Source organism: Alexandromys fortis, unplaced genomic scaffold (assembly GCF_014885135.2).
Source record: "Alexandromys fortis isolate MF-2015 unplaced genomic scaffold, M_Fortis_MF-2015_v1.1 scaffold_1, whole genome shotgun sequence".
NCBI classification, from domain to species: Eukaryota; Metazoa; Chordata; class Mammalia; order Rodentia; family Cricetidae; genus Alexandromys; species Alexandromys fortis.
Window position 1 is genome coordinate 35,968,250 of NW_026067927.1, and position 142,086 is coordinate 36,110,335.

At 47.7% G+C, this 142,086-nt stretch overlaps 3 protein-coding genes and 1 long non-coding RNA gene across 9 annotated transcripts; 3 read left to right on the top strand and 1 right to left on the bottom strand.

Annotated features, from left to right (window-relative positions):
- Positions 1–11,181: 11,181 nt before the first annotated feature.
- Positions 11,182–25,102, top strand: LOC126502822 (F-box/LRR-repeat protein 21). 6 transcript variants are annotated; one of them, XM_050144132.1, is made up of 9 exons: positions 11,182–11,321; positions 11,585–11,831; positions 11,937–12,021; positions 12,179–12,278; positions 13,179–13,310; positions 14,443–14,809; positions 15,226–15,347; positions 19,698–19,879; positions 23,810–25,102. In XM_050144132.1, the coding sequence occupies exons 6-9, from the start codon at positions 14,444–14,446 to the stop codon at positions 24,451–24,453; spliced, it is 1,314 nt and encodes a 437-aa protein (XP_050000089.1). In that variant the 5' UTR covers positions 11,182–11,321; positions 11,585–11,831; positions 11,937–12,021; positions 12,179–12,278; positions 13,179–13,310; position 14,443; the 3' UTR covers positions 24,454–25,102. The 6 variants fall into 6 exon arrangements, with proteins under 6 accessions (XP_050000089.1, XP_050000088.1, XP_050000087.1 ...); XM_050144131.1 differs by having other exon boundaries at positions 11,585–12,021; XM_050144130.1 differs by lacking the exon at positions 11,937–12,021 and having other exon boundaries at positions 11,585–11,756.
- Positions 25,103–29,455: 4,353 nt separating this feature from the next.
- Positions 29,456–35,088, bottom strand: Lect2 (leukocyte cell derived chemotaxin 2). Its single transcript, XM_050144136.1, has 4 exons — positions 34,839–35,088; positions 33,074–33,170; positions 31,522–31,667; positions 29,456–29,834 (listed from the first exon to the last, which is right to left on the bottom strand). The coding sequence occupies exons 1-4, from the start codon at positions 34,882–34,884 to the stop codon at positions 29,668–29,670; spliced, it is 456 nt and encodes a 151-aa protein (XP_050000093.1). The 5' UTR covers positions 34,885–35,088; the 3' UTR covers positions 29,456–29,667.
- Positions 35,089–61,110: 26,022 nt separating this feature from the next.
- On the top strand, positions 61,111–73,842 carry LOC126502453 (uncharacterized). The gene is made up of 3 exons (XR_007591949.1): positions 61,111–61,454; positions 68,694–68,872; positions 73,705–73,842. It is a non-coding gene; the product is annotated as an uncharacterized lncRNA (long non-coding RNA).
- Positions 73,843–84,830: 10,988 nt separating this feature from the next.
- Positions 84,831–111,841, top strand: Tgfbi (transforming growth factor beta induced). The gene is made up of 17 exons (XM_050144279.1): positions 84,831–85,050; positions 89,583–89,681; positions 95,120–95,184; positions 96,666–96,826; positions 97,091–97,255; positions 97,490–97,636; positions 99,352–99,493; positions 102,142–102,354; positions 103,055–103,192; positions 103,715–103,860; positions 104,492–104,628; positions 105,313–105,443; positions 107,810–107,934; positions 108,866–108,968; positions 109,464–109,543; positions 110,500–110,524; positions 111,216–111,841. The coding sequence occupies exons 1-17, from the start codon at positions 84,917–84,919 to the stop codon at positions 111,254–111,256; spliced, it is 2,052 nt and encodes a 683-aa protein (XP_050000236.1). The 5' UTR covers positions 84,831–84,916; the 3' UTR covers positions 111,257–111,841.
- Positions 111,842–142,086: the final 30,245 nt, after the last annotated feature.

Below are 142,086 nucleotides of genomic sequence, written 5' to 3' on the forward strand. Positions count from 1 at the left end.
GCAGACAGGCCATTCAGAAGGTCGTCAGAGAATGTGATGACTCAGGCCAGGCTGGTGGTGGGCAGAGTGACGAAACTCAGATTATGGTCATATTTGGGGATTTGCTGACAAGTGGGGCTAAAGAAAAAAATTTTAAAGAGTCAGAAAATTTCAAAGTTTAGGCCCTAGCAACTGAAAATGGGAACTGCTATTTGCTGAGACAGGAAGATAGGAAGAGGCCAGCATTTGGAGAGGACCCGGAGTCTACTGTGGACAGAAGACAGGAAGAGGCCAGCATTTGGAGAGGACTCAAAGTCTACTATGGACAGAAGACAGAAAGAGGCCAGCATTTGGAGAGGACCTGGAGTCTACAGAAGAGATAAACTATTGCCAGTCTGGTTGAAATTAAGTTGAAAACCTGCAGTTCAGATCAAAGTGACCATCTAGAGTCCCCTTGAGCCAAACTACCACACAATGGCCAGGCTCCAAAGGGACCAGATAAGGCACTCCATCCATTTCCACTGCCTGTGACCTCCCTCTGGCCCTAGGAGCCTGTTCCAGCTAACTTTCTACAAGCAACCCAGTCTGGTGGAGACCTGAGAGGACAGCCCCCTCTTCCCTACCTGCATCCTGCCTGCTAGCCTTCTCCAGATGGTCTATTCCATGGCTCACCTGTAGGTGCCAACCTGGTGGGCTGAAAACACATAGCAGAAGTCACACCCAACAGTCTCACTTTGGACATCCAGGTCTTAACAGAAATGCCGAGGCAGTATGTTTCCCCCCAAAATGGCAGTCTCACTGCCCAAAGGAAATGACCTAGATGAAATAGAAGACATGGGATTCAAAAGAACAATTACAAAACATCCTCCAAAAGTACAAATAATTTATTTTTTCCTTTTTTAAATTTATTCTTTTAAAAAGAAAACGAACTATCTTTTTTCATTATACATAACAATCCAAGTCCCCACTCCCTCTCCTCCTCCCATTCCCTCTATATACCCTCTCACCCCACCCCATCCACTCCTTAGAGAGGGTAAGGCACATTGCTCTGGAGAAGGTCCAAGGCCCTCCCTACTATATCTAGGCTGAGCAAGGTATCCATTCAAAGAGAATAGGTTCCCAAAAAGCCAGTACAAGCAGTAGGGATAAATCTTGGGGCCACTGATGGTGGCCCCTCAGCTTGCCCCAGCCATGCAGCTGTCAACCACATTCAGAGGGACTAGTTTGGTCCTATGCTGGTTCCTTCCCTGTCTGGTTGGAGTTAGTGAGCTCCCATTAGCTCAGGGAGACTGTTTCAGTGGGTGAACCCATCATGATCTTGACCGCTTTGCTCATATTCCCACTCCTCCCACTCTTCAACTGGACTTTGGGAGTTAAGTACAAATAATTTAAAGAAGATACAAACAAACAATTGAATGAGCCAACAGAGGACAAGAAAAGACAAACAATGCAAGAAGGAAGTCAGTTCTGGGAAAGGGAATAGAATGCAACACAGATACAAATCCACACTGAAGTGACACTAGAGAGTTCCAGTCAGTCAACTGGACAGCTCAGTGGGAATCCTCACCATAGGACAGACCATGTGAAAGACAGACAGACAATGGAGAGGAATTAAATCATGCGCTTCAACTAAAGAGACTCTTAGAAGAGCACAGCGACACACAGGATTCTGAGAAACAATAGAAAGACCAAATCTGTGAATTGATGGGCACAGAGGAGAAATAGTCTAAGTCAAGGGCATAGAAAATATGTTCATAAAAACCATAGGAGAAAATTTATAAAGTCTGTATCCATGCAGATGCAAGAGGTCTACAGAACACCAAGCAGACAGGATGAGAAAAGAAACTCTGCACTATAATATTATAGCTAAAAAACTAAAACACAATATAAAAAAGGTATTGAAAGCTGAGTAGAGGAGGGCCAAGTCACATAGAAAGGTAGGGTCATAAGAAAAACAGCCTGTTATACAGTAGAAACTTCTAAAGTCATGAGCTTGAGAAGATCTTGACTGCCAATCCAGAATATTCTACCCAGCACAGCTATCTTTTATGTGTAAAGACAAAATAAAAACAAACTAAAGGAATTCATGCTCACTAAGCCAGCCCTACAGAGGATACTGAGAGGAACATTTCAGAATAAAGAGAAGAATAAACACATCCAGGAGACCACAGGAAAAGAAAAGCAATATCAAGGCAGTTCATCAAAAGGTATCTAAGAAAACACAATAATCAAAATGACAAGAATTAATACATATCTAAACTAGCTCTGAATATTAATGCTCTCAACTTCCCCACTAAAAAGGCATAGAAATAGAACAATAATAGATTGGATTAGAAAACAGGACCCATCTTTTGTTGCTTTCAAGAAACAGACCTTATCATCAAGGACAGATGCCACCTTGGAAGAAAAGAATGGGGAAATGTATTCCAAGCCGATGGAGCTAAGAAGCAAGCAGGTGTAGCCATTTTAATATCTGACAAAATGGAGTTCAAACCAAAACGAGTCAGAAGAGATGAATGGCTCTCAGGGAGTGAATCATCAAGAGGATCTTACAATTCTAAACTAATATGTACCAAACCCAGTTACACCTAATTTCACAAAACAAAACTCTACCAGATCTAAAGCCATAAATTAACCCCAATGCAGAAATCATGGGGCTCCAATAAACACAGAAGCACTGTGTTAAGTGGCATCATAATTAGAACTAATGGACGGCTACAGAAAATTCCATTCAGACACTGAAGGATATGCATTCTTTTCTGCAACACATGAAATGTTCTCCAAAACAAATCATATTTTATAACCCAAAGCAAGCCTTCACAAATATCAGATGTTCTATCTGATCAAATGGAATAAAGCTAGATACCAACAGAAAGGGGAAGTAGGAAGTACACATGGGAAATAACAACACATTATCGAATGACAATTGGCTCGCTGAAATAATCAAGATGGAAATTTTAAAATCTCCGAAGTGAATGAAACGAAACAACAATATACAAAAACTACAAGACACATGAAGATGCATGAAGTTTGAGAGGGATGTTTATAGCAGTTGATACCCACATCAAAATATTCAAGTGATCCCAAATAAATAACCTAATAAGCACTTTAGGCCTTTAGAAAACAGAACTTACAACCTAAAAGTAGTAGATGGCAAGAAATAATTAAGATCAAGGTAGAAATTAATGAAATAGAAATGAAAAAGATACATAGAATCAATGAAATGAAGTATTGGTTCTTTGAAGAGATAAACAAGGCTGGCAAACCATTAACCAAATTACCCAAAACAGAGTGAGAGCATCCAAGCTAATAAAATTAGGGGGAAAATGGAAGCATTACAAGAGATAGCGATAAAATCCAGAAAGTCATGAGGACGTGCCTTAGCAACCTATACTTCACTGAGATGGGAAATCTTAAATGCATGAATTTCCAGATGCTCATGACCTACCACAATTAGACCAAGATGACAAACGAATTGTTTGCGTCATGGGGCACTTGCATTGGTTACTCTCCATTTAGTGTTATTCTCCATCCCACCCCATGCAGAGGAGAGCAGCGACACTCAGACCCAGACAGACCAAGTCCCCACTGTGTTAATACCATCTACTGAAGAAAGAAGCTTCTAGTAAAAGGATGGAGACTAAACTATGGGTGTAGCAACAGATCCCAAGGATTCGGTGTAACACTGTGGCCGTTAGTAGAATAACAGCAGAAGACTCCGTGGGAGAACCTTAACATGTTTCTGTGGAATAATACCCGCAAATGATCTGAATTAAATTGGGATTATGTCTCTGTACTTGCTAGCTTTATGTCAACTTGACACAAGATAGAGTCATTAGAGAGGAGGCAGTAGGGCATTTTAATTAGTAATCAATAGGGGAGGGCCCAGTCCATGGTGGGTGGGGCCATCCCTGGGCTGGTGGTCCCGTGTTCTATAGGAAAGCAGGCTGAGCAAGCCATGAGGAGCAGCCAGTAAGCAGCACCCTCCATGTCCTCTGCATCAGCTCCTGCCTCCAGGTCCTTGCCCCTGCTTGAGTTCCTGCCCTCACCGCTTTTGATGATGAACTGTTTTATGGAACTGTGAGTGGAATATAGCCTTTCCCAGTTGATTTTGGTCATGGTGTTCCATCACAACAGTGGTAACCCTGGGTAAAACAGTCTCATATCAAGTCCAGAATTTAAAAGAATCTGAACTGTGGAAAGTACCTTTGCTACCAGTAATCACCGTATGATTGGATAATGCTCTAACTAAAGTTAAAACCTGGAAAGAATACGAAAAGTGCTAGGAATATCGTGACAGTTGGATAAGTAATGCTGGGTTTCATTTATTAAGTTCCTAGCTACGTCATTCTGAGATTTGTGACTGTAGTATTGTGTTTGGGGGGTCAGTGGGGTATCTGCTTACTATAGCCACTACTTCTTAAAAGGCAACACACATCCATGCTCACAGCATGTGTCCATGGGTGCTCATATGTGCCTGCCAACTTAAAAGCTCTCCCCAAAGGAAAAATGTCAGTGAAATCAGTCTTGTCTGGCTTCTCTGAAGCACCTGTAGAGTCACCTTACTAAAACTGACAATAAACGGCAGGATGTGACTCAATAGCCATCTGCTCTTCATGGAACACACTTCATTCAGCCATGGGGGGTTGTAAAATTTCCCTTCAAAAATTTGAAAAAAAAATCTTGCCCTAAAGGCAAGAACGTATGCTAGATGTATCTAGAGAAAAATGAATGACAAAACATTCTCTGAGGAGAAAATCCTTTGATATTAAAAGGAAAGGTACAAAGACCCGGCAAGGGCTTGTGTATGTGTTTACAGCCATTTGCTATGATTCAAGCCAGACAGCATTTACATGATAAGATGATCGTTGTTCCAATTCTCTCCTTCAGGGAGAAAACCTCTTCTCCAAGCACAGGGCTTTTTTCCATCGCAAAGGGTTGGACTTTTCCTGAGCTGGCCTTGGAGCCACACCACACGCCAGATCTACACATATTCCAGCAAGCAGTTTCATTTAAATGCAGGAGAGGGTGGATGCGAGGTCCCACCACCAGCTGAAGAGCTATTGGCACTTGATGGCTGGGGGAGAAGGGCCAGTTCTCTTTAGTGACCTGATCCCTTTCTGGTACAGCTACCACACTCCACGGCTGCCCCCACACCTAGACGTCATTGGCCAACAGGAACTGGACTTGGTGCGTTTAAAGGGAGGGGGAAAGAGAGGAGAGAACAGAAAGTTAGGTGGGTATGCGGGTGGGGTAGATCCGGGAGGATTAAGGGAAAGGGGTAAATATGATCCCACACACTGCATGGAATTCTCAAAGAATTAATGGAAATTATTTAACAAAAGAAAAAAAAAATAATCAGTACACGGTCGCCTCACCCCATTCTGCACGGTTCCGGTGAAAACGTCCCTGTCTGTAGGAGGCACTCTCCTCACAGGCGCTCATCAGGACTCGCGAAAGTTAGCTACTCAGTGCTCTGTTTGAATTTTAGATTTGTAATAATTTTCATTACTAGCACTGTCTGGGAGACTTGGTGAATTGTATGAAGGACCAGGGATGATTCAAACAGTTGAGCCCAACACTGTGAGCACCCGGCTCTGCTGCACGGGAAACATTTTGCGCGCTGTCTTCTCATTCAGTGGGCAAGACAAAGCTTCACCTGGCCCGAAGCAGTCGTTAATGAAATCGTGAGCTTGGTGCAATGCCTCGGCCCTATTCACTCTCCAGAGCGGGGTGATGGCTTTGAATTAGCGTCCGTCGGCAGTGGTGACTAAGCCTGACCCAGTTAGAAATGCTTATTTCATAATTCCCTGATCTTGGGGCCTTGCATTGTGTGATCAGCCAAGGGCTGGTGACTCCTGCATTCACAGACAGAGGGTGACAGTCATGATTATTAAAATGAATAGCCTAAATCTTTGAGTAAAATTAAATGCTTCCTTTACTCATTTCCTTCAGGAAAAAGTTAGTCTAAGGGATTATGAAGTGAAATTTATGTGATTTTTACACAGGTAAAAAATACTTTGAAATATTTATTTAGGGATATATTTATTTACTTGGAAATTTATTTAGGATATAGATTATACATCTTTTTAAATAAAAAATTTATTTAAAGGAAAACAGATCTTAAGAGAATAATTAAAGCTTCAAATGGGATAATAACAACAGCAAAATTTTATATTTATTAATTTTGAAGTGAGTGTGGAAAAGAGTGACCTTAGTGATGACAGTGTTGTGTGTATTATTGTACTAGTGTGACAGTGTTGTGTGCATCATTGTACTAGTGATGACAGTGTTGTGTGTATCATTGTACTAGTGATGACAGTGTTGTGTGTATCATTGTATTAGTGATGACAGTGTTGTGTGTATCATTGTACTAGTGATGACAGTGTTGTGTGTATCATTGTACTATTGATGATAGCTTTGTGTGTATGTATGTATCATTGTATTTTTCTCATGTTTTCTCACTGGGAAGTCTTAGCGTTTTCCTTAATAATTTTTATTAATTCTTTGAGAACATCAGGCAATTTATTTTGATCATGTTACCTTCCGTTCCTCCCTCTGTTTCTTCCCAGATCCACCCTCCCATCCTGACCTTCTGGTAATGAGTCTGAAGACTTACAAAACACCAAGAGCAAACAACATTCTTGAAGACTTCCCTGGGAACAGGCAGTTGAGAAAGAAGCTCAGGATGCCGCTGCCCCAATAACAACCCCTTTTTCAGAAAATGTTCCTGGCTTACTTCATATGCATTTTCTTTCCAAAAAGGTGTATGAACACCCTGTAGAGTTTGAAGTAATTGTTGAATCAAGTACAGTTTAATCCAGGTGTGGAAAATAGTTACCTCTACTCAGAGAGTGGCCTGGGTAGTGACCTTCCAGCTCTTGGCATGACCAGCTTGGTGAGGGTCTTCATGGGAAGTCAGGTTTTAATAGAGAGGAAGGAAGGAAAAAGCAGGAAGTTAAATGGGACCAAGGTTTTGAAGATGTTTAGCGTTTTCATGTATATGACCCGGGACCTGCTGCTCCGCATGAAGTGGAATGTCTGTGTTGTTCTCCATAGTAAGCTCATGGCACCGGGCTAGAGGGATCAGAGAATGCGACTACCATTCTGCCTGTGCTGAATGACTTGCTGTCCTGGCCCATTTAGCCTGTCGTGACAAAGTACTGTAAACTGGGTAGCTGGTAAACAATGGGAATTTATTTCTCACAATACGGAAGCCGTGGAGTTTAACATTAAATGCCTGAGGATTCACTGTGGGCCTGTTTCCTACTTTATCGGTTTTACTGTCTACATCTTCACTGGGTAGGAGATGGTAGCATTGTGTAGTCTTTTTTTCGTAAGGACACTAACATCAGTTATGAGAGCCCCACCCTCACTATCTAATGGGCTCCTCAAAACATCACATCCAGGAAACCGGCTTATGATTCAGAATCAGCAAACGACTTGGGGAGGGAGCACAAGCATTCGTAACATAGCACTTCACCGTGTGCCGGCCATTATCTAAGCCCTTGTTGCCAACAAATTGTCCTAATTCATCTAGTAGCTCTATGAAAACAATGTGTTGTTATCTGAAGCAGTGGGCCGAGAGAGGGAAGCAGCTTGTCTATAGTACAACAGGAAGTAGCAGAATCCGGATGTGTCTCCATCGCCTCTGGGCTTTTTCACACTGTCTCTGAAACCTAGAGAGTAGAGGAAATGAGGTGATTTGGGCATCTGTTTCATAAAGGTAGATATATTATCTCCGACAAATCCTATTGCCAGTTACTCCTTTTGAAGACATGTCCAGACTTCCAAGGCCAGGTTGGCCTTCTTTGTTCTTGTCCTATGTTGTTGTGGTTCCCCACCCCTCTCCCATCATTCCTTCTTTCTTTTTCCCCCTTGCCTGAAGACCATAACCGGCCTGGTTTCCTTAGCCTCCTAACGTGGAGATGGGAGTGCTCCATGTTATCTGACAACACATCTTTATTGCTTTTTAGTGTAAATCCTTCCTCGCGTCCCTAACATGTTTTGGCCCCTAGAGCCCACCCCATGAGATTCCTTTCTTCCACTTGCTCTCTCTCATGCACTAACACGAATCTTAGTGTGTGCTCCCCCCCCCCCTTCTTTTCTGTTCTTTCTCCTTATACCGACAACACCTAACGCACAAGAACTCACAGTACGGTCAATGTCCCTTTACTCCCTAAAGGAATATCTGCTTAAGGGTGTGCGGTGTCCTGCAAGTCTTGACCTGGAAACTTGATTGGGGCGATGAGGACATGAAGACAGAACAGACAGTAGTGAGAAAAGCTGGGGGCAGGTGGACCATGGGCAGTCTGTAGAGAGGCTCCAGCCTGAAACAACAACCTAGAACCCCAGCATCAGGGAGGAGTTATCTCAGAAGGAAGCCACTGAGGGTGAGAAGTCTCTGGCTGTAGACCCCTGGGAGGAGGAAGCCGCAGCTGCTAGTTTTTGCACACACTGGTTAATTGCTCACAAACATCCACATTTGCACACACCATCCACATTCACAGTGGGACCAAAAGAAGACTTTACTGTTCTTTAACCTCCCGCCCCCGCTAGGGGAAAGGTTTTGTCTGGTCTGAGGCACTGGGTCCTTGTCATGGCTGTGATCATGTCAACCATACACGTTTACTCGGGACTGGTTAGTTTAATCCTCATTTTCAGGGCTTCCTCAGCTCCGCACAGGGTGAGTGGTATAGTTGGTTATTACTCTGTTTCTTTTCATAGTGGGTCTAATCCTGGATAGTGTCTTGCTGTCTGAGTCCATTTGGTCTGCTACAACAAAGTACCATAAGGTGGGTAGGCTGTATATAACCAGTGGGAATTTATTTCTCACCAGCAAGGGAGAACAGAGCCTGGGAATCGAGCCTGGTTCCCTGAACACCAGTCTAGTAGAGGAAAGTAAAACTTCCACCCTACACCAACCTAGTCTTCCGAAACATTGCAAAGACTTCTAACTAAAAGAACAAGCTTTATCTAAATAACATAATAAATTAAACCAACCACCTAACTCCTGATAGGCAGGTCCCAACGTAAAAACAGAAGGAGCAACGACAACAAAACAAGACGTCTCCTTCAAATTCTGCCCATCCTAGGGTGAGGCTCCTCCACAAGAGTGACCTAGATGAAATTCCAGACAAAGAGTTCAAAAGCATGACGATCAATCCATTCATAGAAATGAAAGAAGGCACAAGCAAACTCCTGAATAAAATCCCAGAGAACACAAACAGCAATGAAATAAGGATGTCAATGTAGGATATGAGCGGAATTCAATAAAGACAGAAGCACCTGGGGGAAGCCACACAGAAACGATGCTGGAAATGAAAGTTCCAGGAAGCGAAATGAAAGCCCCCTGGAAAGCCGGGAACAGATCATGGGAGGACAAATTATTAGGGCTTAACGACAAGGTAGAGGAATTGGTATGTTCATTCAAGGACAACGATGGAAGGCTTTTAAAACGGGAATATAAAAGGCATGATCTGTGGGATACGAGATAGTGCATGGCTATTTTCTTGAAATGAAACAGCCCCTCCAGGAGGGAGGAAGAGGCTCATGAGCCACAGAAGGTAGAGAAGATCACAGACCTGGGACTCAGAATCTTGGCGTCTTCTCAGAGGTGCTTCCCAAGCTGTCTAGAAGAAGCAGTATACCACTGCTTAATGCTGAGCTGCAGAGAAGCGTCTCTGGTTGTTGAAACACCTGTGAGCTGAGCAGAGGGCTCCAGGCTTCTGGGTTTTTCGGTGACACACCTAACATTATTATTATTATTACTATTATTACTATTACTATTATTGTGGCAGGAGTTGCTATGGGTAGTGAGATGTGTAAGCAGGGCTGAACCACAGGGGGTCAGAGTAGGGATCAAGCTGGAAGTCTAAGAGGGTTCAAGATAGATCAAGTTGCAAAGCCTTGCCTGGAGCACACGAGCTTGGGAGTGGCTTCGTTGAACCCATGGTGGGAATGGGTTTCTGAAGGAGACGCTTTAGCAGACCTGAGATCTAGACTGGCATGTGAATCTAGTTCATAAGGTGACAAAACAATCTAAAAGAGATCAAAGAAGGGCAAAATAGGAAAAAAATAAAATAAAATAGTCTGTATAGGTCACCTGGAGGCAACTGAGTCAACTGAGTTCCCGAGGAAAAAGAACTGACGGCTAGACACCACAGAATTCAGTTTATAATATGAATTGCAAATTAATCTAAAACGTCAGAGCGCAGGTGAGGAAGGCCAGCGGCAGGGGAAACACAGAAGGACCTAGGGAAATCTGGGGGAGGCATAGGTCTGCGGTATGTTCATTCCCTCGGCTGCCATGCTGGTTTCAAAGGCAACAAAACGTAGTGTGTGTGCAATTTATGTTTGTCGGCTATACAGCAGTGAAACTGGTCATTACAGAATGAGCATGAGAGGGACTATATGTTGGTGTAGCACTGTGTCCTGAAAGCTGTGCACGGGCGGATCTCATATTTTGAAGCAATTTTTAAAATAAGCTTTAAAACCGTACATCATTTTCGTATTGGCAGGCTGGCAGGTCATAGGTGACCTTCTGCAGTCCGGGCCTGCAGCTCCTGGATCCGAAGGCCTATCTGTGCTGCTTCTTTCCAAGGTTCCTTAAGTATAGTGTGCACATAGGAGCGGGGCGGCCTCCTCCAGTTAAACCCCGGAAACTGCTAGTTCTGGGCAAGCCTTCATTTACTTTAGTGAATACTCACCAAGCATCTGCTTGCTACTTAAGGAGCACGCCCACGGTGCCCTGGGACCCCCAAAGGACTTCTAGAGGCCTGGGAACCTGCAAGTGCTAGATGAGGCCCTGGGCTCCAGCAGAATGGCACGGGCTGGGCAAGGCTGCTTAGGATCGGAGCTTCTGGGGTAGGGGGGGCTTCCACCAATGGGCGGGGCGTTCCCGAGGGGGCGAGGCGTGGGCGTGTATCAGGGTCTAGCTCTTGGTGGACTCACGTAGGCTTCGTGGCTGGACAGGGCGGGGCATCTCTGAGGAGCAGGCACTTCCGGAGGGCGGGGCATTATTAAGGGGCGGGGAGTGGGCAGGCATAAGGCATACACACAGCTGCTGGGGGTGGGGCGAGGCTGCCCGGGGACCGGGTACTGAATATCCGGAAGGGCGGGGCGTGGGCGGGCACGGGGACCTGTGTACCTCGAGCAAATCGGTGGGGGCGAAGCTTCCCGGAGGGGCGGGGCGTGGGCGGGGCCTGACCTACGGGGCCAGACTGTCCATCACGGTCCAGCGCTCACCTGAGAAGCGGGCTGCTGGGCTTCGGCAAGCGGACTCCTGTGCTGGACCTGAGGGCTGGACCTGGGCTGGCTGCAGCTCAGGCGTGGGTTCTGAGGTAAGGTTTGTGGCGCAGCTCCGGGGACCGCTCGGGGCGGGGAGGGGCGGGCCGAGCCTCAGAGGCGAGCCCCCAGAGCTGTCGGGTGGCAGGGGGAGAGTGGACCCGAACGGCCTCGGACCCAAGCCCGCCAGGCCTTTTCGCCGCCAGCTGTGTGGAGGGTTTTTTGCCTAGGGTTTCTCTGGGCAGTTAGAATGTAGGATAAATTGCACCGTGCAGCGTTGGAGAGGTGCATTCGCACTGTCATTTGTTCTCATTTGTAGACTCTAAACTCTGCCCTGGCTTGGCGCCGTCTCTCCCCAGCCCAGTCTGGAAGCCGAGGATGCAGGAAGATGGGGCAGGCTGCTAGGTGCCCGTCTCCGTAAGGGTCTCTAAGGGATGGTCCAGGTCAATCAAGTTCTGTGCAGCCTTTCTGGCATTCTCGCACCTCAAAAGGTATTTTCAGTCCAAGTGCATTTTTGCAAACTTCGGTCTTCAGATACTGCCCTTAAAAATGAATGTATCTCCTTCGTAAGTAAATATATCTTAATACTACAGAGAAGTTTGAACTGTGCTGAAAAAGTTATACAGCTAATAAACAAATACATGTAATCATGAATCACCTTAAATTTTCAGGATATCTCTCCATAAATAGTAGGTAAAATGTGAGTTTTCAGATTGGTTTCCTGCCTGATATGAATAGCTTCCAGTGTAACTCCTGGTAAGTATTGCGATATTTCCATAACCTAGTTTTTCATATGGGCAGAAAATAGTTTTAATAATTTACCAATAAAATGACAATGTATATAGTGACTTATAAATAACCGTAGCGTAAGATTACCACATGCCCTAACGATGCTTTTGTGGTGTTTTCCAAGACTGAAAGTGAAGGCAAATGGATGTTGGTGAGTACCCTATGGCAACAATTGCTTCGTTTCACTGGTCCAGCGTCAACTGTAACTCGGAAGCCACCTTTAGGTAAGAGAGTCTTGAAAAAGAAGCGATCCATTTCTTTCACGTAAAAAGAAGTGAAAAATAGCCCCTTATATTTAAGGTAGAATTTTTATATGAAATATTTCCAAGAAAAACATTTTAACGGGAAAACAATATGACTAAGTGGCATTCCATAATGTAACTCATTATTTAAACTCATTCATTAAATAATGAATAAATGATCAGGAAAGTATTTCCAAGTAATACAGATCAATTTATTTTACATTCTAAAATATACTGACACACATAACTACAATGTTGTGCTGTATGAAGTTTGTAATTGGGAGGGTAAAGTTTTATATTCATTAGTTTATGTGAGGAGAAAGAAAATTAACATGTATTTACTAAATTATGGGTATTAACATAATATTCCTTTTTAAGAGGTTTATCCATATTGGGATTTTGCCTGTATTTATGTTTGTGTACCTACCATGTGTGTACCTGATGCACGTTTGAGTGCTGGCAATCGAAGCTGGGGCCTCTGTAAGAGCAGCAAGTGCTCGTGTCCACTGAGCCATCTTTCCAGCTCCTAACAGCGTTAATTCTTTATGATGATTCAGTAGACTGGGAGTTTAATGAATTCAGTAAATTGAGCCATTCTTGTTATGGACAATCAAGCTGAATATATAACACAATCGCTCGGGGTAGAGAACTATGAGGTAGTTATACAAAATCTGGCATTCGGATAAAGTCTTTATTTGTCTTCACTCCTCTTCTAGTAAAGTTTTATATTAGGGGTCGCCTTTCTTAATTTACTGAAATTTTAATGATTTTGTAGGCTACTACGTGAAACAGTTATCCTCTGATACTTGAGTTACAAGTTGGCCAGGGTTTTGTTTTCCATTGCAGTTTCTAAGTCCTAACAATGACTTTCCCTTTTTTCAGTGACTTTTGTAGATCAGTCCTGCTTCTGGGATCCTACTTTATGTTGTGGTTAAGAAATGCTTCACACCACTCAGCTCGAGTCTCAAGACAAGTGTGCTTTCACTGTAAATAAAGATTTCCGTGGATGTGAAAGTATGTTCAAATCTGGTACTAAACTGGTGTATATGTTCCTAACGTTGATGGGTGAAAGGAGGGCTAGGTCATTAATCAGAGTTAAGTTCAGAACCATTTCCTTACCATTATAAAGCCTCTCAAATAATTGTACATTTAATACTCTGGGTTCTTACATAAAACATGCAGAGAAAATTATAGATATGTTCTTGTATGTATCAATATATCTGGGCTTCAGCTGTTGGAGCTTGGTAGTGTCCCCAGGTAGTTAATACCTGGAGAGTCTTTCTGGGGAGAATAATTTTATTCTCGTGTTTTTTATTACTGACCACAGAGGAGCAGATATGTCCTCGTGCAACCGCTCTGTCCCTGCTATGCCCACATTTCCCAGAATTCGTATGTCCAAGCTGCCACCTGAAATTCAGTACAAATCATTTGGTTTTCTCTTAGAATTGTGACATGCCTTTCCAAATGAAAGGAGTTGAGAAAAATGCAATTTAGTACAGCAGTGCTTCTTGAGTATGCCCAAGACGCCGATACTTAAAATGCTCCACTCCTCCTAGCAGCTTTATGGGGACTCTGACCTCCGCCTTACGGATGAGAAACCAGGCTTAGAGTCACATGGTTACTACGAGGCATAGCTGAGACTTTCCTGACAGATACTTTTAGTTGTACTGTCTCCCACATCTCCCAGGAGTTTAGCAGAATTTCAGTGTGGTGTTTCCACAAAAGCCGGGGTATATTTTGAATGCTTCCCATTAGAGGCTGCTAGCTACTTCTCCCATCCACAAAGGCAGTCACATGCAGTTCTGTGTTTCCTCTCATGCAGTTAACATGCTCCCCTCACATGTTTACCCTTGTGTTCAGCCTTTGAGCACGGTTTTGAGAGCCGGTTTGTGCTCTGTCCTCAGCACACGGTAGCATTTATCAGTGCATGGAAGCGGAAGGTTGCTGTGAAAAGGGCGCTGGTTGGGTTACTGCCCATTCCTTATATCAGTCTATACAGTTAGAGTACGGATGTTTGTGGGGTGCTTATCAGTCTATACAGTTAGAGTACGGATGTTTGTGGGGTGCATATCAGTCTATACAGTTAGAGTACGGATGTTTGTGGGGTGCCAGACAAGAAACAAACAGCATTTTCTGATGCTTACAGAATGAAGAGGAATCATTTCTCTGCCGTGAATAACGCTGTCCGGTCTTCACCAGTGGTGAAGCAGCCCAGACGTGGGCTCCGCCTTTCTCTCCCCCACGCTCGTGTGCTCCCTGTTCTTCCAGACTGGGGGACTCTACCGCAGCACGTGATATTACACATCTTCCGGTATCTCCCTTTAATAGACCGAGCCCGCGCGTCTTCTGTGTGTAGGAGCTGGAATGAAGTGTTTCACGTTCCTGATCTCTGGAGGAAGTTTGAGTTTGAGCTGAACCGGTCAGCCACTTCCTATTTTAAGTCCGCTCATCCCGATCTCATTCAGCAGATCATCAGGAAGCACGCGGCGCACCTGCAGTATGTCAGCTTGAAGGTACGAAGCCGCGTGCGAGATCCCTCTGTGAGTTTGGATCCTTACTTGGAGGCACTTGGTAAATACGCCAGGGTTTTTAGCCCACGTTGCTTTCTGGTTGTTCTCTAGTTGTTGCACAGACTGAGATAGAGAGCCCGAGCTGTAAGTAAATGACTTATACTTCAGTTTTCTCACTTGGCTGTTATTATTAATACCCAGGTCATTATAAAGGCCTGAAAGCATGACGTGCTGCAAAGTTACTTTGCCATCTTTCTGTTTCTCCCTTTGTAAGATCAGACATTCCGTAGAAAAGCAGTCATTTCAACTGATGAAAGGGATCAACAGAACTTGGTTATTAAATTCCATTAAATAATTGCATTTCCAGTGGTTCTGACACATTACCTTCAGGAAGTTCATATTAAAAATTGTCTTTATAGGTTGATAGTAGTATTGAGTCAGCGGGAGCTGCCTGTGAGATTCTCTCTCAGCTGGTAAACTGTTCCATCCAGACCCTGGGGTTGATTTCCACAGCCAAACCAAGCTTTATGAGTGTGCCCAAGGTGAGACTACTGGGCCTTTGGTGAGCTACGGTAGACTTCTTTTTAAATGATGTTTGTGTTCATGTGCGTGCTGGTGTGCGTGTGTGTGCATGCATGTGACTGTCAGAGGACGTGTGCCCTCCCCCCAAAACCCACCACCCACCTCCTGTAAGGCTGGGTTTCTCATTGACTTAGAGTTCAGCCCCATGGCTAGCCTAGCTGGCCAAGCGTGTCAGTCAAAACCCGGCGCTGGATAATCAAAGAGGAAAGGTGAAGTCACTTAGACGTTCCCAGCACTGTCCACTGCAGGAAGCACCGTCTTCAGGCCTCTCCTGAGTGTCCTCAGCTCTGCAGAGACGTCTTCTCAAACTGGTCACTGTCTGCTCCTACTGTCTTAGTTTAGAAGATACTCTGTCCAAAGCAATGTAAGGGAAAAATATCCTTTCCTGGCACTTCCAGTGCACAGTCCAGCATGGTTGGGAAGCCGAGAAGCAGGAGCTTGAAGCATCCAGCCATATGGCATCGTTGTCAGGCGGCAGAGAATGCCGATGGATGCCGCTCTTCAGTGCCCACCCCCATTCGTATAGTCCAGGATCCCAAAAGGCACGGTGCTGGCTCCAGCCAGTAAGCCTTCATCTCAGCTGACGTAATTAGAATAGTCCTGGGACAGTGAGGGGGCTCAGCGGGTAAGGGTGCTTCCCGCCTGGTCTGAGAATCTGAATTCGAGCCCCAGAACCCATATGGTGGCAGGAAAGAACTTCTGTCATTTGTCCTTTGACCTCCACATCTGGTAATAGAGTGTGCACATGCACGAACATATACAGGTAGTAAGTAAATAATATGATAATCCCCAAAGGCTCCGACGTGACTCAAGAGTCTCTTGAGTTGACAACCAGCACCAACTATAAGGCCGGCCGCGTTTTCTCTTCTTTGCACTGTTAGTTCTCCAAACCCTCTCAGTGATGAGCTCAGCCTGTTTACTGGGCTTGCCTCACACTCACCCTTTTGGAAGCATGAGAGACCATCCGTGTTGTTCACCTGTGCACCAGGAACCCAGGTGAAAGTAGCGTTCACTTTGTAACTAGCTCTTCATTACAGCCATTGATAAAAATCTCCTAACAGAACTCTCCTCCAGAAGAGGGTAGGGATAACAGCATCCTCCCACCTGTAAACTGGGTCATGGCTCTCTCAGCCAGGCTTTCTGCTAGCCTGTTGTCGTTTTAGGAGGTAGGCTGGAAAAAAATTGGGTCATTTGGGGATTTAGGATAATATAAGTAATCAGATGAAAGCTGACTAGCGTTGAAGAGTCACTTCCTTGTTTATAGTCCACAGGCTCAGACTGACCTTATGCGACTTAGAGTCCAAAGCTAAGGCTGCCGGTACCCATCAGCCTCCAGGGTCAGCATCTGGGGTTGCTATGCAGTTACCCGGCAGATGCCAGGCAGCGGGTGGAAAAGCTAGATGAAATTATGGGACTTTAGACATGAAGAGTGTAGCAAGTGGAACTATGAGGAAACCTGTGCTGTGCCTCTTCCGTGTCCTGCAAGACGAAAACAACTAATTCAGAGTTGATTGAAGGGGGGAAAAAAACCAACTTTATATTTCTTGAAAAAGAGATACAGTTCTGTATTAAGTTAGTGGCACCCTAGCCCTCTGCTGTGTGAAAACCACTTTTAATTAGTGTAAGACCATGTGTTTGCACATTTATAACCAATGTAGTCATCCTAACAGGGCCAGCAGAACCTTGAATACAGCCAAGGTGGAGTTTGTGGAAGGGAAGGGGTCTTGCCTTGGATTTGCTTTCCACACTTTCTGACTTGGCCAGGAATAATGAATCTGAAAATGTGTGGAATTCTGCCTACGCTGAGGTCACGCTATTAGTAAGCTTTATTTTGTAATTCTTCAAAAATGTAACTGCCTTATTTACTTCGTTTAGATCTGCTGGGTAAAGAACATAGGATTATGACATCCCTTCATCCTTTGAAAAGTATTATTGATTGCTATGCTGCAGACTCTGTCTTAGGTCTGGAAATATAGAAGTGAATGAAACAGGGAAAAGTGTATTTTTCCTGGGAGGAGGTAGGAAGAACCCAAAGAATTCTAGGCTCTGAGGGCCATACAGATCGGCCTCAATTCCCCAGCTCTTCTGTTGCAGGGGAGAAGCCAACACAGACCATGCGAAAGGAGAGCGCGTGGCTGGGCCATGCAGGCTTCATCTGTGAGCCTTAACTCTGTTTCCTGTAGCTCCCATGCCACACGGAGTTATGCTTCAGGTCTTTCCCACCTTTAATAATGCAAACGATTTAGTCTTCACTCATGAAACAGAGAAACAGACTCTGCACTGAGCTTGGCTGGTGGTCCGTAGTTAGCTAATCCCTGTTCTAGAAAATAAACTATAACTTTTTAATACTTGACATCGAATTCTTAAGGTTGAAAATAGCTAAGACATCCTTTAGGAGATATTTGGAATTTTTCCTTTCTCATTGTTCCATTTTCAAACCTACACCACAAACAAGTTAGTTTTCCCCCAGAGATTCAAGGTTGGTTTTGCATATCATTCAATGTTATGTAACACACAAAATGGGTTTAGAAATGGAAATCATGTGATCATCTCACTGGACACGTGAGGCTTTTCCCAGAGTTAAACACCCCAACCTTCCTCTAAAGTTAGATAGGAATGTCCACCTAACCACTCTTAATTCAATATAATGCATGCAATCCTAGCTAGAGCTCTATCATTAGAGAAATAAATAAAAAGGATACAGATGGGAAAGGAAGAGAACGATTACTCACACTTGCAGACTTGAGTCTGTACTTACAAGGTCCTAGAGAGCTCACCGGAGAAGTCTTAAACTCCAGCAAAGTAACAAGACACAAAGTCACCACACAAAAGTCTGTAGCCTTTCTATATATTAATAATGAAACTGCCAAGAAAGAAGAAAATCCCATTTATAATGCCCCCATAAGACCCAGAATTAAACTCAGAATTAAACCTAACTGTGGAGAAAGGCAGTGGGAGACCCCTGCAATGGAAACCTTAGGACATCAGAGAGGAATTTAAGAAGATGGAGAAACCTTATGGCAGGATTGGTAGTGTAGAAAATGACTGCATTGGCCAAAGTGGCTTAGAGACTCAACAGTCTCCATCAGAAACACATTCCAGTCTTCACAGCGGTAGAGAAAACAGTTCTGCTGTTGATACAGAAGCACAAAGAGACCCTCATTGCTGCAGCAATTCTAAGCAGAAAGAACAACGTGCAAGTACAAAAGCTGGGCTTGAGTTATAGCTCAGAGCCACAGTTACAGAAACTAGGCTTGGGATGGTTACAAAAACAGACATACAAGCCAGTGTTATAGAATATAAAACCTGAAAATGAGACCAAACAGGTACAGCATGCACTGGAAATAAAAAAAAAAAAAAAAAAAACGCAGCATCTTCAGCAAATGTTGGTTGGAAAACTGGATGTAGAAGAATGAAACTGGATCCTCATCTCTTACCCTGTAGAGAAGTCATTGGAATAGAATGTAAGCTCTAAAATTGAGCTCAGACACCTACCACCACCTAATCCCCTACCAAAGGCAAGAACCCATACTAAACAAATTACTGTATGCTGTCTGTATATTACAAAATACAGTATGTATTACAAGTTATGCTACTGGCAAACTACCTGAAGTGATAAACTACACAGAGATGCATGCATAGCCATGTTTGCTGACTTACTGCTCACAATAGTTAAGAAGACAAACCAGCCTAGATGTCCATCAACAGACAATGGGTGAAGCATAGTACATACACAGTAGAATTTTTTTTCACCTTGAAGAAATACAAAATCATGATATTTTCAGGAAAATATGTGGAAGTAGACATGAAGATGTTAGCTGAAATAGGTCAAACTCAGGACAACAAATACTGCATGCCTTCTCTCATGTGCAGACTCCATGTGTCCAGCGTGAATGTGAGTGTGTGTCTGTGTGTGTGTGTTTGAGGTTATGAAAGTAGAAAGAGAACCACGGAAGAGGGAAGCGGGGAGAGAGAGGAAGACACTGGAATCCAGATGATGAGAGCAGGAGTATTTGGAGGGATGAGGGGACCAGAGATAGATGGGTCGGGAGGATGGGGAAAGGCAGAGAGAAGGGCGTGGAGAAGAGGGACGCACAGAGACAAACGAGCATGAGAGTGCCGGGATGGAACCCATACTTTGATACTAACTTGAAATTTTATTTAAAAGGAAATAGGAATGTCGTCTAATAGTAATAGCATGAAAACATAGTCTATTTTTACTGTATTTTAGCACCTAAGAATTTGTTTTTTAATGCTACTTGTTTGAAAGTAGGAGTTTTAAATAACGTTTTCATAATTTTTTCTTATTGGCATGCGAGTCTCATTTTGTGTCAGCGCTTACAGTTGTGTTTGTCAACTCAAAGTCGTTCTCATCAGTTAAGATCGGAGATGCGCCTGTGGACGATCCCTCCCTGAAGATTCTCGTGGCCAACAGTAGTGACACTCTGCGACTCCTGAAAATGAGCAGCTGTCCTCATGTTTCGTCTGATGGTAGGTCGTACTTTTTATGTAAATTGATCGATGGTTTTTACTATAGTAACAACAAATTACCTATTGAAAAGTACACGCCTTTGGATCATAATTTTTAAGAATTTTATCAAAAGCAATCATCTTCAAATTAGATGTAAGTTGCTTCTTCAGAGAATATTTCCCCCTTGGACATGTGTTAATCTTGTCAAAATTAGTGACCCATTTTTGACAATTTCATGCATGTACATAACATATTTTGATCATGTTCGCTCCAGTTACCTTCTCTTGTTCCTTCCCTTCTTCTTCCCAGTTAGCCCCCCTTCTAGTTAATTTCTTCTCCATTTTGCTGACCCTCTGTGTTATTGGGATTATTAGATCATGGACAATTTACCAGTGGCAACACCATGGGAAGAAATCTTCTCCCCTAGCAACACTCAGCAGAGAAAGCTCCTCGCAGAGGGGTGGGACCTCCCTCATGAGCCCCTTCCTACCCGTGATGCCATGTTGGAGGGTGTCTTCAGTGGCTGTGAGCCCACGAGTGCAGCAAACAGTGTCATGTCCACGGAATACTGTCTCTGCATTCCGTGTACTTCCTCTGTCTCTCGCATCCTTCCCACCCCTCTTTCTGCCGTCTTTCCTGAGTCTCGGCCAGCGAGTTATACAGATGCTCTCTTAGGACTGAGCACTCAAAAATCACTTATATTTTCATCTCTTACCAATTAAAGTCCCTGCAGTCACTGCTGTCCATTATAAAATGGGGCTTCTCTGACAACGGCTAAGCAGCATTCATCCACGAGCGAGCATAATAAGGTCAGTCTGATGGGCATAGCACGCCTACTTAGCAGAATGCCAGTAGAAGCTTCCGTGTCAGGGCCTATGGCCTTCCGACCATGGGCTTTGAACAGGTTTACAGTACCAAGTATGAGTTCTCTTCTGTGGAGTGGCCCTCAGATTCAATGAGAAAGTTATTCCCGAGACAGTCATGGAACTGTGGCAGCGGTGGGCACTTGTTGTCTACTGGAGGCTGGCAGCGCACAGGGTTCATAGCTGAGTAAGACTCCCCCGTCAGCCTTCATAGCACTTGGAAGCATTATGAGAGCTAGCCTGCAGGAAATTTCCAGCTCGGTTTCAGCTTGATTTGTCTACACCCTGCAGCCAGAGCATGCGGCCATCATCTAGTGTCTGTTTCACTTGCTTTGAAGTTTTCATTGTAGATGTGTTTATTCCAAGGTGTGCCATGTGGGGTGGGGGCAGTTGTGAATGGATGGTTTTCCTGATTTCTGCCTTAGCACATGTGTTATTGGAATGTAGAAAAATGCAGTGGTTTTTGCATGTTCATTTTGCATCCTGCCACTCTTTGCCGGTGCTCAGCAGCTCTCAAGGTTTTCCTGGAGAGTCTTATGTAGAGAAGCATGTCGTCTGCAAGTTCTTTATTTCCTTTCCTCTTGTCTTCAGGTTCTGTTGCTGTGATAAAAACACTGTGACCAAAAGCATCTTGGGGAAGAGAGGGTTTATTTCATCTTCTGGCTTGCAGTCCATCGTCCAGAGAAATCAGGACAGGAACCTGGAGGCAGGAAGTGATACAAGGCCATAAAGGAAAGAGGAGAGCTGCTTACTGGCTGGCTTCCTATGGCCTGACCAGCCTGCTTTTTAATACATCCCGGGGCTGCCTGCCAAAGGGTGACACCACCCACAATAGGCTTGGCATTCTGATATCAATCGCTAAGTAAGAAAACTCACCACAGGACGTCTGGTGGGGGCATTTTCTCAATTCAGATTTTTCTTCCCAGATGACTCTTGTGTCAAGTTAACATAAAACCAGCCAACTCCCATATTTATATCCCTTTCATTTGCTTCTCTCGGCTTGGTGTCCTAAGGCTTCTGTTACTGTAGTAAGAGTGGAGGACGTGAGCAGCCTTGATTTGTTCCTCGTTTTAGTCAGAATGTTTTGGAATTTTCTCCCGTTTGTATAATGCTGGCTGCAGGTTCATCATAGACAGCTTTTGTTATGTTGAGACACACTTTCGTCATAGATGGCAGCCTTTGTTATGTTAAGACATATTCCTTCTGCTTCCACTCTCTTCAAGGCTTTTATCATGAAGGAATGTGGCATTTTGTTCAAACCCTTTTCTGCTTCTATCAAGAAAATCATGTGATTTCTGTCTTTAAGACCGTTTATGTGATGTCTTACATTTACTGACCGGCACACGTTGAATATCTCTTGCAACTGTAGAATAAAGCCGACCTCGTCATGCCGAATGTCCTTTTTAATATGTTCCTATATTTGATTTGCAAGCATTTTTAAGCATGTGTGTGCATGTTTGTGCGTGTGTGTGTGCGTGCGCACGTATGTGTGTGTACTCATCGTTTAGAGTGCTGGGGACACATAGGCTGTGGCACATGTGTAGAAATCAGGAATGTGTCTTTACCATCCAACTTCTTTGAGACATGGTATCTTGTCTGCTACTGTAGACACCAGGTCAGGTGACCAAAGACCTTCTGGGAATTCTGCATCCCCAGCTTCCGTCTTGTTGTAGGTGTGCTAAGATTGCAAAAATGCTTCCACATGCAGCCTTACATGGGTTCTGGGTATCCAAACTCAGCTATTCCTGCCAGCAAGATTTGCAAGTGTTTGGTTGGGATTTTTGGCATGAATGTTCATCAGGAAGATTGGTCTGTCATTTTTTTCTAGTTAATTTTTTAAATTAATGCCCCAAAGTAGTAGGTTTTATCATGGCATTTTCATGTATATATTGTGTTGTTATTCATTATGCCTATCGGCCTCCCCTCTCCCCTTCCTGGCCCTCTTCCCCCCCCTTTTGCTTTCATATCACAGGTACCCATCACTTTGTTTCTCCATCGTTCTTCCCTGCCATAGCCCCTTTCAGGCTTGCTGGCTCTTTCCAGCTGACCCAAGCTAAGGTCATCCGGGAAGAAAGAACCTCAATTGAGAAAATGCCTCCATCAGTGGGGACATTTTCTTAATTAAGAATTGATGTGGGCCCAGTCTCCCATGAGTAGTGCTGCCCCTGTGTGGTAGTCCTGGACTGTGTGGAAAAGCAAGCCGAGTAACCACAGAAACAAACCTGTGAGTGGCATTTCTCCATCATCTTGCCTTCAGTTTCTGCCTCGGGTTCCTGTCCTGGCTTCGGTCAAGATGGACTATGGTCTAGATGTCTAAGCCAAATGACCCCTTTCCTCTTCACCTTGATTTTGGTCAGTGTTTTATCGCAGCCATGAGAGGAAACTAGAACATACTGAGCTTTCACGCCTTACATGTATGTGTGTGTGCGTGTATATGTGCATGTGTGTGTACACACATATGTACTCGTGTGTGTGAACTTAAATATAAACTTGGAGTATGTTAGGAAGTGTGACATTTATCTTTATGAACCTACCTTATTTTGTTTAACACAGTAATCTCCAGTTGATTCATTTTGCTGAAAGTGTCACAATTCCGTTCTTATGACTCAGTAGAAGTCGTTACACATACAGAGAACATTTTCTTTACCCACACTCACCTGTTGCTGGACTCCTAGGCTGTTTCCCCGTCTCAGCTCGTGTGAATAGTGCCTCAGTCAACGTGGTTGCCCAAGTGTCTCTGCTGTGCTGAATTAGCCTTTCAGGTGTCCCTAAGATGGGTACAGAGAGTTTTATGGTAGCTCTAGGTTTGGCTCTTTGGGAACCTCCACACCAATCTCCTTAGTGGCTGCAGCGGTTTGCATATCCCTCCCCCAGCCCTATGTATGGGGAAATTTTTAATTAACCTGCACACACACACACACACACACACACACACACACACACACACACACACGTTAGCGGCCATTTTCCCAAACATCATTAGTTATCTGTTGTACTAAAATAACTAAGAGAAAATTTAAGTTGACCTCATCTGTTTTAGTATCAGCGTGATTCTTTGTTCTTAAGGATTTCCTCCATTTCCCGCAGGGATCCTCTGTGTGGCCGACCACTATCGGGGCCTCCGAGAGCTGGCGTTGAATTACTACATTCTGAGCGATGAGCTGCTCCTTGCGCTGTCACGTGAGACTCACGTGAACCTCCAACATCTCCGAATAGATGTTGTGAGTGAGAACCCTGGGCAGATCCAGTTCCACCCCATTAAAAAACGCAGTTGGGACGCGCTGATGAAACACTCTCCCGGGGTCAGTGTTGTCATGTACTTCTTCTTATATGAAGAGGAGCTTGAGACATTCTTCCAAGAAGAGACCCCCGTCACTCACGTTTACTTCGGGCGTTCAGTGAGCAGGGCCATTCTAGGCCGGATAGGTGTGCACTGCCCACGGCTGGTTGAGTTAGTGGTGTGTGCCAATGGCCTTCAGCCCCTGGACAGTGAACTTATTGGCATTGCTGAGCACTGTCAAAACCTGACAGCCTTGGGCCTGAGCGAGTGTGAGGTCAGCTGCAGCGCCTTCGTCGAGTTTGTACGACTCTGTGGCCGAAGGCTCACCCAGCTGTCAATCATGGAGGAGGTTCTGGTCCCTGATGACAATTACACCCCAGACGAAGTTCACGCTGAAGTCTCTAAGCACCTGGGAAGAGTGTGGTTCCCGGATGTGATGCCTATCTGGTAACCAGCTGCCAAAGGTTCCGAATTCTCTGTTAGTAGGATTAGCTGTTGTCTGTCCATGTAAATGTAATTTTTGAGATGAGCCACTGAACTGTGTTAGGTTAAATATTTGCTGTTTGCCAAATCTCTTAATTGGTTTCCGTAGAATCATTTGAAAACAATATAGCAAATTTAAATAGCCAGAAGTCTTTGTCAGTAGGACACAGGCACTGTGTGTTAATTAGAGCATTGGTAGGATAGACTACAGGTGTCCAAGGCTGAGAGAGACTTCCATTTCTCAACCTTTGGAGGCATGTTTAGTTTACTAAGAAATTTATACTAAATTTATAATTAATATGTAATTACAATTTACAGTATTAGATCCCTTTAAGTTACGTATTTTTATGTTACAACCTCATGTTATTTTAATTTCATCAGCTTCATTTGGTATCAATATGTTTTACAAAGCACATACTGTTAAAAATCAAGGTACCATTATAGAGGTGTGTGTCATTGTACTTAAAATCTTTTTGGCATTTTGTGATTTATTTATTAGTAAACAACTTTGATTTCTAGAGTATTTTAAATTCATTTTTAGATAAACTTGGAAGGTAATTAGTATTATGTTAAAATCCAGTAATGCTAATTCATTTCATAAAATACAGCAAATAGAAGGTACTGTGTTTATTAATTGAATACACGGTGTGGGTACAGAGGTGAGTTTTGTAGGATGTGTTTGGAAATCAGTGTTTACTGGCCTGCTGCTGTTGATCTGGACTGTGCCATGTCTTTCGCGTATGTGGCCTGTCATCTGATTAGTCACACTGGTGACGCCCTTCTCCAGCTTGTCCTCAGGATGAAGATGTCGTCTGAGCAGTTGCCTGGGTGCTCTGTGCCCGCCCTTTGCCCACTTCTCTCCTTCTCTGTCCCTCCAACTGCTCTGCCCTCTGCTACCACAGGCATCTCTCTACCCGCTCCCTCTGTGCTCCCCCAGATCTTTCTTTCCCCTGTGGCACTTCCGAGGGGAAGTCGTCCTTGACACCTTTCCCAGCTCCTGGGTCAGACCCTTAGCTCACATCCTGAGTACTCTGCTCTCCTTTGTAACGCCCACTGTTGTGCTGTGTATGATCTGCTTGTCTCATTATGACCTGCGCACTTCATTGTGCCGTAAACTCCCCGGTACAAGATCACTGCTCTCTGTGTGTGAGTGTGTGTATGTGTACAATTATTAGAAGTCAGCCTTCAAAAAGAGAAACATGCTTATTATTTTTCAGTTTTGAGTCCATTTCACTATTAAAATGTGAGTATCCTCACCTGTTAAGCAATTAGGACGCACTGTAGTTTGTAAACAGTTTGGAAGTAGACTGTCCTTCCTCATTCATTCTCATGGTGAGCTCTGAGACAGGTGACTTATGGTCACGTGTGTTCCTCGCTCTTAGAGCTGTGCGTTGTCTTGGGTAACAATACTAAAACCTCTCTCGAGGTCAGAGTTCTTAGTATTGCAGATAATATCATTTATACCTAAGACCCAGAAAGGTGTGCCGTAATTGAAAACTTGAAATCTAATCAGGGCAACGACAACACAGGCGTAAGAGAAATGGCTTCACTACGATGGAGGTAGGGGCAGGGTAATGGAAATACTGAGTAGATAAACCTATGACCTCACTTGCTGTTGCCTTGGTGAGATAATGTTGTGCACACCTGCTAGCCAGGTGACCGGGTACCAGTGGGTGCACACCTGCATAGCGAGGTGATTGGGTGCCAGTGGTGTGCACACCTTCATAGTGAGGTGACCAGGTGCCAGTGGTGTGCACACCTTCATAGCGAGGTGACCAGGTGCCAGTGGTGTGCACACCTGTATAGCAGGTGCCAGTGGTGTGCACACCTGCATAGCGAGGTGACCTGGCCCCAGTGGTGTGCACACCTGCATAGTGAGGTGACCAATTGCCAGTGATGCTTGCCCTAGGGGCTAAGGGAGCAGAACATTGGGACTAGAGAAGAGACACCAAGGAATGGCTTTCCCTACAGCCAGTTGCGCTGGAAGAGGAAGACACTGGGCCCTCCGAGAAGTATGAGATGCTGTGCTCTAAGTAGAGCTTTTTAGGGCTCCTATGGGAACCTCAGGAACTCAACGCTGTAATGAGTCATGGTGGCCGACGTTTATTAATTCATGTCCATTCCCCTGGTCGGTCACCTCCTGGGTTAGTGAAAGGAAGGGCAAAGATTTTAAAGACGGCCGAGAACAATACAAGAAAATGCTGTATCTGTAGTGTCTCCCTATGGATGTCTCCCCATGTCCTTTGGAAACCCGTGAGTTCTGCTTTGCCTATGGTCAGAGGACCTGGCTAGATGAGTGCGTTTCGTACAGATGGGTCATAAACGTTAGTGTTGAGAGCATCTTAGTCCTGTTTGCATGCTTGTTCGTGTTAAAATACTTGTGTTTGTTGGAGGATTTGGGGAACTTTCAGATAATTTTGTGGGCAAAAGTAAGTGGAGAGAGAGGAAAGAAGGATCTTTCTGTATGTCAAACTAAAGAAACAAACAAACAAAAACCTGAATTGTCGCTTTTTTTCCCCCTTTTCCTTGCTGTGGTCCTTGCAGGCCTCGTTTGCTTTGTGCACAGTATCCGGGGATGAGTCAGGAGGGTTGGCAGACATTATCAGATGCATCTGCATCGCCGTAATGTAATCCCCCCTTCAAAGATACGAGTTCACCCTGCTGTGGCCCTAACCTCTTAAATTGACTGCTGACCTTGCTGTTCCATTAAATTAATTTTTTGCAACTAAAAGCATTTTCAAAATAAAAATCCTTTTACTTATATTAACTTACACTTATCAAACCTGGCAATGTCTGGAACCACATTTTGAGGTGTCTATTATAATAACTTTTATGAAGAAAAAGCAAAGTTACTTGGTATTCTTTCTCTTGTCATTTGAACTTTAAATCAGAGCCCACGAGCAGCTCTGATATAATGCACTAGAGGGCGCTGTATTCTAGTTCTTCCTAGGAAAGACGTTCTTCCTCTGGAGTTGGCGTTTCTATAAAATGCTGGCAGGCGGAAGGTAGTGCACCATGCTGCTCTGGACGTTCTCCCTCCCTACTCCAGACAATCGGCTTGGTTTTGAGGGTGCTAGTCATATTTAACTGTGTCTCACCTCCTAAGCACCGGTCCAGAATGTTGATTGTTTGGAAGGCTGAGCACAAACTTCATAGGTCAGATAGAGCGTTTTCAACTGCTGTCCGAGCCTACAGCACTTCCTCTATGTCTGCAGCAGGAGCCTGACGCTCGTCCATTGAAAGCAAACGCAAGCCCTCAAAACAGTACAAAGTTATTCGACACCAATGAGCACTACAGAAGGTCATCAAATTGGTGATACATATCATATATTTTTTAATCAGTATTAAATTGGGGGCAGGTGGCTTGAGACTGGGTTTTTCTTTGTAGCTTTGGAGCCTGTCCTGGAACTTGCTCTGTAGACCAAGCTGGCTCAAACTCAGAGCTCCTTCTGCTTCTGCTTCCCATGCACTGGGATTAAAGTCATGCACCACCACTTTCTGGCAAAACTTAAATCTCTGGGGTTTTTTGTTTTGTTTTGTTGGTTATTTTGTTTTCTACTTATTTAATAGTGTTCTGCCTGCAGACAAGAAGAGGGCACCAGATCACATTAGAGATGGTGGTGAGCCCTCATGTGGTTGCTGAGAATTGACCTCTTGAAGAGCAGCCAGTACTCTTAACCTCTGAGCCATCTCTCCAGCCCTAAAACCTAAATTATAACGTGCTGGTCTTGTGTAGCTATTGTGACATGGTGGATGCTGACAGAGAACCTGCATGGGTCCTTAAATGACTGGGAAACATCACTAACTCCTCCAGCCACCTACATACATGCATGTCCAGTTGCCTCTATGACACACTATTAGTTCACAGGAAATACTCATGTATCACCCTAGTCTGCACAACGGTGCCACTGTGGTGACTGGAATGTGTGTGACTCGCTCTTCCTAACCCTGTGGTAATTAGGTTTTTATTTATTTTCTTCCTCCCCTCTGTCCTTTCTTCCTTAATTTTATCACCTATATGTGTTCTTGGAAATTGTGTTTTTATTTGTTTCGACATTATAAAAAGAGTGTCCCGCTTTTTGTAAATTTTTCACTTTCCTTGAATTACTGATTTCTTCTGTCATTTGTATATCTTGTCATATTCAACTGCACATTATTAATGATGACTTCTGTATGATATTTGGCTCTGTAATTATGTCCCTGGTTTTACTATGACAAGTAGTGTTGTTGTGGGCATCATTATTCATCGGAATACAAACGGAGTCATTGCTCCAGTAATAAAGGCCAATTCATTGTCTTTTCCCTTGAAAAACCTATAAGTAAGGATGGAACCATCCTACATTTCAAAAGGACGGAAGCAAAATTTCGTGAGTGAAATTTCCAGACGATTGCTCCAGTTTAGTCATTCCTTACTGACCTGTTTAGAGCTAGAATTTTTCTGTCTTTGCACATCTACTTGGTTTTGTTTTCCCCTAGTACTTGCTGTCAGCAGCTTTAAGGAGTGATATATGATATGTTGGGTATTATATGTATTATGATGTGTGACCTTGCTGGATGAGGCCGCCTGACCTCGATCCTCAGACAACCTCAGTTAAGAGTAGTTCTCTTTCTCATCCTCGCACGCCCTGTGTGTAGGCAGCCTCACTGAGGTCTAGGATGTGCTGTCTTCTCGAGGAGGCCACCATCACTTCTCAGGAAGCCTGTTCCTTTCCTGGAGCACAAAAAAGTATGGATAGAAAGACCAGCGACCTTCACCCTGTGACCAGCTGTCCCTCCAGCTAGCCTGACAAAAGGTAAGTGCGTGGCTGAGATCCCATCGCCTCAGCATAAAAGGTTTATTAAGGGCATGTGCCAAGCCTGCCTGAGAGCACCTCTTCATCCTTGGGTCATGGAAAGACCTTCAAGCTCTTTGTCCCTCTCAGGCAGAGAAGCAGCTAGTTCAGGGGTCTCAGAAATACAGTCTGGACATATTGGGGTTCATTTGTTTATTTCAGTCATCAGGACTTAAAAACCTAAAATACAAAAGCACCCTGGTCCTCTGGGTGTCAGGAAGGTCAGGGTGACGATGGGTTGGAATCAGAAGTGTGGGGTTTGCACTGATTGTGTTTCTGTTGGAACGCACGTTTCTTCAGGGCAGACGTGTTCGTGCTCCACTCTGGACAGGATCTGGTGGTGTCTGCACTCACAGGTATGCCGTGGGGTCGCTGGAGTCACAGTTTTCAATGTGTACGTGCGACTGGATGCCGGGGTAAACTTTCTGCAAGGGCAGCAGGGTGCCCAGCTTCTCACCCTTCTTGACAGAACCTTTATACTTAATTGGTTTAATGTAGAAAATTTTGACACAGAAACCTGAAAGAAAATGGAGATGTTACTTGGACTTCTGTAGCCTTGAATCAGAAATTTAAAACACAGGGCTGGGGAAATAAGTTAGTTGGTAAAGAGTTTGCCTTGCAGGTGGGTTCCAGGGCTTTATCCCTATAACCCAGGGAAAAGCTGAGAGTTGGGGCATGTTCTTGTGATCTCTGCCCTGGGAAGGTGGAAACAGATATGTTCCTGATGTTGGGGTCCCAGCCAGCCTAGCCATCCGGCCAAGCATCAGGCCAATGAGACACCTTGTTCCAAAATACAAAGCACCTGGGGAATGAATGACACCTGAGGATGACCTCTGGCCTTCATACACCACACACACACACATACACACACACACACAGACATACAGAGACATGCGCATGTGCACTTGCAAAACATGTATACGCACACATTTAACATATAAAAACAGCCGTGGAAGTTTTTGTGGCACCTCCCTGGCAGCCCGCCATGTCTTTATGAGTCTGAGTGTTTCTTTCCCAGCCGCAGCTGTCAAAAACTCATTGCAGTGAGTGATGAATGAGACCTTTGTGCTTTCTCTGAGGAGCTCATGGCCACAGAAGTAGCTGCTGATGCTCCGGGTAAAGAGTGGAAGGGTTATGTGGTCCGAGTCTGTGGCAGGAAAGGCAAACAGTTTTTCCATGAAGCAAGGTGTCTTGTTCCATGGCAGAGTGCACGTGGCATTCTTATTAGAGATGAAGGAGAACTGAGGAGGAAGGTGCCAGGCTGTTCAGGGATGCACTGTGGATGCCATTCTGGATGCTTTCAACTTCCTTTATTGAAGAAGAGGAAAGAAAGATACTCCTGGACTAACAGATACTTCTGTGCCTCAGTGTAGCTCACCCAGTACGCTAGGCTGGCTGGTCAGCAAGTCCCAGGGAGCCTCTGAGTCGACCTCTCCAGTGCTGGGTTTCACCACCATGTTGGGTTTTGCCGTAGGTTCTGGAGATGGCTCTCAGGCCATCATGCTTGTGAGGCAAGCGTTTTACAGAACAGGCTCTCTCCCCAACCCTGATTGTGTACCTCTTAATGAGCGCATGTGTTTGTTTCTGTGGTAGGGTGAGGGTTAATCTTTGCTGTCTGCCTGGATTTAGGGACATTAGAAGACCCTCGGTCGAAGGATTTCCACAGAGGTTCCACCAAGGAGGAAAGCCCCATCCTAACCCGAGTGGCACCATGGGCTAGAGCCCCAGGTGAGGAAGCACTGGAAGGGGAGGAGATACGAACAGTGGGATGTGTAAACATAAAAGAATGACCATGAGCCTTTGGGGATTTTAGCCTTGGCTCCCTGGTCCACTGCCGTTATCGGGAAGGTTTTCTCTTTTTTAGTAATATGTATGCTTTCATTTCTAAAGAAAAAGAATGAACATTATCATTATAAGAGCATGCAAATTTCACAGCCATGATAGCTTCTTCAAGAAACAGTGCAGACTGCTTAATTCTGCCAATCCTTCCAAACAGGCCAGGCTAATGTGCGGCAGAAGGGGCTCTGGGAGGTTGGCCATGCATGCTGTCTTGCTGCGCAGTGTATGCACCTTGTGACAGCTCATGAGAGTCCTGTATGTTCTAAATCTTACCATCATGAAAGAAACATGAAACTTCTTTGTCTGGAACCTGCAGTAAGGACGTCAGCATCGCACTGGACGGTGTCCCAGATCTCTACTCTTACCTTTTCCAGACAGGCGAAGGCCATTGTTGATGGCGTTTTTGTTTCTGTAGGGTTTCTCCTGGCCCACTATCATTCCAGTGAATGGTGCATACACAACAGATCCATCCGAGCACAGGACATCCACACCTGGGTGATGCCTGTTGGTTCTAGAATATAAATAAGAACCATCAGACTGAGGGGCTGTCTCGGGGAAATGGCCAGAAGACATTGCAGTGCCTGGGATAGTTTACTCTGTTTAGCCTGATTTTAACCTCTCCGCTCTGTTCGTGAGTACTAATGGCCATATTGGAAAGATTAAATAATTTAAAATCGTATTTCCTTCATAGTAATCCCTAAGTATTATTATAGGATATCTTGAAAAAATTGAGACAGGGTGCACAAGGACATTTTATTGTCATCTGGATCTTGACCCCTTTAAGGCCTTTTATTTTTTGGCACTGGGAATCAAACCCAGGGCCTCGTGGGTATGAGGCAAGTGCTGTACCACTGAGCTACACACCCAAAGCCAATTTAAAAGAATTACTGTTTTAGGGAACTATTCATAACTATCATGTGTTCCCTGGGTCTTATTTCTTTTCTCATAGTAAAAGTAGTTATAAACTCCATTTGATGTAACTGTTGTTTTAACACAGTGAGGGCTACCTCCCAGCCTTGTCAAACTGCGTGGAGCCCAAACAAGCTCATTCCAAATAGCAAGGCGTCTTGAGTTTGTCTCTATGACCTGGCAGTTCTGGCTTCCCACTGCTTTCACTGCCTTTTCCTCCCAGGCTTTCTACTGAACAATCAGATTCACAAGGCTGGGACCCTTAGAATTGTGTAGAAGGCAACATTGACCGTGTTCTATGGGAAGAGTCTAGAAGTTACTGTGTAAATCAGATATACAAATTTTTGAGTGCTCGCTCATTTTGAGGTCCCTCTTCCTGTTCGCCATCTCTCAGTCCCGTCTTGAGTATTTGATGCCTTTGTAGGCAGGACCGTGTGAGAGCTCCCCTGTGTTTCGGGCGGAGGTCGGTGCTACAGTTTGATAGACGGCTGCTTTATCGGCAGCCTGAATGTTTTTGGAACCTCGGGAGTACGACCCTTGTCTAGAAGGGATCAAGCAGTTCTTGCCTGCCTAGAGTCAGCCTCTAGTGTTAAAATTGCAGAACCTTGGTCAGTAACAGTAGAGTGGATGCAAAAGAACCCAAAGGGATGAATTCAAGTGTAGCCTTCACCGTCTCCAACTCCGTGGGATGATCAACCACTTCAAATTCCTTATGTATAAAATGCAATGGAATAGTTTGGGTTTCGTCACGCTGGAAAGCCAGGTGAAGTGAGACAATGTATGGAGAGGTGGAGAAGGAAAGCGTCTTGACCCCCTTCCCTTCCACTCAGTTCCAGCTCTGTCTCCAGTGCAGACCCCATCCTAGAAGCAGGGTCTTAGGAGCTGCTCCAAATACAGTCACTGGGCACAGAGCACTGGGTTCCTGACTGTCAGAGGGAGGTCATTGTGCGCCCTCTAGGGAACAGGACAAAGACAACATGAAAAGCGGATGTCTGTGCCTCCTCGTACCTTTGAGCAGAGTACTGTCCACAGCCATAGCTGTCGCATGTCCGGATCTCATTGGAAGATTTGCTGGCACATATGTTAACCCATGGTCCTGACAGGGCTGCAGAGGAGAGAGGTGAGAGCTGTGGGCATCTCCAGCCTGGGTCTCCCTTGTGTGTCTATTCCCCGCTCCTCTGGGGAGTTCATAGGTAAGTTCTTCCTATGGACAACTGATTCAGACATAAAACTTAGCCCCTTTGCTGTATAATTATGTTCTGTGGCATATAAATGTGTATATATAATCACTAATTTCCTCATCTCACTGTTCCAAATCATTCATGAATACATGCTATAAACTGTGCTTTTAGATTTTCCTTTGCATGTGACCAGACCCGAGAGCCACTGTGGCTAAACAAAGGTAAACAGCATAGCTTTAAAAAAGAGACAACTTTAGGAACTGTACCGTAACTTTGAAATGTTGCTTTATAATCAGGTCTAAAAATGGCATCCAGGCAAAAGTTTGACTCTCAGGCGTGGCGTATTCTAACTTGCCAACTTCACGCAGCACGACCTCAATCTCAGATTTACAGACTTGGAAGTGGGATTTGAGACGGAATCTAAGTGCTAAACCACAGTTAGTAAGGTCAGAAGGAGGCTGGGAAAGGAGTGGAGATGATTACATGAAGGTTACCAGGGGTAAGCCCGGTGAGAGGCAGCTGTAGTCTATAAATGCAACTTACCCCTTTAATATTACAAGTAATATCAATTGAATTCCCTGACTCTTGATGTTAATATTCACAGAGGTACAGTTAGCAGTCTTAGCCTCTCACTTTGAAGCAAAATTTGGTGGTTGGTTGTATTAAAGGACATTTTATTCTTCACTGGCAGTATATATGCAGCCAGAGCTGCAGAATATGGCCGGCAAGTATATTTTCTACTGCAATTTAAACTATGAGTCTCAAAAGGCTTCTACTGTGGGTCCAAGCTTCCAATGAATCCTTGAGCCAGTTCTAACAGCATGGCTCTAGAAACAGCTGAAGCATCTCGTGGACAGATTATTATTAGTCTGTTCAGTTTACTTGCCTACCATGAGCATCAAGAGGACTTTCCCGTCATCCCAATCCAGTCTTGCATCAGGAATTTCCCACCATCCAATTCATCTAGCTCTTACTTGAGATCTTTTACCTTCTATGATTTTGTGGGGGAGAGGGTGAGGTGTTAACTGATTAAGTTCCAGGTCAGGCCAGTGAATGCCTTTAATTCCAGCACTCGGGAGGCAGAGTCCAGCATGGACATCTGCTTGACTTGCATTCAGGAGAGAGAAGAGAGGCTGCTAGTGTGCTCACCCAGAGTATTGGGCTACCCTGCTTCTTAGAGAGGGAAGGAGGGGGGAAAGGCACCACAGGGAGACTGAGAACCCCCTCCTCCCCCTGTGCAGGCGGATCTCTGCGAGTTCGAGGCCAGCCTGATCTACAGTGCGAGTTCCGAATAGCCAAGGCTACACAGAGAAATGCTGTCTCAAAAAGCAAATAATTGGAGGCTTGTCTGAAAGCCTTCTTACACATACACATGTTGACATTTCCCTCTCTGGAGAATCAGGACATCTGGAAGAGGTGGTGGAGAAACCCCCACAGCCCCACCCACTGTGTTATTTTCTCACCTACTGCAACCTTAATTATTAATATCAAATTTTATGTTGCAAGTTCATTGTCATAGACTTTTAAGATCGGGGCAAATCGGGAATATACTTTTCATCAACCAGGATTCTAACTCTGTACTTTCAACTTACCCGTGGAAATCAAGGCAGCTGTGATGAGGACTGTTGTGGGAAACATCTGGAGTTTGCTTCCTGTCTCTTCCTCTAATTAGAGTTGCTCCGTGCACACACTGTTCAAGCTTGAGTTAATATTCTCTGGTAAGTTAGGTTCAGAACCCTGTGTTTCTCCTGGATTCAGAATGAGACACGGAAAGCACGCCGAGGCAAGTTAAACTGTAGCACGCTGTGGAGAGCGGTCCGATTGCGTGAGACCTCTGTGAGAGCCTTTGATCTGGGGAAGCAGCCAGTGCTACCGGGAATCCCGACTACATATTAACAGGAGTGACAACAGTGGGTGCAGGCTGGTGTCCTTTGACTGGGGCTGGAGGGAGCATGTGCGTGTCGATGGCGGTGTGGCTCGTACTGTCTGCCGGAGACCTTTCCTTCCATGGCGTGTTTCAGTGGAGAACTGACTAGTCATGACGGGGATGCTCCCTAATGTCAGCATATCGCTAGTCTATTGTCCGCTCAGTTACATTTCATATACAAGAGATTTTAGCTAATTTTTAACATAATTGTGTTTGTTTCTTTTTTCTTTTTCTTTTGTTTTTTTGATTTTTTTTTTTTTTTGTTTTCAAGACAAGGTTTCTCTGTAGTTTTGGTGCCTATCCTGGAACTCATTCTGTAGACCAGGCTGGCCTCGAACTCACAGAGATCTGCCTGTCTCTGCTTCCTGAATGCTAGGATTAAAGGTGTGCGTCGCCATTGCTTGGCTGTTTATTTCTTTTGACCTTGTAACTTAAATGTTTGTGATAGTGGAAATTAATATCTAAATCATCCGTCATTAGGGAAAATACATTTAAACTAGGATATACTAGGATATCAGTCATTTGATGGAGGATAAGAGCTTAAATGAAGACTCTCTCTATCCCTATCTATCTATCTACACACACACACACACACACACACACACACATATGGAGAGAGAGAGAGAGAGAGAGAGAGAGAGAGAGAGAGAGAGAGAGAGGAGGCAGAGTGGAGCAGATGCCAGCGCTGAGGAAACATATACTAATAGAAATGGGTTAATTTAAGATGTAAGAGCTAGCTAGAAATACACCTGAGCCATCAGCCAAACAGTCTTGTAATTAATATAATTAATATACATGTTATATTAATTAATAATTAATAATATTAATATAATATATATGTTCAGAGTTCCTGTCTGGCTTTACTCTGCTAAACTATTGACTGAAAGAGCTTTAGTCATCAAGCAATAAAAGCAGCACACATAATACAGAAGGACTTCCTTCTCAAGAAGCAGACCTAAATACGTAGAATGCAGCACACGATAGACATATCTCCTCTGACCATCAGGGGAAAGGCATAGCGGAATGGGGGCATCTGGAAGGAGAGAAAGGCTTGATCTGAACATCAAAGTGTACTCTCCCTTACCCTGCAAAGAGGTCAAAGGGGAGAGTATAAATCATGAAATTCACAGGGTTTTTGTTTTTTGTTTTCCTTTGTTTTGTTTTCTCAAGACAGGGTTTCTCTGTGCAATGGTCATAACTGTCCTGGAACTTGCTCTGTAAACCAGGCTGGCCTCAAATTCACAGACATCTTCCTGCCTCTGCCTCCCGAGTGCTAGAATTAAAGGTGTGTGCGACCACATCACCGCCCGGCCACATAGGATTTTTATCTGTTTTGGAATAGATTAGACCTCTCAATGTCCAAAACACAGACTGAAGGAACCACTCCCTGATGAGTTGTTGCAGCAGTATAAAACCTCAGTAGGCAGAGTGCTTGCCAATGGCTCACCATTCTCATAGAGTAGATGTGGGGTATAAGCCTTTGATTTCAGTACTCAGAGACAGAACCAGGAGGATCAAAAGTTCAAGGTTATCCATCTACCAATAGCCTAAGAGGTCTTTTTCTATATAAAATAAGATGTTTACTTTTTAAAACTTTATTAAATTTGCTCTTTGACAATTCCAAGCCTGTACTCAGTGCATCCTGATTGCTGTCACCTCCATGAGCTGACAGTTCTTACAAGGACCGCCTTATACACAGAATAGGGAAAGGAACAGAAGGCATCAACCAACTTTCACAGCAGAATAACTATGAGTCACCAATCAGTGGTGGGCATGAGCTGCGTTGCCCTCACACAAGGTGACAAAACAGGAGAAAAATGTCACCTGTCAGAGCTAGGCTATCGGACACCTGAACACTCACTGCAGATGATGACAGTTTAACCTTTTCAGAGGACAATTTAGTAACACCTCTCATATTTTCAAATGCCCAAGACCTTTGTCCCAGCAATTTTATTGCCTTTCTACCTGTGGCTCTTTCTTTGATTTTCCTGCGTTCCTTATTAACCTTTTTCCAACCCATCTTTCTCTCTGAGACTGGACCACCTCTCCAAACTGAAGAAGAGATGGTAGGACTCCGTCTTGAAACCCTTGATAAACTTTGGTCCAGGCAGGCATGGGAGATGTGAAACGGTTGGGGAAAGTGACTAGGACAGGGCAGGCTCCAATGTCTTCACAGCGTCACCACTGCAGAAGGGCAGAGGGAAGGAAGCATTGGTGCCTCCTGGTCGTTACCTGCAAACGCAGAGCCAATGAAGAACTTTAACCCCACTGCCCAGTGCAGGGAAGCTGTAGCCTGGATCAGACTAAAAGGATAGAACAGTGATGCAGTCAGCCAAATGTCAACTTCCTGGAAGCTGTCCCCGTGAAGAACGTCACGGCCCTGAGCAGCAAAGGCAGTGGGTGGATCAGAGATTAAACAAAAGAGAGATGGGGCGAGGATAGAACCACTGCCCGTCTTAACACCCGGGTCCTGGTGGGAGTTATTGCTTATGTAAAAAAGAATCCTTTGTGGATTTTACAGTCTTTCTCTTTTCAAAATACAAGGAAATAGATATGACTCTCAAAACATAGTATGCCTCTGATTGGCTTCAAATGCCATGGGTTTGAAGAGTGGGTATGTATATTAAACATGACGTCACAAACTAATAGTTATTGAAGAGGGGTAATTTGTAATGGCCAAAAGACTCCGGTAACAACTGGTACAAAACCAAGCCCAGCTACTCCATCCCACTGAGCTCAAGGGCAATCTAGGAAGACTCCACAGCTGCTCATTTAAATCCAACCTTTCCAACTGAGGATCCTCTTTTTTCAAAACCTTGCCTGTGTGTTAATTTGTAGAATCAGACCATTTTGAGCCCATGATTCCAGAATGTCCTGAATTCCAGGCAGCAGACAGTTCTCTCTGTCCACATTCACGGTCCCCGCAGACACTCTTCCACTCAGCTTCCTTGCTGTGGGTGCTTTGATCACAGAAAGCAAATAGCTGCTTGCCACCTAGGGAAGCCCAGACTTAGATTACCCCAAGCCACCACACTTTGAACCCAGAGATTGCACCACACACAGACCTGTCGCCGTTGCCAACGGTTACAACACATTCTTGGCACCATTGCTGATTGACTCAGAGAGGCTGAGCATCTTAAAGCAGAGTCACCCCACCGTGTCAAGGGAAGAAGTGATGCTGGGCTGCTCAGGGATTAAAATACCCATCTATCTACTGACATCTCCTAAAAAAGGAAACTTTGAGCAAGAGCGTCTTTCAGAGATGACAATACTACTTCAGCATTCAGCAACCCAATCCATCTTGCGCCGGCTCTGTGTGTGGGCACAGCACCGCTCCACAGTGAGAGGGAGCAGAGAGGCAAGCAGACCTGGCAAAGATGGGCAGGTAACTGAGAGAGTGCAGCTCAGAGGAGAGAATGAGGATGAGTGAGATCCCAGGGGCGGGATGGGTGGGAGAAGCCGGAACAACCTGTAGCAAGCTCAGCCTGCGACTTATTCCAGGGCTGGGGATCCAGCTCACTTCCTTGCTGGCCTGTTTGCAAAGCTGACATTTCTGAAGTTCATCTTCTTCCAGGGGGTTGCGGCCTTCCCCTGGGGAACATTTCTGATGGAGACAGACAGAGAGTAAACAGTTCATCACTGGACATTCACAAACATTCATGCCATGACTGGGCATGTCCCATGGCGTGTGTTGTCTTCTAGGTTCACTGTGAGCATGTTTTATGAGAAGACAGAAAGTTGAGAAAATCCCGTTGTTGCTAGATCATGACTATCAAGTTAAGAAACTTGATCAGACCCGGTCCCCTAAAGGGTGGTGTGACTATACGTGGGTTGCCTGACTTAAAGCCAGTCTCAGCCCGGCTGCTGTGGGGAGGTACGAGCTTCCAGGGAGAATGCTGTCTTTCTGGCCTAGAGGGATCTCTAAAAGATAGAAAACGGGGTGGAGATGGAAAGGGGGGGGTGTAAACAGATTTTAAAGAATTTGTCCAGGCGATTGAGGAGGCAAGCAGTGTAGACAGGCTGGGGAGCTGGAAAAGCTGACCCTGCAGTGTGAAGTCCAAACACATTCAGGAGACAGAATTAAAGCCTTCAGTTGATTGGGTGAGCCATACCCTGTTTTTAAAGAGAATTCTAGTGATTTAAATGTTACTCTGGGGCAGGAGAGATGGCTCAGTAGTATGCCAAACCTGACATCGTGAGTTCAGTCCCTAAGACTCCCATGGTGAAAGGAGAGGACGGACTCCAGGACTCTAGTGGGTTGTCCTTTGACCTCACGCTCACTGTGGCATCTGTCTGTCGGCTCATGTGTACACTCACATACAAATAGTAGATGTAATAACTTTTAGAAATATATGGTAAATGGTAATCTCTTCAACAAAAAGTAACCTCACAGCCATGTTCCTCCACTGGTATTTGGCCTGGAAACCATGAGAAACCCGCGTGAAGTAACCACTACGACACCTGGTACCTTTGCCTCAGGTTAACTGAGCTAGAATAGGAGCCTGCCCTGTGGGCATAACCTTGAGACTCCAAGAAATTTCATTTTGTTGATTTACTGATTGCTGTAATCTCAAGGATACCTGTGGTCTGTCCAGTTTACCATGGCTGATGAAGAAAAGGGAAGAAATAAGACACAAGGAAAAGTGTGAGCCAGGAAAGCAACCCTGAGTCCCACCTTCTGGGATGGCGGTGTCTTGAGAGTATTGGGCCCCAGTCCTTGTCATTTACCAGCAGCAAGCAATAGGGAAGAGTAGGGCATTCCAGAGCACAGACAGGAAGGCGGCTGAAGCTGGCAAGGATGATCTTACATGGGAGGACATAGGAGGGTGTAGTCATCTCAGTCAGACTTTTCTCTTGGACTGCAAATCCCCAAATAATGACACGGAGACTTCTTATTAATTATGAAAGCTTGGACCTTAGATTAGGCTTGTCCCAACTAGCTCTTATGACTTAAACTAGCTGGTTTCTATTTATATATGTTCTGCCTCTTGACTTCGTATCTATCTCCTATTCTGTACATCTGTCTGTATATCTGACTTGTTCCATGTCTTGCTGATGTCTCCTGCACACATAGATTCTAACTGAATTCCTCTCTCTGCCAGGAAGTCCTGTCTAACACCTCCTGCCTAGCTATTGGTCATTCAACTCTTTATTAAACCAATCAGAAGGAGCCTTTCACAGAGTGTGATACCCCTCAACAGAACATGGCTCTAGGCCCCTCGACCCCAACACTAGAAGAGGCTCTTGCCACCTATCATGGGGAGCAAGGAGAAGCACAGTGTGGGTTGGAGGAGAGATGTTTCTTCTGTGGCTTTTGAAATAAAAGTTGCCTATTAAGCAATTTGTTTTTATTCCTTTGTAGACAAATAACAATTCTTTTGAAACATTTTTTCTCCCTGTCAAAAGCTCCAGGTTGCTCCTTTTATTCCTCCTCAATTATGTTTTGCTTTTTTTAAGGCCGACCTTGCCTTGCTGAGGCAGAGGAATTGCAGTAATTTCTCTGCTGACAGCTCCAGGAAAGAAGTCCTCAGTGGCTCTTCAAAGGGAACAAAGCACCTTTTGTTTTACCTTTTGCTGCGGTTAGCTCTTCCACAGCTGAATTCAAACAAGCCACAGCTATTTGACCTTGACCCCTGAAAGCACTCACCTGCGCCTGGCCCAGCACAGTTTCTCTGAGGACTGTAGGTGGTGAAGACATCACCAAGTGTGTTTCCTACTGAGCCCAAACTCGGTATAGCCAGACGCAAGGAGTGACCTCTTCCAGGAGAGCCTGCCAGCAGAGTCAGGATACCTAGAGGGGAAGCCTGGTCTAAGAAAGGTGTGTGGGGTGGGGGTGGGAGTATGTGGGAATGTGGAGGGGGGGAGTGGCAGGCTAGAGCAGCCCTAATCTTTTGAGAAAAGTAAAAGCAGGTGAGGAAATGACCAGGAGCTTGAGATTAAACAGGGCGAGGACTCAAATTCATCTGATAATAGGATTGTCTCACAGTGGGGCCCTAAGAAGGCCTGTGCCCCTCCCCACCAATGTCTGCCTGCCCAGAAGTAACAAGCAAGGAAGCCAAGGAGCCAAGACTCAGGTGGTCATCTTAGCAAATGCTAAGGCTGGACGTGGAGACGTGGAGAAAACCCAATGAGAACACAGATGACCTCAGAAAGCTCGTCTTCACAAGCCGTGGGCTCAGGACCACCCTGCAGACCTGCAGCCTTCCCATGTAACGTGTCTTTGCTGCACATCCCTTGTGCGTTCTGACCGCCCTGTGCTCTTCCCTTCTACTCAGAGGCCTTTCTATCCTGTTACCGTTCACCCCAAGTCCTGTTTGCTCCATGTCATTCTCCTAGCCGATTTCAGGCTTGTCTCTAAACAACCTCAGGACTTCTCTGTGAGGCATTTAAAGTTCCTTCAGGATGATAGCCCTATTTCTTTGTGAAAGTGAACAGCTTGAAGGACGAGACCTGGTCAGCCCCTGCACCTCTGTCCCCAACGTGATCAAATATTTCAGCACAAGTTTATTCTTTTTCCTGTGTGTATGTACATGTGTGAATGCTGGCATGCCCATCTATGCAAGTGTGCACATGCAGAATCTAGAGGTCGATGTCACGTGTCTTCCTCTGTTGCTCCCCACATGGATTTTTGACGCAGGGTCTCTCACAGGATCTGGAGTTCATCCTTTGGGCTACCCCAATTGGCCAATAAGGCCCTGGAATCCACACACACCATGTCCCCACCCTCTGGGGTCACAGGCACACACTGCTATGCCTGGTTTGCGATGGTTGCTGGGGACCTAGCTATGCAGGCATTTTTCCTGCTGGTCCATCTCCCAGTCCTCACATTTAACTAGTGGCTTGTTCTGTAAGCAAATCCCATTACTGATGCGCATTCATTGTTGAATTTATTGGCAAATTTTGTCAACTTTTTTGTATTTTGAATTTTGATATATAGTATCCTCTTAACAGAACAGTTAAAATATTTGTCAAATAATTCTCACCTACAATATTGTTTGTTTCTATAGATTGAGCAAAATATTCGTAGAAGAGGAGATCCAAGCATTTGTTTGAATGGCCGTTAAATTATGCGCAGCTGAAAGGGGCTCACACTTTGCCCAGACATTGTGTATTCCCTTAGATTGCTTAGGTTGCACTTACTTGTCGCTACACAAATAAATGAGAGAAAGGTTATGATGAGCAACTAGAGTTTTATATAGAAGCCAGCGTCTCTCATGGACCAGACTGGGCGCCAAGAAGCAGCCCATGTTGCTTCTCCCTCAGTTTCCCCATCTACTGATGCACAGTACTTCCGTTGGAATGCCTGCTCCTGCCAACAGCCGCAGTGCGAATCTCCACTAGTGGGCGCCATTGGGCAGACTGAGAAATTTCTCAGTGCTCCTGAACTGTTTACTGTCCTGAAAGCCCACATTTGAATCTTGTTTGTGAAAGTATCTGGAATAGCTGGATCCACGTCCTGAGGTCCGTGCTGGCCTGACCCTCTGGTTCTGAGTCATACCTACAACGGAAGCTTGGAGTTTGACACCACGGCGTGACGCTGTTGTAAAGGTTTACCTTTTGTGGAAAAAGCTGGTCACAGACGGTGCTCTTGTTTCCTTTTAGTAAGAAAATTAACTTATTTCTACACGTGGAAGGCAAGTGGCAGCCGCGAGCCGTTTTCACAGACGGAGGATGGAGTGGGGAGACACACATGACTTAAAATGTTTAAATTCAGAAGAGAAAGCAAGTTTGGGAATCTTTAATCTTTCTGGCGAATCCTCTCCTTCCACAGCAGAAAGGTAGTGGCTGAGCCACCTAACCCCATGGTGACTGACTCGGGGCTGGCAGCAGAGACCGCCTAAGGCAGAGGTGGGTCCAAACAAGGCTCCTTAGATGCCCCCACCTCTGGTGGAGAAACGGAGCGGCTTACAGCTTGCTCGTTGCTCTTGTGAAAATGCCCTCCATTTTCCTGGCCTGGCATCTCACTATGCGCCGGACCCTGGGCTGTCACCACAGTCTCTGTGTGCTAAGGAGCCAGCCCACTGGGACTCAGGTACAGCCAGAGTTCCCAAGAGCCTCGCTGGGCAAGGGGGAGGCCACCTGCACCTTTTGCTGAAATTCCTCATTCAGTGGGTGTTGTGGTCTGGATGTGGAAGGATCCTGAGTGAGAAGCTCCTGCTGAAGGCTCTGTGTCCTTTCGCTGTTGCGCTAAGAGGGAAAGCCTAGTGTGGCATTGCGGGAGCCCTTGAGAGAGAGTGTGGGACGCCAGTCTCTTGCCCGTTCTCCCGTTTTTTCCACATCTCATCTATGAAGGGCTTTCCTCTCTGTTCCGTATCAGGATGCACCGCTTCACTCCAGGCTCAAAAGCAACAAGGTCGGCAGACCAGGAAACGGTGAGCCCCAACAAACCTTTCTCCTTTATAAGCTGATTGTCTCCGGCACTTTCTCACAGAAACAGAAAGCTGACCAACAAAGTGAGATTGAGCATAGGAACCAGATAGCAGGGGGCCTGGCCTACAGATGGTGACTGGAAATGGTCTCTGTGGGTTTTTGTCAGTGAATACATCCATTTCCTTCAAACTGATATTCAATAGAGAACTCTCTCTAAATGCTCAATTTCACATCATTTCAACAAAATATTAAAAGTGTACATAGATATGTGTATCAGTAACTCTCATTTTGCTTTCTTAATTTTTGTGAGAGGAATGTATAAAATCAAAATTAGATAACTATGAAAAGACCTATTAATAGTCTCAAAAAAGTTAATTTTTCCATGATATTGCTCTTTACCTTTAACTTTAAAGATAAAAAGAAAACCAAACATTGACTGCAGATAAAAGGCCTTATTCTCATATTTCTTCTGGGAGCCTTTTTTCTTGATGTTGTTCGTGACTGACCAAACACCCTTGTCAGGTGTTAATCAGTCGGAGATAATTAGGTGCAGTTAATTTGACTTCCCGTGTTGGTTCACACGAAGGTGTCACTCAGAACTACACCTTAACTCTAGGTCAGGATACCATGTGTACATACGACACAAGTCGTCCAAATCAACCCTGGCAGCCCCAGCCAAAGGATTCTCCGGGATGAGCTCAACATTCAAAGCTGCGGTTCAGTCTGGTGCGTTTCAAACCCGAGCGAAGGCGCTGAGGGTATAAATAGCATGCCCAGCTGGACAACAGCGTTGCCATTGTGATGAGATCATTTCCAGGAAAAGACTAAAATGCAGCAATGGGAATAACATCTGGCCTCCCGACAGTGCCTCTGACTTAGTCCTGGACATCCCACGTGAAACAGCGGCTTCAGCTCCCACACCACTCACTCATGTTAACGTGAGAGGCAGCAAAGACACGCGACGCTCGCTCAATTGGCCGCTCTTCGTGCCTGGCTGTTCTGATTCCACCTCATCCCAAAGGAACACGGTCTCTGACTTACAGTGTTTGAGTTGGGGGTTTTCAACTTCACGATGATACTAAAGCAATATGCGTCCATGGGAAGTCACGTGTCAGTTCTGAATTATGATCCTTTCCTGGGCTAGCACCATGTGGTGTAGTGGTGTGTAGTGGTGGGTACTTAATCCCAGCCTTCCATGAATCAGCTGTGATAGAAACAGAAATAGCATTCACAAGTTTTAGAAAGTCTTTCTTTTACTTTTTAAGGTGTGTATGTATGTGTGCGTGCATGTGAGCGTGTGTGTGCGTGCATGTGGATGTGTGTGTGTGTGTGTGTGTGTGTGTGTGTGTGTGTGTTTGCAAGCACCCATGGGGACCAGAGGAAAGTATCTGATAAGTTACAGGCAGTTGTAAGTGGACTCATTTGGGTGCTGGGATTCAAACCCCACTCAGAAGGAAGAACAGTAAGTGCTCCCAACCACTGGGCCATCTTGCCAGTCCCTTATAAAGTGTTTTTAAATGGCATTGTTGAATCTCTAGTCTTTTTTTTTTCCCATCCTGTAGCTTCCACTGCTTGAATTCTAGCAGCCATTTTGGACTGGGGTTTTGAAGAACGAATATCTTGTGGGGTGTGTGTGTGTGTGTGTGTGTGTGTGTGTGTGTGTAAAAGTCTGTGTCTCTAACATCACTGAGGGCTATCCCTGACCCCTGCAATAGAGAACCATAATAGTCTTAGACAGAATACAGAATCCCAAACTATTGTAGGAAACAGTATAAAAACAATTCTGAGTGAGATAGAAATTGGTAGCTTGCAGATTCATCAGGAGAGAAAGCTCTCTGTAGCTACTGCTTGGTCAAGCTGTGTAAAATTGCCATGTGCATGGAAATACATATTCTGTGCAGTTTGGTAAAGCAACACGGCACGTGTGTCCATTGTCCGCTTACTGCGCTGAGGTTTCCTCCGTCTAGGCTGCCTCCTTGTGCATTTATTCTGCCGGTTACTGCAACACAGCCGTTGTAGGTCTGTGTTCCTTTCTGTGCAGAAAACCTGCTTTGATGCAAGGTCAGACTGGCCTACATAGTGAGCTCCAGGCCTGGGTTTATAAAGGACAGGGCCCTCTCTCAAAAACAAATAAATAGAACAGTCAAGAAGAAAGAAAACTGAGAAAGACAGCAAAGGTGAACAAAATGTCTGTTCTCACAGCAGCTGGATTCACCTCTGCTACAGTCCAATTCTGCTTTGGCAAGTTTGATGGTTAAAGGCTGTCAAGCCTCAGTTTTCCATCTCCCCTCCTTGCTGGTCCATCTGCCTGGATCCTCCTGCTTGCTGGTCACGGGACGTTCTCGCCTACTGCTCCTTGCATGAGAGTGCCTCAGCGTGCCCCATCGACTTCACCACTAGCCTTCGTCTTGTGCTTTGTGTCTTCATGAGAAGCCCAGTCACTTTTCATTCATTTTGTCTAGCATAAAAATGATTCACTTTTCTCTAATTTTTAATTTCTAAAGCTTCCAGCTGGCTATTGGCACGAACACAGACATGTAGTCCAAGACGCAGAGAGAAATCCGCATAGCTATAGACACAAGGGTGTCACAAACGTGCGTGGGAAACCCCGCAGCCTTTACAATGGATGGCACTGGTGGTAAACAAGCAATAACTATGAACCGTGAAGACCATGTAGTAAATCTCGTGCCTTGGACCCACGTGGATCCATTACTCCTCCCTAGAGCTTCCTCGACATTTCTCCCATGAGGTTCCGTCACAGAACAACTCTGGCCATTTTTATCTTATGGTGAACCTCTTGTTTATAAACTTTCTGTAGAGGCAGAACATGAGTATGAGGTTTTAATTCCGGAAAGGAATTGTGTTTGCTTTGCCCAGATTCCTCAGCCCCTCTGCAAACAAGGGAGGGCTGGAAGGGACTTCAGAGACCAAGATGACTCCACCCAGAGTGACAGCCCTGCCATGGCCTGACTGCTTCTCTATCCGCCTCTGCTGGTGAGCAACCCTGCAGTCTCCACATAGAGCAGAGGTGGCTCTTTCTTCCTGGACTCCAGAAAGAGATCTGCTTGGTTGCTAGAGCTGTAGAACATCTGTTCAGACCAGCCCAAGCTACATATCGGGATCGTTCTCATAGAAGCACGGACAGGCACTGTCCTTCCGTGGTCCAGAGTGGTTCCTCTACTACACTGCATCTCTACCATAGTATGGAAGCCCCCCTTTCTCAGGCCAGTACCAGTCATGTCGTCTGGATGATGGAGGACGCCCTACTTCCTCCCTATCTAAGAAACCTAGTTTGAGTGTAATTGGAAAAGATGGAACTTTCAAGGCAGGAATTTAGGTTCAACAGTATGATCCCATCTGTTATGGATACCAGGATCCTCAGCAGGGTTTTCAGGTGTGTTGGGGATGTCGAGGTTCCACCCCCAAGAGTGTCTGAGTCAGAGTGTAACAAGTGTTTCTCTGTCCTGCCAGCCAGTTTCCAAGTAATGACTGGAGAATTATTAATTATGAAAGCTTGGCCTATAGCTTAGGCTTGTTCCTAACCAGCTCTCATAACTTAAATTAATCCATTCCTGTTAATCTACATTCTGCCACTTGGCTCGTGGATGTTACCTCTCCTTGTGCACTTTCTGCTTCTGCATCTGGCTGGCGACTCCCTCATGCCTAGATTCACCCCTCTGACTTCCTCTCTCTCTTCCCGGAAATCCCACTTTTGCTTCCTGCCTTGCTATTGGCTGTTCAGCTTTTTATTACACCAATCACAGCATTACATCTTCATACAGTATAGAAATTCCCACTCCATTATCTGCAGGAGGTAACCCTAAAGGTACTCAAAGAAATGAAATTTGGTAAATAGATGTGTTTCATTTTGCAGAGTTTGGAAAATTGAAGTATGTTCACCACACCATTGACACTGAGGACTTCAATGGACAGCTGCTTTGAGTTCTGAAAAGGCTGATTCTTGTAATTACACATTTATTAGAAATTATGGCTATTATGGGAATACCTGTTCAAATTAACACTCGCAATGCTCCAGCATATGTCTCTAGTAAAGTGAAACAGTGTTTTGCATATTACAAAATAAAGCATATTGTGTGTATACCACACAATCCTACAGGACAAGCAGTTACAGAAAGATCTAATTACACTTTAAACAATATGCCTAAAAAAACAGACAGGGGTAATAAAGACCCCTAGAGACAGATTATACAATGCTTTATTAACTTTAATATTTTAATGATAATGAGAAAGGAACAACAGCTGCAGAGAGACAACAGAGAGAGAGAGAAAAAAAACCCTGCTGAATTAATCCAGACGGTATGTTCTAAATATGTACTGGCCTCAGAATGGAAACCAGGACATGTGTTATGTCAGGGAAGGAGTTTTGCTTTTATTTCCACAGAAGAAAAACTATAAATACCATCAAAATTGATAAAGATTAGATTGGAACAGGAGAGAGCTCTTGATTAGAAGAGGTGATACTTCATCAACAGTGTGGCCATTCAATCTAAACTAACTTAGAAGATTAACAAATGCCTTTAGGATATTCTTGTGTACTGATGCAAATTTATGGTTATTTTGTTTTAACATGTTGTATATATGTTTCTACTCTTGTTTAAGATATTGTACCTATGCAGCTCATGTTAAAATGTGAAGTTCTAGTCCTTAAGAGACTATTATTACAAACCGTCTAAGATAAGAAATATAGGTTAGTAGTTAGCCATCAATCACAATCAAATTTGTGGCCATGTCAGGTAAGTTTTAGAGGTCAAGCAGAGACATATTTTAGACAGATGGTCTTCAAACACTTCAGAGAGCTACAGAGTATGGCATTTAAAATGTTTTAATAGAAGAGGTTTTCATGACACATCTGCTCCCGGCAGCACCAATCTACTTCAGAGAACACGATGGGCTCAGATGCTGTGAATGAATAGAGAAATGAGCAACACTTGCTATTGCCTGTCCTGAAACAAGAATCCTTGTCTGAAGTGTGGTTGTCTGCCAGGCAGGTTTTGCAGTGAGATAGCCTAGGATTCCCCCTTGTGCGTTAGCATAAATCAGGGCTGTTCACAACAACACTGTTGCTAATGTTTCAGCTTGGAAAGCCCCGACTGACTCAGGTCTTGAAGATGGATCTGCTTACATATGCCAGTATTACCCTCAGCTGTTGGCACTTTCTAGGAGGCTGTGGAATGAATGCCGAGCTCTGTGTGCAGCTATGTAAAGGGGATAATTCAAGCCCGGGTTCCTCTTTGCACCCTGGTAAGACACCACCCTCTCCTGCTGTCAAGGACGGCGCCGCCGTGGGTGCCTTCTCATTCCCATGGATTAGCACTTCCAAAAACAGGCACAAAATGAGTCTTCCTCCATGAGGTTCTGTCTGCTGGTCACAGCAGCAGCCAATAGTCCTTCGGATTTTGATTATGTGGGTTCTTTGAGACAAGGTCTCACTGTGTAGTTCCAGGTCAGCATCAAATCTGTTGTAAGATCCAGGCTAGTGTTAAACTAACAAGTGTCCTGGCCCGGCCCCAGGCAGAGCTGGGAGTGTAGATGTGCGTCTCGTTGCTCAGGTTTCAGCAATGCTCTCTGTGGCCCTATGTGGTGTTAGCCTTCATGTCACTGATCATGCCTGCCACGGCTTTAGGGGACGGGACAGAAGTGACGTGGGTGTCTGAGAAAGACCTCAGAACCATTGGTTGGCATTTGCTTTGCCCTTGTCTGGCTGTCCAGGAATGTCGGATAGTTGGCTCTGGGTGTCTGCAGTAGGAGGAAGCCTGTAATTAAGACTTTTTGTTTCTGACCTGGACTCTGAAATCTGGCATGGCCCAGTAGTCTTAGCCTGCCAATAGAGCAGTTGGGAATCATCCAAAAATCATTGTTAACTCAAGATGGCAAAGGGAGATATGGACATGAAACCACTGTAGCTCTTTCTAGTCCTTGGTCAGAGCATGATTTATCATCTTTAAAGCAAAGTGTGTGGTTGTTTTGAACAGTCCCTTAGAGGTGGAGTGTAAAACGGTTAGGGACAGGCTGGCTGCCCATGGGAACGGCTGCAGCAGGGGCATGACTCATCAGATCAGGGACACCATTGCGATCATGAAGGTATTTATTAAGCGCTCATTGTATGTAGGACTTGTACCAGCAGCAAGGGTAAGACAGAGAGTCCGAGTCCCTTTCCGTCCTGTGTAAACTGTGTTCCCAGTACGGGCTGTTGCCTCAGTTGAGACAATTCACTCATGCCTCCTTCCTAATGAGGAGAAGGAACTTGGATCTGCCACAGCAGAATGGCAAGGACCCCGGCCCAGATTCGGGGTCATCAGGCAGGCAGGCCCTGACAGTGTTCATACATCATGATGCAAAGGGGCGGGTTGACCTGGCAGAAGAGGACCACAAAGGGCTTCCAGGGCCACATGAGGGGTTTGGGATTCTGTCCTGGGGTGGGGCAGGGTTGTGCACTGACAGTGTTTGTGCAGAACAAAACTGTGTCTGCAGCTGCGGTTTAGAAAGGATGTCTTCTGTGCAGTGAGACTAGCAGACTAGAGAAAGTCAGAGACCGGACAAGGCAGCGAGGAGGACCTGGTGTCACCGACTCTGGCTTCACGGTGTCACTGGAGAGCGGGTTGGGCAGTTGCAGCCGCTTTGTCTTTGTTGAGTCACACTCTCCATCACCTTGTCTGCCACAGCCCAGCAAGAAGTGTCCGCTTAGGAAAAGACACACCCACCATCCTCTACAGTCAGCCAAACACACAAGCAGAGGTATCAGTGGCCCAGTGGGCCACAGCGACTCAGTGGGAGGGGCGGGAGCGGGGACAGGTCTCACCCTATCCAGCACGGGTGTGAAAGGAACATGAAGGCTGAGCAGTGGTCATCTTTAAGGTCACAGGGGGTGTTGACTCTCAGTGCCCATGACCAAGGGTCAGGGAAAGCTGTCTTCTTTCATTGTGTGCCTGTCTCCTACCTCCCCGCCATTCTGTGAGCACAACTAAGTGTGCCCCTTTGTACGACAGTTTCACACGAGCTCAGAAGGCCCTCCTCAAACATTTTCTGAGCCTAATTGTGTGTCCCAGTCCTCCGTTCCCTCTCATTATATGTCCCCTCCCTTGGGATCATATTTCTCTGGATTTCCCATCCATGTTGGAAACAAATGACATGCTAATATGTTCAATTGGTCTCATATGCGGTAGCTTTGGAAGAAGGTGCCAGGGTATGCGAGGCAAGTGATGGGGCTATGGAAAGTATCCATGGCAATGCCATCCTGTTTAGCAAACACACAAAGAGAATTTATGCTGAAACAATCAAAACATAACACAGAGGTGGACTTTGACAGGTCCAAGTTCAAAACCAGGATTTTCCACTGGGGGACGAATGACGAAAATAGCATTCATATACGTTGTGCCCCGAACATCATAGTAATGATGAGGTAGGCTTTGCCAGACCATGCGTACATCCCAAACTGTCTCGTGTCTTTAGGATGTATCAAGATAATATCGAATTTCATTTAGAAAAAAATCTCCATGTCTTTCCATGTAATAAGCTAGGAGCATGCCTAACTCACCAAATAGTTCGTCCTCATTACTGTTTTTCCTGTGAGTTATGTAAGTATTTTAAGGCAGAAACATTTTTAAGAGAAATAAAGCCTTATGTGTAATCCAAAAATACACAGGTAATGTGATCAGTGCTTATAAAAAACTAAGTCCTTGGTCACTTCCCACTGGTGATGTGGCCCCCACACCATCCATTAAAAACCCCAGTGTTCCGGGAGCACACATCCTCAGTACACTGAGGCTCAGGAGGAATTACCTGAAGTTTATGTCTCTTGACTACACTTGGCCCAGGAGCAAAGATCAAAAGCAATTGCGTGATGCAGTTTTCTGGTGGAAATGGAAGGGCTGTGAGTGTCCATTCGGAATGCTCCAACAAAACGCTATAAAGCCTGTGGCGTATAAACAGCAGCGGTTTATTCCTTGCAGCTCTGGAAGCTGGGATTTCTGAGATCAAGGGGTTGGCAGATGTGGCGCCTCCTAGGCAACTGGCTCCTGGTTCAGAGCGGAGCCTTTCCACCGGGACCTCACGTGGGCTCCTCTCTCATCCACAAGAGGTCCACACTCACGACCTAACCGCCTACCAGCGGCCCTACTGCTGGATGCTGTCACGCTGTGAGGAGAGGGGCACACATTCAGACCTCAGCAGCTTGGATTCTTGCTGATTCATTCATGCAGTTTATCTTCACACACTTACAGACGATCTAAAGAACTTGGATGGTGACGCGTTTTCTCTACATGGTTTGTCCTTGGAATACAGGAGGAAGATAGACATTGTCTATATCTCCCCGGGGGAAGAATTTTAGCAATGCCGTGGCTGATACATTGCTGTATGCTCCCCATTCTATGGGGATTCAAACGTCCTTCTGTGTTAGTGAAAACACCAACCAGCCCATCCCAGAGCACCACGTCTGGCAAGTAAAAGAGTGTGGAACAAGCACTCAGTCGATATTTGAGATCACGGAGAGCCAGGGGCGCAGCAGCACTCCCCACAAGTCTGTCTAAAGGCCTAAAGGTCTGCTCTCTTTTTGGTTGATCTTTGTAATTGCTACAATTAGAAAAGCGATTTTTTTGGGTTAAGGATACTGTTGTCATTTTTTTGTTGTCTACCATTCATTCTGTCAAACTGTAAAAAGGCTACTTGAGGGTTTCTCACGTGGAAGGACTTGAGAAAGTCTCACGTGGAAGGACTTGAGGTGGTCTCACGTGGGAGGACTTGAGGTGGTCTCACGTGGGAGGACTTGAGGTGGTCTCATGTGGAAGGACTTGAGGTGGTCTCACGTGGAAGGACTTGAGGTATTCTCACGTGGAAGGACTTGAGGTGGTCTCACGTGGGAGGACTTGAGGTGGTCTCATACAGTGGGGGAGGCTTCTTGCACCCATGAGCAAGATGAAAAAGCTTGCTCAGCCTCCTCTGGCTTCCCCCTGCTCTGCACACAGGACAGTTGATGCAGCCCTCTTCCGTTAGCCTGCACTTGCAGCCGCCCCGCCCAGAGGGTGATTTCCCTCAGTAGAGCACCTAGGCTCATTGCACAGCCGAGTGAAACAACCTCTTCTTTGTGCCAGAAAACCCAGTCATTGTTTGGCTCGAGTCATCTTCTAATCCACTTACCCACCAGACCTCCCATCCATTTCTTCACTTGCCAAGTTACAAAGAGAGGAGATGCTGGCCTGTGGTTCCACCTTATTCGGCTTGGTCATCTGAAGTGGGTGGACGGGGTGGTCAAGACAGCAGGGAGTCAGTGCACACATGGAACAGACATCGCTCACTTTATCTCAGGGAGGCCGGCATTTGTCTTGAGAGGAGCACTCTTCCTCCCTAGGAAAGAACGTCTGGAACATTCCTCCAAACGAGGATCAAAACAATGATGTCAGATGAAGCAGACTCAGTGGAGTAAACACCGGCACCGAGGTCCTGCTAAGCGTGTCTGTGTGGACCCTGCCAGAGAGCAGTCTCTGTGGCTGGGATGCAGGTCAGTTCATGTTTACCCCACTCTCTTGAAAAAGGCATCGAATCCGGGGATATTACAGCAAAAGGCCCAACAAAGGTCTCCATTGTCAGCCAGAGTAGAAAGGGCCACGTGAGGGATGAGGCACCGTGTAGCCCTCTCCCGGTGGCCCTCTCCCTTCTGCTCACATTGCCTGCATACTTCGCCATCTGGCTTGTACCAGACCAGACAATAGTAATCATATTGTTGATTAAAAATCAGACTATCTGGAATATAACTATTCCTTTCAAGTAGCTATGTTGTGCTATCCACGAAGCATGTAGAAGTCTGCCCTGTGTCCCTTTTTCATTAAAACACAATCCTAAGAGAATCCTGGCTACTCGACACCATCTGCTCCGAATTTCCCTGTGAGTTATGTGATCGTGTGGCCAACTCCATGTATAGACATGGATTCCGAGATGGTGCTTGTCCCGGATACAAGGGAAATTGAGGCGTCTATGTCATTAAAATTTGTTTTATGTCTTAGGACATCGCAGTGTCAGCCAGATGTCTCTATATCCAGGTTTACTCTTTTGGTCAGTGACACGTGTTTGCCTCAGATGGACATGCTCCTAGTGAGAATTCCAAGTCGGCTGTTCTGCATAAGTCATCCCGTGACAACTGCGGGCAAGAGAGAAGCAGGGAGTTTATTAATTCCCTATTCAAGTTCCCTTCTTAATTGCTGTTACTTTAGGCCAACACCCTAAACCCTCTCTGATCCCCTGCTTCCTTAGCACATAGCTAATCTACCAGAGTGGGCTCATAAGAAATGCATGCATAAGAAATGCATGCCTGTCACACAGTGACCATATACAGTGGTTCACCCTGATCTGGAGACAATACAAGTCACAATCTAGAGAGACAGTGGCTGTCGGTGGGATCTACGGGTGGTAGCCAGGCAGAGACAGAGCCTGTGCCCCTCTGGGGTTATGGGAAATAAACACAAAAGCACACTGGGATGCCAAATGATGCTAATTTAAAGGAAGAGTGAGGAAGGCAGGGGAGCTGACATTCTAATGCAAGCTGGCCTTTAGGGCGTATCTCTTATGCATGCATTTCTTATGTATACATTTCTTATGCATGCATTTCTTATGAGCCCACTCTGGTAGATTAGCTATGTGCTAAGGAAGCAGGGGATCAGAGAGGGTTTAGGGTGTTGGCCTAAAGTAACAGCAATTAAGAAGGGAACTTGAATAGGGCCCAGTCAGCTCCAATGCCCATCCTAATATCCAATATATGACTTCATGCCCTGATCTGGCCAAATGACTGCCGCCGGCTTGTGCCCTTGTCAAAGCTTGCAATGACTCTTTGTGAGCGAGTGGCCACCAGACCCAGATTCCTCTCAGCTCACCTAACTGGAACTTGTCTTCTGCTGCGGTTGTCTACAGGGTTTCTTCTCACAATGCAAACTGAAAAACCCCATTTGAACTCTTTTGCTGCTGGCCCTAAGAGCCCGGAGGAGGGGACTCACAGATTCCAGCAGGGGCTTGCTAGAGCCAGGGGGAGGGAAAGGGGGGTGAGCTGGAGTTTATAGCCCAGGCTGCAGACTGCGGGCTGCAGGCATCTTGCTGGGGTGGCCTTGCCTTCCAGAATGGTGGGAGCTGAGTTACCATTGCATCAACTCCCTTGACACCCTGGAAGCTGTAGCTCCCCTCACCCCCTCCTCTGTGGCTCTTCTCTGTCTATGAAATAGAAAGCAGATTTCTGGCTGGCCCTGTGAGCGGTCTGACATCGGAGGTGTGTGGAGCAAGAGTGCTCCTGGCCATCTGTTTCTCATTGACTCCCGTGGGGTGTGTAGGGTGTGCTTCTCAGACAATGAAGCAGTGTGCACAGGCACAACCCTGCCCTGCGACCTGCAGCCTGCTGGCGGCAGGCTCGGAGAGGCCCTCCTCCACTCTGCAGCTGGCCCTGGGGCTGGGGCGCTGGTTCCTAGAGTGTGGGGGTGGCTCCCCTTCCTCTTCTTCCTAGAAAGATGGGTTTCAGCTGTTTTCCCAAGACTCCTGATAACTCCCCTAAGAATAATTTACATTCAGTGCAGCAAGCCAGGAGTGACTTGACACCCACCCCCACCCCCACAACCCAGAGGTTTTAGGGTCTGCTCTGCCAGCCTGTTTCCCTGAGTACTTTATGGTTCTCTCTTTTAAAACATAATAACAAGCTGATGTACACTTCTGAGTCAGGGAGTGGACTAAGTGCTTCGTGCAGATGACCTCAGGCTGCATGTTCAGTCTGACGAGGTAAGTGCTTTTGTTTATAGCGTTTTTATACATTAAGACGTCTGTGTTGGGAGGGTCACAGGGGCCTGGGGCAGGGGCAGCTGGGCGACTCCAGTCCCACAGCTTGCTCCTTCTCTGTCCACGGTACACACTGTACATAGAATGGCACATGCTCTGGTCCTGGTTAGACAGACACACTGGGGCTACTTTCCTGGCATCACCAAGCCTGTGCCACACACTAAGAACTGCATGCCCCTTGTGCACAGCCTTACTTGAACCTACTTAGCATGTCAGTTGGTTTCTGAGTGCCACATTTTACCACTGTAATCCCGACACACATTCAGTGCGGCTGTCCTGAAACCGTCTCCCGCAATGTGCCAATGGTGGAATTCCAGAGCCAGTGGGCACTCACGTGTGTACGAGCTACACACCACCTTCCAGAATGAGCAGCCTCCATGCAGCACTGGGTACTGGAGCCTGTTTGCCCTTTTTGGAGTGCTTCAAGATGGAGTTTGTTAACCACTATGTAATTCATTTTAAATTCATTTCCAGAAGCTTAGGACATTAAGGGCATTGTTCCTGTGTCCTGTTTAGCAACTATGTATCTCAGTTTGTCATTTGCTCTTCTGTCTTGTTTTTGGTGTTTTTGTATTTAGGGCAATAAAGGTTTAAATTCAGTAAGCAGGAACTAGATACAGTGGTGTGAACCTGGGCTTGCAACTTCTCTGGGGGCCGAGGCAAGCAGACTGAGTCTAGGAATTAGAAACCAGGAAAGACACACAGCCACACAGCTAATCTATCAGTCTTTTTCTTTGTACTTTCTTCTCTCGCTTTTTCATTTTGTTAATTTCTTTCCTTCTCCCCCAGGTAGTAAGTAAACATTAGTATTGTGTGTAGATTTTTACCCTCTCGTTCAAAGACAAAATTATTATTTAGTATAACTAAAATATTGTTTGTGTTCGGTTTTGGTCTAGATTTTCAAATTTAAAAGGAAAATCTAACTACATCTTACACAATACAATTCATAGGTGTTTTTTCTTGAAAAGAAAGCAGAAGTGTATAATTCTCCTCATAGTTATTAGAAAGTTATCGTCTTATCACTTTAAATATCTCAGCAGAGGTAGAACAGGCCCAGTGTCTGAAGTACAGAGTTCAAGTGCACTCTCTACGCTTTAACGGATCTCAGAATCTCGTGGCCACACCTCACCCTCCCAGCCTCCACCCCACAATCCTGATGTTGTATCTCTTCTGCCCCACAGAAAGAAGCAGAACTCGAGAGGTAGGTAAGATCTGGACTAGATTCTGACTGGTGGGGGCTGTAGAGATGACACAAGTCATTTATGTGTGTGCTGAAGAAAATCCACCAAGCAGAGAGAGCAAGCAGGGGTGCCCACATGTGTGCAGGCTGCCTGGAATACAGAGCTGCAGGACCATCTGACCTGGCTTTCCTGGGCCTCTTTCCTCCCTCCCTCTGATGGCTCTCTCTCTCTTTCTCTCTCTCTCTCTCTCTCTCTCCACACATCACACTCACCCACACACCACACATTGATTAAACCAGCAGCCAGAGGTCAGAAGAACTGGCCCTGTGGACTGTACAGGCCACAGCATCTGGGTCACAGAGCAAGTTAGACCATAGTGCAATAGGATAAAGAAAAAAGAACACAAGTCTACAAGTCTACCACCTAGAGGAAGTGCTTGGGCAGAATTCCTCGAGGGCACTTTAGGCTGTGCCTCTTGCTTGTGGCTGGGAGCACAGCAGTTTCTTTTTAAAGCAAAGTTAACCACAGTGTACTTGGAAGCCCCAGACAAAAGCTATTTAAAGGCTGAGGATGCAGCTCGTGGAAAGGCTCGCTAGCAGCAGAAGCCCTGGGTTTCTTCCCGGCACAAACAGACAGAGCCATGTAAGAATGACAAAATGGCAGATGATAATTGTGCCCAAATGCCTCAGTGATTGTTTTAGTACAGTGAAGTGCACACACACTCCGAAGAACCCAAGTCGCTCAAAGGCAGGGAGTTTTGTTTTTGCTTTTAGGAAGAAATGTGTTCCTTGAATTTCAAGAAATTCAAATGAGCTTGGTTTTTATGCTTTACTTTGGTAGAAAAAAAAAATTAAGATTTTTGTTGTTGTTTCCTGAAAGCTGTTTGTACGTCAGGTTGGTTTCCAACTCAGAGATTCCCCTGATTCTGCCTCCCGGGGGCTAGGATAAGAAGATGTGTACAATCACACCTGTCTCAAATTACTTTTTAAAACTGTCACGTCCTGGATCCAAAATCAGCAACTGCAAAGGCGCCCACCCCGAGTCTAGGTGTCACTCTTTGACCTCCCTCCTCGCCAGGAAGCTGAGCTGCATCTCAGAATCCCGCTGAGGGTGGTAATAGCGAACACACCCACACCGAGAGCTGTTTCCTCCTGTCCACATTTGTCCGTCACTAGTTTGCCCAACACCCCACAGTAGTTTAAGCAGCAACAGTCATAGTTTGTGATCACCCTCAACTGCAGAGGGAAAGAACTGGTTGGTCCAAGAAATGGGTTTCTTGGTTTCATTTATGTATTGGAGCTCTAGAACAGCGAAGCGGCAAGCTTACGGTTGTGGAATTTTCCGATGAAGCAATCTCACGGAACGTTTGAATTGGAGTCTATGTGCCTATTCGGAAGACCTTCATATGGAGACCCTGCAGACTCAGTCTTACGGCTTACTACTTCAGTAACCACGGCATGTCTCCTTCGAGTCCCTACACACCTGTTGCCTTCACGATGAAGGGATAGACTAATCCACACCCAACCTCCCCTCTTCAGAACAACATACAAGCCAGAAGCGATGGTCACGTCTGCCCTCTCAGCCACTGGGAGGCTAAGGAGAGCTACCATGCATTGGAGACCATCGCTGGTGACGGAGTGAGACCCTGACAATGACCCACGTGAAGTGGCAAAGGACGAGTCTGAAGCCACCCAAGTTGCTGTCGGGTTTTTTTTAGATTATTTTCCCTTCTTGGTGATATTGGTAAATTGATCTTGCAGTGGGTGAGAATGTGTTTTAGTAGAGGCCCCTGTGCTTCAGGTCCCAAGGGCCACCACTTAGAAAGTCACTAGATGACTCATAAAACAGCGTCAAGTACACTCATTGCAATCAGGTCTCGACGATGGATGTGCAGCCAGCTTGAAGGCTTTCCCCAGGACCTGTAGGCTTCCTCATGTTCTCCTTCCCACTATGGCCACTCTTCACCAGCCAGGAAAATGGAACAAACTGTGATCCGTTTGCACACTGACACCAACTAGATATTCATTATCTGGTCTTCATCTTTGGGGTTTGCCCACGTATGGACTCCATATACCAGCACTTCACACTCCCAGAAGAAAGTCAGACGCTCAAGAGTTGAGGTGCCGTGACCCACCACAATTTAGGGATAGTAGGGAAATGCCACTAGCCAAGTTCTCTGGCTCTAGAGGGCAGGCTTCGCTAGGATGGCAGTCTCGAGCCTGCTTAGGCGACCCTGCTTACACAGTCACCATCAAACTTACTTAGAACACTGTGAGTGTTATCAATCTGTACATCGGTGAAAGTGTGCGTAGTTATTCGTCTGCGATGGCCTGTGCTCCAGCTGCTCTGACTCTTGCCCTCCAGAAGTTCTGCTTCCTGAGTTAACTGGGTTGAAGATGGGAGGGAGCCTGTGTCCCCTCCCTCTGCCCGATGCTTCCCCTCGCTCCCGTCATCTTCTGTTCTCTCTCCAACCCTCGTGCCTGTCCTCATTGCTCATTTGCTTGGCTGCAGTCTTATCGTGGATGCTTGTTGGCTGTTTTAGTTAGTTCCCTGATCCTATGATAAAATACTAAAGCAACTTAATTGAGAGAGAGTTTGCTCTGGCTCGCAGCCCAAGGGTGCAGTCTATCAAGTCAGGAAGGCATACCAGCAGGAGAGGGGGCCGCTGTGACATCGCATCCAGAGTCAGGAGACAATGGGGGAAGAAGGCGTGTCTCCCTCGCTTGGATCTCATTCGTTCATGGTCCAGCTGAGAAGAGGTGACACCCACAGTTGCTCTTCTCACCTCATTTAACCAAAACTAGGTAATCAATCCCCCATGGGCGTGGTCAGAGGCTGGCCTCCTAGGTCATTCACAAGCCTGTCCCGTGGACAATCAATATTAACATTAACTGGCTCGTGGGCCTACTGGGTTTTCCTTTGTGGTGCTGCACTAGAAGCATCCTTCATTCCCAGAATTCCGTGACTGTTTTCTTCATGTTGTAACCCCGCCACCGCGCCTCCTCTAGGAATGGGACATCTGCGGAGACTCAGTCATTTCCAGGAGTCTGGTGGGGGGCTACTGGGCGTTGCTACCCTGGAACCGTGGGTGTCTGTCAAAGGCCTGACAGACAAGTGATGGGGTAGAAGATTATAGAGGCCATTTTAGAGCCCTGTTCTGGGTATCCAAAGGTTTTAACTTAGTAGGACCTCTGTTAAAGTGCCAGCCATCCTTCGGGGCTAAGGGGAGGATGTGTTGGGGCTGGAGAGGGTGCTCGGTGGATAAGAGCCCTTGCAAAGCACTCAAGTTTGGTTCTCAGCACCCAGCTCATAGCTGCCTGAAACTTCGCCTTCAGAGAACCCAATGGCCTCAGTGACCTCTATGGACACCTGCGTATATGTGGTAGACGTAATCTCTCTCTCTCTCTCTCTCTCTCTCTCTCTCTCTCTCTCTCTCTCNCCCCCCCGTCTCCGTCTCCCTCTCCCCCTTCCCCTCTCCCCCTCCCCTCCCCCTCCCCCTCTCCCTCTCTCTGTGTCTCCGTGTCCATGTATGTGTCCCTTTTTTATGCATGAACACATGCGTACATAAATAAATTTTAAAAGGGCAAGAACCATGCCTAGGATTCTTGCCTCAAGATTCCACTCCCTAACCCCCTCCTGTTGTGTCTGTGGGGTTTCCCTCATACTCGGGGGCATGGGGTGGATGACAGGTGACCTGTGGAGCCAGAGTGAATCCCGAGTCAGCTTCCCCAGACTGGGTAGCCCAACCCTGTCCTTGGCTTTGGAGACAGGCTCTTTGGTGAACTGCAGGGACAGCCTTGGCGGATTTAGTCCAGCTTCTCACCTGGCATTTACTTGGTACTGAGTCTAATCCACGGTAGTAGCTTTTGACTTTCTTCACCATTGTCTTAGATTTCGTGGAATAATGATATCAGCACACTAGGGGACTATTAGCAAAACATCATTTTAACATCAAAGCCCTAAAAATACCAGTTAGGGGCCAGCTGGTGTTGGCACATGCCTTTAATCCCAGTACATGGGAGGCAGAGGCAGGTGGATCTCTGTGAGTTAGAGGCCAGCCTGGTCTATAAGAGCTAGTTCCAAGTCAGGCTCCAAAGCTACAGAGAAACCCTGTCTAGAAAAAAGAAAAGCAAGCAAACAAACAAAAAAATGAAGAGACAAAGAAACAAACAAAATCCCAGTTAGGGAACTTTGGGGGCCATAGAATAATGTACTTAGGCAATCCAGGCAAATGAGAGTCTGCTAGACGGAGGCATGAACACCAACAAGGCCAGGTGGTAGTGTGTCAAGGCTCACAGAGAGCGAGGAGCACCAGGAATTAGAAGCTTCGCTTCTGGGTCCTGACTCTTGGACAGACTGTCCTGTGACCTTGGACAAGGCAGGGCTCTTGCTTTGTTTACAAATAGGGGGATTGGTCTAGAAAGCTCCCAGCACGCCTCCAGTCCCAACATTAGTCAGTCCTTCTGGCCGTGGAGGGGAATTCTTCAGAAAAAGGGATCGGCTGACCTTGATCTGACTGAGCAGCTCTGGCAGCCAAAGGAAAGGAAAGAAGGAACACACACCTCCCCGGCCTGGCCTCAGTGCCAGGGTGCGTTGCTTGGGCCTTGGTCCAACTTCTGCAGCTCATCGCTTTGTCTCTTGGAATCACCCAGAACCAGGCAGCCTGCGCGCGGTGTGACCACCCAGTTTACCAAGCTGTCTGTCACCCAGTTGTCATTTAGTCTCACTGTGTGTCTGTGTGCAGCCGACGGATCAGAAAGTGGGTCTCGGGCTCCCTCTGAAGTGAAGTCTGTTCTTCCTTTTGGGACTGATTCATGGCTTCGCCACAGGAGTCGGACATTGCCTCATGCTGGTGGTAGACATGGGCCTTTTGTGAGGCCAAGTTTAGACAAGAGCCCAAGGCACAAGTGAGTAACTGCTGATGCACTGGGGTGTACTGTGGCTGCTTCTCCAGCTCACAGCCCTGGGGGCCTGGCCCCCAGCCGCCTCTGCTCTCCAGGTGGAGTTGTTTTGTTTTGTTTTTTTCTTTTTCTTATATTCAGATTCTAAATCTACTGCCTGGCAGGCAGAGGTGAGTCAGTGGCCCTGGAAAACAGCAGACTGGCACCCTGCTGTCTCGTGGGTATGAACTTAGATGTGAACCCACTTGGTGCAATGTGATGAAGAGGTAAGATCTGAGCCCTGTCCCTCTGGCAGGCGTAGGGGCAGGTCATTCTCACGACCACAATGTAGGCCGAAGACTGGCCTGTACGATCTTCAGACGTCGTTTTACTCCCAACCATGATGGGAAGGACAGTGAGCATACTTAGCAGATTATGAGACACCTCTGAAACCGGATATTCAGGTTAATACATAATCCCCCACCCAGGGGCGTAAATAATCGAATTAGCCATTAATACACAAAGAGAACAATGACACGCTCTCAGAAATACTTGGTATGCTATATCACACCCCTTTCTAGACAACCCCTCCCGTTCCTCTCTGTAATAAGCTTTAGAAAAAGGTGAGCCTGTGACCAAACTCTTTTATCGTTCATATCATGAAAGAGGGAAAAGGACCACGTCTGGAAGGATCCTTGTTTGTGGCTTTCCCCAACCTCACTGTGAGAACCTCTCGCCACTCTCCACCCTAAAAAAAAAGGTGGACATACAATCCTGTGTTTCCTGCACAAATGCATAGGCTGGCCAGATCGTTTTCCACATTGCCATGGAAATTGCATCTCTCTACCGTAGCCTCAGTCCAAACCCCCAGTGATTAAGAAGCATGTCGACTAGCCACCTCCGACAGATCTGTACAGAGCGGGTGTTCCATGGTCAGTTTGATTCCGGGGAAGTGTGTTGGGTTAACCTTGCTAACATTCTAAAGGGTGATGCCTCTGAGAAGACAGGTCAGAGCTGTCAGGACAAACAGCCTGTGAGTGTTCCATCTATGCTGCTGGTAAATGTTTATTGAACAGCCCTGTGTACCAGGATTCTGCTATACACGGGGGTGTAGAAGTAATATGTCTGCCACAGGAGTTTACATGTAGTGGGGAGACATAAAATAAACAGGTAACCAAACAAGTCGAGCAGAACAGCTGTTCAGATGAAACAGGATGTCGGGCTATATGCATGGGGTTGGGACAATTTCTCTGTCTTCTTTAAAGAAGCTCTGAAGAGCAAAAGGTGGGGGGGGGGGGGAGAGAGAGGAGAGAGAGAGAGAGAGAGAGAGAGAGAGAGAGAGAGAGAGAGAGAGAGAGAGAGAGAGAGAACCAGTACACTGTCCACAAGCAGAAATAAACTTGGCACATTAAAGAAACAGTGACTGGAGAACACAGCAGCGGGGTGGGGGTGGGGGGCTTGAGATTGAAGAGCAGGCTGGGCCGGATCCCACAGGTTACTGTGAGCACACTGGCTGGTTACTGTGGTGCTCTGGGAAGGGGCCAGGTGAAACCCATCTTGGAGGCATCTGGAGAAGAGTGCTTGATAACCAGGCTCTGTTCTTCCTATGTGGAGATGCTCCCATGCCCCTGCCCCCACCTCCAGCATTCCAGGGAAGAAGGGTGGCTTCCTCAGGCACCTGGCCTGCTCAGCTGTCTGGTGTTTGTTTGGACCTTCAGGAGAGGGAGATGTTCTTGACACAGAGTGGCTTCCTGGAGGAAAAAACCACAAGCATGACCAACTTCTCATTAGCCAAGGCTCTTTCAGTTGGGAGTAGCAAACACAAGGCCAGTCAGGCGAAGTTGAAAGGCCATTTGTTGTGATGTGGGATTTATGGTGAATATGTTTTATTACCAATGGTTAATAAATAAGTTGCTTCGGGCCTATGGCAGGACAGAATATAGCAAGGCAGAAAATCCAAACAGAGATAGAGGAGGAAAGAAGGCAGAGTCAGAGAGATGCCACATAGCTGCTGAAGGAGACAGATGCTGGAAAGTCACCCGTAGCCCATAGCATTGTGATGATACATCGATTAATAGAAATGGGTTAACTTAAGGTGCAAGAGTTAGTTAATAAGAAGCCTGAGCTAATAGGGCCAAGCAGTGTTGTAATTAATAGTTTCTGTGTGATTATTCGGGTCTGAGCTGCCGGGAAATGAACGAGTAGTCTCTGCTTACATTGTTGGATGCCAAAGTCAATGCAGGGGTAGATCCTACCTCAAGGAATTGGTGTCAAGACCCTCTCTGGCACTGGACACTCTCCTGTTCTGTATTTGTATTGATTTTTTCTCTCTAGTCCTAGGAGACTCCCCTCCCACATGGAGTCTCTGCCTATGTCTTTGGAAGCCCTGCATTTTGGAATAGTTCCTTGAAATGCTCTCAGTTACCTCCCAAGAGTGCCAGCTGGTCAGGGTACTCCACAAGCCCAGGCCTCAAATGAGCCCTCTCGTCTCTTCACCGCAGAGTATCTTGGTGTCATCACTGCTCTGTGTGCTAAGGTCTACCCAGGGTCACCCAGGGGTCCCCAGGAACTTCAGAGCTCTACTCTGTGATTATCCTGAGACCCTGGGATTTAACCTCAGTTCCTCACCAGGAAGATGACCTCCTATAGGCCAGTGCAGTATTTCTTTCATGGGCCTCATGAGCTCAGAGTGGTATTGGCATGTAACTCAGTGTGTTTTGGTTTGTTTGTTTGTTTGTTTCTCGAGACAGGGCCTCACTGTGCAGCTCTGGCTCTCCTGGAACTCTCTTTGTAGGCCAGGCTGGCCTCAAACTCAAGATCCCCCTGCCTCTGCCTACCAAGTGCTGGGATTAAGGGCTTGTGCTGCCGCTGCCCAGCACCCAGGATATTCTTAACTCCCACCTGTTAGGAAGAGCTTTGAACTGCATTAGCCCCAGGCTGCACTGTCTGGACACCGCACCCAGACACCCAGGCATCTCTTTGCTGCCTGAGTTCTGACTATGGTGAGGCCTGCTCATTGCTGGGCTCTGTTCCAAACTGTGCCTGGTCCTCCAAGGGTTCCAGAGCCTTGTTGCATAAGGATCACGAGCTAGTCCAACTTATAATTGATGCCCTCTCTGGCTCGTTATTGATGTGCTGGCTTTGGGTCCACATTCCAGATGAGTAACACTCCAAATGCCTGTGCTCTGGCCCCTGCCCATCTCCCGCACGTGGATGGGCAACAATCATTGGCATCTTTCTGTTGCGTTTCCATTCGTCTCTCTGCCCTCCTCCACCCTCAGGGTAGACAAGCCTTATAGAGGTGGACCAGTTAGTTCATTTTTAAGGAGGTGCCATTGAAAAAGAAACCGTCTATCTGCCTAGATTGACTTTGAAATAGCTTGGATATTTCATGATTGCTCCTTGATAGTTAGAAGAGGGTTCTTTTGTTTGCTTGTTTGTTTTTCGAGACAGGGTTTCTCTGTAGCTTTGGGGCCTGCCCCAGAACTAGTTCTTGTAAAACCAGGCTGGCCTCGAGCTCACAGAGATCCAACTGCGTCTGTCTCCCAGGTGCTGGGATTAAAAGCGTGCACCACCACTGCTTGGCTTTAGAAGAGGGGTTTTTGCACACACACCTGACAGCTACAGCTGCCCCTCTGAACTCTTAACCTTGCCAAGTGGTCCAGGCATAAGGTTTTTCTTCACTTCTACTCCTCCCTCCTAGCACCTCCTTGTCTCTGAGATGCCCAACAGGAAACCTTCCAGAAAGGCATGGTTGGTAGTGCCTGGCATATACCTTGTCTTGTTTGGTATGATTTTAAATACTTGACATGAAAAAAAAAAGAACTGAAGACTACCTGTAGAATATTTAAAATTTTAAATTTATATTGAAGTAATATTTTAAGTGCATTGGCTTCAATTAAATATATAGTTAGGACTAAATTTCACCCTTTTTTTATTTTGTTATCTGAGTGCTGAGGATGCTAGGGTGGAGTGGGGCTCAGCAGGAGTAATGCCCAGGTCCCGTCCCCAACACCAGAGAGGAGGGGAGGGGAGGGGAGGAAAAAAGGGAGAGGAGGAGGAAGATGAAAGTAAGAGGGGAGAAGAAGGGGGAGGGGAGAGAAGAGGAGGGAAGTATAAGATAGGGGAAGAGGGAGAGAAGGGAAGAGTAATAGGGGAAAGGAGGGGCAGAGAGAGAAAAGAGGAGAGGGGAAGGGTGTGGGAGAGGAGGGGAGGGAGGGGAGGGAGAGGGAGGAGAACCTGCCCTCACACACAGAACTCACTGTGTGGCTCTAGGACACAATGCCGGTCAGATCATCTCTGTGGACGTTCTCTCCTTCATTCCTTCCTCTGTAATTTTCCTAGCTCCAGTCACTGGCCTGGCAGGGTGTGGACATCAATGGCAAAGGCTCCATCTGGCCAGTCTCACCACTTTCCTCTCCTGTGTTGAGCAGCACTTGGTTTAAAGCTGATTTTCTTCAACACATTCTCAGCTCGTGTTTTATTGCTAAACACACACATACCGGTGCAGTTCCAAACTCTCACGTCAGTTCCTTTATCAAGGAGTCAAATTTCTTCAAAACTCCCAAAGACAAATAGATTAGAACGCTGCCTTTTGTAGCGCTTCAAACATGCAGGGAAGCTCCTTCAATGTCACCTCATACATATTAGGAAGGGGGTGTTGGAACAAAGAACTCAGACCTTACATCTTTGTTGACTGGTGGATGTATCCATAAGTGAGAAAAGAACAGTTCTGTTTGGGACACACCATGTTCCTCAGTTCCTGTATTACAGTGGAAAGCCAACATCACCCTGATAACTCTAATTCAGTTCCGAACGATGGAAACTGATATTCTAGGTGACAGCCATAGCGATAAGATAGATTATTTAATAACTGACTTTGTCTCCATTTAAACCACCATCATAGAGTCTTCCTGCACAGACAACTATATGGAATGGGTGAGAAAGATGGAAGCATTTTCTCCCTCTGAAACCCTGGCCAGCCCACATTCACTCCACAGTTGATTTCGTTGACGAGGAAGCCCAGCTCAGTTAGCACAGCCCACACAAGACCTCGGCTCTTTTACTTAAAGTTAGCAAGATTTTCTCTTGTGCTTTCTTTACTTTGATAAAATATTTTCTAATCCATCACCAACAACTTAGATCACTCTATTTCCTCCTCCTCCCCACTGCCAGGAAACTCTCCTGAGCCATCAAAGTGAAGCCACCAGGACTTCATGCTCCCCACAAACATGCCTGGGAGTTTGGGAGCACAGCCCACAGCTTTGACAAATCCCTCTGATACAGAAAGAGGGCTTGTTCTAAACTTGGAAACTTTTCTTATCTGATAATCTTTTAAATCAGTTTTGTGTGGGATTGAAAAGCCATGCACACGGATAGCTAACGGAAGGCTTATCTGAATGTCTAAGCGTTCACACCTGTGATCCTAATGTGTGCATTACAAACATTCTACTGTTAATGGAAGAAAGAGGATCCTGGGATCGGTGGTCATCTTCCAAGACCTACGGGGGAGTGATTTACTCTGGATGTTTTCTAGTTAGAGGTTTAAAAGCAAACTCCTTGTCGTTATCAGTCTGTGGGCTTGAGTGCCGACAGGAACTTCAGAAGGGACTTCCTCCAATCTCTTATGAAATGAGGGACAGGAGCCCTCCCTCAGCTCTGTCTGTACCGCCATACGCCTGTCTCTGCTCGTGAAAGCACACACGCACATCTTAGGGGGTGTTCGTCTTTGCTGTAGTTTTACACAGTCTGATTTCAGACATTTGCTTGCTCACGTTCCTTGAGGAAGAGGAAGTAGAATGTTGTGTAATCGGATGGAATCTCAGGAATTAATGCTGATATTTGGTAAGCTGCTTCCTCTTCTTTGTGTGCCTAATTCATGCTTGTCTGGACAAATGTCAAAACTGCAGCTCTCATCAGAAATGCATGTGTACGTGTTCATTAGTATGCACACCTATGTGTTTGTAGCTACCAAAGGTCAATGCCAAGTTCTTTCTCTGTTTCTCTCTGTCTTGTATTTGATGTAGGCTCTCTCACTGACCTCAGAGATTACTGCTTGGATAGACTAGCAGGCCACTAGGTTACAGGGGTCCTCCTTTCTCTGCCTCCCTGACCACTACCAGAGTTAGGGTTATAGGTGTGTTTTACCACACTCAGCATTTCAGCTGGATGCTGGGGATTTGAACTCAGGTCCTCATGCTTGCACACTGAGCACCATACTGACCGAGCCATCCCCTCAGCCTTCCTCACCAGAAATTTTGAACTCAAAACAAAAACTTCTGGGTTCTCAGTCAACTTTCAGGTGTACTTCTCTTAGAGATTTATTTTTGAATGAGGAACATTCTTAATGTAGATACTTCACTACTGCCTTGTCTCTGAAGAGGTGAATGGATAGGCATGCTCAGATAGGTTTCTCTGTTTGGCTCAGAAAGTCCCACTTTCTCTTTTCCTTTGGTCTGAAGTTCCTGTGGGAGATTTAGGTTTGAATGGAGAGGGAGCTGCTCAGACCACTGAAGCTTCTGTTGAGATATAGACACTTAAGCCAAAACAAAATTAGACACAGTCTATAAGGCCACCTGGCTCCGAACTGAGGCCTGTTGCACTTGCTACAGAGATCCCAGGAGCAGCCTCCAGAGTGTTAGTCCTCAGCCAAGTGTGACACATGACTGTGTGTTCCTCACGGTACTCTCGGGATGCCTTCCAGCAGCTTCTTGAAGCCTGTTCCAAGCCTAACACTTGAGGGGGGAGTATCTAATCACTTCAGATAAGCTGGTCCCGCTCTGACCTGGGCCTGTGGAGTTCTGGCAGCACATTGCTCCCAGGAGGGGACCAGAGAGGCAGGCCACTTCTATGAGTTAGAAATCCGCTCTCATTGGCTACTGTGCTCCAGAGGAAAGAACTTTCTAGCATACCCCCTGTGCCTAAGGTTTGGAGCTGAGAAGCTAATTCGTGATTGAATCCTATCATTTGCCTACAACCCCAAAGTCCCAAGTCTGGTCTTGGAGAATTACGTCTGGAACATGATTCGTGCAGATCCATATCCTGAGCCTGTCTTCAATGCACCCTGGCACAGCACTGTTAGCAGTGGGAACTGTTAGGAACATGGATGCCAACGATGGTCGGATGAGGCCCCTCCCTGTGTGCTACTTCTGATGTTAAATGTCTGCATGCTGCCTGGTTTGGGGTTTGTGTGGTTTTTTTTATTTTGTTTTTGATATATTTTTGTTTTTTGTTTTTTGTTTGTTTGTTTGTTTGTTTGTTTTCAAGCAATCTGTCCAGTACTTCTTCCATACTGTGAAGGAAAGCAGGGGCAGATGCCAAGCCACGATGCAAGTCTCTGCACTGAAAGAACGTCTGTCGTGAGTTTGTTTTGAAGCCAGAAACAGGCTGCCTCAAACTGCAGGCGCTGACTGGAGGCCTGGAGGATGTGCAGCTGAAGTCTGGTGGTCAGTTTCTGCCACTGTGGTAACGAACCCATCTTGTCCCACCAACGAGGAAAGCTGTTATTTAGAAGGAAGGGGCCCGTTTTAGGATTCTGTGTTAGCTGATATATATGATAGAAACTTTTATGTTGCAGGAGCGAGAGCAGTTTGCTTAACATCAGGTTCGCCTACTCCCTTTACAACAGAGACTTTAAAAGAGCTGCTCCCCATTAATGCTGTGACTCGAACCCAGGGCCTGGACCATGTAGACAAGCACTCTACTTTGACAGCTTTTAGTGAAATAAGTTAGCCTGCTGCCCAGCGATCTGGCCCCTCCCGCGTGGTTGTGACCTACCCCGCGAGTTGTGGGGTCTGTCGGACCCTCTCCACCTTTCCCCAGCTTCCCAATCATGCTCTGCCTGTCTTCCACCCGCATGAGTTACAAGGCAAGGGGTGTCCATGGCAGCTGCTGGGTGCACAGCCAAGTGTGGGGCCTTCACTCTGCCCTCATGGCGGCGGGAAATAGTGTGGAGGGAAAGAAGAGGAAAAAGCATAAGGGTCGCGGAGAAAATAGTCAGACGGTGTGAAAACAGTCAGACGGTGTGAAAACAGTCAGACGGTGTGAAAACAGTCAGACGGTGTGAAAACAGTCAGACGGTGTGAAAACAGTCAGACGGTGTGCTGCAAAGTCCCATGGAGGACAGTCAAAAGTGAGCAGAAGAGGGAGAGTGGAGATCAAGGGTGGGGTTGTGGGAAATGGAGGCATATTTGAGAAGCGTGAGTCATTCAGCATTGAGAGAGAAGTCTAGGGAGGCAAGCGAAGCCACGCTGGGGGAGTCTGTCCTTGGCTGAGAAAAGGCTAGAGGCTCGGGGGCCATCGAGATACGGCAGATGCAGGGGGTGTGGCTGCCTAGGTGAGGACGCGGTGCTCAGCTGTGGCTGTGCATTAGAACCACCCAAGAAATTCGAAATGAAACAAAACTGGACAGTTCCCACACAAGAGCAATACTGTCTGTTGTCAGTTTTATATCAGAGCTATACTATGGGTCTAATAGGAATAAAGATCCACACTGTAGCTACCGGAAGCCGGGAGGACAGTGGGGAGAAAGGATTGAGAGGTCCGGAGATGGAGGTGGGTAGGAGAGGTGACTCCTAACACTCGATGGCACAGCTGAGTAGTGGGCTATCAGTCATTTCCTTTTGTGTCACCACCTGTACCAGTCAGATGGGAGCACGTGGCAGTGTTGGGAGCACGTGGCAGTTATGGGAGCACGTGGCAATCTTGGGAGCACGTGGCAGAGATGGGAGCACGTGGCAGTGTTGGGAGCATGTGGCAAAGATGATGGGAGCACGTGGCAGTGTTGGGAGCACGTGGCAGTGTTGGGAGCACGTGGCAGAGATGATGGGAGCACGTGGCAGTGTTGGGAGCACGTGGCAGGGATGGGAGCACGTGGCAATGTTGGGAGCACGTGGCAGAGATGATGGGAGCACGTGGCAGTGTTGGGAGCACGTGGCAGTGTTGGGAGCATGTGGCAGAGATGATGGGAGCACGTGGCAGTGTTGGGAGCACGTGGCAGAGATAGGAGCACGTGGCAGTGATGGGAGCATGTAGAGGTGAAGGAAATACATGGCAGATGCCACTCGCCTCAAGGTAGGCAAGATGAGAGAGTGAGGAAGGAGCTGGAGACCAGGTGTAACTTTAAAAGCATGTCTCTAGGGACCTACATTCTCCAGCTTGACCCCACTTCCTAAATTCCCACCACCAGCTGGGGACCAGCTGTTCCACACGTGAGCCTTTTGGGGAGGAGGTTCCTATTCAACCCACACCAACACCAAGAAATGATTCACATTCCAGGTTATAGATGAACTGGCCAGCCTCATCCCTCACACTGTGTGGTCTGAACTAAACACACTCCATCCAGTGAGTATGCACAGGTACAACTGTGTGTGTGTCCGCTTGGTTCTTTTTATTTGTTTGTTTTTGTTTACTTGATTTTTTTCATTTTTTTGAGATGGAGTTTCTCTGTGGTTTTGGAGCTTGTCTTGGAACTAGCTCTTGTAGACCAGTCTGGCCTCAAACTCACAGAGATCCGCCTGCCTCTGCCTCCCCAGTGCTGGGATTAAAGGTGTGTACCACCACTGCCCGACTGTCAGCTTGGATCTTAAGGATTCTAGTCCTCCATGATCAGGACTCCAAAATGAAGCCGGGGTTGAGCACTGTAGGCTTAGGAAAGATTTAGATTCAGAGGGCGGGGCCTGCTGGAGAGTGTAGAAAGGACACTAGTGTTCTGGACCTTAGACCATTTTTGTGATAGCAAAGAGTCTATGGTCCTGCAGCTGCAGACTGCATTCTCACTGCTCCTGGAAGGACAAAACAAAAAACCTTTGACCTCTTTCATTGGGCATGTCTTGGGATGCTGGCCTCAGCCAAGAGAGGGCTGCTTCAGTCACCTGCGGTTCCAATACTTCAAGGACAAATGGGGACTCTAAAATAGCATGCTACCCCTCTGGAGGGCTACAGGACAGCCTCTCAAAGGATGTGCATAGACCTTACCAGAAGCAATTTCCAGATCCTTGGAGTGCACGCTCAGCATGTCCCTCCTCTCCAGTGGTACTTCTTTCCCTGTTTTTCTTCTCACCAGAAGTAGGACTTCCCCGTAACCACCACGCCATAGACACTGTGCCAGAACCACCAGAAAGGCGGTGAGATGGCACAGGCTCTGAGAGCCACATGAGCAGCAGACACAGTGTGCGCCTGGTTGGGTCTAGGCAGTCCCTAGCAAACCTAGACACTTGTCTTTCTCCCCAGAATTCGACTCTTTAGGGGAGATGTTATCTGTCAGAAAGGCAGGTAGTGACATGCTCATTTGAATTAAATTGAAGCCATTCTGCTCAGGGTGACAGCAAGGGGTGGTGTCACAGTGAGACCCCTCGGTAGTGGCCTACACGTATCCAGCTGTGTGATCCAGTCCTTATGCTAAGCCCTGCACGTGTAATGCATCCACTCCTCCCAACAGCCTGTTCCATTATTCATTCTTTTATTATTTCCAATTACAGAGAATATTTATGTACACAAGATTAATAACTTGCCCAAGACAGAGAATAGATGGAGTAGAAATAGGGCAGAGATTTTTTTCATGAATAATATGAACTAAACTTACACTTCTAATATTTTGACAAAAAGTAAAGTTTGTACATATTCAGTATAGTGTTCTAACATTTTAGGCAATTGTTTAAATATATAATACACATCTTTATATATAAGCTTTTTCAATGTGCAGGAAGGTCAGTTCTTTGAGGAGGTTCATAAGCAATGTATTTGAAGGTCTCTGGCTTTGAGCCAAACAGCCCCAGCTAAGACTCTTGGCTCAGTCCCTGAGCAGTGCTGGCCAAGCCCCACCCTCCCTGAGGCTCAGCCCTCGTGTGTAGAAATGAAGACAAGTGTCTCTTTTCAGCAAGGTTGTTGGAAAGATCAGATGAGCTATCCCAAGAAGAGGCCTGGCTTGCAGCCCACTCTGCTGAATAGTAAGAATCATTAGCACAGTTGGCATCTTGGAAACCTTCCTGGCATGGGAGGTGGGGGTCCACTTAAGTGAGCTCCGTGCCCACCCCCATTTGCTAAGCGCAATGGTTCCCACATTTGTTCCCATGCAAATCTCATGCGTAGTGGGAACGTGATGCAACTGGGCTCCATGTCTCCCATTGCCTTCCCTTTCCACACTTCCTCAAAGAAAATCTCCAGACATGGCTTCTCCAAGAAGCCTCCCGGGGAGACGCAGGACCACAGTGGCCTTCCGTGCCCATTGTACCGGGTTCTTCATCAATAGTGATGGGCTGATGATGAATTCTGGGCATGGGGTAATAAATGAGGCAGGCGCTTCTCTCACCCTCACCAAACTGGTGATCTAGTAAGGAGAATGGGAATGTCACCGGTTGGCATGGCGACAGCAGCAGACCAACAGGGGCCAGGGGAAGAAGCCCAGAGACAGGTACCCACCAGGCTAAGGTCACCAGCAAGAGTGTCCTAGAGAAAGAGTTGTCTAAACTAAAGTGTGGGCTGGGTTCTGAGAGCTGAGATTTCCCTGATGCAGCTGTGGAGATGAATGTTTCCTGGCCTTGAACTTGATGTCACCCATTTCCTTGCCTCCTGGACAACGGCATATACCTGGCAAACGTAATCTCCGCCAAGTCTTGTGTTTCCCCGTCTAGTTGCTCAGTTATGCACCACCACAGCAAGCAGGTAGTAGGCGTTAATAATAGGAAGAGGCCTTTCGGAGACCCTCGAGCTGTGTCTTCTCTGGGCCTGGCCAGTGCTGCATGAAACCCAGGCTAGCCAGACAGGGGCTACCAGAATCCCACCTGCTGGCTCCGAAGGCATGAATCCCTAGAAGGCAATATTCTGATGTTCACAAGTGGCTCCAAAATCACGATTTACCTGGGCACACTTGGCCTGCAGAAGGAGTGTATGTCCTTGGATCCCCAGGCTGGGGCTCTGGGCCAGTGAGTGGCAATGACAAGACTTGCCTCAGCCTGCATCTGCTGCCCCAGACCAGAGAAGAGCAGAGTCATCGGTGGGGATGAGAGGGCAGGGTGGCCCGTTCACACTCGCTCTTTCTTAGCAAGTCAGATCCAGTCACTCAACTGACGCCCTCAGCTTTTCTTGCTGCCCCAAAGTGACCCTTGACCTTTGCCAAAGCCCCGCCCCCGGCCCAGCTCACACATTTCACGGTATTCTGTTCAAGCCCACAGAGTTCACAGACTCGGGGAAACAAGCGCTATTCACCAACAAAGCAAAGCCAACTGGGATTGGGGATTCCTTTTAAGACCCAAAATGAAGACCTTCTGTGTTGTTTCAGAATCTTCTATTTGTGGGATGTTCCTGGAAAGCCACAAACCAGAACTTCTTGTGTTCCTCAGAGAATGAACCCGATTCCCACACTGACAAACCATCCGAATCTCATGGTTGGCTCCAGGGAGTTGGTGGTATCTTGCTGGCAGCCTAACTCCCCATCCTCAGCTGAAGAAGGCCACACTTAAGGCAAATCAATCTGCGAGTTTTCCAGCTTCCCACCTTCAGTGCTGACGCTCCCTGTGGTCACGATGAAAGAAGTTGCTCAATGAGGGAGGCTTCAGAGGAGACTGAAATCCAGGGGGGAACGGAAGCTCAGTGTGGGAAGCCAGGCCCAGAGAATTGACCTCAAAACTTTGACCCACTTGTGAAGTGTTTGGTTCATAGACCAGCGTGCTCAAGGCTTACCTTGCCCCGGAGATGGAGACCAGCCACTTAACCCAAGCCAGATCCAATCGCTTCCAGGGGACCTCTTTCATGAAAGCAGGCCTGTCCTAACTGAACTCTTTTATGTGCCTGTTTGTGGCCCCAGTCACTTGATCCTGTCCCGTGCATGTGGTTGGCTTTTGTAAGCATCCACAATCAGAATGCTTCCTCCCTCCTGGACCACAGAACACACAAGCGTTTCATCTACAGCGAGAACAGGCTCCTGATCTAATGGTTTCCAGGGTTCCATTTCCACAGTGATAAAAGGTTTCCACCCCAAATCCAGCCCCTGCTGTGACCCTGGCTTAGGACCACTTAGAAACATGCTGTGCTCCACATCCTTCTTCTGGAGGGGACATCTGGCCAGTGTGGACATTGTGGCTTGCTGTCATCTTCTCTAAGGCCCATGCCAGGTAAACATCCAACATGGGCCAATGCCTCCAGCCAAGTGAGGCCGCTGAAATCAAAACACGCAGACCCTGCTGCTGGGATCAGTAGCCACTTTCTGTTAGCTGGGGAAGGAGTGCCGTTTGTTATTGTCTTGGAGTTGACACCATGCCAATCCGCACATCTGGAATCGGTTAGGAAGAAAGAAGCGCATGAAAGCCAGGGTCTCATGACCCTGCCGTCTTCCTCTCCGCTGGTTAGAAGAAGCGGTAAGTGGGCCTCCAGCGTAAGTACGGGGACTAAAGGGAAAAAGAACTCACAATGGCACAGTGGGTTGTTTCAGAGGGGCTTCGGTGGGCTCCGTGTCTAAACAAACACTTGTTTGAAGCTGCACGCCATGCTGTTCTTTACTCACACGCCAAGCCTTTATGAGCCCAGCCTTGAGGTCCAGGTCCTTCCCGAACTTGGCCGACTCTGCCGCATAGTCCCAACGGCTTGGTAGAATTGGCACTTACTGGGTTTGGTCACACAGAGAGAGTCAGGCCACAAAGACACACACTTGCTCCCTTCCTTGCCTCCTTGAAACTGCAAGCAGTGTTCAGCAGGAGCCTGGACAGTACCAACATGGGATGCTGATTAGTGGTCCTGCAGATGACATCAGGATCCGACATCAGGATCCACAAATCCTCGGGGGCTACTTTAGGGCTTCTTGTTTTTGGAGAAGTGGTCCAAAGAAAAATCAGGTCTAATTTTGAGAAGACTGAATGAATCAGGCCTAAGGATACTGAGTATATGCTATACCGCGGAGAAGAGGTAAAGGAGGGCTTAATGTAAAAAGTCAGGGTTGTGGTTTTTTCTTTTTCTTTTTTCTTTTTTTGGTCAGTCAGACTCGGTACATATAAATGCGACTTCTCTGGACTCTCCTGAGTCTCCTGAATTATCAAGTACTAACAAGAACCAGAAAGCCAGCCCAGCAGTCTTGGCTCCAGTTTCTGCCTGAGGAGCTGCCGTCTACCTCACTGACACGGCTTCCTTTCGCCCAGATGATGAATCACCTCTTCTGGGAAGACTGTGGGACCCCTGCCCCCTCCCAGCTCCCCTCCCTGCCCACACCAGCTGTATGGGGTGGCGTGTGGTTGGTACTTCCCTTAGGAGTTACTTTTGCGTAGAGTCTTGTATTAGGCGCTGATTTCACCGTGTGCATGTCTGGCTCTCTATGGGGCCGAGCGCCACCCCCCCCCCCCAGGCATGACTCACTCCTGTCTGGAAGCAGCCCACTACAAGCTAGCTCAGGCAGATGCAAAGACCCCATCAAGACCCACTTTCTGGAGTGTGCTGGCTTCTGAAAACTGTCAGGACGTTTTTTCAAAGGGCTGACTAATAGGATCAGCTCGGCCACTAATGTGGCTGCTGAGTTAGAAATGAGGTAACTCTTTGGTTGTCTGAAGACTTTGATGTCCTAAATGTTAGACAATGCCATTAGTTTAACCAGTTCTCATATATGCAACTTGTATTTGATCAGTATTGAAACAAAGTATTCAAAGTTTTTTCTTTCCGTGTGCCTGGCATAGTGTGGCTGCATGTCCATGGGCTGTGTGAGCCACCCCCTCTACCTGGGACCTTTAATTCTTAGTTCATGTGATTCTCTGGTGTTTTGAAGAAAGGGTGTCTGCTTCACAGGTGTGAGTTCTTGTCCAGAGGGAGCGGCACTGGGAAAAAGAGTTCTGCCCTGCCCGAGTCAGACAGAGCTTAGAGCTTTAGGTGGAGAAGGCTAAAGAGGGGTCTAGACAGTCTAAGCCGATGATAGAGGCTGGCTGTCACCTGCCAATGTGGACCTAGGGAACCCGAGAGCTGACGAGATTGCCCAGTGGGTAAAGACACTCACTGCCAAGCCTGAGGCCGGAGTCCCATCTCTCATCTGTCCTTGGGACCAATTTGGTAGAAAGAGAGAAACGACTCCAACTCGGACATGTATCCTGTATCAGGCGTGCACACACAGAAAGTAAATAAATAAATGTATTTTAAAAAAAAACCCTAAAAGCATCCCTTGTAAGCTGAGAGAGTAAATTATTGTCTGGGGTCTAGATAACCCCTGGTGTGAGGACTGCGGGACATCCCCTCCAAGAGGCCCCAGGATACAGAGAGTGAAATATTAGTCCTAAGTTACCTAGGGATCCATGCAGATGCCAGGGATGTAGTACAAACCTAAAGATGTAGTCCTTCTTCACCTTGCAAGGTGAGTAGCTGCTTCCTTGTTGCACTTCTAGGGATGGAACCCAGGGCTAGGCAATCCCTCCATCATGGGCTGCATCTCTAACCTGCTCAGTCACATGTTTATTTTTTTGTCAAAATTCTAGATGCTTCTTTAGAGTTAGCACCTGCAGCAGGGTTGTCAAGAGGGAGTAGAAAGTCACAGCTCGGGGACCAGCAGTGTAGCTGGCCAATTGGAATCCTCCTGTGGAGCCTGGGAAGCTCCAGTCCTCAGAGACTCACCAAACTGTTGATAAGAAGTGTTCTTGTAGCCAGGCGGTGGTGGCTCACACGCTTAATCCCCCATTCAGGAGCCAGGGCAGGCAGATCTCTGTGAGTTCAAGGCCAGCATGGGCTACGGAGAGAGAATTCCAGGACGGGCTCCAAAGCTAGTCTCAAAACAAAACAAAAAGTGTGTTCTTGTATGCTGGGAGGTGAGGCCTGTTGTTTACTTGATAGGGCATCTCACTGTGTAGCCCAGGCTGGCCTGGAACTTGCTGTGCGAGTGGTCTGCCTCGGTAAGTGACACTAATTCAAACAACCTTGACTCTGAGGTGAACTGGACGTTTGGCCCAGTAGCTCTGGGCTTTTTTCACTCTGGTGGAAAAGAACACTTGGCTACCACTCTCCTCACCAAAGCTGCTGCTTTCACCAGACTGACTTGGGGAAGCTGGGAGGGTTTGCTCAGTGGACCTCTATGCAAAGAAATTGATAGGGTTTCAAAAGCTACATGGCTGCCCTACATGGTGAGGAGCACATCTTCAAACTCCTCCAGGGATAGACCTGATTGGGGCATTGAGGAAATGAAGAAAAGGTAGACACATAAAAAAGCTCGGATTGGGTGAGCGGGACTCTCTGGTGAAGAAGCTGCAGTGTCTTGGAATCACAGTTTGTTTATTACACACAGTTGAACAGGTAGGTGGGGTTATCACACACAGCTGTGTTGAAATATGGAGCGGCGGGGCTGTGTCCCCAACACCCCGGCCACTTGGCTAGCTCATGCCCGAAATAACAACACACAAACTGTATTCATTTAAAGAACTGCTTGGCCCATGAACTCTAGCCCTTACAGGCTAATTCTCACACCTGGACTAGCCCATTTCTAGTAATGTGTGTAAGCACCCCAAGGTGCGCTTACCGGGAAGATTCTAGCCTACATCCATCTTCATCGCGTGTGCCTCAGAGAGCAGAGCTATCGCGTCTACCCGGGAGAGCTGAGCATGGCGTCTGTGCTCCAGCAGAGCTGTCGGGTCTCTCTGGAAGCAGAGCAGAGTCTGACCTCACTTCCTCTTCCGCCCAGAATTCTATTCTGTTTACTCCTCCCATCTATGTTCCAAGCCATGAGGCCAAGCAGCTGGTTTATTATAACTTAACCAATGAAATCAACAGATTGATATATGACACTCCCACATCACAGCTGAACTTGGAGGCAGGATTAGCTAATGTCTGTAGGAGCCATCTCTGTAGGGAAGCGGACTTTAAGCATTAAAGCTGGGGAGAGAAGGTTAATGATGGGTATTTTCTGCACACACTGTCAACGTTCACATTTGAATCCCCAGGAAGGCTTTCTATCTCTCTGAGCCTCGAGGGGAGGGAGGAGTTTTGCCATTTTCCCATGATTCTGATGCTACGGTCCTTGACATGGGCACCTGTCATATATCCGTGCAGGATTTCACACCAGAGCACAACACACATCCACTCAGGATTTCACACACTCAAGTATTCCTCCACTCCCTACAGGGCACAGCTTGCATGGTGGTTTGGGGTAGAGCAGGCTGGGGCAGGGGGGTTGCTTTCTTCATATGTTGACTTTGCTTTGCTGACTTTGTGGCCGCTCTGGTGGGTTCCTTTGATTCTCTCAGCCTTGGCTTCTTTGTGTGTGGAGTAGAGAAAATCTCCGCGCGCGCCATGGCGCTGTCATGTCGTGGGCACGGAGCCTGGGCGCCGTTTGCTGTTCCACGTCAAACTTGACAGACAACTTGTGCACATGCGCGCGAGCTCCCCCCAGCACGGGGAGTCTTTCGATCTGGCCAATCATAATTTAGCACGATCACTCCATTCTGGCCTGAGCCATTGGGTTGATGACACGTCAGGGCTTTGTCTGGCACCGTATATATTCTTCTGCTTCACAGGAACGGGGTCTTTTGCCTCTTTACAACCTCAAGTGTAAGTGCTCCAATAAAGTGTGTTCTGAGAAGAATCCTGTTGCGGTCGTCTCTTCTGCTGGTGGGAGCGGCATGCCGCAGAGAAGATGGCAGTACCCAAGCTATAGGAGTCTCTCGAGGATGGGAGGGCTTAATGCAGGCCTTTGGTAATCCACTGAAGGCTCGGCATCCTGTGTACACACATGCCCATTTCTGACGCTCCTCTTCTGCTTCTTCCTGGCATCTTTCTCAGAATGCCTTTCCTCCACACAGTCTGGAGGGACCACAGAGACTGGTCCTTGTTTTTGTTGCATTCAGAGACAATCATCCAAGTCTGTTATCTGTGTCCTCTTTATCACTACAAATGCTGTGCCCTTCACTATGAGACATCGTGTGGTTTGTGAGCATCTCAGTGTCCACCATGTCCTAGGGACTCATCTGGAGTCCCATGAGTGGAACAGCGAGGAGGAAGGTGCCGGGGGAGATTTGTAAGATTGAGGGGTAGGGTGCAGCTAGCAGATAGAATACCAACAGACTTTCTCTTGTATCCTGTCTTCCTGGCTGGGCCTAGTGTCTTACTGGGTGTGGTTAATGGAGGGTTGGGAGCAGTACAAACTGGGTTTCATATGGCTCTCTGTATGGGATTTAATTCTATCCTTTCAGGGCTGGGCAAAAATATCAAGTTTCAGAATGTTGAAACACAATGACAGACTCTCACTACCCTGCCCTTCACACATCACTCACTGTAGCGTGGCTTTGAATTTCTGGGATGTTCTGGGCAGAGTCGGGTGACCCCTGGAGAAGGGCATTCATAGGACTGGGCCTCAGTTAGAAGGATGGCTGCTGCCGTCACAGCTGCTCCGGTCTGCCTTTCCCTCTGACAACATTGCAACTGAGGAAGTAGAGACTTATTTCCTCTTGGTCCTGAGGATCTGCCAGAGAGTCAGCATGTGACTTTGGGCGCACCTTCTTGGGGACTTTCACTCCTTCATGCTTGAATGGGATGTTTTCAGTGGGCAGCCAGGGGAGGAAGACAGGAATAACATTCCTCAGAGCTCTTCAGAGTTGTAGCTGGAACCAGAAGCCACGCATGGCTGTATAGTCCTAGACATGCTGGCGAGTGGCCCCCTAAGCAATCCCACTGAAGTCCCTCTCTAGTCTAGACCTCTCAACTGGAAAAAGCAAGAATGCACAAAAAAACAATTTAGACAAGACCTTTCAAAATCAGCAGGGCAGCCCACTGATGGGCCATAAATATCAAGTTGATTCCATGCTGTCTTATTTTGGGGTACATAAAAGGACCACTGAGCAAACACACAGGCTGTCTATCGAGACAGACTTTCACCCTCAAAAAGAAGGGCCTCATCAAGTGGGAAAACCCAGGAGGGAAAGCCAGCTGAAAATGCTCCAGCCCAGAAAAATTAAGAAATTTGCCTGAGCAAGACCGTAAAGTTGGTTCTGCAAGTGCTAATACGTGTGCCCAAGACAAAGAAGAGCACGGGGAAGCTGGTGTGGATCTGTGTGTGGGAGGAGAGGAGGAGGAGGTGTGTCCAGCAGGAGCTGGCAGGTGCACATGCGCAAGCTGATGAGGGGATAATTTCCAAGGGGACTGAGTGTCAGGTGCACAGAAGGAGGCAAATAAATCACGAGTTCTTTTGCTCTAGGTGATAAGGATGGATTTTCCACCGATCTAGTCTTTCCCCTACATTTTCCGAGCTTTTTGTAGTAAAGCTGTGTTCCTTTTTCTGTACGTCAAAAGAAGAAAACTCAACAGAGCAGTCTGGATCTTCTTCCATAAGTCGTAGCCATCAGGAGTGTCTAGGCGAGCAGAGTTTGAGAGTCGGAGTAGACAGGGGATGCTGGGAAAGTGGGTGAGAGAGTAGGATAGGAGATGATGTTAGGAGCTGGCTGTGGGTTGGTAAGGGAGCGGCAGGAATCTGGGTGTTCAAGGGTTAGAGAGAGAGCAGAAGCTTTGAGGAGAGACTTGGAAAGAACGTTTGTCTTGGTAACAGAGGGCATATGGGAATCAGAAAGGGAGGAGGTTCAAATCCACATGCAGGGTTTCCTGTCTTGAATGGTGCCATCCGCAAGAGTATCAAAAAGATATGTTGGCCCAGAGAACTGTGTGGATGCCTGGACTTGGGAATGCAAGGCCACCTGGTGCTATCTAGCTCGCTGGAGCCATTGCCTGCCTTGGAGAGAAAGAAAACACAAGCAGAATGGCGTGGGTGAGGTTGGTCCCACAAGCCAGCGAACCGTCATCTGTGGGCATCACTCTGCAAAAGTATTTGAGGTTAGGCAATTAAAGCAACCCCAAGGACGCCTCCGGGTTCTCCCCAGAGATTTCAGCTGTGCCAAATCAATGAAGCTCTCTTTATGAAAAATCAATTTCCCTGGAAAACAAATTTGGGTTCTAACCAGCAAGTAGCATTTGGCAAACTCTCATGAAGAAAGCCAGTGTTTGGAGAAGAGAGGGAAACAGCAAGCCATTGAGTGGAGCAAGCCTGGGAGGGAGCCTGGTGCTGTTTCAGGCTGTGACAGCTGCCGTCTCCATCAGCCGGGAAATCCAAAGCTGTGGCTTTGTTTCTGAGATCTTACCACCACAAGCCATGGTCTGTCCTAGCCTGTTGGAGTGCTGGAAGCGGGGAGGGAGAACGGAAAGTGATTTGGTGCCTCATTTCCTCTCCCTGTTCAGTGTGTAGAGGACACTGGCTATCAGCAGCAAGATCCGGAGCAAAAGCCACTTGACTGTCACACCTCAGTGGCCATCCAGTGGGAGCTAGTGTCAGCATGAGCTGAGAATTCCTCTGTGCTTGTTTCGCGGGGACAAATATTCCAGGATATTCCTTTGGGGTCAATCATTTGACTTGTACTCTATCGTTACCTGAAGGTTATCTGTCTAACGTGACCCCATAGGCCCGGGCTTCTAGTGAATGACACAAAGGGACTCTGTCAAAATGTGGAGCCCGATTCTGTAGGTCTGAAGAGAGTTCTAGAGTCTGCACTTCTAGCACATTCTCCGGTGGTGTGGATGCTGCTTTCTGGACATCACATCTGGAGGGGCAAGGCTGTGGCTCTGGAAAGTCAAATCCCACACGGCACTACCGTCACCCCTTACCTGTAGCAAATGCGGTGGCTTCTCGCCTGTGTTCCTTACATGGACAGAAGTAGTGTATGACATGTGACACGGGAAACAGGGTTCCCAGATCTGACACATACGCTCTTGGAAATCCCACGCAAATATGCCTTCCTATTCCTTCTAGGCTGTATGCGGAGCAGGCTGGAGAGGCTGAGAATCCTCTGGAAAAGGTCTGACCATTTCCCTTGATGCCCAAGCCCTTGAGGGGGGAAACAGTAGAGCCAGGCCTGAACTGGCCTGTGGCCTGCCTGCCTCTCGCCCACGGACATGGGATCCCGTGCAGAAAGCTCGTTGGAAACTCTGGTTTGTCTTCTGCTACTGAAGGCCCATTGTCGAGTGTTCCCAAGTTGTTTACACATAGCTTCTGGTGATCTTGTTTGTGCCACAAAACATGAAAGCCACCGTTTTTCTAAAGTACCTGGAAGAAGTCTAGTAATTATTGTTCCAAACAAGCCTCATTTTCTTGTGTTTAGATTTTCTAACATGGAAAGAAAAAAAAAAGCTCCCAAATGAAAGGACTGTTTTGCCCTGGCAGCTCTGGGCCATGGGGCTGAAGGACCTCCCCACACAGCGACATCACCGTCTTTGAAGCGGCAGCTACTACCATGGGGGGTATGTTTACATTTCTCCCTTTTATGGGGACGGGCAGGCGGTGTGGAACTTGTGGTGGAATTTTTAAAAATATCTAAACAGTAACTGAAGTATTACTGTGATCTCCTTGGTGAGCTCATGGAAAAGCTCAAGTCATCCAACGTTAGTTTTATAGAGAGGGGAGTGAGGACGGTGAAATCACTAGCCACGTTCAGACCCCCTCCGTCTTGCCAGAGATGGGGGTGCTGGACTTGGAAGGTGGAAAGCAACCGCTTCCCGGGCTCCTCTCCCGAGTTAGCAGGGTTTCCTGGCCTGAGGGACGCTTTCTGGGATCAGGCCTGCACTTGACTCTCTATGGGTGTCTTCCAGCATCCTGGACCAGGCAGTCATCGCGTTCAGAGATGCTTTCTAGCAGAGCAGAGGTTGCTTGGCTCGGCTTTGTGTGCAGCCTTTCTTTCTCTCTGTTACGAGTTTCTCCATCAAGGACTCCCTCGTCCCACTGCATCTCCACCCACAAGGGTATCAGCCTCCGCTCTGCTTGTACCTCCCTCCGTCAGATCACTGAACAGCTCTTGTCCCCTGTCCCCTCACTGGAGAATGGCTTCCAGGTCTGAGTCGCTGGATCAGGCTGCCTGTGAACATTCCATGGAGATGAATCACGTGTACCTCAAACTCATCAGGTCCCGAGCTACTCATCTTTCCCTGGCAGCATCCACCCATCTCCATGGCCTTCACATGAAAACGGCCGCAGCAGCAGCCACCGTGATGCCCGAATCTCAAACACCTCACTCACTCTCGATGCTTCTTTGCCCCCAGTACAGAGTGTGTCCGTTGCTTTTCTCACTGCTGCCATCTGACAAGACACAGTTTCAGAGAGGAAGGTTTGTTTTGGCTCACGGTTCACACGATGCCATTGTTCGCCGTCCGTTGTGGCTGGGAAGGCGGGCAGTGGAGGCTGCTTGCATGCATTTCTGCAGATCACAAGGCAGAGAGCATGGGGAGTGTTCATGTTCACCTTGCTTTCTCTTTCCCCTCTTTTTCCAACCCAGGACTGCAGCCCGTGGCAATGCGGGTTTTTCCCTTTCAGCTAGTCTTTGGAAACACCATTGCAGACACACTCAGAGCTGAGTGTCACTGATGCCCTGGGCATTTGTCAGTCCGAGTCAGTTGGTAAGTACAGTTAGCTATCACATGTAGCTCGTATGTTCCTCTGAGACTGCGTATCTCCTAGACATACCTCCAATACTTCTCCCTTCAGCTCCAACTCTACCACAGTAGCGCAAGCTCCTATGTGGTCCCCTCCTGCTCAGCCGACCCTCCTGCCTCCCATCTTGCCTTACTTTATCTGCTTCCCTCGAAGCCTGCTCATGACACTAACTCTGCCCTTTGCTTGAGCCCCTAACCCTGGCAGGATTCTTAGTTTAGATCTGGCCCCTGCTATTCGCCTGTCTTCTGCCCAACTCTTGTCTCCACCCAGCACGCTTCAGCCAACTGACTAGCTTGGCAGCCTCATTTTGCCTGGCTAAATCCTGTTCAGCCTCCAGATCTAAATGTAGACGCTATCCATTCTACCTGATTGAGGGCCTACTCCAAACTCCTAAGGCTCCAGCTGCCTCTCTCCATGGTATCGTCTTGGCTAGGCCCATGCTCCCCACATCTGGGAACTCACCCCTGGGGCTAGTAGAACCAGGTAAGGGGAGGGGGATTAGTAGGTGCCAGGGTGCCTGCTCACCTCCTCGCATACCTTGAGCTCCTCCGGGGCACACTCCTAGCATCTATCTGGCATTCACAGACTTTTACTGAAGCCAGGTGAGGGATTCCTGATTGCCAAGGTGTGAGCCCCGCCCTTCCCCACTTCTCTGTTTTCTGTCAACAGGAAGATTTGCTCCTCATCTACAGCATATCAGCATGGGTGGTGCATCAGGATCCCAGAGGCCAGTCTGACAGGCCAAAGCTTGTGGGTGCCCGCTCACACCCTCTGGCTTCCTGCAGCCTAGGCTCCAGGCATGAACACCTGAAGAAAGAGTGAAACTTGAAGGCGCCTTCCTTTGGACCCGCACTTTGTGCGCAGTGGGAGGAGGGTGTGTGAGCCGGCTGGGCGGTGCAGGAGGGCTGCGGGTGCTTAGAAGTGGCTTGGCCTGGGAGGCGCCGGCCGCCCTTCCCCGCCCTCGGCCGCTCCCACCCTCTCGCTACTAAACCCAAGGCGCGCTGCCTGGCCGCTCTCACTTCGCCAGCGCCTCCCGCGCCTGCTTTCGTCCTGGGTCCGCGCGTGTTCCTGCTCCATGGCGCTCCTCGTGCGGCTGCTGACCCTGGCTCTGGCACTGGCTCTGGGCCCCACCGCGACCCTAGCGGGCCCCGCCAAGTCGCCTTACCAGATGGTGCTGCAGCACAGCCGACTCCGGGGTCGCCAACATGGGTAAGCCCCAGCGGTTCCTTGGTGGGCGGTGCAAGGAAGGACAGGTCGCTGAACTGCCAGTGCACTCTGCTGGGGACATCATCGTGGCCAACCTGAGTAGCAGGGAACAAAGCCCGACGGAAAAGCAGCCAGTGCACCAAGAGACTAGCCCTGCGTGGAGGGAGGAACTGTGGGATATAATGAGATATGGGGACCCAGTGGAATGCTTCGTGCTGAAAGGATTGGGGGCGCTGGCCAGTGGCCACAGACTCAGACCAAAGTGCATGAAACAGCCTAGGGGACTTTCAGTCTCCTCTCCTTACTCTAGGTAAAAGGGGGCGTTGGCAACTCTCAGCACAGAATTCCCATCACCCTGAGAAGGTGTTTACTGCAGAGGGGAATCCCAGCCAGATCCCACTGTCTAGTAAATCCAGGTGTGAGCCTGGTCACACCAGGTAGCAGGCCCCCAAGTGCCCACAGCTCCTGTGCACCTGGCATTGCTCTGCACCCAAACACTCATGCCCAAACAGTGCTTTCTGGCCACCAGACCAGTGTGACACCTCGTAAAGGAAGAGCAGGAAAGTTCACTTTATACGTGTTAGACACATCGGGTCCTACAGGGCCCCAGCCTGTCATGCAGGGTGCCCTGGAGCCAGCATCGGAATCTGTCTTGAAGCCATGGCCAGTTTTGTGAATGTGAACCATTCGTGCTTCAGATACTCCTCTGGGGCACCACAGATGTGTGGGCTTCAGGAGCGCTGGCCGCGGGTATGCCCTGATGAAGATCCTGGCCCAGGCCCAGGCTGTGCGGTACTTCTACACACAACCAGGCCATGGCTGCTTCAAACATAGCCCAGCTTTGCTGCACGTCCAGCCTACCTGGCTGCACCAACATGGTTTATACTGAGGAAAACTATGTGGGAAGAGAGAAGAGGTCCGGATGCCCCATACCCCAGCTCTCCAAGAGACTAGACAGATCTGTCCTCAGACTTTAAAAACACCCACGTGGCTAGTGAGGGTTGGCTTTGTAGGCTCAGACAAAATCGCAGGCCCCACACTGGGTATGCTCTGAACTTGGGTAAAGGCTGCCACTTTTAGGGAGCACTCACTCTTCTGCATGTGGATTTCGGGTCTCTTATAGACTCCCGGGTCTCAGCTTGGGGGAATCAAGCTGCTGGGTGCAGGACTGACCACTGTGCAGGGCAGAGCCCAGCCAGGCCATGCCATAGCCACACTCCCTCCAGAAAGGAAGGTGGCAGTGCAGAGGTCCTGAGGTCATTTACTGCTTAGGCCGTGTGCATGGAAGGTTGGGAGGGCAGATCCTAAAAGTGCAGATTTGAAGTCTCAAAGCCAAACAATGACAACTGGAACGATCATCCCTGCCTGGGTCACCTTTGGTCCCGCCGCCTTTCTTGCATGCTGTATTTGGGTTCAAGGGTTCTGTTTCTCCTTCCTCTTAACCACTAAGAACAGCACACATGTGTGCATGCTACAGCATTGTCATCCAGAGTAGCAATGTCACAGCAACATGAAATCTCTAAAGATACCACATAGATCCATCGTTGAGGCCAGGACACTGATAGGAAAACTTGAATTTTTTTTTTTGTTTGAAAACTTGAACTTTTAAAAACCGGTGTGGACCAGGGAAGTGGCCCCACTAAGGCATTGCTGCTAAGCCCGATGACCCACATGGAATGAGAGAACCAGCCTCTCAGGAGCTGTCTTCTGCCCTCCACACACTCACTGTGGCATGTGCCACCCACCTAAACACAAAATGAATAAATGATTTAGACCAACATCTCTGAGTGCTCCTTGCGCTGAGTTGGATGCCCTGTGATAGGCTGAGTGATGGGGAGATGACATGGACTGAGCAGGGCGATGCATTCCCTTAAAGCCAACTGCTCCTGAGACTGGGGCAAGAGGTGGGCAATTTAGGGAGACCCTGTCTCAGCATAAATATAAGGAAGAGCGCATCAGCACCCCTTCCTGAGGGAAATCTGGATGCCCAGGCACACAGGCCTTGGCAAACGGGCAGGAACTGTTGCATTTACTCTGATCTAACTGTCCCTGAAAAACCACGGGACTGCCTGGCCTTGCACGCATGGGTGTGGTTCCCTGTGCAGATGGATAACCTTGTACCAGTTCCAGTCCTTTATTCAAAGTGAGAGCTGGAATGGGGGGAGGGATTTAAGGACGTGCAGGGTGTCCCACGAGGGAGGGAAAGGACCCTGTACCTAACTCTGGGCAACAGTGCACAGTCATCTATCACCCTGATGTATTTGCTTCCCCATGCCCCTGCCCCCTGCACGGTGAGAGCCACTGCAAAATTCTTATTTTACAGAGGGTGAAATCAGCCTATGCATGCCAATACAGCCTTAGGATGCAAATACAGAAAGCTGGTAGGAGGGTAGGGGTTGCTTGGTGGTCTCTTGGCTCCCCGCTGTATCTGTGTTACCGTTGGAGCTGGCATTCTAACGTAAAAGTGAAAGTGTAGCCACAGGTTTGAATGGCACCAACAGAAACTGGATGAAAGTTCTAGAAGTCCTTGGTTTTCAGACACAAGTCAAACAGCAGGGATGCTGGTCTTAGGGCAGAAGCCCACAAATGGCCTGCTCGTTTTGATTACATTTCAGTATAGATTTCCTGTGGACACAGCTTACCCCCACCCCCAGCCTCTGCTCCTGTGGCAGGGGCAGTGCAAACTCTCTCTGCCGAGGAGAGGAATGCTGGAGCCAAGTCCACAGAGACTCGCTGAGGAGCCGCTGGCCGCCCATGGAGAGCTGTGGGGAATTCATCCACAGTAATTATTTCCTGCTTAGCTGGACAGGAGAGCTGGGACTGTTCAGCAGTAAAGATGATTTGGGGCTGGAGCGTGGCTGGTGGAAGCTCTTCGGGGGTTATTCAAGGACTGTGAAACATGTGGATCACTGGGTGGAGAGTCTCTAAGCACCTGAGGAGACCCAGGAAGCTGGGCTGACCCAGCCTTTACCTGAGTCACCCATCAAGCTTGACTTCTCATGGTCATCACTTCCCTAATGTCAAGCCCGCTGTGCTCACTTACTGCTGTCCCTTGAGCAACAGCAACAAAAATGTAGTTTTCATATGGAGAAGAAACGGGGAGGAAAAAGAAAGGGTCAGAACAAACAGCCACCCAATCACCCAACTGTGGACACTGTCCAATGGTGAGGTGGTAGCCACAGATCCCCCAAATCCTATGCTCATCAAAGGAGTCTATGGATCACAGTTAGTTGTTAGTTAGATAGTTAGTTGAAGCAGAGTCCAGATTGTTCTCAAACTCACTGTGCAACCCAGGTTCGCCTTGAACTCAGAGCAATCCTCCTGCCTCCACATTGCATTTTAAGGTGTTGAGAGTTGCTATTGAAGAAACTGCCCACATTTGGATGCGCCTGATGCTGTGGGAACATGAAAATCTTGTGGATACCCTCAGTCTGTTTTCTTTGCTTGTCTGGCTTACAGTTCAGTCAGATGGCTGCTGCCTGCTCAGAAAGAGGCTCACCTTTGTGACCACAGACGGCAGCTCCCTTGCCCCAGGAGCTCCAAAGAAGGTGCCACCATCACCGGACCTGAGCACCACTCTGGTTGCTCAAGAGAAAAAGATACACTCAAATAGCATTCTCCAGAATGCTGAAGGCTCCAGAAGGCTCCAGAGAAACATTCTCAGCAGAAACCCAGGGAGGTGGGGTGCTTCTGCTTTTCCACAGTTACTGAAGATCTTTTTAAACTAAATTTTTATAAACTGTTTCCACGAGCCTGTTTCCCCACTGACTCTAACCAGGCCGAGAACTCTTGTCTTTGCGGCTCTTTTGAGGATAATTGGAGAGAGGGAACATCATGACATATCAGTCACGGGGTCTGTTTGGTACCTAGCACAAAATAAAGGCAGCCCCTCAGGTTAGAGTCTGGAAAGGAGGGTGTTGCCCAGGAACTTCCTGTGGGGAGTGGCTCTGAGTACTGGGCAATAGAGAGTTAAGTGAGAGAGAACTCACTGTCAGTCCTGACAGCCTCTGGCCACTCACCCTGCTTTACAGGGTGGATACTCCCAGTGTGTCGTCCCAGGAGCCAGGCAGCTGGTCTAGACATGCAGAGCGTGTCTGTTTATGGAGCTGGCTGAGAAGTGCTGGAAACCATCCGCTCTTGACAACGGGACCTGTGACACATGCTGGGATGCCAAGTCTGTGCCCAGGGCAGGTACAGAAAGAGGGAGTCTGGAACATCCCAGCAATATTGCTTGGGTTTTGCTCATTTTCTCAGTCTGTAACACATAACCTCACTTTTTAAGGTGCTTCCAGGGAAGGATGCTTAGTGTGTAAGACAGACTCGAAGCATTTATTTGAGGAAAAGATTTTATGGAAAGGAAAGATGTATATAGACGATGCCAAAGTTTACCCCAAACCACCAAAATGGCCATGTCTCCTCTCTCCAGACAGCTCTGCTAACCATAGGAGGTCCACATGATGGGACAGACCGCACAGCGACCTCAGTGTAGGCTGACTTGCTGACCATCTCGCTCACACTGTTGCTCTTGTTTCCAGCCCCAATGTATGTGCTGTGCAGAAGGTCATGGGCACCAACAAGAAATACTTCACCAACTGCAAGCAGTGGTACCAGAGGAAGATCTGCGGCAAGCCGACGTGAGTATCTGTAGCCGCCCAAACCATTGCCTGCCAAGGAGACCACAGTGTGTGGTGTGTGTGTGTGTGTGTATGAGCCAGCTGCCAAGGAGGCCACACTGTGTGTGTGTGTGTGAGAGAGAGAGAGAGAGAGAGAGAGAGAGAGAGAGAGAGAGAGAACCAGCTGCCAAGGAGGCCACACTTTATGTGTATGTATGTATATGTGTGTGCGTGAACCAGCCACCAAGGAGGCCACCCTGTGTGTGTGTATATGTGTGTGTGTGTGTGCATGTGTATGGGGTAGTTGCCAAGGAGACCACACTCTATGTGTGGGTATGTGTTTGTGTGTTTGAGACCCAGCCATTAAGGAGGCCACGCTGTGTGTGTATGTGCATGTGTGTGGTGTGTTTCTCTCACTAAATGAATCGACTATTCAGAGGAGAAGCTATGTGACTCTGGGAATGAAAAGTTGTCGGTGAACTTACCCCAAAGGTCAGCCAAGGTAAACACTTCTGAAAGTCTCCCTGTGTCTAGGAGTCACACAGGAAGCAGCGTAGCAGATTGAGACTCAGGCTCTGACCCCAGCTCCGACCCTGGCTGTGCCACATACTTGGGGAGGGTTCATCTTTTGAACCCTCAGTTGCCACGTGGGCAAAATGGACAGAGCAGAAGGACCTGCTGTTGACCGGAGGGTTGAGTTGAGCAATATGCATAAGAGGAGGAATAGGGCACCTGGCGCATCATAGCTACGAGTCCCAGAATATACAGATGTAGACCACATATGCAGAAGGTGTGTGGTGGTCACAGTAGGTCTTGTGGGTGCCTCCCTTCCTAACCTTCAGAATTGTAACGCAATAGATTTGTAGTATTTTAGGCCACCGAGTTTGGGGTAATTTGTCACGACAAGCTATCAGAAACTAACAGCCCTCGCTGCTGTGCTGATAGCTATCACGGTGGGGTTTGATCAGCTGTCTCATGCAGGCCTTTACTTTTGATGAAGTTATGTTTGTTAGAGTATAACTGAGCTTCCGTTTTGTCATTTCTGTGAGGGTGTTTTATCTCTATCAGTTTGCTTTAGAAACTCCATGCTGAGTACTTAGAATACACCCCGCATGGAGGTACTTCATGTATGTTTGCCAGTTCAGCCCCCATAGTCATTCTCTGGCCAACTAGTGTGTGGTTACGAGAGAGAGAGAGAGAGAGAGAGAGAGAGAGAGAGAGAGAGAGAGAGAGAGAGAATACAGCACATGAGAATACTGAGGCGCTAGAAGTCTACACATCCTACTGACAGCCATACACTGAGAAATGGGGAGGTCTGGCCCCTTTGTACCATCCCCAAGGGGAATCCAGCCTGGCTGCTAGGGTCAGCAATGCCACAGGAAGCAGGCTAGGATCTAGGTAGACTGTCCTGAGGTCCTGATTCTCTTTTTTACAGCCCCAAATCTGTAGCCAGGGTCCTAGAAACAAATCCTCTTGAAGTCAGAGACCTCAAACCAGAATTACTAGTTGCCTCCTGGGGTTGGACTTCAAATCTGGTGGTCGTTATGATGACTGATAGAGAGTGAGAACCAGGACTTCTCCCCAAGACAATGGGTGTGAGATCTGGGGGACAGTCAGCATCCAATGGCCACCAAAATGTACTGCTGTCCCTATGGAAAATTCCATAAGCCTGTGTTCTGAAGTCACTTCATATCTCCCTAGGCTCTGAAAACCTCTGTGGCCAAGGCCTTCACTGGGCCACAGTTGGTTAGGAGCCCCTATTTTTCACTAGGAACTTCAAGAATCAGCTTAGTCTCTGTCCAAGGGACGGCTCTTAGAAAGTGAGCCACTTCGGGCTGGCAGTCCATGGGGCATGCCAGAATCTAGATGCTGTAACTGTGTGCTTGCTCTGTGGTTCATCTGAGGCAGGGTGACACAGAGTGTCCCCTATCCCAGGAGACTATGCTCCATCTCCATCTCCATTCCTTACTCCACCTTCTCTCTGAGCGTAGCTAGTCTCCTGCGGCTTGCAGCTAGAAGAGCAGCAAGACCCATGCTGTGCATTTGGGGGAGCAAATGTTTGGGGGAGAAGGTAGTGAGACTTCTTCCCCACTCAATCTAAGCGACAGGCAGGGGACAAAGCACCCCATACCTTGACCTTGTGTTGACATTATCTTCTTACATTCTTTCTTCAAATCAGGTCTGTCTCTCGTTTTCCTTTTGCCCTAAAAAGCTAGAACAAGGTGACCAGTAACTCATTACCCTAGCGTGTGCGCTTAATCTGGTCTGAGGTTTTTATGTACCACGCTGTGTGTGGTCAAGCCAAAACTGGAAGTCTTTAATCAGAATCTAACTGATGAGACAAGATACAGAAACCAGTAGCCTGGTCCTTCCTGAACTGGGGACATTCAAGGAGAGTGCCCATAGTTTCCGTTGTTCTCTACTGGGTCTAGAGAGCAGACTGAAGTTCTGTGCTTACAAAGTCTGCACCTTCTCCAGGGGGAGCCTGTGTAGAATGGAGCATGGCCCAGGGAGGGTGGATAGCTCACTGTGAGACCGCCAGCTCACAAAGTCCTGGTTAAGATTGTTCCAGTAAGCTGCTTTCTCTGTGTGTAGTCTCCAGCTAGCCTCTGCGACCCTGGGCCTGAGCCGGCTGGTTCTGAGAAGGGCTTATGTGGTCTGGACAGCTAGGAGCATGGAACCTGCCAACTGCAGAGGCCTCTCAGCACATAAGGCTGATGTCCTCAAACGAGAGCCTGGTGTATAACTATACTCCCGGAGAGATACCTGGAATGGCTACCAGTGAGCCCAGGAAGGAGGGCTCTCCAGAGTGAGAGGATTGGAAGTCTTCACAAAGAACTGTGCTTGGTTACAGCCTATGCCTAGAGGAGGGCTCGCAGCCTTGAAGATAGAAGTTCTGCTGTGAGGACACCACAGTCCTCCACAGAAGCCACCCTGGTATGAAAACAGGGTGCTCTCCAGTCCCCATGAGAGTTAGGTGCAGTGAGCCCAGCAGAAAGGCTTTGCCATTCACACTCAATTCTGGCTGCTTCCTCCGAATGCTCACATGGTTGAGAGCAGTAGTCAAGGAGTTAGCCTCAATGAAACAGGAGAAAGCCTCCGTGTGTCTAGGCTATCAAGGACCCCTTAGCCCATCTTGTCCTGTCCTTCTAAGACTGCTCTGCCTAGGTCTATCCCGTCTTCACCAGCCCCCAACTTTCCACTTCTCCCCATGTCATTCTCTAACCCTCTTCTACACGCATGTACACTCATGTACACATACACTTTGGTGGAGGGGGGGGAAGTATTTTATCTTCACTGAAATCCTGGAGAGGCTACCCAACCTGTTCAGTTGCTCTTTGGTGTGAGGGGACTGGAACTCAGAAGCTAACATTTGGGGAACAGAGTCTATGGGAGTGTAGCTGGGCACTCCAAGTCATGGAAGATGAAGCAGTGTGTTCACAAAGGGGCCCAGAGAAAACTTTGTGGGTGGGACAGTTTTCCCCAAATGCTTCTCTAACATCGTAGGTTTCCACATTGGCGCTTTGGGAAAGTGACTAAGTTGGGGTGATGGCTTTATCTGATTGCACCTCCCCAACTCCAGTCACAGAACCCTGGTATTGTTTTTGTGTTGTTTTTATTGTGTGTGTGTGTGTGTGTGTGTGTGTGTGTGTGTGTGTGTGTGTGTATGAGGAGATGGGTCCTGGTGCTTTGGGCTCAAGGCTTGGGAGTTCCCTGGATTTAGCTGGGAGAAGCTGGCAGATACTGTTTTTCTTCGAGAGTCTTTGCCCCTTCAAAGTCCCTCCGCTGTCTGGGATGATCACCCTGAGGCTGAAGTGGCATCATAGAACAGCTGCTTGAACTGTGCCCTACTCTGTGGATCAGAAAATAGAGACCACAGAGAGAAGTGGGCTCCCAAGGTTACCCCACTAGTCACTGAGGGATCCTAGGTGAGTCGTGTCATCCAGGACGGCTTCTTCTACCCCTCTCTGCCTTGACAAGTTCTTTAGCAGCGGAGATGGCGCACGTTCAGAGGATAGCATAGTGGGTTGATCATTGTCGGCCAGGCTGTGATCTCACCGCCTGTTTAAGGAACCAATGGGAGGTGTGCGGCAGAAGAGGGTGCAGGAGGGAGAGGGAGCAGGGCACAGAGGAATGTATAGCTTGTCACTCCTCACTCAAGGGGTCAAGTGGGGGCTGGGGGATGGCGGGGGGGGGGATAAGTCTAGCCAAGTGGCACCTGTAGCTCCCTGGCCGTCTGAGAATCTGACACATCCCCTGGGTAGCAGAGGACCACGCTTCATCCTCACTCAACTGAGTCTTTCCTGAACCGATTCCAAATGAAGTCTCAGGAGCCAGCAGCCTCCTCAGCACACACCCCTCCCCCCAGTGCCACAATTCTTCCCGCCTGTCTGCCTCTTTTCTGATGATGTCATCCCCGAAGAAAAGGACCGGCAAATCTCTTGTAGAAGAAAGGAAGGGAAAACTGGATTGGTTGCCTTTGCCGCCAGGCCTTGGGGGAGGGGCGGGAGTGGGGGCTACACACCTGTGGGCAGCCTTCAGCTCTGGGCCTCGGGCTCCTTGGCCACAGTGTTATTTGAGACTCTCTCAGCTTCGGGGCTCCCACAGACTATCAGGGTGGCTGAAGTGTGCTTTGTGAAGTCCAGACAGCAGCCGGTGCCCCACAATGGGCCCTTGGAAGAAGGAGAGCACACAATCTTTAGTTTTCTGAACCACTGAGTTTAAAGCGCCCTGCACTTCTCCTGTCTCCTGTTCATCTGAGTGCAGAGGAACTTGGCAGCTGCTGCTATTGGCTGCCTCTTGGAAAGGCAATGGGAAGGTTGACGATGAGGGCAGGTGGGGGAGTGATTTGTAAATAATCATGAAGGCATTTTAAAATTGAAACCATAAACATGTTTTTAATAAGTTTCTTTAAAATGTAAATGAATAGCAAACCAGGTGTCTTCACGTGGAGGTGCTCTGTTTGCATTTGAAATCTGGTGTGTAAAAGCCGAGCGGACACAGTGATCACCAATGTCCTGCCTTTCGGGCTACTCAATCGAGTACTGGAAGAGCAGGAGAGAAACAGAGACCAGAGCCCCTCCACCTCCCACACGTGTGTTTTACATATGTGCTGAGACCCAGAGAAGAGGTGGGACCATGGGGAGGGTATTGGGGGGGGGAGCTCAGAGACAGAACCAGCACAGGAGTCCTCCCAGCTCCTCCCCAGAACACCATCTATCCAGAGCCCTGTGCATGGTTGTTGGAGGTCATTGAGGGTGACTTATGGTTCTGTCAGGGCTATTGAGTGTGCTGCCTTCACCTGGTTTCCCGGTTGGTTGGCTGCTGGTGTTGGCGACCATCAGAAACAGGTTACAAGGCTGTTGATGATGCTCCTGGTTGCTATGCTTGTCGCCCCTGGGAGAGCATCCGGGAGGAGGAGTAACGCACTAAGGGACACTCTCCTGTCTCTATTTCAGAGTCATCAGCTATGAGTGCTGCCCAGGATATGAAAAGGTCCCGGGAGAGAAAGGCTGTCCAGCAGGTGAGTGAGCCAGGCCCTGCCTGTGGGTGGATGGGATGGAAGAGTTACCCTCTCTCATCTTTTACAATCATAGCTTGGTGGGGCCTGTGGTTGAGATGTCTCTTCTGTGTGTTCCCTGGGCCATGAGGTGCAGAGGACAAAGGTGGAAACAGTACCTGTCCTGCGCTACTCCTGACCCTCAGCAGCAGGTGGAGGAAAGGCCACTCCACTCTGCCTAGCCTCTTCTCCGTGGTTACAGGCTCTAGCCTTGTCGTCAGTGGCTCTCAGTGGTTACAGGCTCTGACCTCGTCGTCAGTGACTCTCCATGGTTACAGGCTCTGACCTCGTCGTCAGTGGCTCTCCGTGGTTACAGGCTCTGACCTTGTCAGTGGCTCTCTGTGCTTACAGGTTCTGGCAAAGATGGCAAGATACTTGTGAATTTTACTAGAACCTTCACTGCCACACAGCAACTATGCAGGGCTGGGTTTTGTTTTAGCTTTGAAATCCAAGATAGCTTAAGATAGTTTCTTTTTTTTTTTTTTTTTTAAGTTTTATTTATTATGTATACAGTGTTCTCAGTGCTTTGCCTGCAGGCCAGAAGAGGGCACCAGATCTCATGACAGATGGTTGTGAGCCACCATGTGGTTGCTGGGAATTGAACTCAGGACCTTTGGAAGAGCAAGCAGTGCTCTTAACCACTGAGCCATCTCTCCAGCCCCTTAAGCTTAAGATAGGAACAGGAATTTAAGAGGGAAAGAGGTTTAATTTAGTGGCAAGTTCATGATGCTATAGTTAGTGTGGCCATGGCTATGGCCTTGCTAACCGAAGGAGAAGGGCAGTTGAAAAAATAAAAGGGTATAAGGATGTTGGCCTATAGGGGGGGACTTAACTTTGAGGTGATCATTTCTGATGATTTAAATATGGACTTTAGTCTGTGTATGTGCATACATCTGCTATCCCAGCTATCAGAAAACTGAGGCAGGAGGATCACTATGAGCTGAAAGCCACATAGTGAGTCTGTCATAGAAAGCAAATAAATAAACACATTCCAGTTGCTGTCTCAGGGGACCCTTCTCAACTGCAGACGGTTCCTGAAAAACACACGAGAGTCTTGGCAGATAAATTTACAGTTCTTTTGTTCTAGCAATGGTGTTAGGGAACACGTGGCAATAGCTGGGAAGATCGCAAGGCTGGTGTGCAGTTTCCCGCCTGTTTCTACCCGCTTTATCTGAACACACAGAAACAGAAGCTCTGCTCCACTGTTCTTAAAACACTTAGGAGCTGCCCATCAGGCTGGTCCACACAGGGAGGCATTTGACCTACTGGGTGGTTCTGCGAAGCATGTGATTTTAAGCATCTCCATCCATAGACACCTGAACTTTTCCCCACTCTTCCCCCTTCCTCCCCTCTGCAATTGTCTCCATTCTTTCTGACGAAGAAGCACGGGCAGGTGTGTGTCTCGGACGGACTCACACCCGTCCCTCTGTCCTCTGCCTCTGCAGCTCTTCCGCTCTCTAACCTTTATGAGACCATGGGAGTTGTAGGATCAACCACCACGCAGCTATACACAGACCGCACGGAAAAGCTGAGGCCCGAGATGGAGGGACCAGGCAGCTTCACCATCTTTGCCCCTAGCAACGAGGCCTGGGCTTCCTTGCCTGCGGTAAGAGGAGCCTTCTGCCCAGGGCACTCATCCTGGGAATCGCCTTTCTCCTGAGACCTGGGCACACAGTGGGATTCTTCTGCTGGGTCAACATCCTTTCCCTTCACCCCTGAGGGAAAGTTAAAGTGGAGTTCCCAGGTGCCTTCCAGGGGCCCCATCCTCCCAATGATGCTCACTAAAGGAGGAGCAATTGGCGGAAGAGGGGTCTAGGTTCCCTTGGAGCAGGGGTTGCTGCCTCTCAACTACTGTGCCCTTTCTTTCTAGGAAGTGTTAGACTCCCTGGTAAGCAACGTCAACATCGAACTGCTGAACGCCCTCCGTTACCACATGGTGGACAGGCGGGTCCTGACAGATGAGCTGAAACATGGCATGGCCCTCACCTCCATGTACCAGAACTCCAACATCCAGATTCATCACTATCCTAACGGGGTAGGGGCATCCCCAGTTACTCAACGCTGTTCTCTGTCCATAGCGAACCCACCTCTGGCCCATCGGGGTGTTTCCTTCTAGGGTTCCGTCCTGTAATTGATAAACCGTAGACACGCCCTTGCCTCTGGGTCTTCTCTACAGACCCTCCTACTTCACACTGCTCCTACCTGTGGGCCCACTGTTTGCCCTTCCCACAGCCCTCTCTTTACTCATCCTTGCTTCTTCTCCGGGCAGATTGTGACAGTGAACTGTGCTCGGTTGCTGAAAGCTGACCACCATGCGACCAACGGCGTGGTGCACCTCATTGATAAGGTCATTTCCACCGTGACCAACAACATCCAGCAGATCATTGAGATTGAAGACACCTTCGAAACCCTTCGGGTAAGGCCCATGCAGGGGGCAGTTGACTTCCCCAGAGGGACCTGGCAGGGTGACTTCTGCAGGAGGACATGAGGATGTCCCAAGTGTGGTTAAATGGAGAAGATACTATGAGCACTGGGCTTGACCCACTCTGAGAAATGGCCCTGTTGTAACGCTTCCCTTTCTTTGGCTCTTCTGGATAAACCAGCGATCTGTCACAGTAACAGCAGGAATCCTCTGAGCCTTAGGGCTGAGCTATGAAGTCCAGAGTGTGAGGGCTCACCTCCCTGATTCTACTTCCCACACAGGGCACTATTACAAATGTCTTGTCAGCTGGCACTGTGCTTTTAGGCCATATGTCACAAGCCTGGGGCCTCATACATGTCCCCTGGACCACAGACCTTGCAGAGAGGCTGTGGTGTGACTCAGGATTGTAGTCCAGACTCCCAAGCTGGCTCCTGACTGCTCTGGCTGAAGGCGTATGTCTAATAACTGGAAAGGCCAGCGGTTTCCTGTTGGCGCTGGCCACACAGGAGGAAGTGAACAAGGGCTGCCATGTCAGGGGTTTTGCCTGATTCAAGGAGAACTTCCTAACCACAGAGCACACAAGAGGGAGTGGGCAGCCCCTCCCTGGAGATCTCCAACACAGAGACAAACACACAGCAGCATGGGCACAGAGGGGCCTCAGCGTCTGGGGAGAGCTTTTGGCTGGCTCAGGGGGCCCCAGGGAGTCTAGCTCTCCAAGGGCTTCTCCCTGCCTTTCTTCTGGGTCTTCAAGGAAATGGTAGTCCAAAGTTGACAGGCAAACCTTCATTATCAGCACAGAGTCCCATGAGTAGCTCCCTCTTACTGTGGGATTCGCAGAAAAAAAAAACAACTTTTTTTTTCTCTTTCTTATTCCCTGTCAGCCCTCCCTGATACCCATTTTATTCCTTCTAGCATGAGTTTCTAAAGCCCTGTCATTCCCCAGGCGACAGGGAACAGAGCGAGTCAAAAGGCTGCCATTCTTTCTGAGGGTCTAGATAAGACGTGAACAAGGCAGGGCAGGGTGATGTCATTGGGGAGGGTCAGCGAATGAATGGCAGGCAATGTAGCCCAGGAATGGGGGCCAGGCTTCTTTGGAAAAGATACTCTTAGCAGAAGGTTCTGAAAGATGAGACAGCCCGCGTTTCACAGCCCCACTACAGAAGCACCGCTGAGGTAGGGAAGCCTGGAGGAAGCTTCCATGCCTTCCAGACCAGCAGACCTACTGGGGAGCAGTGAGAAGCAGCTCTGGCTCTTAGGACACTGTTCTAGATGTGAAGCCCTGAGTCACATGATCTTTGCACGCCATCATCGCCCAGAAGGGATCATTACTAATTGTGGAATTAGAGCTGGGAGACATGACAGTGAGGTTCATATTCATCTGGGGACCTACGCCAAGAGGAATGGCATTTTGGTCAAAGTTTGAAGGAATAGGAGTAGAAGACGTGTAGAAAGAGAGGAGGAGGGACTGACTATTGGGATAAAGACCTAGAGGTGGCATGGACTGACGTCTGTCAACACCTGAAAAACAGCCAGTGTGGCTGGAGCATGGGCCCAGGCCTATGGAGTTTGTGCTAAGACAGAACCTCGGCCAGGCTTCTCTCTCACTTGGGACTTCTCTAAGTGTCTCTAGTCCCCAGGGAAGGCATAGCCAGGGTGTGTGTATCTTGCCAAGTAAGCATATGAAACACTTGTCCTCCTTGCCCGCGCAGGCCGCTGTGGCTGCATCAGGACTTAATACCCTGCTGGAAGGTGATGGCCAGTTCACACTATTGGCCCCAACCAATGAGGCCTTTGAGAAGATTCCCGCTGAGACTTTGAACCGGATTCTGGGTGACCCAGAGGCTCTGAGAGGTGAGCACCTTCAGCTCATGTTGCTGCTTCCTGGGTGCAGCCCACCTGAACCCCAGCCTATGCTGATGCCACAAGAGTCGTAAAATCCACTGCAACCCTGGTTTATAGTGTTCCCAGTGGCCATGTCTCTGTGGAAGCCTAGCAGACTCAATTCTGAGAGCCCCTAGCTGACCCTGGCTAAATAAAGGGAACATAACTAGAGTGGCCAAAACTGTCAGGAGGACGTATGATGCTTAGAGAGCTTGGGAGAATCGGGTGTGGGTGGCCGGAGGTGGCATCCTTCAACTAGAATCATCTTGGTGACCTTTTATATCTTCCTATATCTGACCAGAGGCTTCATGGGTAACCAAAAATATTAGTTAGGAATCAGTAATGGTCAGTGATTTCTATTGCTGGTTCCATCTTTCAGTTCCTAAGTTAGACATGGAAGGTAGATTAGGAGTGGTCCACTCTCACCTCACCAGACCCCCTTTAGTTCTAGAACTTCTGAAGGATCACTAGCACCAAGCTGCCCGGTGACCCTCTAGATCCTGTAAAGTGCACATTCTTCCTCCCAAACGTCACTAGGCGTGACTTCATTTAAGCCAGCCTTGGCAGCGTGCCATGTAAGGAGAAGGAGCCCCGTGCTTTGCAGACACCCTGTAAATTTAAACTCGAGGACAGGGCAGGCATGGGAGGACAGGGACACTTCAGAAAGCAGAGGTGGGGACTGTGCCTAGGTGAGTGTTGTCCTTTAAGATACCTGTCCCTGGCTCAGATCTGGGGTTCTGCAGTGAATACAGTCAAAAGTGTGTCTTTTAAGGGAGTTAAAGTCTGGTAAGCACCCGGCTTCCAAAGAAGCTGCTGAGGTGGGATCCGGTGAGTGCCGTGTGGAGGGCAGGGCTGGGGTCCATGGCCTCAAGGGCTAGGAAGCTCCCCGAGAGGGATGTGGCTGCATCTCTGCACACATGCCTGAAATGACCAGACTACAAAGAGCAAAGGTTTCCTCTGGCTCACAGTCTTCCATGTCTTATTTCCTGATCACTTGACCCTATGGTTTTCGAACCTGTGGCTTTGTGGGTCGGGCACTAAGTGACTTAAAGGCCTCACAGTAGCCCTACCTCTTAAAGTTGTCACCACCCCCACTGGTACCACCCTGGGGCCAAACCTTTAACACACAGGCCTTTGGGGAGGGTGGACATTCAGCATCTACAATGTAGCATGCACTAAAAGATCTTTTGTAAAGGGCACATTTTTTATATTCATTGATATTGGAACTCATTATAGACCCCAGATCGAGGCCTTTTGCTTATCTGCTTCTTCTATGCCATAACCAGTTTGCTCCAACCAGGGCCCTGCCCTCTGTTGCTATAGCTACAGACTTGGAGGCAGAGGGCTGGGTCTACATTCACAGTGCCCTGTTTTGTCTCTAGATGGTTGGCAAATAGTCAGGAAGTAGGCCTGGGCTGGCGTATCTTGTCTGAAGCCTGACTTCTGTCCCTGTCCTTCTCACCCCTACATGACCATGCTTCTCCCCAGGAGTTCAGTTTACTTCTCTAGGAAGTATGATCCCTCAAAGGCCTCATTCCTATGGGGTCTTCTTGTCGTTTTTAGGCAGGGCTTACTATGTAGCCTAGGCTAGCCTCAAATTCAAGGCAGTCTTACTTCTGAGTGATGGGATTACAAGCATACCACCATGCTTGGCCTGGCATAGTCTTTTTTGTCTCTTCTTTACTTACTGAGTTGGCTCAGTACTGGCTTTCAGGATCTGTTTCCAGCACAGTGGTGCCTGTCAGCCCCACAGCTTCCTCCTAACTGTGACAGGGCAGTTTTGGTTCCCACACTCAAGGATAAACTGAAACTTGCCTCTGTGGTGAAGCTGAGACAAAGGACCTTGGTGACACTGGAGAGTAGCGTCTGGGAACCTGTGGCCATGGGGAGGGGTGGGGCTTGTCCTTGGCTGGTCCGTGCTGCTGCTTTCTCTACACAGAGGTCATGAATGACCCTGAGACCCTGTTAGAGGTGTGGGTGCAGAGGCTTCAGCGTCTGACTACCCAACACATGCCTCCAAAGTAGACCCTAGACTTATGAGGGAGCAATGGGCACAACCAGCCTCTAAGACAGATCCTGGCCACTATAGGAGGCCTTGGGGTAATATAAACATAATCCAGAAAACAAGACATACAAATAATCCATACCTATCCTTGGGTCAGTTTTTATCATTGCTTGCCTCAGTCTATGTCTTATAAAGGCCTAAGACATAAAGACCATAGTATACCTATTGGAGGTTTCCTCTTCTCCCTGGTCCGTTAGGAGAATTTACCCTGAAGCCCACTGTTCATGAGCTAATGGCTGGTGTTTCTGTGTTGTGGAGAGGCTCGCATTTCAGGTCTAGGGGACAATGCTAATCTTATCTGTTTACTCATAAGGAAGATGAGATTTGAGGAGGCTAAGTGGCTGGCCCAGGATCCCACAGTTGATCAGCAACCAGGGGATTCAAACTCAGGCAGTGTGACCATAGAGTCCCAATGGTTTTAGATAGTGGTAGGCAAGAGATGGGAATGTGGGCCCTGTAATACTCCAGCAAAGTCCTCAGCCACAGGCAGGCAGGGAACTGGTCCCTGCAGAGGTCTCGGCAGGCTCTAGACCTGTGTCCTGTTCTGCCATAGACCTGCTGAACAACCACATCCTGAAGTCAGCCTTGTGTGCTGAGGCCATTGTCGCGGGAGTGTCCCTGGAGACCCTGGAGGGCACCACACTGGAGGTAGGCTGCAGTGGGGACATGCTCACAATCAACGGGAAGGCTGTCATCTCCAACAAAGACATCCTGGCCACCAACGGTGTCATCCATTACATCGATGAGCTGCTCATCCCAGATTCGGGTAGGTGGGCCTCAGGGCCTCTGTCCCGCGCAGATTCCTCCCTCCTCTGACAGCCCTGGTGACAGCGCCAGGGCTATGTAGAGTCCTTTGGGCCATTTCCTGCCCTTGGTTCAGCACACAGCCCTGTACCTACTGTGAACCTATGGGAAGTGTGAAGCTTTGAGCTTCGGTTCAGAGGTCCAGACACCATCCTGAGGCAACCAGGAATAAGTTAGAGCACATATGGAAGGAACGAGACACCATCGTAGAGTCCTTTCTGGCCTGCATCTTGTGGTTAGGCCCAAAAGGCCATTTGCTGATGTCACAACATCTTATTTCCTTAGAGAACCCAAGGCCACTGGCCCAGGGAAGATGACTGGGTGGGCTTTGGTTTCCATTCAGAAGGGAAACCAGTCTCTTCCTGTGGGAGTATCTTCAGAAGCAGCCACGCAGGCCATGCTGCCTCCTCCTCCACACCACCCTCAAACAGGCCCTGGCCAAGCCACCCTGGGGTCAGGGACAGTTCTGCCTGCTGCCAAGTGACTCTTACCTCCCTGCAAGTTAGGTTTTCTGACCACACAAGCACGCTGGGCCCCCCTGCATTCAGAGGGCTGGTGACTCACAAAATGAGGTTCCTGCTAATGCCTGTCCCATCTGGGGTGGACCATGGCATATACTCATGGCCATGTTATCTTTCGAACTCTGTTTCTCCCTCTTGCAGCCAAGACACTGCTTGAGCTGGCTGCAGAATCTGACGTCTCTACAGCCATTGACCTCCTCAGGCAAGCCGGCCTCAGCACACATCTCTCTGGAAAAGAGAGCTTGACCTTCCTGGCCCCTCTGAATTCTGTCTTCAAAGGTAGCGTGGAGAACACCTTCTACTGTCCTGTTGTCTCTGGGACAGCTGCCCCAATCCTACAGCACTGCCCTGATTTACGACAGCCTTGGAACCTTCCGCCCACCATAGCCCAAAGCAGATGTGACTCTCTCAGAAACTTTGGACTACCCATTGTTTATCTGAAACAGCCAAGAATGTACTGGGGACTTTTCCCTTCGGAACCCAGCATTTCGCTTCTGCCGAGAGTGGAGCAGGCTTCTGCTTTTTGTTTGCAGGGTCAACACCAGGGTATATGGGCAGAGGCCAGCTGAGCTGCCACCGTGGGGATGACAAGAAAGACCCTCTCCCCCGACTGAGGGCAAAAATACAAACACCCTCAGTGCCTAGACCTATTTTATTTTCTATAATAGAGGCCGAATGTTAAGGAATTTTGGCAGTCACCCTTATTTTCTGTCTCCATTTCCAAACCAAGGGGGGATGGGCTTTCTTTCTACTATATGTGCCTCATCATCCACTTCATCTCTGCGCACCCTTTGCTTGCAGATGGTGCCCCTCACATCGATGCCCAAATGAAGACTTTGCTTCTGAATCACATGGTCAAAGAACAGCTGGCTTCCAAGTATTTGTACCACGGACAGACATTAGATACCCTGGGTGGCAAAAAGCTGCGAGTTTTTGTTTATCGAAACGTAAGTTCTAGGACCTTACTCACACCCCTTCTTTGGCTTCAAATCTACAATTGTTTTTTAAAGTCCTCAATAGCCAGGAACTTATGTAAGAACTGGCTTCTACTAAAGGGGAAGTAGTTTCTGGAGAGGGCAGGATGCTAGCTGACACTTCCTTTCCTGCAGACTTGGAGAATAAGGCTCAGACCTAACTGAATTGCTGAGCACTGGGGCAACCTGGGACTCAGCAAGATGGACAAGTGGGAAGGGGCATGGAGAATTTGAGTCTTCCCAGGCTTATGCCAAGAGAAGCCCCATGAAGCTCAGACCTCTTTGATCCAAGACCTTCCCATATCAAACAGGAGGGATTGCTCCTGGCCTGGGATCAAACAGGACCATTTGGTCAAAGATGTCCAATGACCGGTGAAATCAACCAGTCAGCTACCTCTTGTCTGCCTATTTGATCTTTGTCAATGGACCTCGTGTGAGATTGTTGTTGTCACGGAGTCCTTATGCAATTTTAAGAACCCCTATGGCCACGCTTCCTTGTGGAACACTTCTGTGGGCGATGCCATTGCCACTGGCTCGGAACAAATCTGGAGACCCCTGCCTGAGAGGATAACCATCTCCCTTTCTCTCCCCCTCTTCTCTGCAGAGCCTATGCATCGAAAACAGCTGCATCGCTGCCCATGACAAGAGGGGACGGTATGGGACCCTGTTCACCATGGACCGGATGCTAACTCCCCCAATGGGGACCGTTATGGATGTCTTGAAGGGGGACAATCGTTTCAGGTAACCAGTCTCTTCCCAGGGCCAGGCTTCCGTCAAGTGGTCATGCTGGCCCTCATCTATTTTATCCAACTTCCCAGGGGTGACCTAATGTTAGTGACGCACTGGTGTGATCTTCCATGTTTGGGGTGTGGCAAGAATGAGGGTCTCCTTGAAACCTTAGGTTGGGAAGCAGGGCTCCTGCTGGTGGTATAATCTTCATACCCATTGTAAGGGGAGACGTTCTTATTACTACACAAGGGTGTCACTCACAACAGAAAGTCCCCAGTGAGCTGAGGGCACTGGTGTTAAGGACCTGTTGTGTTTTCCTCTTTCTGCATTTTATTTATAGGCGACTGAAGCCACCATGTCACTTTGCTTCCTTGCCTTGATCCTTCTGTCTCCAACTTGCTAGTTCTCCAGTGAGTGCTGTCAAGCCATGGGTTTCCTGGGCACTGGCTTCAGTTGCCTGCCCAAGGGCTGGGAGACCGGGCCCCTGGCTCTACAAGGTCACACTCAGCAGACACTGACTCTGCCAGGCTCAGGGACAGCCGTACCAAGTCCCGCCTTTCTCCTCCCTCTGTTCCCTCTGTCCATATTCCCTGTATATGACATTCGTTCTCGTTGGAAAGATGTAAAGTACACGGTCTCCCTCCTGCATTGCAAGAGGCCACGGAAAGCAAACTTATCTTCTCTGTTTGTCTGCAGCATGCTGGTAGCCGCCATCCAGTCTGCAGGGCTGATGGAGACCCTCAACCGGGAAGGGGTCTACACTGTTTTTGCTCCCACAAATGAAGCTTTCCAAGCCATGCCTCCAGAAGAACTGAACAAACTCTTGGGTAAAGAGCAGTTTAAACAGCTATTCCCATTTCCCTGAAATAGCAGTCTGTCCTGGCCATGGCAGGAAACGAGAGATGCAGGGCAAAGGGACTTAGTGATGAGGCCATGTTGTGGACATGTGGGCAGAATTAAGGGGACAGCAAGTGATGACAACAGTGGAAAAGGGTGGGGTGAGGGCAGGGACCAGGGAGACTCGGGACAAAGGACACAAAAAACACCAGAGCTATTTATGGTCATGATGGGGCCATGGCAAAGAGGGGTCCTGAATGTTCCTTCTTTTCCTCCCTTGGGCCAGTTGACTTTCAGCCAGTTGTAGGAGGGCAAAGGTGATGCCACTCAGTTTTCTTAGACACAGTGCTAAGCAAGCAGGAAATGAGCCGCTGAGGTGTGTGCTCTCCGCTGGGGAGCTGTGACGACAGAACTGCATTAAATGTCTTCAGAGATGGAAAGTCCATCTTGGGCAACTTCAGCTGAGGGTGGAGGCTAAGCGTGCGAGTGAGCTCTGGTGAGCTGCTGAGAACCTCTCTGAGCCTCAGTTTCCCCTTTAAACAAATGAGGGTGGCAACAGTCCCCGACTCACTATGATACGGATTAAATGTGGCACACGGGACAAGGCACACATATTCCATTAATAGTGGTGGGGACAGGGAGATGGGATGGGGTGATGGGCGTTACCTCTGATGTATACTCACCCTCCCAGGAAGGTGGGCAGGGGAGGAAGAAAGGAGCGCGAGGAAGCGGCTTAGCCAACCTCACTCAGAACAAACACAGTTTATGCCTCCCTTCCTGCGGGAGAACAGAAGGCTCAGGTTGCATCAGCAAGGAACTAAGTTTGTGTCCTGTTTAATTTTCCCGATTGCCAAGCGCATGCCTGTGTCTGCGCTGCTGACGCAGGTTCCTGAGAAGAGGGGAGAGGTTCAGTCTGCACATAAATGTCCCATCCTCTCTCAGCCTTCTAAGAAGGGATTATTCCCCAGGTGGCCTGTGCCTGCTCAAGTTCCCTCATGTTCAGCTGTATGCGAGGTCCCGGAGGGGGTGTGGGGAAAGTTTCCTAAACAGCCCTCAAGTCCTATGGGTAGGATAAATGACACCCAGGGAGGAAGAGTGGCCCTGGCGACTCCAGGGGACTGGCTTGACTTTGCAGCTCCGGGCCATATTTTTGTGGGAGGAGATCTCTTACCAGCTTCAATGTAGATGTTCAGGAGACCCTTACAGGTGGCTATAAACAGAGACAGCTTTAGTTTCCTGGCCGCCCAGACCCTAATAATCACACAGAAACTGTATTAATGGCAACACTGTTTGGCGAGCAGCTCAAGCTTATTTCTAGATAACTCTTATATCTTAAATTAACCCATTTCTATTATTTTGTATTTTACCACGAGGCTCGTGGTTTGTTATCTCTTACTTCTTGGGCAGCTACACGTCTGCCTGACTCCGCCTTCTTTCCCCCTCTATGTCTGCTTGGATTTCCTGCCTTGCTATATTCTGCCCTGCCATAGGCCAAACTAGCTTCTTTATCAACCAATGATAACAAAACATATTCACAGCATACAGAGGGGAATCCCACACCAGGTGGCTCCATCCCCCAGCACAACAAAGATGTGTTGTTAACCAGATGAACTCTCTGAGTTGTTTTCAATTTTCCTCTGGGTTTCTTGATCCTGGGGAACAGCCGCTCAAAAGCCCCGGGGGAAATAAGCCACTGGCTGTCTATGGAAGGATCAGGACCAGAGGGTAGCTGGCAGATGTCTGTGCTGCCTCTCATGTAACTTGGGAAAGGTATCGGGTGCCTGGCCCAGTTGGCAGAGAAACTGATGCGACTTGGAAGGGATATGCCGAGGAGGAAGGATGCGGCAGAGAGAAAACTGCCTCGGCCCTGACCTCATCGGCTCCGTGGCTCCTCCAAAGCACAGCTGTTGATTCTTTCAAGTCCTCCCTCCAGGAAATAGCTAACTCCAGCAGAAAATGCACTTGAGGGCATAATGTGTAAATATTTCACTACTGTGTTATAGTCGGCAGGAGCCACGTCGATGGTGAGGCATCCCAGATGCTGATGCTGGAAAGGTCCCTGGCTTTCCATGCAAATATTTAGCTCATGGAAGCATGAGTCATACGCCTAGAGGAGTATGGATTAACTCCTCAGCTGCCATGGAATCCAGGGCCAGCTCGCAGACAGGGCTGTCTGCTCACCTTTAGACTGATAGTGGGTCATGGGCTGTGCACACAGTGGGCACTTGGTACACACTTCTGCTTGTTCAATGAGTTGTCCTGCTCAGAAGAAACCACTGCTATCTTCTCTTGTCCCTTAACCTTGCCAGTTGCCACCCTGTGCATAACAGTGTCCCCCTTTTCCGCCATCTTACAGCAAATGCCAAGGAACTTACCAACATCCTGAAATACCACATTGGCGACGAGATCCTGGTCAGCGGAGGTATCGGGGCCCTGGTGCGGCTGAAGTCTCTCCAAGGGGACAAGCTGGAAGTCAGTTCGGTGAGTGAGCCAGGGGAAGGTTGGCTGTGTGCTGCCATGAAGTCTCTAGGACCCGCCTCGCCATGCACACAATTTTTAAGATGCTAATCGAACCTTCGAGTGTGGTTTGTCCAAAGAAAGAGAGAAAAGAGAAGCACCCAAGGGACACCAAGAAAGATTATCTATAGATGTGTATAGGAACTTCCAGATGTTCAGGGCAATCGGGCATCTGATGTTGATTGTGAAGAAGACCCTTAGAAAGTGGGAAGTGGTCCCCAAAGCTAGGCACTCACTGAGCTGTTCAGTGGCTGGCGTCTTAAGAGACTCTTTCGTCCTGATTCTGCTCTGGGCAGCATCTCTCGCCCTGTGGTGATGGTACCGCTCAGCTTTGGAGCTGGGTTCAGGGTGTCTCTACCTCAGAATGGGAACATAGCCAGCCTGACTCAGCAGAGGCCATCCGTGTGGATGGGAGCTGTGGCTCTCTGCTCCCGTCTCTGGATCGTTGGTGTCCCTTGCTCACCAGTTCCTTGGAGACCATGAGAGGAAGGATGGGAGAGAGCTGTCTAACTTGAGGTCACTCAGGGTCTTTTGGGACTGAGTTCCATGTGTTGGGATCCTGTCTGTCATAGGCACATGGGCTGTTCAGGAAAACATTTGCCCCGAGGAGATCTCCCCACCTATGTAGTTCGAGGGACTGTGTGGCCTTCCTTGCGCCTCAGCTCCTACTTCCGTTAAGAGACAAGCTCCATCCTTGCCCCGCATTGGGTGAGGGCAAGGATCCTAATTGCACCGAGCCTCCATAAGGCAGTGGAAGACTGCAGAGATTAAGGGCCGCCGCTCCCTAGAGAAGCCCTGCCGCCCATGCACAGAGTGGGTGTGTGGTCAGCAGGGGCCTGCAGAACGAGCAAAGCCAGTAGGCTCTGCATCTAACAACGGCTGTCTCTTCTCTTAGAAAAACAATGTGGTGAGCGTCAATAAGGAACCTGTCGCTGAAACTGACATCATGGCCACAAATGGTGTGGTCCATGCCATCAACAGTGTTCTGCAGCTGCCAGGTGAGATGCTAATCTGTGCTCCTCACGAATGGTGGCCATGAGCACGGCCTCCCTGGGGCTGAGGAAGAGTGCATCAGGAGTTATGGTTCCCAGACGACGTACTACAGAACTCGAGGGCCTATTTCTTAGTGAGCTGCCTGCTGTCTTACCCCAACTCTGACATTTGGCATCGTGTATATTTACATGGATGCTGGTGGCAGACAAGGCCCAGATGTGTGTGTGTGTGTGTGTGTGTGTGTGTGTGTGTGTGTGTGTATGCATGGCGACACTGGTTCCAGAAAGGGCTAGGTTGTGTGTGTGTGTGTGTGTGTGCGCGCGCGCGCGTGCATAGCAACACTGGTGGCAGACAGGGCCCAGCTGTGTATGTATATATGGACACTAGTGGCAGACAGGGCATGATTGTGTGTTTACATGGGGACACGGGTGGCAGACAGGGCCCAGCTGTGTGTCCGTTGAAAAGGTGATAGCAGACAGTGGGCTTCTCTTTCTCCCTAGCTAATCGACCACAGGAACGGGGAGATGAGCTGGCGGACTCTGCCCTTGAAATCTTCAAACAGGCATCGGCATATTCCAGGGTACGTAAGGGTACCAGTAAGAATGGCTGAGGAAAGCAGCCCTGGGACCCACCTTGCCAATGGGGGCAGCGCACCCCGAGTTCATGCCCGTAGCAGGTTGGCTGCCAGGCCTCTGAATGAGTCTTCATTTTCTGAGACTTGCCTATCCTCTGTGTGTGTGGAACTGGGCTCCCTGGCCTCAGCCCTGCCTGCCTCACTCCGCATCTCTCTCTTTCTGAGCTTCCTTGCTGGGCCCCCTGCCAGCTTAGGGTGTGGTGAGGGATCCTCTGTATGTTACTAAAGCTTTGGTTTCAAGAGAAGAGACTTCAGGATGGAGTCCTGACTCTGGAGGCTGGAGTTCGAACATGGCCCTCCACTTTTGAAGAGAGATCTCCTCCACAAGGGCTCTGAACTCTTACTTCTGGGAGATGCCCCAGCTGACCCCCACTCCCCGCAACTCTAAGCTTTGGTCTCAGTGGAAAAGCCTAACTTGCAATCCCCCAGGAATGTCTATCCTTTACATAAGACCTGGCTTGAAAGAAGCCTGGTACAGCCAAGGGCCACTGAGCTCACTGAGGGGGCTCTTTGGGGACCGTGGGTTCCACTTTTCCCTTTCTTTCCCCTGCTTTAGCAATTGTTTGGTGTAGAGATGACAAGGTGCAAAGACCCCCCCATATGCAGATTTAATGACGATATGTACTGGAAACCTCATGCCCTAGGCATGACACGCGGCTGCAGTCCCTCCCTGGAGGACCGCCACAAGTCCTAGACCAACTAGGGCTACATAGAGAGACCCTGGCTGGAAAAAAAAAGAAAAATGGAAGGAAGGAAGGAAGGAAGGAAGGAAGGAAGGAAGGAAGGAAGGGAGGAAGGATGGATGGATGTGGGTGGGTACAGAGGGAAAGACAGAGACGGAGGGGCCAGAAAGAAAAAAATGATGAAAAGAAAGCCTGACCTGCGTGTGTTTGTCCTTTCAGGCTGCCCAGAGGTCCGTGCGACTCGGTAAGTGTCTGAGTCTGCTGTCCCCTCTGGGCTAATGAGCCCGACAGTCCCTAGCAGAGCCAACCTGCCATCTGTTATCACGGGCCCGTAAGAGAAGCCTGGCCCTCAGGGTCAGAGCAGCAGGGTCAACTGGGGTCAGACAGGCAATCTAGTTTCCTTCTCTGTAACATGAAGATAGTGGGGTCGGGCTGGATGTGGCTTTGGCCTCAGAGAGCCTGGGAAGATTGCACAGGCCTTGGCAGGTCCCCACACTGAGAAAAACATCCCAAAATGACAGATGAAGAAGAACCCAAAAGATCAACTATTGAGTAAGACATGAAGTTCCACAAACCCCAAAGCCCCAGCTGTGTACCTGAACAGGAGAACATGGCAGAGGGAGGCCTCTCAGCCTCAGGAGATCCCAACTACTTGGTAGTCTGAGACAGGAGGATTGCAAAAGTAAGGCCTAGATAGGCTACGGAGTGAGTTCAAAGCTATCTGATCAATCTGGCAAGACCTTGTCTCAAGAATAAGAGAAAAGAGGGCCTAAATGTCACTCACTGTGAGAACATTTGCCATGCATGCATGTGGCTCCAGGCTCATCCCCTGGTATCCCCAAGATAGAAAGACTAAGCACCCAGACAGATGGTGGCACAGGAGACAACGGTGGGACCCCTGCATTTTACCGGCTTTTCGTGCTTCTTCTTTGCAGCTCCTGTCTATCAGCGGCTACTGGAGAGGATGAAGCACTAGCAGGACCAGCGAGGTGTGTACTGCAGCAGCTCCCTGCCAGTTTCTCCGTTTGTCAAAGAGACCGTTGGATGTTTTTGAAACCAAATATCACACTTCAACCTACAAGGGCAACACCGTTTGAGATCTGAGCCTTGGACGGGTAGAGAGGGGGTGGAGGAGAAACGGGCTCTTTTTAGCTTTCGGTCCCTCTAAGCATGGTTGTTGACCCACTGAATACACAGATTACCTGGCTCTGATGTCCAGAAAGGACCTCTCCAAAGCGTGGACTTTTCTGACTGTGAAGAGGGCCTGAACAAAGGGAACTGCAGCATTGCAGAGCTCACAAATGTGAATCAAGTGGCTCGGCATTCTGGGAGCCCTGGCATGTTTCTGTAAAGCTCTTGTACAGCCGGAGAAATGGTATCACTATAAGCTATGAGTTGAACTGTTCCTGTCAGACATGTCTTGTATCTACACATGGCTCGGACACTTCTATATGGCCCTGCCCAGGTAGAAAAGAAAGGGTGTATAGAACATGTAGAATGCAAATTTCCTGGGTGCGATGGAGCCATGGTGTGTTTGTGATAATAAAACCAAAGAGATATATATCCGTATGCTGGTTGGATATTGGGGATGGGTTCTGCTCCTCGGAACATGCAAACTACTTCATGCCTGAGTCTTCCGAAGAGCAGTTCAGCAAGGAACCCTGAGGGTGGTTAATTGGTACAGTTCCAGCAATTGGCCCTTGGATGCCCAGGCAGCTTGTGCAGGTGTAAGCTAAGCCTGGGCTGCTCTTGTTTCTGCCTACTCCTAAGACCTCAGTTTTCATATCACCCAGCACTGTGCCCTGTATTTCTCTGAAACCTTTTCCTTTCGGGGATGAGCTGCCTTTGTTTTGGACTTTTGACGACTTGGTCTTGCCAACACAGACCTATCATTCAAGGGTTCAGATGGGTACTTGGGACAGGGAGAATATTGGTAACAACAACAATAGCCAGACTGATGCTGGAGCCCATCTCCTGGCTCAGAGACCAGTATCTGACAAGAGAGCTAGCCCACATTTCCCAGGCTCCGCCTTCTGAGCCAACCCTTGTTCAGATCTCTTTCCTGCTCCCTCAGCCTGTGCCATCCAGATGTGCTTGGTACTCTGGGGTCAGCACTGTGTGATTGGGAGAGTGCTTTAGCTTCCAGGGCCTTCTGTGTATCAGAGTGGTGACCTGCTTCCTGGGTTAGATATTTGTGGGTGTGAGAGTAAGGTAAGACATGGTCTATAGAGTACCACACAGCGTCATGTCCTTATTGTTATACCTTCTGGGAGGCTCAAGATCCTTGCATCCATAGCGTGGGTCTTTCCTGAAGGCAGCCTGCTCCCCTGGAGAATGGGACAGCCCTGTTCATACTTTGTGCACGCACAGGTGTGCATGCACACACATGCACGCACACGTAGCTAAAGCATAACACCAGTCACTTCTGGGACTAGACTGATCGATGAGGCAGGAAGGCCTTTCTCTTACATACTTTTGAATCTGAATAAAGATATTGTACCAGTCTATTAAAATTGACTGTCCAGGGGGATGGGCAGAAGGCTCAGTGGTAGGAGAACCCAAGTTGGGTCCCCAGCACCCATGTCCTACACCTCACAAACACCCGTAACTCCAGCTCCAGAGAGTCCAGGACCCTCTTGGGCTGTCCTCTGTGGGCACCTGTGCCTACGTGTACATAACCCCACACACATGCACACAATTAGGTGACTCATTCCTCATGTGCACAGATAGCTTTCGAGAGTCACAAGCATCCACCTTAGGTCCTGGGTAACAGGTACAGCTTTGTCACCATGAAGCTTCCCTATAGGTGGAAAAGAGAACAGTCACTCAGCTAATGACCCTGACGATGACATGAGGGAACACGGAAACACAGCCCCTTAGCTCTGTGACAGATGACGAAGGAACCTGAGGAAGTGGGGGTGGGAGGAATGGATGGCCTGGAACAACCGGAAGTGGGGGGTACTGAGAGGGGCTGGGGTGACTGACTGTAAAATTTAGGGCTCGGGGAGACAGTCTGCGGAGAGGTGAGACACAGCCCTGGGTCTTGCCAGTCCCATTGCTTCCCCGTAGCTCTGGCCTGCTCATCTGGCCTCCTGGGCAGTCCCCTGGCCTGGGACTGTCGTGACCTTGCTCTTGCTGGGTGTCCTGCAGCTGTGGACTTTGAGTACACACGATATCCACGATTCCAGTGGAACCCAAAGGGATGGCTATCCTAACTCTTAAAACCCATTACATTGTAAATAGAACTCTGCGCTGGGGAGATGGCTCAGCAGTCTAGAGCACTGGCTGCCCTTATAGAAGACCCAGGAGGTTTCCAGTGCTTACACAGTGGCTCTCAACCACCCGTTACTCTCATTCCCTGGGGCTCTTCTGCTGTCTTCTGACCTCCATGGGCACCAGGAACACATATGGTGCACATCCATACATGCAGGCAGAAACACTTATACACATAGAATAATAAAAGAAATCTTGAAGAGGTATTTAAAATAACACCTCCCACAGGATTCCTAAAAAATGCCAAATGCCAACCAGGGTTTAAATCCTTCCCCACCTTTTCTCCCTTTTCCACATCCTTGCCTCAACCCTTCCAGTAAGGATTCCACTCTTCCCTAAACTCTCTCTTCACAGTCTTCCTGTGGCTACAGCCCTAGGTGCTCAGAGCCCTCTGTGGGGATCTTAACTTGAGTCCTTTCTGCCCTCCACCCACGTGCTGGTTTCTCTAAAGCTCAGGCTCAGCTTTAAACGTGTGCTGCCACCTGGAGGCTGGCCTCCCAAGGCTGAGGAATCTGCTTCTAGCTGGTTCCTGAGATTTTGTACATCCAAGGCCAAGAGCAGCCCAAATAGGATAGAAGTTGCCCAGGCTTCACTTGAGTCCAGGCTCCTGAGCCTTTCAGTCCGGGGAGGAGACAGAGGTTGAAAGAGAAGGGGTTCTGCCTCTTGCTGCTGTCTTCAGGGAGCCAAGAGAAGCATGGTCCAGTCAGTCCTGAGCAAGTGAGGCACAGGCAAAGGAGACCCAACCGTCCTGAGATCACCCTTCCCCAGCAGGCTGAATCTCTGCTGCACCTCTTTGCTACCATACCACCGAGGGACTTGGGTGGGGGAGCAGCCACAGTCGCGGGGCCCCAGCAGCGCGCCAGTGCTGCGAAAGACAGAGGGATACACCTCTGTGAAGGAACCGCCATTCAACACTGGGCTTCTGAAGAGCTGCATGGAACATTGTGCTCAGATCTGTTTCCGAAGCCAGGAAAGTCGGCTCTGGAATGAAGGGTGGGCCCAGTGCCCCACCCACAGAAGTCAAACGGGGCCATTCAGATCGTTCACGCCTGGCAAGTATGGAAAGACACTCACAAGACAGGGCCCTGGAATCCCCTACACCAACCCCACACACCCCAAATCCTCCCCACACCCACACTCTGCTCTCACACCCACAGCACACTAGCGCCTAAAAGGTCTGAGACAGAACGCCAGCCAGGAACAACTGCACTGCAGCCCATGACCACCATGGAGTAGAAACAAAGAAAACAAAACCGACCCTGGGTCTATAATAATGAGTCTATTAACACTCCCTAGTAGAGGCTGAGAGAATTCACAGACCCTCGCCTGGGATTCAGCGCCGCCCCCCACCTCCAGCTGCGCATGCTCTGGAGAGGTACTGTCCCGTATGAGAGGTGGAAGGTTAGCTGAAGGTGGGACTCCATGACACCCTTCTCAGAGAAACCACCGATTGTTAGTCGGCCCACTCCTGTACACTCTTCACACCCACACTGCTGGGGCCTGGAGTCATTTGACTTTCCAACCCTTTGGAGAAGGTAGGTGGCTCTTACACATTCCCAGAATCCTCCCTGCCCGCCATCCTCGCCAACAACCCCCACCCCCGCGCACCCCGTTTTAATTTCCAGGAAGTTCTGAGATTTGGAAGTAGCAGAGAAGGACTTCTGATTAAATGCCCTCGTTTGGGCAGAAATGAGGTTTTTGCATGAACAGATGGGAAAACTCCTCCTTCCTCTCAGTCTTTGGCGCCTGCGGTCCCGACAGCTTCTTGAGAGCCATGTGTCAATAACTGAAGTTCAAGGAAGCAGCGCCCTTGAGTTTTCAGGGATCCTCGGGACACAGCATGAGAACAAACCCTGCTGTTTCCAGCAAGCTGAGCGGAGCACAGCTACTTCCCCCGGGTGGGGAAGGACAGACACAGAATGCTGGGTAGATACCCCTTGGTGCTGAGATTACAGTCATGGGCCACCATTCTCGGTTTAAATGCAGTTTCTATTGGCCTAAATTCTGCAGATCATGTGCTTGTCAAGTGGAGAGCACCTTCTACTGGGCAGCTGTGCACAGCAGGCATGCACGAACACAGTCACAAGCCAACGTCTTTGCTGGCAGCAGGAAAGAGAAAGAGCCTTCATCCTCAGAGTTCATGGTGCATCCGTCGTAGTAAGGGAACTTGAAGGACCCTGCAGGTGCTGATGGCATGGAAGACCTTGACTGAACACCCAGGACTCTTCCACCTATGGAGAACACACACCAGTGGGGCATTCTGGGCCATTAAGGGATGTGAGGTTATGCTATAAGTGGCTTATCTATTAAACCGCAAGAAAATTCTCCCACCAGTGAGTACATTTATCAATAGCCAACTGCTTGTCGTGGAGATCACAGAGTTTATATCAGTGAATGACTTAAAGTAAAATCCCATTTGTTGCCTTCCTAAACTAAATGGTTTTTTTATATTTATTTATTTATTATGTATACAATATTCTGCCTGTGTGTATGCTGCAGGCCAGAAGAGGGCACCAGACCCCGTTACAGATGGTTGTGAGCCACCATGTGGTTGCTGGGAATTGAACTCGGGGCCTTTGGAAGAGCAGGCAATGCTCTTAACCTCTGAGCCATCTCTCCAGCCCCTAAACTAAATGTTTAACTTCAGAAAAATACTTTGGGTGCTGTGAGAGTGGCCCGAAAAACAATGATCCTCACTTCACAATAAGAGTGCTGGAGCTGGGCGGTGGTGGCACTCATCTGTCTTTAATCCCAGGATGCAGAGGCAGGCTGATCTCTGTGAGTTCTACAAGAGCTAGGCTAGTTCCAGGACAGGCTCCAAAGCCACAGAGAAACCCTGTGTCGAAAAAACAAAAAAAAAAAAAAGAGTGCTGGAGACTCAGCGTAGTGGAAGTGAGACAGGGTGCCTTCATTTCTACAGAAGCCAGACATCAGCCTGCACAAGAGGCAAAAACAATCATTACCATGACTCGATGCAAAAGTGAGGTTTTTATATATTCCTAATTGCATTTTCCTGCCCCTCAAACTTTTCGTTGACTGAGCTCTTCAGGAGGCTGTGGTCCTTCCTTCTGGTCTAGCACAGTCCCTTGCTGTGGGATGATGCTTTTGTACACTGTAAAGATTCGTCACTCATTTTGGTTTAATGAAATGCTGTAGCCAGGCAGGAAGTATAGGCAGGGTGACCAGACTAGGAGAATTCTGGGAAGAGGAAAGGCAGAGATATTCAGTCACCAGCCAGATGCAGAGGAAGCAAGATGAGAATGCCTCACTGAGAAAAGGTATCAAGTCACAAGAATTATGGATTAATTTAAGTCATAAGAGCTAGTTAGTAATAAACCTGAGCAATAGGCCAGTCAGTTTATAATTAATATAAGCATCGGTGTTTCTTTGGGACTGTATGGCTGTGGGATCAGGTGGGACAGAAACTTCTGTCTACAGTCCCCCACTCCTATTCCCCACCCCAAATTCTCCACCCCCCTGGCGCTAGCTCCCCTAGTCTGAAACAAGAGCTGAGTCATGGAGCTGATGGTCTGTAACTTTCCAGCCCTAAGATAACTAAAGAGTGTCCTGGCAAGCAAACGTGAGATGAGCCGCTAACTAAGGAAGACAGGAGCCCATGCCTTCTGCTCATCTGTCATTCATTGCTGAGCTCTAAATGCCCCTCATACTGAAATGGACCATGTTTTTTTACAGAAGCTCAGTGGTCAAAGCATTTGCTATCCAATCACCAGGACCTGAGTTTGAACCCCCCAGAACCCACATTAACGCTGAGACACAGATGTCTGTAACACCTGATCTCCTATGTGCACACAGAGTGTGAAGACAGCAAAAGCCTGCATGCTAGTTAACCTGGCATACACAGAAGGAAACAAACAGACAAAGAAAACCACAAAAGCCCTGTCTCCGACAAGACAGAAGGCGAGAACCAACCCCTGAAACTGTTCTCCAACCTCCACGCATGGTCATGTGCCATATTCAAACACGAATGTGTGCACACACATTCATAGATACCATATGGAGGGGAGGAAACTGTCAGTTATGAAAATACATAAAATAATTGCCCACTGTTTGCTTTAGGGAGTTAAAACTCGTCTTCCCTCTGAGTTTGATTCTTTTGCCAGGGGAGGCACAGTCCCAGCTGATTTCATCCATGAAAACTGTTTTCCTTGTACCACAAAGTCATCTCCGACTTCTTGTCCTCTGCCGTCTTACCTCTCAGCAGTCTGTCTCTTTGTCCCTTTGATCTGCATAGCTGTGTGCACATCTATAGCACACCACTTAAATTGGTGTTAATTTCATACCTTTTTTAATAGCATCTTATAGACTTAGATCTCATTAGAGCTCTTTCTTTTTGAAGATAAGTTGGTTTTTTTTCTCTTTTCTCCCCCAAATTTATACTTTCTTGTAAAAAATGCTAGAAAATGTAGGACGCAGAAAGAAAAAGTGAAAATATTTAATATTTATCATTCTACCACTGGCAGTCATGTAGATCTCCTTCTCAATTTCTGTTTTGAGGGAAATGTGTCCATCCAAAACATATTGCACCCCACGATAGAAATAAAACCCAAGGTTGTGCACAACAAATAAGACTCTACCACCAGGCTGTGTCCCCAACTGTCATCTTCCAATACTGTGCTCAGTTACAACTTCAAAATAAAAAGAAAACCTATCAGAGTAGGAAGAACTCCAAGGCAACTCTGGTGGTTTTGGATGTTAGTGATGCTCCCCTGATGGCATCAGGGGGATCATCTGGCTGGATGGATATCACAGCCCACTCAAGATGGATGTTTGCACTAGTTGTAGTTGGTGGCAGAGTGGAACATCAGACTGAAGTCTGCAAAGAACTCCAAGAAAAGTTGCTGGTTTGAATACGGATAGAAGAGACACAGGCAGCCTGGAGTGGGAGTGAGCAGTCCCCAGCTAACAGCCATCGAGGACACTGACCCCTCTGATCTAAAGCCACAAGGAACTAGATTCTACCACCAAGGCCAATGACCCTTGGCAGGAAGTCTTCACTCTCTGAGCATCCAGTAAGAGCTCTGTTGATGCCATGCCCCCTGTCTGAGAGACAGACCTTAAGTAGAGACTCCAACCAGCCCCCTCTTGGAGAATTTCCACTTTACAGAGCGTGAGATGAGGAGCAGGCATTCTGTGAGGCAACTAGTACAACCCTCCCCTGGTGGCTTTACCGTGAAGAGCAATGACTTTCTATCCTGCAGCCGTGGGGGCCTTGTTACAAGTACGGATTTCTAGACTCCATCTTGTCAGATTATGCTCCTGTCTCATTTGTATGAAGAAGCCTAGGAATTAAAGCAAGCAAGCAAACAAACAACAAAAGGAAAAAATGAAAACAAACAACAATAGAACCAGAGTCTGTGTTTCCTGTAGCTAGGCCAAGCTGGCCTTGAACTCCTCTTGATCCTCTTGCCTCCATTGCCTAAGTTCTGGAATTATAGGCATGTACCACTGAGACAGGGAGAGAAGTGGGGGAAAGGATGAGGAGATCCTAAAACGAAACTAAAGCTTTCCTGCCTCAGCTAAGCAGTAACTCAGGCGCTGCTGGGTCCGCTATCTCGTTAAGTTGAAGAATGAATTTCACAGAGGATCAATGTGCTCTTCAGCTTTTACTGTCGAGTTGACACAACCTAGAGCCACCTTGGAAGAGGAACTCTCAATTGAAGAGTTCCCTCGGGCTGGAGAGATGGCTCAGCGGTTAAGAGCATTGCCTGCTCTTCCAAAGGTCTTGAGTTCAATTCCCAGCAACCACATGGTGGCTCACAACCATCTGTAATGAGGTCTGGATACCCTCTTCTGGCCTGCAGGCATACACACAGAGAGAATATTGTATACATCATAAATAAATAAATAAATATTTAAAAAAAAAAAAAGAGTTCCCTCAATGAGTTTGCACGTGGCCGTATCTTTGAGACGTTGTCTTAGCTAACAATTGATATGAGAGAGCCCAGCCCACAGTGGGTGGTACCATCCCTAGTTACAGGTACTCCGGGCTGTATAGGAAAGCTAGGTGAGTGTGAACCACGGGAGAGCAAGCCATAACAGGGTTCCTCCGTGTGCTCTGCTTCGGTCCCTGTCTCTAGGTTATTGCCTTGGGTTTCTGACCCTATTTCCCTCGGTGACTGACCGTAACCTACAAGTGTAGGCTGAAATAACTCCTTTCCTCTTCAAGTTGTTTTTAGCCACGGTGTTTTTCATAGTAACAGAAAGGCACTGAGAGCAGTGAGCTTTGCAGAAGGTGTATTGTAGTCAGAGGTGAGTGTCGCAGCTGGAGAGTACGAGTGTGCGCCAAAGATGGGTTGCTGCTGAGGGCAGGTGTCTGGAGTTAATAAGGATTGTGTAGCCTGAGGCATGGGGTGAGGGAGGTGAGCATTACAGCTCTGAAGGGAAAGGTATCCTGAAGTCAGGCTATACCTATAGGCAAAAAACACAATCTACCCCATTCGTGTTTTTTGCTATGTATTCTGGTGGTTTCCCAGCAGGAACATAGCAATCCTGCTCGAGAGAGAGAGAGAGAGACAGAGACAGACAGAGAGAGAGAAAGAGAGAGACAGAGAGAGAGACAGAGAGAGACAGAGACAGAGAGAGAGAGAGAGAGAGAGAGAGAGAGAGAGAGAGAGAGAGAGAGAGAGAGAGAGAGAGAGAGAGAACTACAACTCGGCTCTGCTCCACTCTGTTGAGGGGATTTCCGGCAGAGATGTCCTTAGCTTCTCTGCTCTGGAGAAAGTGTTTCTTCTCTGCTAAGGGGGAAACCCCATAGAAATATAGCAGTCTTTTGCTCTGGCAAAGTTGTTACTTGTTACTTCTCTGGCCTGGTCCACTCCTGCATAAGAAGGCCTTCACCCAAAACTCATTCAAGAGATTTATTGGGAGGGAGGAATCCAGGAGAGTGACTGCCTCTGCCAGGGTGGAAAAGGGAGCTCCCAACTGAACAGACACAGGGTTTATATAAGGCTTCTTAGGGCAGAGTTTTTCCAGAGTGAAGATTTTCAGGGTGGGAATTGGTCAGATTTCAGTCTCTGAACTTGGACAAGCTCAGAGATGGGCTGGATTTCATTCTCATAGATTGATTGGTTTTCCTGCTCAGGCATTGGTTGTTCTTTTGTACTGAGTTGGTCAGGGGTAGATTGTGGTTTTTGCCTATGGTTTCAGGGCCAGGGTATTTTTTATTTATTTATTTATTTATTTATTTATTTATTTATTTATTTATTTATTTTACTGACTCTGGTTTCAGGGTGAGGGTATGCCCTTTTACCCTACAGGGGGACCCAGTCAGTCCAGTTGGCCCAACCTCTGGGTATTGTGGGGTAATCTTTTTTTAAATTGTGAAAATGTGTCTCTGCCAAGGCACCTTCTGATTGGGTTAATGAAGAGCTGAATGGTTAATAGCTAGGCAGGAGAGGGTAAGACTGTGCAGATATAGGAACTCTGAAAAGGAACCAGAGAGACAGGAATATGTCAGTGAGATGTGGAGGAAATAGGAAGCACAGTATGGAGGAGCGGTAACAAGCCACACGGCAGAATGTAGATTAATGGAAATGGGTTCGTTTAAGTTATAAGAGCTAGTTAGGAACAAGCCTAAGCTAAGGCCATGCTTTCAATACCTTTCATATTTAATAAGAACTCTCTGTGTTATTATTTGGGAGCTGGTGGTCCAAAGAAAGTCTGACTACATCTGGGAGTCTATATACCTCTTCCATTCCAGGTCCACAGACAGAAGTTTCAGTCAAACCTTCATGCTCAGCTTCCAGTCACCTGTGTAGAAGAAGGAATATAACAAGGAACCAGAGTCCCCAATACTTCCCTGGCTTCTGACCAAGTGTAAGAATGGAGGTCCCTGTAGGCGGAGGCTGCTTGTTCATTTCCCAGCCACCCAGACTCCCCAAATAATCACACAAAAATTATATTATTTAAATCACTTAAGCGTATTGGCCAATCACTTAAGTGTATTGATAGCTAGCTCTTATATCTAGAATTAACCCATTTCCATTATTTTATATTTTACCACAATGGCAAGGTTCCAGCTAGCAGCTCGTGTCTTTCCCCTCTGTTGGCTCCATGGCATCTCTGACTCCACCTTCTTTCTTTCAGCATCCAATTTAGTGCCGCCCAGCTCTACTCTGCCCTATCACAGGCCAAGGCAGCTTCTTTATTCATTAACCAATCAAAGCAACACATACGCAGAAGGACCTCCCACACCAGGTCCCTGCCCCTAAAGCTACCTCACCAGATTCTACTTTCTCATGACATGACACCCAGCTCAGTATATTTAAAACTCTCCAGCTCAATGTCTCTTAAAAGTTATGAAAACGAGGATTCTGATGCCATCACTTTGGGATGGAGCCAGAGACTGTTGCATCTCACACAATATACCTCTCCCATTCAATGATGATATTGATGCCATTGATCCCAGGAGCCACAGTCAAGGCCAAAGTCTCAGCAGGTTCAGAATGTCTGCCGTAGAACAATTGGGCATTCTCAAGTCTAGTCATGAGACTAAGAGCATCCCCTAGGACAGTGGCTCTCAACGTGTGGGTCGTGACCCCTTTGGAGGTCTCATATCAGATATCCTGCACGTCAGACATTTACATTACAATTCATAAAAGTAGCACAATTACAATTATGACATAGTAACAAAATAATTTTATGGTTGGGGGTCACTACAACATGAGGAACTGTGTTAAAAGGTTACAGCATCAGGAAGGTTGAGAACCACTGCCCTAGGGACTTGTTAGAAAACAACTTTGGGGGTCCCTGCTCAGCTCCATTGGATCAGACATTCCCCACAGTTTCAGGAAACCCACTAAGAGTTGCAGGAAGCCTGGGAACCACAGCCAGGGTTGGGGAAACACATTTGCTGGGACAGCAGCAAGGCCTGTGTTGGAGGGGATGCCTGGCTCTTTTCAGCTTTGTTCCCAGGGGCCGAGTCCCTGGGGCAGGAAGCAGACTAAGATCTGCCAGTGCAGCTGGGTTTCTGCTTCCTGATAAGGTCAAGGGCAGCTGCGTGGGCATCATTATGTAAATATGAAAAAGGCAACATTCTTGGGTGGGGGTGGGGGAGTCCTTCACTCTGGCTTTAATGAGCGGAGGCTCAGGCCAAGCCAGATGTCTATTCCACTAACAGCTGCCCGAGAGATAAAAACACATCTGATTTGTTTGTTTTCTCTCAATGTGATGTATCAGTTTCTAGCGTCTAAACACCCATTTCTGGAAAGCTGTGGGATTTCCCTGCGAGGAAACAGGAAAGCATCTCTCTGAAAGGAAGGGACAGGTTTGTCATTCCAAACTCGCAGGCACACGTTCTTCCCGTAATGTGCGGAATGCCTGCCAGATGGCAGCCTCTGTGCTAGGAATCAGAGACGGAGCTGTTTATCTTGAAGGTAAATGGTGTCTTTACAATTATTGTCTCCTTGTAACCAGGCTTGCCTGGCAGGAAGAAAAATACTCTAAAGAGACACTTGTGTTCCTCAGTTTGAATCAATGAACCCCAAGAAACTGGAAAGCCCCCAGGGAGTTCATGTTGGCAGAGAAAAACACAGAGAGTCTGAAGTCTGGTGGTACCGAGGAAAGAAGCTTGTCTTCCACAAAGAGATGCATCACACATCCCATCACACCACCTGCAGAAGAAGGTACTGGAACTATGTGGGGGTCAGTGACAGAAGGGACCACACCTTGACCAAGATTGCTTTTACCCTCCAACCAGCTCCCAAATCATGACACAGAGACCTAATATTAGTTATGAATGCTTGAACATATGCTCATTTCTTGCTAACTCTAATAACCTGTTTCTCTTCATTGACATTTTGCCTCAGGACTTTTTACCTTTCTTTACTTTTGTGTATCTTATTTTCCTGCTGTCTGCATGTCTGGCTGGCTAGCAGCTGCTTGGCTTCTGGCCCCAGACATGACCTTCTCTTTCTCCCTTGTTCTTTCCTCCTTCTTTTCTCTCTTGAGTCTAGCTTTTCCTCCTTATTCTCTCTGCCCACCAGTCATGCCTAGCCCTCTCCTGCCTAGCTACTGGCCATTCAGCTTTTTATTAGACCAATCAGGTGCCTTAGGTAGGCAAGGAAACAAATGTAACCCACTTTTACACAGTTAAAGTAATATTCCACGGCATAAACAAATGTCCCACTTTTTTACATAGTTAAAGATTCCCTATTTCCCCTTTTTGTCTAAATAAAAAGAAAGGTTTTAACTTTAACATAGTAAGATTAGATACAATAAGAACAGTTATCAAGTAACAATTACTTTTACAATATACAGTCCATTTGTATTTGGCAAAATTAAAGAAAATACTCAGGACCTATGTAGACATTTGTACCTCACATTAGGCACCAAATAAACCAGGCTTCCCCTTAGTCACACACCTTGACATAGTTAAATATTCCACAACAAAGGTTGAACATTTCTTTGCATTTCTCTTCCATTTGAGATGTCTCTATCTGTACCTCAATTTTTAATTGCATTATTTATTTGAGTTTTTTTCTTTCTATTGTCTGGTTTCTTGAGTGCTTTATATATTTTGGAAATTAACCCTCTGTCAGATGTGGGGTTGGTGAAGATCTGATTCTGTACGCTGCTCTTCTGTCCAAATGATGGTTTCCATTGCCTTATAGAAGCTTTTCACTTTCGTGAGGTTCCATTTATTAATTGTTGATCTCAGTGTCTGTGCTTGGGTTCTGTCCAGTACTTTTTCTCCTGTGCTAGTGCGTTCAAGGCTGTTCGTCACTATCTCCCCTATCAGGTTCAGTGTTTCTGGTTTTATGTTGAGGTGTTTGATCCGCTTAGACTTGAGCTTCGTGCAGGGCGATAGGTGTAGATCTATTTGTGTTCTTCTACACGCTGACATCTAGTTAGACCAGCACCATTTGATGAAGACGCTTTTTCCCCCATTGTATAATTTTGGTTTCTTTGTCAACAATCTGGTATCCATAGGTGTGTGGACTTATATCTGGGTCTCCATTTCAGCTGCATTGATCCTCCTATCTGCCTTTATATCAATTCAGTTTTTATTACTGTATTTGTGTACTTAACTTCACTACAGGAAAGAATTTTAAGACGAGTTGGTATGAAGCTGAAGCAAAGTAGGGATTTTTGTGGGTTGTATGTGTGTGTGTGTTTTAGAGACAGGGTTTCTCTGTGTAGCCCTAATGTCCTGGAACCCACTCTGTAGATTAGACCAGCCTTGAACTCAGAGACCAACTTACCTCTGCCTCCCCAGTGCTAGGATTAAAGTCCTGTGCCACCACTGACCAGCTGGAGCATGAATTTATTTAAAAAATATTTTAGGGTCTGGAGAGATGGCTTAACAGTTTGGAGTGCATACAATTTTGTCAGAGGATCAGAATTTAGATCCCAGCTCACAAATGCCTGTAACTCCACTCCAAGGAATCTGTTGCCCATTTCTGGCCTCTATCGGCATTCATGTATATATACAAATGCGCACACAGACACATAAACACACACCCACACACATACATAAATAAGATAAATCTTTTCTTTATCTTAAGAAAAGCTTTGAACAGATTTAAGCATGGCTGCTGTAGGCACAGAGGGAAAGAGTATTACAGACAGAAGTGTGAACATGGGTCCCTGGAGAGAGCTAATGATATAATTGTCCTAATAATAGCCATACATAGTTTTGGTGACTTTGGAATTTACATAGTTTAAACACTGTCTAAAGACCTTAGTTTTTATTTTTCAGTAAATGAAGTCATAGATTGATCTCTGAGGTGCACTGGATAGGTATTAGAATATGGCCTGTACCTTTAAGCCTGATCCCATAGCCTGAGTCAGGCCACATCGCCATGAAGCTTGGTCTGATTCCATCTGCCGAATCATGGCCTGGCCGCAGCCCCTAGTCTTCCACAGCACCTGGCTCCTCCACACTACGAGGCTGCACTAAATCAGATGCTATGAAACATCCTTCTTCCTGAAAAGATTGAACGTTAGACCTTGCTTCTGTTTAGGGGAATGATCAGCAAATCCTTGGAGGCTTTTCAGAGATTTGGTTCCAAAAATGAAGGCTGCTCTCTGAAGAGGCTCCTCTGACCTCTACCCAGGCACCCCCATAACACACACCCCCAAACATCACACACCACACACACACAAAAAAAAAAACACCCCTTCCTTTTATCTCCCTTCCTCCTCTCTCTCTTTCTCTCTTTCTTTCTTTCTCTCTTTCTTTCTTTCTCTCTTTCTTTCTCTCACACACACACACACACACACAACACCCCCTTCCTTTTATCTCTCTCATTTCTCTCTCTCTCTGTGTCACACACACACCTCTGTCTCTCTCTCACACACACAACACCCCTTCCTTTTATCTCCCTTCCTCTCATTTCTCTCTCTTTCTTTCTGTCTCTCTGTCTCTCTCACACACACACACACAACACCCCCTTCCTTTTATCTCCCTTCCTCTCATTTCTCTCTCCTCTCCTCCCTCCCTCCCTCCCTCCCTCCCTCTCCCTCCCTCCCTCTCCCTCTCTCTCTCTCTCTCTCTCTCTCTCTCTCTCTCTCTGTCACACATACACACACACACACACACACACATCCTTCCTCATTGATTAAGCTTCCCTTCAATCTTAAAATGAAGTCTCTCTTTCCTTTGAGGCCCCATCGTGTTTTGAGATCTTTGTGTGTTGTTTTGCTTCTTTCTCCCATCCTCTCTTTCTCCTCAAGGTCCAATCACGGCCTTCCCATCACAGTAATCATAATGATGAGATTATAATGGCCGAGCATCATCACAAACCTCCTCTCTAGCGGCAGTCTGTGTCAGCTTCCTTTGCAGACCAGTCACTGCTAGTTCATATTTTGCTGAGAAGGTGAAAGCCAGGGGTCAGAGGGCTGAAGGGAGGCTTACTGTCGCCGCCTGAAGGGGACTAAAGATGTGGTTTGACTCCGAGCAAAGTTCATAATCTTGCTTGTGAGATTCTCGGAAGGCATTTGCAAACTGACAGCTGGAGAAGGAATGAGGTTAAACTCGAAGGTCACACATCCTTGGGCCCTCAGCAGGGTTTCTTGCTACTTTAACATTCTTATTTGAAATAGCTCTGTAAAAATGATACGTCTCTGTGCAGACGGGCTTTACAGCTATTAGTGTTAATTATGCTGAAATTCTTGACTTCAAGCTAGCAAAGAGTCTTCCACCAGACTCCATAGCAAGAGGCCCCTCCCCTCCCCACGTCTCTGTCATTTTCCATCTTTCCATCCTGCCTTATACCTAGGAGAACTTGGTACAGCATCTGTACTTCGTTTACTTTGTGGCTGTGGTCTTTTCACTGACCGTTCTACCTCAGGCTGGCTCTTGTCACTGGGCATACAGCGCAGGTGAGACAAACAGAAGGATGGAGAAGGTGACTTTGACTTCCGGCCTAGATATCAAGATTAGTGGGTTCTCAAGAGACCTCATCCCACCAACCACACCCACCCCAGAGGTCATAGGTCAGAATCCCAACCTGTCCAAGGTCATCAGTTATGACCTGGGAAGGGGATTTACAGTTCCCAAAAAATCTCTTTTTAAAAATATTTCATTTTAGCCTATATATATATAAGTGTTTTGCTGGCATGTATGTATGTATGTATGTATGTATGTATGTATGTATGTGCCCCACATGCTTGCCTGATGCCCGCAGGCATCAGAAGAAGGCAACTGGAGTTACAGATAACTATGAGCCGCTATGTGATGCTGGGACTAGAACTCAAGTCCTCTGCCAAAGCAACAAGTTCTCTTAACTACTGAGCCAGTTTTCTGCCCCCAAAAGATCTTTAAAATGCAAACCTCAGTAAACCCATGCCTCTCTGAGCTGGAGCTCTGCCCTGAATTCAGGGCCTCCTTACAGTGGAAAGTGCTGAGGAAGAAACAAGGGCCCTGGGCCATAGGGGTAGAGGCAGCAAGACTTGGCCTCTTGTGTTTTCCTGGCGTGCATCCCCACCCTCCAGCTTCCTCCCTCCTGTGATCTAAGAGGTCACAGGAGATCTGAGAGATCTAAGATCTAGATCTACGAGGTTTAAAGTCCCACTGCTCTGCCTAGTGGTGGTGGAAGCCTTTGAGAAGCGGGACTCCTGCATGAGGTGCCCACATGAAGCAGCTCACCCGTCCCTAAGGGAAGAGTGACTTCTTCACAGAACAGTGGAGTGATGTGGTGTGGGAGCCCCTCTGTCTTGGTTAATGAATAAAGAAACTGCCTTGGCCTCTTGATAGGGCAGGACTTAGGCAGGCAGGGAAGACAGAACTGAATGCTGGGAGGAAGAAGGGCAGAGTCAGGGAGAACCGCCATGGAGCCAACGCCAGAGTAAGACATGTTGGAGTTTACCCGGGTAAGCCACTGCCACATGGAGATACACAGATTAATAGAAATGGGTTAAATTAAGATGTAAGAATTAGCCAATAAGAAACTAGAACTATTGGGCCAAACAGTGATTTAATTAATATAGTTTCCGTGTGGTTATTTCAGGGCTAAGCTAGCCCGGTGGCCGGGATGAACAAGTGGTTCTCCTTGCAACAGTAATGATTTTTTGCTTCTGTTTCAAGTCTGAGATGGAGGGGACATGAAGAGCCACGCACCAATGGCCATGGAAGGTATCCAGTCAGAGCTGTGCCGAACAGAGGGAGAGCCACCTCTATGCCACCTCCCACCAGGTACACACCTAAGGTCTGTGCATTGAGATGCAGTGTGTTTGCAGTCATCCTGAGGGTGTGTGCAGGGGAGGTCCCATTTAGGGGTTCAAATTAAGTCAGTTCATCCCCGTATCCCTCCAAGCCAGTTAGTGTCTGTATCCTAGTATAACCCCAGGAGCTTTGAACCATTTCTTGCCTCTTCTGTAAGAGAAAAGCAGAAGAGACCAATTCTGGTGCATAGTGAGCTGGCCCGTGCTGAGGGAAAGCAGGGAGCCAGCAGCATGGCTGGCAGGGACCCTCTGAAAGGAGATGGAGTCTGGGTTCACGTGGCTCAGAGTTCAGTGGCAACAAACAGTGACCTCATTCAGGACACGTTATAAAAATGGAGCCAACGGGGCTTATTAATATATTGACTGGGGCTGGGACAATGGAGGAGGAGAATCGCAGATAGGGTCTAAAGGTCTGACATAAGCAACCAAGTGGGCTATCTTGTCACTTCCTGAGGCAGGAGGCCAAGGAAGACCAGGCAACATGAGCAGGAGGGAGTTAAGAGTTCTGGTTTCCCCAGTTTGAAACATCACTGGAACATTTCAAGTAGAGCATTGGATGCTAGAATCTAAGCGCCAGAAAAACCTGGGCTGGAGGGCTTTTTTTGTTTTAGTGACATGTATGTGTATGTGTATGTCTGTACGAGAGAATATACACTTGAGTGGAGGTGCCTGTGGAGCCCCCAAGAGGGTGTTGGATCCCCTGGAGCTGCAGGTAGAGGCGGCTGTGAGCCTCCTCTGGAGACTGCTGGGAATGGAACGCAGGTCCTCTGCAAGAGCCGTGCATGCTCTTAACCCCTGAACCCTCTCTGGGCTAGAGATTTATGTTCGGCAATGCTTTGGGGAAGTTTGTTAAGATGTTAAAGGTAAGGAAAATTTGCATTTGGCCTGAGATCACTTTGACACGGGCTATTGATTTGAGGGGGGGGGGGGAAATGTGCTTTAAGAAAGTGGGTTGCAGGGCTGGAGAGATGGCTTAATGGTTAAGAGCTCTGGTTGCTCTTCCAGAGGTCCTGAGTTCAGTTCCCAGCAACCATATGGTGGCTCACAACTGTCTGTAATGGGATCTGATGTTGTCTTCTGGCCTGAAGGTGTATATGCAGACAGAGAACAGTATACATAAAATAAATCAGTCCTAAAGAGAAAAGAAAGTGGATTGAGATAAGAATAGAAAGCAATGCCTAGCCACAAGGGGACCCAAGGATTGGACTGTTGCCAGGAAGAGACATAGATTAGGAGACAGTGGGGTGATTGTGTTTGTGTTTTATTTTTGTGGGAAGAGGAGCTGTAATGATTAATGTTGATTCTCAGCTTGACTCTAAGAGGCCCTCTGGTGTAGGCATCCTCCTCCACAAGACAGTCAGGATTCTTGTCTGTTTTGTTCTGTGTTTGATACTGTGTGTTCATCAAGAATAATTGGAAAATAAGATTTGAGTAAAATATCAAGCTGGCATCTCCTTCCCACCCACTTCAGCTGCAGCAGCAAGGTCTCTTACAGGTTCAGAGGTTCAGTCCATTATCATTACAGCCGTGAGCAGGCAGAGGTGATGCTGGAGGAAGAGTTGAGAGTCCTACACCTTGTAGACAACAGGAAGTTCTAAGATCCTGGGGACAGGCAAGTTCCGCTGGACAGTTTTGAGACAAGAATTTAATAGAAAAAACACATGGGTGTGTCTATATGCATTAAACCATTTATCTTAGCAAACACTTATCTAACCTGTTAAGTCCCAGATGATGTAACTACCACAAGGGTAGAACGTCCCTGCCCTTGAGTGACAGATCCATCCTACACAAGTGAAGACAAATCTCATGGAGTATCTGGAGAGGGTGCAGAACACTAGACAGGAAACAAGTAAGGATGGGGAGGGGGTACTCGGTGTCCTACAAATGACCAGCACAGGACAGGGAGGGACAAGTTTAAACAAGAAAGGATGGAGAGGGTACTCAGACTCCCAGACACAGGACAGGGAGGAGGAACTTGGTTCTTTTAAACCCTACAGAAAAATTCTGGGTAACTGCATTGGAAGAAGAGCACGCTGCAGGAGATTGTCACACTGGTCCTTAGTGTAAATAAAACGATAAAAGGTTCAGTGGGTGAAGCACTTGCCTTCCAAGCACAAGGGCCTGAGTTCGAATCCCCAGAGCTACATCAGGTGGCATGATCCTATAGCACATGTCCACAAGGAGATGGAAGCCCCCAAACACGGGAGTCAGCTAGTCTGGTACACAACACAGCAACAAACAACAAAAGACAACCCGTCCCCAACAAGACAAAAAGCAAGGCCTGCACCTGAGGTTGTCTTCAGACCTGCACACAAGAGCCATGACTGACAGATGTATTTACACACACACACAGACACCTTCAGAATTAACGCCCCTCTCCCATTTTTTATTGTTTTTTTTACCTCTATCCAGATGTATCTCTTCTATACATTCATAATTTTTTCTTACAGCGTATATACCCTAGCAAAATCTTTCAAGTAATAGAAAAATTACAATGTGGTTACATTCTATTTTTCAAGTGAATGATTATGCTGAATACACGTTAAAAACATGTTTTCTATTTCCCTTACATGATTAAATATTTTACATATTACAGATGGAAAACAAATTATCCCCAAGAACCCACATGCATTCATGTCCAAGCAACTTGTTATAGGTTAACAAATTGCAAGCAAGCAAGGTATTTTTCTCAGCCAGTTCTTTTGCTGGCAGACTGCATTTTGCAGTTACAAAGAAAGAATCAATCACTTTGCTGTTTGTCTCAAAAAGTAATCTTATAATAAAAAATCTTAGAAGAATCACAAATCTAAACCTTTCTATATGGAAACAGTCATCTTTGCTTTAAATCCTCAGAGTGCATACCTATTAATCAACAGTTCTGTATATCAGGAAGCTGAGGGCAGAAATGGGGACGAGGAATTAATCATCGCCTTTGATCACAGACCCATCTTAGCAAGACAGGTTCGTCAGCCAGCGACAGTCAGGCTGTTTACGTCCCTCACTCAGTTATTAAAAGTGTGCCTTTCTAAACTTTAAACTGTTCCTCAAAATTTCCTACCTCAAAGTCATTAATAGAAACAGCTTAACCTGACGTTAAGTCGTTATTTAAAGCTTTGTTTCAGCTTTAATGCACACTGAAACCTGTGAACCCATCTCCCAACATTAAGATTAAAAGAACTTGAGCGAGCCTGGCTTTTGGGACTCGGTTGTTTTCCTTAATATTTAACCTAAGCCACAGTCTATACAGTGGCTCCTCAAGAGAAACTAAGTCCTAGCTGTGTGACACTTTCCTTGTTCCTATTTTCTCTCCTCTGCAGGCCCTGCTCTATCAGGGCTGCAGGCAACACTATATCCTACCTTTACCTGTATTAATTTTCCCAATAAACTAATCTTTATCATAATCCCTTGGGGTGATATTTTGTTCGTGATCTAATAAATAAAGCTTACCTGAAGATCAGAGTGCAGAGCTAGACCCACTAGTTAGCCATAGAGATCAGGCAGTGGTGACACACACCTTTAATTGCAGCCCTTGGGAGACAGAGGCCAAAGGATCTCTGTGAGTTCAAGGCCACCCTGGGCTACACAAGACCGAATCAATCTATAAGAGAAACAGAGATTACACTTTTGATCCCAGCACTAGGAGGTAGAGACAGGAGTGATATGGCTGGGTGAAGAGAGGAAGATAAGGTGGGAGGAGACAGGAGCTCAGAGTATCCAGTCTGAGGACTTGAACTTGAGACAGGACACTTGCGGCAGGAGCTCCCGCAGCAGACGCCACACTCGCTTTCAGGATTTCGTCGAGGCAAGAACTAGTGGCTGTCTGCTCTGCTTCTCTGATCTTCAGGCAAGCTTTATTTGTCACAGCACAAATAAAATATCACCACAATCCCTTGCTACATTTGTTAGAATTCTTTAACCATCAAAATTCTATTTAAATTATTTTAATTAAGTAATTATACTATTATTGTATAAACCATTGCTTCAGCTAAGTAGTACAGCTTAAGAGGAAATCATCTTCATAATAATCTACAGGTAAAAATGCCTAGTAGAACTAGATATTTGCATGAGATAATCATACTACATAAAGGCAGTGGGGATACCCCCACCCCCATTCTCACCATGCTGGGTGGATATGAGAGGAAAAAAGTAGTAGCAAACATGTAAAGGCACAACAGTAGCAAGAGACATTCTGGAGCCAAAGCCCAGAATCTAGCCTTGCCTAGCCTAGATTCACCCATCAGTGCCTTGCATTCTAGTGGGCTGAACTCCTGAAGGCAAGAGCCACCTGCTGCTCCTCTGACAAGGCCACCAGGAATACACCACACACACACACACACACACACACACACACACACACACACACACACTATTCTTTAAAAATAAAATACTGAGTGGAGGCTGCTTTAAGCTTACAAGACCCTCCTGGAGTACTTGGAGTGAAGTCTCGATAAAGCAACACTGTGTGGTTTGTATAGGAATGGCCCCATAGGCTCATTTATTTGAATGCTTGCTTACAAGAGAATGGCACTATTAGGAGGTGTGGCCTTGTTGGAGTAGGTGTAGCCTTGTGGTGGAAGTGTGTCATTGGGGTTGGGTTTGGGCTTTCAAATACTCAAGGTACAGTGTCTCTTCCTGCTACCTGTAGGTCTGGAATGTAGAACCCTCATCTACGTCCCTAGCATTATGTGCGCTGTGCGCTGCCTGGCTTCCCGCCATGATGATAACGAACTAAACCTCTGAATGTAAGGAAGCCCCAGTTTGTCGTGGTCATGGCATCTCTTCCCAGCAATAGAACAGTAACTGAGATAAACAAACATCGAAGTTTGAAGCCGCTGCTGTGATTTTCCCGGTATCTGTGTCTTCACGGTGTCCCCAGATATACGGGACTGGCACCAAGGATTGTTCACTATAGGATCTAGTGAGATTGTATGCAGAGAAGTGACCAGGGACCTTAGCAGGTCTCCAAGTCATCAAAATTATATTAGCAACCATTGGATTAAGCAAATTAAGAAAAAACAAATTGTGCCAAGTGGTGGTAGCGCACACCTTTAATCCCAGTACTCTGAAGACAGAGACAGGTGGATCTCTGTGAGTTCAAGGCCATTCTGATCTATAGAGTAACTTCCAGGATAGGCTCCAAAGAGAAACCCTGTCTTGCAAAAGAAGGAGGAGGAGGAGGAGGAGGAGGAGGGGGGGGAGGAGGAGAAGGAGAGAGGAAGAGAGAGGAAGGAAGGAAGGAAGGAAGGAAGGAAGGAAGGAAGGAAGAAAGGAAGGAAGGAAGAGAAAGATCACATAGCCAGTCTTCAAAATGAGAATACAGAGCTCAGGGAAGCCAGACAGTCAGACTATATCTGCAGGTCTCAAACCCAGGATGGGATGAACAGATGGAAGCTGACCAGGGATTTCTAGCATTCAGAGGCCTTATAATTGCTCTCCCAAAAATACAGGAAGATGGCACTATTAACAGTATTTGCTAATGGAGGCGTCTGAAATCTCCCAGTTCAGGCAGCCAGACACACTGTAGCCGTTGTCAGCAGTTACAGAAAGCATTGTTATTTTCCTATCCCCCATCTCCATTCTCCTGCCCCGACTTGTCTCTTCTGTTCCTGCCTTCGGGGATGAAAGAGATTGGGGGAAGCCTGGGTATTTTAGGAATAAGAATTGCCTGGCAGGAAGACAGAGTCCAGCCCTGTGTCCCAGATGCTCCCCCTGGTGGGCAAATATTCCCGGACCACAAGAAAAATCGCCTGTCTTTGGGAACCGGAAACCCTCCTGTTAGTCTCTCGAGCTAATCCAGACACCACTGGCTGCAGGAGCTTGTGCCCGCCTGCTTGTCCCACAGTCCCAGGGGCCCCTCTCTGCCCGTGCTCTGCTGCAATCATAGGTACAGTGTAGGGGTCCCGAGGACAGAGAACACCTCCCCAGGGTCTGCCTGGCGTAAGCAGCCCTAACAGGTGTGAAAACAAGGAATAAATGCTGGGCGTTAGCTCGCAGACTCAGCGGTGGAGCGGAGGGCACACTGTGGGTCCACACATCTTCTAGGGTTTCTGTTCCCTGCCCTGCCCCACATGCGTCTGGAGTAGCGGGAAGGGGACAATGGTAGAGAAGCTTCTGGAACATACACACCCTGTTGTTTGAGAACCTAGAGCCTGTCTGGGGTGTGTCTTTCTTCCTCTCTCTTTAATAAATGCCAAACACACTGGCAAGTCCTAAAATATGTCGCCAAAGCCACAGATCCCTGTTCAGCCTGAGTCAAGGTCCCCAGGAGATGGGAATGCCTCTGGCGGCTGTGGGTAATAAGGAGCCACACACAGCAGGGGTGTACACGAGCCTCACTTCGTATTAACACAGTCTGGTGTTTCCTTAAGATGAACATACACTACTGTGTGATCCAGCCACCCCACTACAAGCTGTTTACTCAAAAGAAAAGAAGGCACATGGTGGGCAGGGGTGGGGTGTGGGGCTAGAGCAACACCCCGAACTCAAGATCACTTAGAGGTGCTCAGCCTTTCAGACCAGCTCCTGCAGAAGACCCAGGTTGGGTTCCAAGCTCACAACTATCCATGGCTTCAGTTCTAAGGGATCCAGCACCCTCTTCTGAGGGTATCAGGCATGCACATGGTACACACACACACGCATGAAGCCAAACACTCATTTAAAAATCATTAAAAATTGAAGTGTACATAAATGTTCTTAGCACCCTGTGGGGGTTTGAATGAGAGTGGCCCCCAAAGGCTCATGTGTTCAAATGTTTGATTCCTCGATGGGGATAATCTTTGGAAAGGGTTGGGAGGTGTGGCCTTTTGGAGGAGGTGTGTCACTGGCAGCAGTTCTCTTTCTCTCTCTCTCTCTCTCTCTCTCTCTCTCTCTCTCTCTCTCTCCCTCCCTCCCTCCCTCCCTCCCTCCCTCCCTCCCTCCCCTTTGTGGATCAGGGTGTATGTAACCTCCCCTCCTCCCCTCCCCTCTTACCTACTGCTCTAGCCTGCCTGCTACCATGCTCCTTGCCACAGTGACCATGGACTCACAGTCTGAAACAGTAAGGAAACCCCTATTAAATGCTTTGTTTTATAAGTTGCCTTGGTCATGGTGTCTCCACGCCAAAAGAGAAGAATCTAAGGCACGCCTTCATTCATTATGATCCTGAGCCAAAGACAACTGAATGTTCACAAACAGGTTGATAAACAATCTGTGGGTAAGGGAATGACAGATTGAGACTGTTCTGCAGAGCTGTCCTCGGAACCAGACTGCTGCCATCTTTGAGGTCAAGGGGGCCTGCTTGCTGAAGATGATTGCAGCTGGGCTGGTTGACTGTGACCTTTCCTTGTAGAAGGAGGCCTGGGAGGGTCATGGGATCCTCAGGAAGTACCCAGCCTCTCCTCCTAACCAATTGTATCCAATTCTGCCCTAATTGTGCATGGCCTCAGGGTGGTGGTGTGGGGGGGTAGCTGGGAGAGCTAAGGAGGGACTACAGGCATGGGCCCAGTTGAGAGTTATCATCCCTGCTGAGTGGAAGCCTTCCCGTGTGGCTGCTTTAAGGCCACCTACATCCTGCTGTGAGGCTGTCCACCCACTGCTCTGTAAGTAAACTTAATAAATTCCCGGGCTCCCCAGGGTGAGCTCTGGTGAAATCGTACGTGGATTTCTTAGGGGGTGGGGTAAACATTGTCTCTCCCAAGGGAGGAATTTTAGCAACAGATAAGAAAGAATATGTCCAGGGCCATATGGCCTTCAATAAATTTTAGCAACAGAGACTTTTGCATCCGCACCAAGGAATCTGAAAATAATTATGCGGAGAGGAAGACGCCCAGTGAAGACAGTGCTACTCTCTGGTTCCACGGACATAAAATACTCTGAAACTGGTCTGGCCTGAGAGAGTAGAACAGAGCTGCCTGGGCGTGGGAGGGGCAGAGTTGGAAGAAGGAGAACAGTTTTACAAAGAGGCATTAGAAATGTTTGCCATCTGGATTGCCATCTTTCCAAGGGTCTAGATGTTCTTAACACCTGGGGTGCAGCCCCTCAGGGGGTTCACGAATCAGATATCCTACATATGAAATGTCTACATTATGATTCATAACAGCAGCAAAATTATAGTTATGAAGTAGCAATGGAATGATTTGATGGTTGGGGTCACCACAGCTGAGGAACTGTATTAAAGAGTCACAGGTTAAAAACCACTGTCTAGGAGCTGGAGAGATGTCTCAGTGGTTAAGAGCATTGCCTGCTCTTCCAAAGGTCCTGAGTTCAATTCCCGGCAACCACATGGTGGCTCACAACCATCTGTAATAAGGTGCCCTCTTCTGGCCTGCAGACATACATACACAACAGACAGAATATTGTATACATAATAAATAAATAAATAAATAAAAAATAAATAAATAAATAAATAAATAACACTGTCTAGAGGAATGCCAAAATCTGCCAGGTGCAGTTCATTGTCTGCCAACTCATTGCAATATTCTTGCAAAGACTTATCATCCACAGGGTTGCTTGTGGAGCCTTGGGTTGCACAAGGATAGGGGTGAACTTGGTGGGACTTCAGTTGGAAAAAGCCGAGCTTTAAGACTAGGAGCAGAGGGCTAGAGAGATGGCTTAGAGACTAAAAGCACTCACTGCTCTTCCAGAGGACCTGCTTCAGTTCCCAGCACTGACCTCGCTTGACCCACAGCTGCCTGTAACTCCAGCTCCACGGGATCCAACACCTCCACGGGTGTTAGCACTCAGGTGAGCGTATGCCCACAGACATCTACACATAATTTAAAGTAATGAAAGAATTCTCTGAAAGAGATGAGGAGCAAAAGGCTTTCCCAGTGTGGGATATGTGTGCATGTGTATATGTATGTGTGTGTATGTGAGTGTGACTGTGTATATATGTGTTTGTATGGATGTGTGTGAATGTCTATATGTGTGTTTGTATGAATGTGTGTGAATGTGTATATGTATGTGTATGTGTCTGTGCATGTGTATATATGTGTATGTATGTGAATGTATGTGTGTATGAATGTGTGTGGGAATGTGTATATGTTCATGTGTGTGAATGTATGTATATGTGTGTATGAATGTGTATATGTATGAATGTGTGTATATGAATGTGTGTGAATGTGTATATGTATATGCATGTGTGTGTGAATGTGTATATGTGTTTATGCATGTGTGTAGTTGTGCATATGGGGGTTTGCTTATGTATGTATTCATTTGTGCATGTACGTGTGTGTTGTGTTCATGAGAGACAGAGAACTGACCTTTCTCAATTACCCAAACACCTACAGATTTCAAAAGCCACCGGATACTGTAATGAGCTGTGAGTCTTTGTGACAGAGTTTTTTACCAGATTCTTACAAACAGATACAGTGACCCTCTTTGCCCTTCTGACTCTGCCTACCTTTTAACAGAGGAGGCTCAGGAGTGTCAAGTCTGCTGTCCAAACTGCACAGCAAGGAAAAGACAGAGCCTCGATACATGGCACTAAAAATGGCCGGACCTGTTTCCTCTCCCTAGGACACAGCCCCTCCCTTCAGGCAGCTCCCAACTGGGTGACTGCAGGTCTCTGACTCTCTGTGGTGGGTGTTGTGACAATGGGCCAAGCCTGTCCAAGTGTTCAGCCCTCCTAGGTTAACTATAGTGCACAGAGCTATATATAGCAGTTGTCAGAAAGAAAACAAGATTTACTTTTTGAAGGTTCAGAGGATCTGGGTGACCGGAGTGGTCCTGATGCTTTGCAGGAGGCTGAGAGGCCATTGTCTGAGCACAGCTGGTGTGTGGTGTGGGCTGGGAGGTGGCCTGGCTCAGGAAGGTGTAACACTTGGCTCTGCTCAAAATAGAGACTGGCCATTTCCTGAGTGGGAGTTAGCCGGAGATGGGAAGAGTGTCCAACCCTGGAGCCTCTGCCCACAGTCCCTCAGAGAACAGAAACTGGACAAATGTTCAGGTCCCTGAGGTCTCAGGCTGGGCAGAGATGACAGGCGAGTTGGGTAGGTGTGTGGGTGACAAGGACAGGCCTCGGAGACCCATGCTGCCGAGGCTACCCAGCCGACGGGGCAGGGTGGATTTTGGAGGGGAACAGCAAGGGCACTGTAGGGGCACGTGGTGGGGAACTGGGGCCGGGGGCGTGCTTCAAAACACTGGGCATGGGGAAAGTTGATGATTCTCACGTAGAAACTGAGCTCACAAGGATCCAGAAAAGGAGGCAGAGGCCAGATGATAGCCTCACTTGAGTCAGTGGGCAGCGAGCCCAATGGCTACTGAGCGAGCATCGGAGGTGGTAGTTTAGAACGCCCACAGGATGTGGCTCAGTTCCTGTCAGCGGATTTTCATTGGGGCTGAATCCTGGTAGTTAACTGTAACTAGCCACTGCCTGAATGCCCTTCTCTGGTAGTTAGCTGTAACTAGCCACTGTCTGAATGTTAACTATAACTAGCTAATGCCAGATTCCCTTTTCTGCCAACAACTCCCACAGCCTCTGACCCCATCCCATTACCTCCCACAGACCCCACCACTAGGGACTTAATCCTTAGTTTCCTCTGATTGACTGCTTGTCAGGGTTTGAAATGGTGGACTATCACCCAAAGAGAGTAACAGCCACCTTCTGCTATTGGTTACATACCAAACCTCATTCTAGCCGGCGGTTCACTGTGTCAGCAAAGAAACTGACAAGCACTGGGTGCTCACTGGGGACCAGCTGTTGTGCCGTGTTCTATACTGACCGTGAAGCACAATGTCCTCCCGTTCTTTCAGCATTAACCCTCTGGCCAATTTTTAAGACGATGCTTCATCCTCAAAAGAAAAAGAAACCCTAAGGTTGAATATGCTAGTCATTTTTTGTCTCGATGACAATACCTGAGATAAATAATTTAAGAGAAGAAAGAGGTATTTTGTACCATGATTTCAAAGTTTCAGACCATGGCTGGCTAGACCCACTGCTTTGGGCTTAGGGGGAAGGCAGATGGCTTGGCGGCAGAAGGATGTGGAGAAGGAGGCTGCTCACTTCATGGCTGCCAGGAAGCAGAGCAGGGAGTGGAGACAGGAAGGAACTGAGCCGGGTGTGTTTTCAGGACAAGCTTTTCAGAGTCTCCTTCCTCAAAGTAGGCCCTGCCTCCAGCCCCCCCCCCCCCATGCCATCATACTGTGAATCTATCTAGGGATTGATCCACTGATCAGATTGGCGATTTCAGAACCCAGTCATCTCCCTATGACTATACCTATCAACTGGGGACCAATTCTGTAACATATGAGCTTCTGCATTGTCCAGACCTCAGCGCAGGTAGTGACAGACCCGGTGACTCCAAAGCTGTGTCCTAGAATCACTCTATACTGGATGGGAATTTGAAAATGCGTGCAGGGCTATCTGGGATGCTGTGGCTGTTTGAATGAAATGGCCCCCACAGGCCGCTAAGCAGTGACATTATTGGAAAGGATTAGGAGGTGTGGCCTTGTCATAGTTGGGGGTAGGCTTTGAGATTTCAAATGCTAAAGCCAGACCCACTTAAATGGGTCACTCTCTTTTCCTGCTGCCTGCCGATCCTGATGGAGGACTCTCAGCTACCTCTCTGTCACCACGTCTGCCTGCATGCCACCATGTCCCACTATGATGATAACGGACTATACATCTGAACTGTAATGATATGTTTTCCTTTATAAGAGTTGTCTTGCCCATGGTGTCTCTTCACAGCAATAAATCCCTAACGAGGACAGAAACTATTATTCATTCCCTTATCCACACATCCGCTGGGCACACAGCACCCTACTCTGCGATGCCTCTGACTTTGCTGCTTCATGTTCCTGACACTGCCCCCGAATTCCACAGATACTGCCCTCGTGCTGTGAAAATCAATTAAATTGTGCCTTGGGTCTCTGAGGGAATTTTCTGTTCCAGTGGCCTCAAACTCTCCAGAGAGTACATGAGGCCTGTGACAGTCCTGTGCTGTCTACCTGTTCTGCCTCCGACTGTGGTTCCTTCCTGGACACCTCCTGTCTCTGCTTCTTCTGCTTTGCTGAAGTCAAAGTGAGGCCACCGTTTTCTGTAGCATCTCCTTGCAGGCATCCTTGAAGATACCCTGTTGCTAAAAACAGCATCCCGCTGCTGTGTACAGGAGCCTTTCCACAGACCAATGACAGGCAGTTTCGTATGTCTCGTTCCTCAGCAATTCAGGAAGGGCAGCCAGTGTCAGAGCCCATGGATAAGTGAGCCACGAAAACCAGACCCTGCCCAAGACATTTGCAGACGAGGGAAAGAAAGCAACATTAGACGTATAATTACAGAAAGGAGCAAAATGATGTCAGATCTTAAATGGAAGAGTCAAGGTCATAAGAAGAGGAATTAGTATGACTAACAGCCAGGCTGACACATGAAATAGCCAGGAGAAAGGACAGGTCTCAAGAGCTGCCCGGGTAGTGGGAAAAGCCTAGGCCACGGCCTCTGGGCTGAGGTCAAAGTTCGGTATGTTTCAAGTCACAGAAGATAGAGCAAGCAGTAAGAGGGTTGGAGCCGGGGGGTGAGGGTGACAGATCCCTGAAAAGGGACTGTTCTGGGTAGCACAGGTGAGGGCTTAGTGCCGAAGAGGCCAGGCAACAACCCCGCAGCAGCATCCTTGGCACTGGGGAGGGGAGGAGTCATAAGTGTCCTTTTCCCACCGTGGTCCCAGCCAAAGAAGGCATCCTGCATTACAGTAAGCCCAGAGAGGCCACGGTTCAGCTTTGTGTCTAAACCTCTGGGGTCCAGACTGCTGCCTCTTCCAGGATGCTTCTAGTCCTCAGAGGCAGAAGTAGCTGATGTGGTTCAGGCTAGAGACAGACAGTGGGAGGCCCAGGGGAGCCAGCAGGAGTAGAGAAGCCCCAGCGGCCCCTGCGTCCTTTAGGGACCCCTGTTTTTCTGCACCCCTTTCTCTTCCCTTCTCTCTTCCTGCTGACTTACCTGTCATGAAGATGTCATCCACCGATAAAGGTAAAGATGGCCTCATGCTGCTTCTGACAAAAGAACCCGACAGAGATGTGAATTCTGAATGTCTCACTTATCTGCCTATCCTCAGGCAGCTGCCCAAGGGGGACAGCAGTGTCCAATGGCTCTGGGCCAGCATTGCCTTAACTACTGGGTCAGACTCACTTTCCAGGAACACGGAAAGTGAGAGTTTACCCCCTGGGGAGGTTCTTCTCCTTCCCTCCCTCCTTCAAGTAGAATGTCACTCTTCCAAAAGCCATGCAAGATTCATACTGCAATCCTAGCACTCAGGAGTCAGAGGTAGGAAGAACAAAGGTTCAAGGCCAGCCATGGCTACCCATGATGGGTTTTAAAAACCCACATCAGGTTCAGTTAGTGCCCCCCCACCGTGTGTGTGTGTGTGTGTGTGTGTATGTGTGTGTGTATCTCTCAGTTCCTGCCCTCACGCCATGCCTGCCTGCTGTCAATCTCCTCCCCATAAAACAATGGCCTCACTGAAACTGTAATCAAGCTCCCAATTAAACGCTGTCTTCCATACGTTGCTTTGGCCATGGTGTCTCTTCACAGGACTAGAGCAATAACTAAGACACAAAAATATTAAGTTGCCAAAGAAATGTAACCCTATATTCTTCTTTTCAATCGCATCCTGGATGGAACTTTGGTTGACCTTTCTCTGGGTAAGCCTCATCTCACAGTTTTCTCGCTCTCATTTTTCTCCACACTGATGTCAGCATCCTTGGTTTATTTGCATGTATGCATATAGTACATACATATGAGTATGCGGGTATACTAGTTTTTTATTTGCATGTATGCATATAGTACATACATATGAGTATGCGGGTATACTAGTTTTTTATTTGCATGTATGCATATAGTACATACATATGAGTGCGGGTGTAGTCTGCTCACACGTGCAA

What these genes read in the sequence shown, in the direction of transcription:
- LOC126502822 (XM_050144129.1), top strand. Translation starts at nt 14,444, where the DNA reads ATGAAGAGGAATCATTTCTCTGCCGTGAATAACGCTGTCCGGTCTTCA. An exon ending in AGCTTTATGAGTGTGCCCAA is followed by an intron (nt 15,348 to 19,697) that starts GGTGAGACTACT and finishes TTTTTTCTTATT; the next exon opens with GGCATGCGAGTCTCATTTTG. An exon ending in TCCTCATGTTTCGTCTGATG is followed by an intron (nt 19,880 to 23,809) that starts GTAGGTCGTACT and finishes CATTTCCCGCAG; the next exon opens with GGATCCTCTGTGTGGCCGAC.
- Tgfbi (XM_050144279.1), top strand. Translation starts at nt 84,917, where the DNA reads ATGGCGCTCCTCGTGCGGCTGCTGACCCTGGCTCTGGCACTGGCTCTG. An exon ending in AAGATCTGCGGCAAGCCGAC is followed by an intron (nt 89,682 to 95,119) that starts GTGAGTATCTGT and finishes TCTCTATTTCAG; the next exon opens with AGTCATCAGCTATGAGTGCT. An exon ending in AGGCATCGGCATATTCCAGG is followed by an intron (nt 109,544 to 110,499) that starts GTACGTAAGGGT and finishes TTGTCCTTTCAG; the next exon opens with GCTGCCCAGAGGTCCGTGCG.
- Lect2 (XM_050144136.1), bottom strand. Translation starts at nt 34,884, where the DNA reads ATGTTTCCCACAACAGTCCTCATCACAGCTGCCTTGATTTCCACGG. An exon ending in AGCTGCCTTGATTTCCACGG is followed by an intron (nt 33,171 to 34,838) that starts GTAAGTTGAAAG and finishes TCTCCTCTGCAG; the next exon opens with CCCTGTCAGGACCATGGGTT. An exon ending in GGACAGTACTCTGCTCAAAG is followed by an intron (nt 31,668 to 33,073) that starts GTACGAGGAGGC and finishes TTTATATTCTAG; the next exon opens with AACCAACAGGCATCACCCAG.